At 36.8% G+C, this 121,896-nt stretch overlaps 3 protein-coding genes across 4 annotated transcripts; 1 reads left to right on the top strand and 2 right to left on the bottom strand.

Moving 5' to 3' along the window:
- Positions 1 to 27,026: 27,026 nt before the first annotated feature.
- snai2 (snail family zinc finger 2) lies at positions 27,027 to 29,127 on the bottom strand. The gene is made up of 3 exons (XM_028021754.1): positions 28,778 to 29,127; positions 28,094 to 28,615; positions 27,027 to 27,900 (listed from the first exon to the last, which is right to left on the bottom strand). The coding sequence occupies exons 1-3, from the start codon at positions 28,854 to 28,856 to the stop codon at positions 27,719 to 27,721; spliced, it is 783 nt and encodes a 260-aa protein (XP_027877555.1). The 5' UTR covers positions 28,857 to 29,127; the 3' UTR covers positions 27,027 to 27,718.
- A 7,309-nt stretch (positions 29,128 to 36,436) lies between these two features.
- Positions 36,437 to 96,424, top strand: sntg1 (syntrophin, gamma 1). Its single transcript, XM_028019460.1, has 19 exons — positions 36,437 to 37,036; positions 56,075 to 56,409; positions 57,082 to 57,131; positions 62,399 to 62,533; positions 65,905 to 65,961; positions 66,100 to 66,157; positions 66,258 to 66,301; positions 67,249 to 67,290; positions 67,570 to 67,672; positions 68,771 to 68,853; positions 69,144 to 69,274; positions 72,951 to 73,080; positions 79,303 to 79,341; positions 83,175 to 83,291; positions 84,888 to 84,959; positions 85,407 to 85,559; positions 85,676 to 85,768; positions 93,210 to 93,320; positions 94,025 to 96,424. Exons 3-19 carry the CDS (start codon positions 57,105 to 57,107, stop codon positions 94,205 to 94,207), a joined length of 1,578 nt encoding a protein of 525 aa, XP_027875261.1. The 5' UTR covers positions 36,437 to 37,036; positions 56,075 to 56,409; positions 57,082 to 57,104; the 3' UTR covers positions 94,208 to 96,424.
- Positions 96,425 to 98,555: 2,131 nt separating this feature from the next.
- Positions 98,556 to 120,436, bottom strand: pcmtd1 (protein-L-isoaspartate (D-aspartate) O-methyltransferase domain containing 1). 2 transcript variants are annotated; one of them, XM_028019462.1, is made up of 6 exons: positions 120,222 to 120,436; positions 111,717 to 112,181; positions 110,182 to 110,284; positions 107,828 to 107,999; positions 102,734 to 102,857; positions 98,556 to 102,390 (listed from the first exon to the last, which is right to left on the bottom strand). In XM_028019462.1, the coding sequence occupies exons 2-6, from the start codon at positions 112,021 to 112,023 to the stop codon at positions 102,011 to 102,013; spliced, it is 1,086 nt and encodes a 361-aa protein (XP_027875263.1). In that variant the 5' UTR covers positions 112,024 to 112,181; positions 120,222 to 120,436; the 3' UTR covers positions 98,556 to 102,010. The 2 variants fall into 2 exon arrangements, with proteins under 2 accessions (XP_027875263.1, XP_027875262.1); XM_028019461.1 differs by having other exon boundaries at positions 120,199 to 120,436.
- Positions 120,437 to 121,896: the final 1,460 nt, after the last annotated feature.

Consider the following 121,896-nt stretch of genomic DNA (forward strand, 5'->3'; position numbering starts at 1 on the left):
AACTCTTAACCTCTGCCTTTGGGTTCTTTACAGAGGAACTTCCTGTTGTTTTCTTAGGTACAGGGATTGAAAACTCTGAATGGTTTCTGAAAGCCGTCTTTTACTCCTAGCCCAGGGCTACGATTAGATAGCTGAAGGCGATATGAGGATACTTTTAAGATAAGAGATCCCTAAACCTGTCCTCCACAAAACTAAAGATGCAGCAGGTTTTAGAAGCGGACTAAGTGGAGTTGTTTAGGATAACCTGTGGCATTATCAGATACAAATTTGGACCTGCATACAAAATGGGTGGCATGTGTGTGGAAAAAAAAAAAGCCAAGAAATAAAAGATTGTATTCCTGTTTTTAGAAACATATTTTCTATTTTAAATTCCTGCGTTTGTTCAGGAATATTTCCCAGCAGTGAGATTCCGCCAGAGAGTCCAGCAAGTGAGCACACATCTCTGGAGATTGAGTGACATTCCCTGCTTTTAAAAGGATTTGATTTTGTGAAGCCAGGGAGATGGACCATGGTGCTAATCTATTCTGACACTGCCTCGGTGGTGGATCTGCCGTTCATTCAGCCAAAGCAAACAGAAGAGGGAAGGCAAATGATTTTGCTTACTCTTGTCAGAAGCCTGCACTCTTTTCAGGTAATTGTGGAAAAACCTTCTCCTGTTTTTTTTTTTAGATCCATATCAACTCATTTACCTCAACTTCTTATTTAGAGTAAAGAAGAACCATAATGGCAGCGTGTATAGGTCCCAACCTGAAATTACCTGCTGATAAAATGTTCAAGAAGAGGCTTAAAGAGGGCTTTGAAGAGGTATATTTAAATTCTTGTGACTCCATGTTGGTGGGCATTTGAGTGAACTGTGATTTTCTAAACCAGCATGAGGGCTGAAAATCTATCATATTATCATGCTCTTGTGTGTGGATTTTTCTTCCCCCTCTTTCTCCTCCTCTTTCTCCTCCTCCTCTCAGTCTCTTTTTCCACACAGGCTGAAACAGGCTCTGAATCTTAAATGTCGTTGCTCAGATCAAACTGCGAACAGTCTGATTTGGAATTTTGATAAGTACTGGCTAAACAGCACTAAAGAAAGGAAGTTCTCACTCTTTCCTTCTCTGTCTCTTTGCTGTATGTCAGAAATAAGTCTGCTTGGTACGTCTTTGCACTCGAAAAATGATTGCCTTGGGCCTTTCAGTGCCACTCCTAAACCAAGAAAATGTTTCGAGTAGGTTCAGTGTCTCGTCTCCTTTAGAAGTTTTTTTCTTTGCATTTCCACAGATGGAGCCTTTTTTCATTCTTATTTTTCTTTCTCCTCAGCCAGACTCATAAGCGCAGTTGAATGCTGTTCCACCATCCCACCTGACGTGGCTAGACTTGCAAGCTTACATTAAATTTCTCTGCTGCAGCTACAGGTGCCTCAGTGGCATAAACGCCAGACAAGAGGCTTTTTAATCAGAGCTCACACATGGGGACCTAGTAAGTGTCTGATGAACAGGCAGCATGATTTAATTAGAAAATACCACAAGATATCAGCTGAGTCTCTGGTTAAAACCATGAACTGTTGAGGCCTGTTCAGTTTTTTCTTGAACTGGATGTGGTACATCATGCTATTAGGTCAGTAAAGTCAACTATGTAACAGGAGGGGCAGGGTGACCTTTGTACCACAAGTGTGTGCTTCTTTAAGATGAAGTCTTGTTGTCTTCTGGAGATTTTCTTATTTCACCCTAATCTCTGCTTTTTTGACACACTTAGTAATTTTATTAGGCACACCTGCTCAATTATTCGTTAATATGTGTTGCAAATCTGGCAGCAGTTAATTCTTTTTGGCATCATGACATGGTGAATCACTAAAGTTAAAATCAAGCAATAGTATATCGAAGAAGGGGGAATAAAGTGACTTTCAAAACCTGTTGATCTACTGGAGGTTTTAGGCTCAAACATCTCTTGGGTTTGACAGGGAATTGTCCGCAAATGGGAAAATATCCAGTGAGCACCAGTTGTGTGGACAAAAATGCTTTGATGATGTCTGAGGTCGTAGTGGTTCAAGATGATTTAAAAAAAAAAACTACAGTAACTCAAACACGTTAGAACTAAAGTGTGTAGTATAGCTTCACCACAGCACTTTGAATTTTGAGGTTAATTTTCTAAAGCTGCTGCCTTGGATCAGCGTTTCAGGTAGGTAGTGGTGGTAGAATAATATGGGCAATGTTTTTTTTTTTTAACACACTTTGGACCATTTGTATCAAGTGAACATTGGTTCATAACCTCATGCCCACAAAGTCCCCATCTTCTGGCGGCTGCTTCTACCAGAATAATCTACCTATGTGACAAACTCTAAATCATCTTAAACTGGTTTCTTGCAAATGTCAATAAGTTCACTGTACTCCACTAACATCCAGACTCACCAGATCTAATAGGTGATATTCATTTACTATGTTACAAATATGTGAATGTATTTTGATTGAATTACTTGAAAAACTTTTCAATTATATTCTTTTTTGGGGGGATGTATCTGTATGTAAAAGGAGGAAGCCATTACTTTCTCTTGCTTTGAACAAATATGCCCTGACACTACAAGTCGACTAGACCCACCATGTTGCTTGCCTCATCTGCCAGAACAAAACACACAAGAGAAAAGTCCTTATTGTTATGTATCCCTCCAACATCTATCTGCAAGATTAGTCCACTCCCTAAAAGCTAACATTGTGAATTTTACATCGAGGCATATATCATGCTTCTCTGCCTTTCTATCTAAATCTGTTAATACTTTCAGTGCCTTATAGGGAGGAACATAAAACAAACTATCCCTTCTAGCTATAATTGCTGTTATGATGTATTATATTCCGCATTAGTACCCACGACAAGCATCCAAACAATCCCATAATTTTATGTTTAAACCCTGGGATTTTCCAGTTCCTCCATCTTCTTTAGAAGTGCAAGTCACATTATGCTGATCTTCCTCAGCTTTTCAGAGCAGGGTGGTGACTGAGCCCTCCGACTTGTCCTGACAACTCGACAGGTTGGGTCCTTCTCAATAGGAACACCTCAGCAGCGTCACGTCTACTACCTGCACCTGCCACAGGCAAGTGCTTCTGCCTCACAAAGACATAACTTAATGCCGGTGCAGGTCCCAGCCTGCATCCACCCCCTCCTGCATCCTCTTACTCAGGTCCAAATTGTCGTTCCTTCACTTTCAGACCGCAAGGGGGGCAGGAAAACGTAGAGAACTGACCTTCATTTAGTCATTTTTCCATGACTTTCACAAAAGAGCCCAACTCCTGCCCAGAGAGAAATGTTGGATTGTTTCCAGCGTTTTCTAGGCTTTAAAGAGCTCCTCCCTGCTGAATGGTTTACTGTTCACAAGCTGCTCAGAGTGTGTCCTCTACATTTGCATAAGCACTTTGTTTTCTGTATATGTATTCACTCTGATCATAAGGGGATAGCCAAGTTTTATAAAAAGCTCCTTTCATAAATGTTACATTATTTCTCTACACTCATTTCAAATTTCAATGGATGAAGCCACGGCAAAAATGAAAGAACTTCAGTAACCGTGAATCAGAGAAAAAAAAAGTCAAAACACGATCTCTTCATGCTCATGATAACTCCCTGATGCATGCCCAAACTCATATTATTTTGAATTCCTGCTCCTTTATCTCTATCTTCCTCCCCATCTGCTGCCAATTACATCATTAAAAAGCTTCACTTCCTGTTCAGTCTCCCTGTTTCTCTGAATGGCTGATCATCCCTCAGTGGCAGCAGAGCAGACCCGTAAAACCATAAATGCAGAAAATGCAGCACATTAATGCATGTCTGAATGGATGTAGGGGAGCTATTACAGTCACGGAGACACAAGTATTATTAGAGCAAGAGATCATGTCTCGGCTTCTGAGGCTGAAATTAAATTTATGAATCTGAAACGCCTTGAGAGCATTATAAGAGTTAAGGCTTGACTTTGTAATTTTAAATCCTGATATTTTGTGTGCACTTATTGAGTTCAAATCTCTGATCTTTTCAGAAAAGGAGACTTTGAATGTCTACAAAATATATGATGCATCACCAACCCTTTATCCCAAAACTCAGCAAATACAACCACAGGTCAGTTGTAAACTGCCTGAAGTTCATAATATATCACATGATAACACAGAAACATCATATTAAAAGAAACAGAGAGATTCATAAGCAGATATCTGCCTCCAATTGTATGTTTTGTAGTAGTCCAATCACTTCTCCTTTAAGACGGGGTTGTCCAGAGCAAATATTTATGGAATATAATACATACTTGATCAAATAATTAAACTGTGATTTGACCTGGACCCTTTAGCTCTAGAGGAAACTGTTTAAAAATACAGATGATATTACATTTATTACTGTTGCTCAATGGGCTGCCAGAAAAAAATTGATGTAACTCAAGTTATTAATTCCTGAAGATGGCTCTTTGCACTTGAAAGATGTGATATTTAATCAGTAAATACATCAGAGAAACATATTTTGATTTATGAAACAAAAAACACTGATTTTATTTTATTAAATCAACAGAAACTACAATGATTTATTAGTTATCTTTATATGTAATTATTAGTTAATTCTGGAAAAATTAAAAGCTAAATTTACAACTTACTGATTTTAGCACTCCAGGATCAAATAAGATGTTTTTCTTTGTTCTGTGTGATTATTTGTTTTCCTTTTTGTTGTTCTTTGGTGAAAGTTGTAAATCCTCATCTATTCAACATGCTTATGCTGCAATTGATTCATCTTGGAAGTCAGAGTTTGAATTTGGGATCGCTGCTACACCTCAGCTGAGTGGGTTGTAGTTGCAAGTTAGAATCAATAATATTTGGTAATTGGTGTTCTGCTAATTTCTATAAACAATTCAAAGCGAGTGCAACATATTTTCCCCCCATTTTATGCATTCATACAGTAATGGAACATACACATTAACAGATTGTTTAGTATAATGAGCTGCTAGTTTTATGGGATACAACTGGCAGAGGGGCAAAGAAACAATTTATTTCCACAACTTTCATGTGGCTGCCATAATGAATTTGAACTTGGGGTTTTCTTTGTTTTTATAATAAGGAAACCCAAAATAACAAAATCTGAGCACAAATCAATTGCACTATTAGATCATTGCAAATTGGTATGAATTTTATGTTTTTTTCTTATACTATTAATTAAAAAAACCTCTAACAAAACATACAAATGAAGCCATTTTGAAACCTTAGTCACACAGAGTTTCTTTGCAGTGTGGAAAAATCTGGGTACTTTTCTGGTCTTAGAAGGTTTTTAAGGATAAAATAAAGTGTGAAAATCCTCCATCCATTTCTGCTTAGTACTGTGAACTGATTTGAGTCTGTAAACAGTTCAGAAAGTCAAGAAAAAGTTGTAGAATACTTGGTGACATGGCTCAATAAATGTATAAATTATCCAAAAGAAAGCAGCTTGAGGTATTTAAAGCACTAGCACCTTATTGCATTTATTTACTGTGGGGTCTTCTTAAAGGACGGATGAGAATAGAAAGTGACTTCATTTAAAACCATTTAATAACGCTCTATTTCTTTCAGTGGTAAAGAAAAAAAAATCTTGTTACTGTTTTTTCTGGGGGTTTTTTTACCCTCCCCGCCTTGCCTTCAAATGACTTTTTACACTAAAGTGCAAGGGGAAAAAAGGAGGCCAACTACACCTGTGGCTGCAGAACAAGTGTATCACCGTCTGGGTGCTCTGTCCTGACTTGTCAGAACCTCTCACCTGGAATGTGCGGATGAGACAATCAGGTGCAACAGGCGCGTGGCTGCTTGCTGCAGGCAGAGATAACCTGCTCTGAGACAGGGAGCAAAGAGGCTGTGAAGGCCTTTTCCACCCCATGTCGACACGTCTCTGAAACCCCCGAGACATACCAGCGTAAGAAAAAAAGAGGTTGTGTGACATGTGGGGAAAAAAGAACAGGCGTCTGACTTCTAAACAGCTCTTCTTCAGGAGTGATGTGTGTGGATTCATCATTGCGTAGGCTTGCTTGACTATCCATTGCATGACTCACTCAAAGGGTGGGGCTCACGGAGGTTTTGTTTAGCCTGAGGGTAGAAAATTTAATTTCTACCCAGAAAAGGTCATGAGAAATGTTCCAGCTTCACAGGAAATGCATCAACGCACATAATTGGATAACCTATCAGTTTTTGGGGCACTGTGATTGAAGTGACACTATTTGCCAGTGATATTTGGTCAGTCAGATTGGAAGTGAATGAGAAATGTTAAATGTCTGAGCATGGCTTACTGACAATGACATTACTATTTCATTAGCATTTAGCTGCCAAGATTCCTTTATTTAGATACAGCTGAACCACATATTAATACCCACTGAATAAAAAGACAATGTTTTTTCTCACTAACATTAAATCAGTATTTTCTTAAAAGATGACCAAATTGTTTCAGTTTAACCAGTAACTACCAGAATAATGAGAGGATTATTTTTTACATTTCATTTTTTAAATTTGGATGTTTGCATACATGCGCTTCAACTCTGTCCTACAACATCCTTTGAGACAGAGAAGAGAGCTTTGTGACGACCAGTTCAAAACATGGACCAATAAAACAATACATGACGAATTTATCTTATTATTAAGGCAACAAAACTGTTTTTGATCATCTAACTTATCAAAAATAGGGACATTTTTGGTCTGGTTTACTGTCAGACAATGAGAAAAATGTGTGAGTTTAAATTGTATGTTAACATCTGGCTATAACTATAATGTCAAAATCGCCTTAGATGATGTCAATAATGGATAATAGCATTGCTGCAGTTTTTTTTTTCATTGGCAAGTTCATTCATAAAATTTGTGAAATTATAGAAATTAATTTGATCACTTCACAAGAAGTTATTGCCATCATTTTAAAAGTAAACCTTCAAGATCTATAGCCTCAAAACAACCGGCCCATGTGTATTATTTGGAGGCAGTTTTGGAACACTTCACTTCCCTGGTTCTCAAAGGGAATATTATTTACCACTGCAATCCGAGGAAGACATTTTTTGAGGAGGAAAATGACCCCCTTTTGATTGTTCATTTTTCCAGAGTGTGTGTTTTTGTTGTCTAGGCTTTCCTTGGTGGCAGTGAACAAAGCGTTCTTCTGTGGACTTGTTTCAGCAATTGCAGACACAGTGTCTGTACGGGGAGTTCCTGTCCCTGGCCCAAACCCACAGACCAACAGCAGAGAAGGACAAGGTCAGCCATTGCCTCCGCTTTCCCTTGGCACCGTTGCAGCGGAGCTTTACCTCAAGCTCCAGTCGGACTCCTCCAGCTCTCATGTCAGTGTGTTTGTTTTGCAAAGAGGCATCTAAAATTTAACAAGCCCTAAAATGTGTTTTCACAGTGGCTTTTAATAAAATCTTTTGCTGTGTTTGCCTGTCAACCCCAAAATTTACTGAAAGAATGGGAAACACTCAGTCAGCTTAAGTGCATTATTGTCTTTGGAAACTAAAGGAAGAACATTCAAATTTAAGCTTTATCTGTGTTTTGAAGTGTATTTTTAGAACCAGTCCCAGATACCTGCAGCAGTTCATGTTGTTTGTACACTTTGTGTTCAGAACGGATCACGCAAATGAGATGTGTCTTGTTAATTAGGGAGCTTTGAGGAGCTACAAGGCAGATTATGTTACCTCCAGTTTCTCTTGAGTTTCCAATTTTATCTTATCTAAGATAATCTGCACATGTGAGTTGGTATTAATCTTCTTGTCTTACCCTTGAGACAAAAAAAGAAAAAAGAAACAACAACGTGAAAATATTATATTTAGTTCATCTGGAAGAACACCCCTATCCCTCCCATCTGTGAAGGCTGACATTCAAATATGATTTTTCTATTTATCAACTCCCACCAAATTTGTAAGCAAAATTCTTCAAGGTCTAGTTTACATGGTTAGACACGAAGCAACATAAAGGTAATCAGGGCTGAAGCCAGAAATCATAAAACTAAATGTTTTAGCTCCAGCAGACATTTTTTACAAAATTATTGATCATCGCACAGATGATCAATAATTGTAATGTAATTCAATACATTATTTAAAATGTGACAGTTATGACACAACTGCAAACCTACAAAGATATGACAGTTCACCTTAGCTGAATTGCAACAATTCAATTTAGGGTGATTTAATGCAATTAGATCTAATTTTATTGTACGCAAAGATGGGATGCTTTGGGAAAAAAGAGCTAAAGAGACTCAATTCTCAAGGAAATCTACAGCTCAGTCTGTACTTACTCCTACCTCTGGCAGATTTAGGTTCGAAATGTTATTTTAATTATATCCACAAGTTTCTTCTGACTGGACATTACACTAGTCTTTTGAAGTGGCCAAGCCAGTCCTGACTAGGAGGCCTTCCAACTTCAAAGACTTGGAGCTCATCATCAAAGATAAATCTTCAAAATACCATCGGAAACCTGCTGAATGCTGTTCAGCAATTCTAAGATGGGTTTTATTGCCGTAATAAAAACATCACTTTATTCATTGATTATTGAGAAGGGATTATATAACAGACACGCCATATATATGCTATTTTTAGTAAAACATGAATAGAAACTGAGCTATTATTCTTTTTCAAAATGATCACTCCTTTTACGTTGTTTTATCTTCTTTTGATTACCGACTTATTTCCTTTCATAAACAAACTTCTCAATTGAATCAAGATAATTGTAAATCTAAATCTGCCAGTGCTATGAAGAATTTTGAGCTTACTTGTTTGCGCATTAAAAAAAAATAAAACGCTAATTCCATCCCATCCTTGAAAAAAAACAAATCAGAAAGTACATTCCTTTATGACTTAATGTTTTAATTAGTGAAATTTTCAGTATATTTTACAAACTAGAGTTTAGATTTAGTAAATCTTGCATAAAACTTAAATGGCTACAAATGACTAAATTCTGACTAAAAGTTTTGACTAGAGTTTCTCAAAGATGTTCTGCTGAAATTAGCACAGATGATAACTATGCAATTACACTCCACAAACCTGGCCAGTATGGTAAAGTGTCAAGAAAGAAGCCGTTATTGCATAATGCCTCCTGAACACACCATATCCAAGGTAAAACATTGTGATGGCAGTATTATGCTGTGGGGATGGTTGTCAGAGTTAATAGGAAGATGTAAGTATTCCAAACTTCTGTCATTTTTAGTAGTAGATATTCAAATCCACGATTCAATTTGTTGCCACTTCCCAATGATGCCCTATTATAAGTTGGTATATCACATAAAATCCCATCAAAATGCAATAAAGTTTCTTGTCATGTCATAAAATTTGCAACGCGTACTCACTTGTGCAATAGTGCACATTTTCTTGTGTCCTAAATCCAACCCATTATTTGCACAATTCCAGTAAAACCAAAGATGCATGGTGTATTCCCTCTTCTGCCTCTGTAATTACTGTCTCTCTGTTGCACCCAATCCATTCCCCAGCACATCATAAACAAATGTTCAGTCGACATGCCTGGTAAGAAATTCAAAGACTGTATTATCCAACAAAGTGGTAGGTGGTGAGTCTGTCTCTGAAAAGTTTTACAGTCCCCGACTTTTTAACTCTTTGCTTGGGTAACCAGAAGATTACCCAGACAATTATCAGAGGCAGGAATTCCAGCCAGTGCTGCTGCACGTGATAAGAGGAGCTCAGCAGTTGCGGAAGATAAAAGCAGAAACGCTCACCAGTGAAAACACCACCAAAAAAAAAAAAAAAAGAAAAAACTTATCAGATTGCAATAGACTTTGTAGATCCTCCCCAATCTGTGTGTGTACTCTCTTTGACAAAGCTTTCTCTGTCACATTAACTATCTGTCACATGTGATTCATCACTGCTCTGTGTGGGAAATTTCACTATTGTTCATAAAATACAGCATTTATTCTTCAACATCAATTGATTTATTTTTTTTCCTCTTCTTTTTTGTTTTTACTTATTAAATTAGCTGTGTGCTGCAGGGCTGCTTAAAACAGGCAGGCAATTAGTTGCTCAAAAGTGAGAACATCCATTAAATCTGGATAACAACCGAAATTGATTGCGACAAGTTAAAATAGAAAGTGACAAGATAAATATCCTTATTGTTAACAGATGCTTCGGATTCTTTTTCCAGCCAAACAGATATGTGAAAAAAAAAATCTCTGTCAGCAGAACGAGTATTGGGTTTCATAACAATTTCCTCTCTAATGTGTTTAAATGATCGACATTATTTTAAAATTCAAGTCGCAGAACAAGACACACAATGAAGAAGTTTTTTGTTTTTTTTCAGTGGTGATGGCGTGACAGCGAGCTTACACATCCTCTCTGACAGCCACACCGGGAGAATATCTGGCCTTTTGCAACGCATCAGTCTCCAGGGTCACTTTGGCTCCAGATTAGAGCCCGTGCTGCATCTGGAAGGCTTCCTGCTCAAGAGGGTTCAGCTGAATTATATGGAATCTGGCCTCCGACCTCATACTAATGCTGACATTGTCAACATGTTTGAAGTCGACAGGGAACAAGATTGTAAAACATGATCTGTGACAAAATCAGGATTGTAGGTTCTGGAATTTAAACCTGACTGGTTTAATAAACATGCACTGTTCTTTTTTAAATATTCTGAGCACTAAGAATGTTAATTAGTATTCTGAGAGCTCCGGGAAATTTTTATGTGTACTGAGGAGACCAAAGTGAGTGACATCTTATTAACATATAGCTACCGTAATTGAGCTTAAACTGACTATTGCTGGTGTTTCTGGAATAATGCAAAGATATTTGGTTTGCTTTGGGGACTTACTGAAAGCACAATAATATGATGTAAACTGTAATGATACCTCTAAAATAGAATAGAATAGAATAGAAATACTTTATTAATCCCCATGGGAAAATGATCAATATTACAAACCCAGCATCTGATTAAAACTTAATGAAAAATAAGATGGTAATCTAAACATTCACTGTTTTCACTGTTTTATTTATAATTACTGTTGACTTATTCAGCAGTTTCATGAGCTTTGGTTGTTTTTTGGTTTTTAAAGTGTTTTGTAATTAAGGTTTGACTTGTTTATTGTAAAATGTTTATTCAATAAAAATTGGATAATCCACTCACCACAAAATCAGACAGCTTTTACAAAACTGACTGGTTCTATGATCTTTAAGTAAAAATCAAAGCAATTGAGTGCAAAAAGGTTCCAACTCATGTGCATATTTGTTCTTAGTGTGTTTTATGCAGTGAAATCCTGGACCAGAGCCACTGTTGCAGGTCATTTTACCATACAGATGGCAGCAGTGGTGATTTAACATGGCAGCACCCAAACAGAATGCAAATGAGGAAATGAGACCCAAAAGGAAAAGAAATAGAGCAGAAAAACAACGCTGGTTTTCTTTGGATAACAGAATCCTACTTGGCCTACTGACAGGACTGTGAACAAGAAGGGGATGAACCGACTCTACTTCCTGATGAGACGTTGATGCAGCAACATGTTTGAGGTCTTCTACCAGTCTGTGCTCACGAGTGCTAGTACTTATGCTGTGGTGTTTTGGGAGAGCAGCATCAATGTCAGGGCACAATAAACAAAGTGACAACACTCTGGATGAACCTTTTCAGACATATTTTTATCACGAAGACTCATATGTAGGTGTTATATCTATATCAGGTTCTGAAATAAAATGATTCTGGATAATTAAGACATGTTTTTCATTAGTTTTAAAAATGTCCACTGTTGTCTTTATTTAGTCACCTATCTGAAATCAAAATGTCATTTACCACCGTAATTAGTGGTTTATTGCCTCCCCTATGGGTTTGTTTTTTGTGTGTTTGTGCCAAGCAAATTTATTTTCCTTTTTAAAAAACAGGATTTCATAGAAACATTTGACTGTTTTTTATAGGTAGCAGCCAAAGTACCAAAAATGTAGGTTTCATGCATTCAGGTATTTGGAACTTGTTGAGTAAAATATGCTTTTATCAAGCTCTGATGTGGCCAAAATATTGACATCAAATATTCTTATGTAATGTAGCGAAAATGTGCTTCCTAAAGTAGGATTTTTGCTTGAAAAGTCTTTGATGTGACACAGCCGAAAATAAAAAGCCCAACAGGCCTGCACCTTTTGATAACAACAGAATTATATGACATTATAGACCATCACTGCTTCTTTTATCAAATCCTGCCCTTGTAAGCAGACCACCCCCACCACCTCGATCCCTGTTTTCTCCCTTAGGAGCTCTGTTGTCTACACAATATCCGAGTGAGTAATAGCAGCACCAGATGCTGATGTACCCTGGGCTACTTCTCTACACCTACCACACCGTGTCATCACGGTCAGGGCTACTCGACGAGCTGTAATTACCTCAGGCTGACACACACAACAAGGGAAGATGCCTTCAAATAAACGCAGTCCAGATTTGGGCCCAGCACACTTCAAAGCCAATGTAGGCTGATAACCAAGCAAAGGCTCTGAGAACCCCACTGTCCCCTCCCACAGAGAGGGTTCCCGGGCCCCGAAAGGTGGGGGCTGATGGTAGCTGTGATATGAGAGGCAGAGAAGGTGTGAAGTGGCTTTTGACATTGCAGCACCTGCTGCGTCTTTGCTACTCTGAGGCTCCTTGCCATTTGTCTACCCTGACCGGTTGGCTCAAACTGGGGGGCAGCGAGGGTTAGAGGGATTCAGGAGGATGTGTTGAGAGAGAGGTGGGGGGAGGTTGTGATCTGACACACCTTCTGTCATGCCAGTGGAACATTCCAGCTGTCTGTGGCAACTACCTCGGCTGTTTGTGGATGATGACGTGTTTGCCCCTGCAGGCCCTTGATTCATATCCATTCTTGTGCTCAATGGCATGTCTCATGTTGACACTATCAGCAGTCATCTCGAGCCAGTTGTTTTTTCACTGCACGTTCAATCGCGCAAATGTACATTAGTGCTGATTTAAACGTCATTAGGATTACCTCCTAATGTGATCCAAATGCCCCGCTTTGCCTTTGAAAGGCACGCCTTATCCCACATCATTCAGTCTCCTCTCTGTCTCTTATCAGCCTGTGGTTTTCTCTGTGGCTCATGACACAGCTGGATCAGGTCTTCTGTGATCAGTCCACTGGAATGAAAGCATTGGTGCAGACCAGACTATCTCCAAAAATACTCAAAGGCTGTGGTGAAGGCTGAGGAATGCACCAGTGACAGAGGATATTTATGGCAGGGAAGACTGTGACTACTAGCTCGGAAAGACAAACAATCTGTTTCCTCAGAGGGGAGCTGTAATATTGATGTGCTGTTTAGAAGACTCATAATTGCAAAATATTACACCAGATGAATATTCAGTTGCCTGTTGGAAATGTTGGATTTTTTAAAACATTTATTATTCCTTTTGAGAAACAGGAACATTGCAAACAAAATCCTGTTTCAGTAACATAAACATCCCAGAGGAAATCTCATTTCACCATAGAAACATTTGTTGCTGTAAACACCATATCTATCATATCATGGACTCTCGGAAAACGATCAGGATCTAAAATTGGTTTTAAAACAATTGATGTTGCATTGTAATAAGGCATAATATATTTGGGTTCATACAGTTCCTTTCAAAAGTACCCACAGTCCTGAATTTTTTCAAATCCCTTAATAAAATCTAATGCAATTCAAATTTACCAAATTAGATAGAGTTCACCAGTGTGAAATTTTATCCCAGTATTAAATACAGTATAGCTGCACCTTTTGGCAGCTTGAATCCATGATTCTGTAGTCATGGATTCAACTATTTCTACATACAGCATACATAACATATTTGAAAGAAAATAAAATGTTGTATTATGCTGCAACTGGACATGCTATTGACAGGCGTTTGCAAATCCAGAAGAGCGGAGAAAAAATGTAATAAAATGGATGTAAGCTTCTGCAGTAGTGCTAAGACGGTTTCAAATGTGTATATAAATGCAAACTCGTATGTTTGAACTATTGAAGTAGGCAGTTGCAAGCATCCTTAGAGGGGTTCGCAAGTATGCGAATTTTCAGTTTTCTTTAAAGAAATGCAAATCATGCATCTTTTTCATCCTATTTCATATGTGCTACATATTATGTGTTTTGTGTTGGATTATTACAAAAAAAATTGATAAAATACATAAAATGTGAGTTTGTAATGTGAAAAAAAATATGAAAAAGAGAAATGAGAAATTTTCTAAAACACTGTACTAACATGTAACACTCGCCATTCATCATTTAATTTGCTTAGATCCATTTTGAAATACCGTATTGTAGTGAATCATTAGCATTTTGGCAAAATCTTGGTTTAACAAAATAAACCCATAAAATCCTAACATAGTTATCGATGCAGTTAGAGAGAAGAAAACCGTGCGGCTCCAAAACTAGGCCATCAACAGAGGGATTTATTTAATGATAAACTTTAAGCAACTTTGGCCCTGGTTCAAACTGTACAAAGCCCTGACATTTTTGCTTGTTGGCTCACTGATAACAGGCACAAAGACAACAAGAATCATTCAACTGGAAACTGAAAGAGCTCAACAGTACTAACACGCCTATTAGATGGTTTTGAAAAGACAGAATTCACTTTTATTTACTTCTTTTTAAAAAAAATCAATTTAAAAGTTACAGATTTTGTTCTTTTTATAATCTCTGTTATTTAAAGGCTGGCTTGTTATTTATGTGCTAAAAATAATAAAAATATCTCCCTTTTGGCTATCTAGATCATTTGATTATGTGTTTATATAAATTAACAAATACATTAAACCCTCATATTCAACTAATGTGCAGCCTATACAGTCAGTGTTATTGTAGAGTTCAGCGAATTGCTAAGGCACTTACAATGTGTAGGACGACCCCAAAAGTGTGCTTAAAAAATCAACTCAACACCACATCATAAAAAAAACACAACTATTCAGAAGAATATTTTATGTAAAAAATCAACAAGACCATTCTGTTTTGTTCATGTAGTATGGCAGTTGTGCTTGCGCAGGAGTAAAGATACGCAATATCATGTTATCATTTGTTTGTTTTTTTTCCACTGAGATCCCTGCTGATCGAAGTCATACTACCCATCCCCAGAGCTGCTTCTCCAGAGGTTCCTGTCCTGTTGAGGCTTGTCAGCAGAGTACAATACCCGGAGTCTGAATAATGTGGCCAGGAGCTAGTTTATTCAAGCACCTTTTGTTTGCGCTCTACACTCACCTTTTCCCTGCACTGATGTTCAGATAACCAGCAAATAGAAGGGGAAAGAAAAACTCCACACCATCTTCTGGGAAGCTATATCTGCCACTGATTCTTTACAGAATGAGTAGCAGAGAATACATTAGACATTGTTTGTGCTTTCTTATCTAGCAGGGCTAAAACATTGTTATAAGAAATCTAAAATAACATATCCAAGTCTCAGTGCAGTTCTAAAGATGTCAAATATGACTTAGTGGTGTAATGTCACACCAAATCCAAGTTGGGTCTTTCTCAATCCCCATAGGATTTAGATTCTCTATGTATCCGTGAGTTAAGAAAGGTCATCCACAGATGCATGTTTCTCTGAGCAGCAGTGCTTTCAAGCCTAAACAGACAAACAAATTGCAGTAACAAGATCTACCCAGTTATTATCATTTCAGCGTTTTAGATTTGGAACATTTGAAAAAAAAAAAAAACTTTTTTACAATGATGAAAACAGAAGTAGAAGTTTTACCACTCATATTTCTTTTTAGAGCTGTCAGAACTTTTAGCCTACTTCATGTTGCCAGGTTCTATTTAAGTGGTTTCTTGATTTTAGGAGTCTGGCAGTAATCAGGCCTGGATGTGGCTAGTTAAATTTAACTTAGCTTTTCTAAAAATGTGGTTAATGACATTTAAAATGGGATTTAACAATGGAGGCAATTACTGTTTCATATGAATCCTCATTGGTTTTTAAGACACAACCTAAGTACATTAATACTGGCATAGTAATATATATGTTACAAACCTCTGAGGATACAGGTTGTATAGCATAGTAATGAGTAAATGGATGTATTTCATAGGGAGCACCTTTTCTCTTTTAGTCACACATAAATAAGCAAGTGAGAAGCAGCGAGGGAGTTCAGTGCCTCGCTCAAGGACACTTTGAGACATGAAGAGGATGTGGATCGAAGCAGTGACCTTCTGCTGGTGGAAGACCACTCTGCCCTGGACGCAAGGACATGTCAGAGCAAAATAAGCAGTAAATGATGAGGCTGAGCAGTTCCACCTTTGATTTACAGACTAACAACAAAACAACAAGTCGTGGCTTTAGATAGAGATTTCTTCTCACAGGAACTGAAGGATAGATACTGTTTCGCCACTTTGTGTTTATCTTACATTTTGGTAGAGTTTTCTGTAATTGATATTTTACTTGATTTTTATTCTACTCTTTCTTGAGTTTTCCTGTGCTTATCTTGTTCAGTTATTTTCTTCTCTGTTTGTTTGAAGCTTGTACATATTCTCAGTGCAATTCAGGGCCATTCTCTCTCTATGTCTCAGTTTATGTCCCCCCACAGCTGCAGCACCTACTCTTAATTAGACTCACCTGTTCTTTGTTCCACTAATCACTCTTCCCAGAATGCATTAACTTAGATTTGTTTGATGTCTTTGTTCCCTTATTATGGCAGTTTTGCACTCTTTATTTTTATTAAATTGTTCACTTATCTCTGGATTCTGCTTGCTTCCCGCCTGTGGTTGGTTCTTCCGCCAACACACAATAAGACAGAAACAGGCCTAAACCACTTTCAAACCTGAAAGTGGATGAGCCTGTTTCAGGTTTGACCTGAAAATGGATGGCGCTGCCTAATATTTACTTAGAAATTATTTCAAAATAAACACCTGGAAAATGTACTTTGCCTTTCTATTAAACACCCTTCATTTTAAAAACCCTAAATAAAATCAAATACCTTTACCAGGCACTTTGTGCTTACGAGAAGAGAAACCAAAGTGAGGTCATATATGACAAAAAATTTACATACAGTAGCTTGTGTGAAATAGACAAATATTAATAATGCAACACTGTGTTACATTTTTAATAAAAATCTAAGTCTCAGTATTGAATGACATATTGTCCAAGATGATTTCTTTATCATCTTAGCTCAGTGGTTCCCAAAGTGTGGGGCGTGCTCCTTAAAGGGGGCCGTGGAAAGCGGTATGGATGAATGAAAAAAAAAACAACTGTTATACAAAAGTGCTTCACTATAAAGATGGTTTGTAGTGTGTTTTGTTTCAACCTGAAATGTGAAATAAACTTCAGTGGAGTTTGAAAATAAAACATATGTATAGGTTTATGTCTGGTTGAACGATGCTTGTGCCCAGTTGATTTATTTTTCTTTTTTGGATTTTATTGTAATCAATAGGGGTGCCCAGAAAATCTTTGGGAACCACTGGGGGGCCCAGAAGAAAATCTTTGGGAACCAGTGGCTTAGCTGTTGTCTGGATATGTTTGTGAACTTGCCAAGGATCCTACTGCGACTGAAGAATAGTATATATAGAATGTATAGTTTATAGTAAAAATGTTGCTGTTGCTACATTAATTCAAGAAGCAGTCCAGGATGAAAACCCCCAGTGAGCTTTGGAGGTGCTGGTATTCGGATTTTGTTTCATTTGGACACAATGAAAGCTTTCCACTATTTCCAGGCAGCTGGTTGTTTTCTACTATAGAGCCCTGGCGGTGCTATTGACAGTCACAGTTCAAAACTATCAGTTTACTACAGGAGTTAGGTGAACATTTTTCATCTCTGAATTGTATGTTTAAAGAAGAAAAAAAAAATGTTCCTCCTCTTTCAGCAAGAAAGGATAAATGATCTGATTTTTCCTTAACCTCGCTCTGTTGTTTTTTGTTTGAAGCTGTGCATGTTGTTGCCGTGGAGCGTAAAACCACTTAGAAACAACTTGTAGTCTGACAGCTTTCCCCAGCCCTGATTCATCATAATTAGGTCACTGACTCGGTCTGCTGGCCTCTTAGTGTTCAGCTCACACTCAGCCACTTACATGTGCCCCGCTAACAGTATTCAGGGATAATCAGTAGTCAAAATATGATGCAGTGAATGTGCATGGAACTGTCTTTCAATCAGTCTTGAACTCATCTACTGCATAATATTATACTTTAGAATGTATTTGGTGGGTAAATTGAATAAAGGGTAACAGCTTTTACCTTCAATCATCTTGTCATTAGACGTTATGATAAGTGACTTATGATATTTTCTACATGCATAGCATGTAATGGATTGAATAAAAAAATACATTGAAATGCACCATGCTTTCCTTCCACCAGTAAACAGAAGGATAATACTAAATGGGATAAATTACCTGGGAGACAGCTGCACAATTAGAAGCTAGTCTTCTTTTCCATTTGTCTTCTCAAAGTCTCTCTATTCTGCAATTTCTTTTCCTTACCTTGGTGTGAATGAATGCAGCCACAGTTTGATTGGATCCAAACAGCAGGCAAATATGCAATTTGCTTAGACCTTCCCTCCCTTAATTTGTTGCTCAGAGCAGATTTGAGTCTGAAGTGGCGTAATCACATTTAAAAGTGGAGACCCAGTAATGGGGTTCTTCTGCCAGAACTCACAAGCTGCATAGAGTTACCCAAAAATATCCTGCAGGGTCAAACACCCACATGCTCCTATCTGGTGAACATTTACCAACTTTGTTACAGCTGAAAGTTACTCTTGCAGAATTAACTACTTTATATTGGTCTAAAGATCTATAGTACAATGATAAGGAAATAAGGACTTAATTTTTTTTTCTTCAATCAAATCACTTCTACCATCAGAAATATATCAGAAATATAAGCACAGTAAATACACACGAGCTGTTAGATTAATTAATTATTGATATACCTATGTATGTATGTATGTATGTATGTATGTATGTATGTATGTATGCGTGCATGCATTGTTTATTTACCCCAACACTGCCATATATTTACTATCTTCAATCAATCAATCAAATTTTATTTGTATAGCACATTTCAGCAGCAAGGCATTTCAAAGTGCTGTACATCATATCAAACACAGAAACACAATGCAACATAGAATCAACAATCAAAACATGACATTAAGTCAGGTTCCATCAATAAATTTGTAATTGATTACGTTTCAAATACAATACTAAACAGGTAGGTTTTTAGTCGAGTTTGCATCCATAAAAGGTTTACCGGTTACACTCCAACTGTGTTATATGGAACAAAATACCTATTGCTATTTTTATTCCCACTCACGCTCACAATCACACAGTTTAAAACGATGTAAACAGCATTTTAATGGGCTTCTGGCACCAGGCTCTGTACACTTCTTTCACGGAATTTTGCTCTGGGACTCCGTCGTCCCTCACGGATTTTTGTGCAATCCTATGGTACCTGTTAGTGTCTTGAATTTACAGGGTTTGTGTTACGCGCAGTGACCCTCAGTCACTCGCCGTTTTTCTTCCAGCACCAGGCTTTTGTGATTTTCAACTCAACAGATTTTTATTTTATTTTATTGGTGAATAAACCTTTTAGTTCAAAGCAGTTGCACTACCTTGAATCCAACAAACAACATCAATGACGAATATTTTTTTCTCAAACACTCACTCTAAAAATTAGTTCAAATTAGATGGTAAAACAAACTGTTCACAAGGTAAATGGGATATTTAGATCCTCCCCCCCATTAACTTTGTTGTTTTGAACTACCATTACACCATTTTTATGGTAACACCACATTTTGTAAGAAAATGATTTTGTAAATTTTTAATTTCTTTATTTTCTTGAAATAATTGAACACTTGTGTCTCTCTTTCTTAGGTTTGCTCAAACAAAAGGAGCAGTACAGCAAACATTTCTGAAAAACTAAATGCAGGTGCATTGACAGGACACTGGACATCTCTCTTCTTAAACGGGCATGGTTTAGAGTGAGGCCAATCTGCAAACTACCAACAGGAAGAAGTTCTGATGCTTGATTTTCACTAAAGAAAAACTCTGCAGTTTATTTCTGTAATGTGAGTTTATCTTGGCATGCTTACACTACAGTTATAGGTCGTTTTGGGTAATGTATAAAAAAGTTGGGATTTCACTCATTCATTAGTTTTTGTAAGTGTACATTATGACCTTGAGCAGGTTTGTGCGGGTGATGGAGAGGAATCACTCCTTTTTTAACAGGAAGAAACCTCCACATCAGTAGCAGTGGACATCGTCTGCAACCTGTGGTGGTTAGCGAGAAAACAGACACAGAAAAACACAGAATCATTAACCTAGGTGTTCCTTCCATGAAAAGAAAAGGACACAAAACTAGTGGTAGCAATAGCTCTGTTAATTTCATAATCTTTTATATATACACAAAAATCTCTTGAGATTAATGACTCTGTCAGATTATTATTCTATTCAAGAAAACAGATGCACCTTCTGTTGAAATAAAAACAAAGCGTGCACATGGATAATGGTTTTAGTAGCTACATTAATGAGTCATTTCAGGAAATAGACTCAGCTTAACAGAAGGCAATAGAAGGTTACTGAAGCATTTAAAAACAATCAATTAAAAATAAAAATCCATATTAGTGATTTAGATGCTTAAATCAAAACAGTTTCAGCAATTACTTATTTGAAGACACTGGATGAAAATGTATTAAAGTGTGTCTGAAGCAGATGGTTAAGCAGAATCTGCCATCAGGAATTCCTGTTTTTCACAAAAAAATAAAATAAAATAGAATCTCCATCTTTGAAACCAAAGTTTCAGTTTGAATGCTGGGAGGTGAATCAGTCAAGCACATGACAGGTAATACCACCCAGTGCTCTCAGCATTAAAATGTAAATTGGATGATCAACGGTGTCAAAGGCAGTTCTGAGGTCTAAAAGGATTAAAAATGAGCAATTTGCTGTACCCGCTTTTCATAGAATGTCACCATCATTATTCAAATTAAAAGCAGGCTTTCCCCTCTTTGGGTGCCAGCAAATTCATACCACTCCAGCAGTAGACGCTTTGTAAAAGTGACAACATTCAAAGGGGTTGTCAGAGGGTTTTTTTGTCCGTCTGATAGCTGTCCTGAAATGACTTGTCCTGATATGCAGTGGAGAGGATGTTAGATGTGTGGATACAGCACGTGGTTGTGCAGGACATAAAGGAGAGAAGCTTCACGTTGGAAAGTTTCAAGATGATGGACACACCATCCAAATGAAGTGACATCTGTGTGCTTACATTTCAAGAAATGTACATTGACATTGAGTCATCTTGCATGTTTTGAGACTTGGTTGACCATGAAAAATTCTGCTAAATTCAAAATGGAAAAACCTGAAAACATGAGATGATCAGAACAACCAGGAGTATATCTATTGGAGTTTGGAGAAAAGTTCTAAACCTTCAAGGCATTTACTTTATTAAAACAAAAAAAACATCAATTATGCATTAGTGGACAAATATTTAAAACGATTCAATTTATCATTTTATTAGTAAAGAAGTTGACTTGCTGGTCTGCAGTGTCAAACTGAGTCAATATATATATAATTACTTAAATTGGAGTATTCATGAGTTTGTGCCGCTAAAATTACAATTAGTTCTTTTAGGCTCCAGTGCCAGGGAATATGGGACAGTAATGCTTCACTTTTACAGGAATAGATCAGCCCCATCATATCAAACATCTTTGCATAGATGGTCTAATTAAACTTTGCTGTGACATTTAGAAGCAAGGAAGAATTATAGCCTTGAGATATTGCTGAGAGTTTGGTCTGTTTGGATGAAATCAACCCACTGATTTTAATGAGGTAGTGTTGCACATCCTCACTAGTATACACTCTTAACTCTCATGGGTCCCACCACCACCTTCAGCAAAAAGGTTCGATAAAAAAAAGTAGAAAAGACTTCAAAGACTTTGCTCTCTATCTAGTTGACAAAAATAAGCTTGGGTGTAATGTTTTTGTCTTTTCTTTTGGTTAGAATTTGGACAAGACAAATAAACCAAAAATGTCCAGATGCGATAACATAACTGACCTAAAACTGTCATAAAAATCTTTAAATAATGTAAGTATGGGGGTAGTAGGACTGTCTTACAGGAATTTTTGTTCAAATGGGTCTTTCACAAAGACATTGACCCATGTGACAGAATCAAATTAGACAACAAAGTAAATGACTTTTTTTCTGCCATCAAAAAAGCCCTGACCTCAGTCCTATAGAAAACTTGTGGGCAGAAACGATGGGTCAGAGCCAGGCATTTGACTCAGTTTATAGCCTCTTCACAACTTTTGTCAAACTACGTAGGACTAAACATTTAAGCAAAGTCCTACAGTTTGAAATAAAATTCTACCACATCTTGAGGGGATGAATATAAACTTCTGAATGAAAAAAAATTAAATTCACATTCTCATTTTGGCATTTAGCAAAGGGAAATGCATTTAGTAGTCTTAACTAAATTAAGACAGGTAAAGTTGGGCCTGAATTAATGTCAGAAAGTAAAACAATGGATTGCAAGCAGAATGTGAAAACATTTAGTGGGATGTAAATAACTGATGAGGTTTTAGTTTTTAAGTTTAGGCTTGTATGTTTACTGTGAACATGCTTAATTTTTGTCTAATTACAATACGAGATATGGGCTTTTTTTTGGTGAATAAAAAAAAACCGTTCTGCAAACTGTATGTGGCAACAAAGGATAATGTTATTTCGCAATGATCACCATTTAGTTCCGTGGTCATGGGATTTTAGTGGGTTAGGCAATTAGGAGGAAATACAATCAAGTAAATATGATCACAGGATTCTTTGACAACTGACCTCAAATGGAAAGTCAAAAAAGAGACCAGAGAAAAAACTGATTAGGACAATGCTGCCTTGTCAGTCTCTACAGGCTGCTTTATGTTTCTTCTCTACATGAGACACCAAAGAAAAATCATTTTTGACCTGTGTGGGGATTGAACCACAATTTCTTTGAACATGACGGCAGTCTGTCACTCATCAAACGGGCAATCAGCTTCTTTTTTTCCCTTTCAGCTGTGAAACAACTTGAAATCCTTTAGATAAATTATTTTCTTCTTTGAAATGAATTGCATCCAGCATTTTTTTTTGGAAGAAATCAAACATCCCCGCTGATTAGATTATGGGTTCTTGAGCTGCAGGAAACCAATTTACCATCAAACACAACACGCACAGCAAAAATTAGATCCAAACAGCTAAATAAAACCGCAACAAAATCACTGATATATATAGTAAGACCATTCATTGAAGGAAACAGCATTGTACTAAAATCTTCTTTAAAGAGATATAGGCATTCAATAACATTCCTCCTCCAGGCGGTTGGAGTAAAAGGAAAGCACAATCATCTCCTTTCTGATGTGGTGGGGTTACGAGAAGTGCTGAGGATTGCTTCCCGGCTAGCACAGTGAGACCTCAGAGAACACCCTTAATTGTATTTGTTCCACTTGATGGTCATAAAGAAATCATGCTCCCTGATTCACCATAAAGTCAGCAGGTTTTTAGGGGAATCATCCCACACTTTACATCCTTCACTGTCTTCTTTGAGGCTGGAACTTTATTTTGCCCTGGCCAGTCTAAATGTGCGTGCAGAGGACATTTATTTAACATGTGATAAAATACATGTGACAGAATAAATGGTGTGACTAATTCAGCCATTAGTTGAATTCATGGTGTACCAAAAGAGTCATAATGTCATGTTTTCTCTTTTAAGTCAGAGGTGAAAATATGACTCCACTTTATTTCAATTGTTGAAATAAAAGTTCAACAAATTGAACTTTTATTTCAATTTGTTGAGTGTCAGCTATTTAGCTTTCTCTTTGTCCTTCATAAGAGCAAGTTGTACATCACTGAATTTATGGCTCAGGCTAAGTGGAGCGTTTAGTGCTTCTAAAACATAAGACCTTGCTGCAGGCAAATTGTTTGTATGAAAATATAATATAGGTGAAAACAATTTAATTAACTTTCATTTTCATTACATGGTATAGTGACATATCACTAAATGCACTCAATAGCTACTTTATTAGTTGTAGATTGGTAGTATTGGGTCAGTGATCCCTTTTGCCTTGAGAGTAACTTTAATTCTTTGTGGAACAGATTCAACAATGTGCTGAAAACATTTCTCAGAGATCTGGGTCCGCAGTGACATAACAGCTTAGTTGCATTGTTGCACATCAATGATGCAAAAGTCCTATACCACCACATCCTCAATATGCCCTATTAGAGTGAGGTCTGGTAACTTCTTTGTGGTGTTCAAACAACCATTTTGAGCTGACTTGTGCTTTTTGACATGGTGCATTATCCTGTCAGGATCAGAGTCTAGATTAATTTATTATATTCAAATGTCTGTCATTTGAGTGGATGGATAGAGTTACTATCAAAACTTAGGATGACTGTGGTCAGTGTTTAATTTTAAGTAATTAATTATTTTCTTTTTAAGTTTAGATAAAGTTAGCATTTATATCACTGTTTCACTTATGCTCAACTGACTCTGAGGGGCCCAAAGTGTATAAAGGCAAAATGATTCATACCATGATATTACACCCACCAGTCTTGCATGTTAATTCATGGCAGTTTGGATCCATCTTTGTTTAAACCAAATCCTTACCCTCCTTTCCGCATGTTGTAGCTAAAATCAAGATTCGTCTGTGTTATTCTGAAACGTTGGTCAGCCTTCCTTTGTAGATTGTGGTCTGAAATCTTTCTTATCTGACCTCTCACATCAACATTACATTTTTATTCATACCCCGTCTCACTGGACGTTTTCCTTTTTTTCTGTTGTATGGATGGATAAGAAATAAAAATCCCACATCCATGGTTTCTGAAATACTCCATGCAGTGTTCAAAGTCTCCTAATCTGCTTTCTTCCTCATCCTGGTTTCCAGTTTGATCATCAGCAAGTCGTGTTGAACTTTTCTAGATGTTTAAATGCCTTTCCTCGCTGCCATCTGACATGGTGATGAGCTGTTTGTGCTTAAAAGTAACAGAACAGGTGTACCCAATAAAGTGGCATATCACTGCATATTAATCAAATAGTTTTGCAGAAATGATATTCAACGTTAATCTTTAGTTGATGATAATGCAAAGAATAAAAGGGTAAATTAAGCAGACTTGTTTGTACATTTATAATAAATGACTCAATTTAAGTCCTAAAACATTTTAATGAAGCAAAACATTATTACAAAGCACATATTATTGAGCAGGACTCTATTCTCTCCTTGCTTTGACAAGGAGTTTGGAGAATGTGGACATGTCCTAATTTGTCTACTGGGACAAATTGGATCAATAGATCTTTTTGTTGTGTGAATTGTGAGTTGGACACAACTCATGCAGAGATACACTCAGACCTAATGAGACTGTTTGCAAGATGAACATCTCAGACTCTTTTTTAAAAATCTCTTTTAAGCTTTTCCCCAAGAAGGGTTTTTCAGGCCTGGATGCTGACCTGGTGGGGTTGCAGGTTACCTCCATCTAAATCTAGATTTTCCAAGTAAACAAAGCAAAGCAACAAATAGGGCCATTTCAGACACTTCGTCTGTCAGACTTGCTTAAATCCAATCAATCTATTTATTGGGAATTAAATTTGCATGCCTTTTCACCATACCTCCACTCAGATTCCCCTGTTTCTAATCTAATTGCATAAACACCCACAGGGCATCTCCTCTACCTGCATTTGGCATCATAAAGATTTTAGCACAACACAACTATTAGCAGTCCCCGCAATCTGGCAAATATTTGCTCTCACTTTCTGCAGCACATCCCCCAATAGCTGCATGCTTTAAAACAAATAGGTTCTTACTCCTTCTCCCCCACACCCCTGCTACCTCATCCCACTATACAGTCAAAACTGCTAAATCAAATATTCATGTTTTTAGGGTTAGTGGGGAGGTTTAACACATTGTTGTTATTATCTGAGAAACCAGTCAGGCGGTTAATTATTGCTGTAAAAGGAAAATCGAGCCAGATTATAAAGCTAACAGGCATCATAACATTCAGATTTCTCTTCCTCTCTGTTACGGGTAAGATAAAGTTCTGCCAATGGATGGAGCGATATAAAACCCTCCAAAGAGGAGTGAGGACAGAAAGTGTTTGTGAGAGTTTAAAGTGCCCTCTCAATGGTACTTTACTTTTATGATGTGAATAATAGGACCTGCTTGCTTGTGCCATTTGCAGATTAGGTCACGGTCGGGGTTTCTGCTGTATCAATAGGGCTATGGGTGTGGGTTTTAGTCCTGCTCGCTGCACCTGCTTTCCAAGCAAGGTTGGAGAGCCCCCGAAGCCAGCAGGTCCAATCAGAGGCGAGCACCTGGAATAGCTCGATGCTGACTCAAAGAGGAGAGAGAGAGAATATACCTGCAGGGTGGTTCAGCCTTTTTGCAGCTCAAAAACAAGTGTCTTGTTTGTCAGATCCCATCTTTTGGGTCAGCTGCTTTTGGGCATTAGTAGAAACAGGAACACACTCTGGGGTTTGTTAGACAGAGCTCGGCTTTGACTGTATACCTCAAGGCGTCGCGCTTTTTGTAGTCTAATCTTTTTCTTCTGCAAGATAGCATATGGTAACAAAATGTAGCCAGAGGAAATCTATTTAATCCTCCATTACAAGCAGCCCAGAACTCAAGGAGGTCGTTAGAGCAAATGCAAATTTGATGTTTCTGTAAAAAATTATTACAGTCTTGATGTTGGAATACCCCAGCTCCCTGAAGTGACTGAGCTTTAAGACAAAGAAAAATTTTCTTCAATGTAGCTTAAGTTATACTTTTATGGCGAACGTTTTAACTTTATTGTACCTTCACTTTCAACTGAGCAAATCTTTGGACAAAGATAGAGTCAAGGACCCTCCAGAGGGTATAGCAAGTGAGTGCAGATCAATATAGCTAGTATGTGTTAAATTTCAAGGTTGTTTGAAGTCTGGACAGGTTCACAAGGAACAGGTTCAGGCCTGACACAGAGCTGAGTCACCCCGCTCCTCATTTTTTAACAACTCCATAACAAGAGATGGCGCAAGCTAGATTAAATATCATTTACGTTTTTATTCCTCTTTTTTCCTGTGCGTGCTTCTTCTCCGTTTGAAGTGTGTGACAATCAGTAAATCCAGCTGAGTCCTTCCTGCTTGAAAGAGCTGCTGACAGAGAGCCTCGGAGATGAAAAGCAACTCAGAGGATGCCAAAGGAATTATACAAAAACGTCATTTATTTTTAAAAGTGTCATAGAAAATATGAAAATATCAAAATCATTCAGCATAACAGCTTTCACTGCTAATGTACAATCATCTCAGTCACACTTACATTCAATATATAAAAATATATATAAAAAAGGCACCCTTTTGCGGAAAAATACATAACTTTGCAGAGTAAAAATGAGGCACTTGTTCTGCTATATTTGAGTGCTGGCAAACTGTTTCTACAGAGTGTGCAAAAGTTAATGATAATCTCGCTACATCTAAGTTTGCACTTGTTCCCTATGTAGCAATGACTTTAGTATTACATTGGTTTACAATAAATACTGCCAATCAAAGACAGCTTTTGGTTAAAGCTTGTACAAAAAGGTTGGTACAAACACTGAAGATAACATTGTGAAGGCCTGAAAAACTTTCTGAGCAAGCAGAAAGTGCTTGAGTAGCACAGGTACGTTAGTACACCATTCGATAAAAGCTCAACACTGATTGCAATCAGGAACACTGATTGAAGAAAAAAGAACAACATGTGACCGCTGAGCTATTTCTCAGTTTGAAATGAAATGAACCACCTGCAGGACAAAATAAGTCTGCATGTTATGTGTTATTTGGTGTAATTCCCTGACACCTTTTCTGCAGCTTTGGAGGGGGAAAAAAAGCACGAAAGGCACATAAATGTATTCCCAGTTCAGTGGGCTGTACAACAGCCAGATTCCTCATGCTTGTGCAGAAGAGACATCCTGGAGAAGGTTTTGGAGCAGTTCTTGCATTGGTATTTTTTCACATCCGAATGGGTCTGTAGGTGAGCCCTGAGGTTGGACCTGTCTGCAAACGCCCGGTTGCAGTGTGGGCAGGAGAAGGGCTTCTCGCCTGTGGAGGCAGAAATGAAAACAAAAGACTCTATGAGGACTCATTAATTTCAAACTCTGAGGTCAGTCAGACAGAACTCGAGGAACTAAAAACACAAACATCTTCGGTAAGCTCCATAAATCAAACTACATTAACTTTACTTGCTCCCTCCTTAACCCAAAAGGCCCAAGTTTTTGATTCTCCATCCACTCACCTGTGTGCGTCCTGATGTGTCCCTGGAGCAGCCACGGTCTTGAGAAAGCTTTTCCGCATATCTTGCAAACGCAAGGCAAGGTGTGAGTTCTGATGTGCATTTTAAGAGCTCCCAGACTGACGTACTCCTTCTCGCAGTATTTACAGCTGAAGGATTTCCTTGCCTGGGCGTCGCAGTGCAGCTGCTTGTGTTTAAGCAGTCCAGAGTAGGTGGAGTAGGATTTGCTGCACATACCGCACTGAAACTTCTCCACCTCTACCCCGCTCGGTTCCGTCAGCTTTGGCAGCATCTGTTCGTCTTCATCGCTCCTTGGGCTCTCCGAGCCGCTGTGGTCCTTGGAGGAGGTGTCGGACAGTGACGAGGGGTATCCGGAGATGGGGGACAGGTCGCTGGGCAGCGGGGACAGCGGAAGGCTGCTGGTGGTCCACACGGTGATGGGGCTGTAGGCGGCCGGGCTCAGGATCTCCGGCTGGGGAATGACGGACAGGGGGAGGCCCTTGTAGAAGTGCGGCGTGATGAACACTGGAATAAAGAGCGTGGGATGAACACTGTTATCTGGCTGAGTGAGGAGCGCAGATTTCAGAGCTGGCATGGCTAGTGGTATTAAGTTAAAAATGAACTTCTGCACAATATGTATACAAAACTTTTACAACTTCATAAAGTCACTCTACAAACAAACTTTACCTGTTGGGCTTTCGAGCTCACTGTAATTTGGCTTCTTTGCGGAGTTTATGTGCTTCTTCACCAGAAAAGAGCGTGGCATCTTGGAAAACAAGAGGACAACTTTTGTCAAACTTTTCTCTCCCTTTTCTCGCACCCGCAAACAGTCTGCGAGCCTTAAAGTTTGTTGCGTAAAGACGGAAATCCTTATTGCTTAAGTCCAGCGGAGTGTCATGGTGCGCCGCTGCGTTCTTGGAAACAGTGCCGCGGGTAGTTGCTGTAAAGAGCTGTAAATACTGCCCCATCAGGTGCATAGGAGGAGCCATCTACTGCCATTTACATATGCTGGGAGCTCAAACCAATTAAATCTCGCCTGATTTTAGCCTATAGGAGCCAACATGAATCTAAACTGGGGCATGTTTACTAAGGTTTATTCCAGCTAAGACAGGTGCTTTCTGCAGAACTTGTTTCATCACTTTGAAAAAAAAAATGTTGCTGTCAAGAAACAGTAAGATGCTCACGAAAATGTTTTCTGCTTTGTCATGTGTGGTTTTATTATTCTCTCCCCTTAAGTTGTACATTTAAGTGGCGAATGCAAAGATAAAGCAGGGGCGCCACCAAAAGCGGGAATGGGGGGGCCAGTGCTTACCACCACCAAAGGTGGATGATGTCATTCTTTGCCAAATCCTGTGGTAATCCGCCCTCAGACAATCATTCCCTCATTCATACACAAAAACATTGCATAGACAGGTGGGGGAATGAGGGCTGGACATTGTTTGCAGCAGCCATTGGGTGAGAACAATCTTATGTGTATAATACTTTCACTTCAAGAGAAAGGAAAAGAAATTCCAATCAGTTTCAACTCAATATAATTTAATTATTTGGTTAACCCTTAGTAATTAAGTCATTAAAATGTACTGCTTTTGGGAAATGACCAACTCGATACATTTTCATTAGCAGACCACCTTGGATGTCAAAGATCTTTTTACGAATGAATTTAAGAAACAAAAACACCCAGACATTTCTTGAGTGCCTACATTTATTGAATTTTTTAAAAAATATTTTATTTAACATTTTTCACTCATGGTGCCTGACTATTGTAGTGTACGGGCCCCCACTCCTGGGTGCACCTCTAAAGGATACTGGAATCATATATTCAACCCACAAATTAGGAGATACACATTTTTAAAATCATTGGTTCGAACTTTTGTGGTGGAAAAAAAATAAATAAAAAATTCTAACATATCAAATCAGCTAATTGTCGGCATACTTACAAACAACAACCTGCAGATGATCAGTTTGTTTTAAAATAGTCCAACTTTAGTCCTACAATCAAAGTTGTTGTTTTTTTCCCCCCATCTGACCTAAGTTTCAAATTTAGAGTGTCATTCAGACACCCACAAACCCCAACACACACACAAGAAAAATGATGACAATTAAACTCTGAAATGATACCATTGCTTTCAGTTTTGCTTTTCAACCCAAATCTTTTTAAGTGAACCCCAGCTGGTCTTAGATTTGAAACTCCCTATACAGACATTTGCACGCTTAATGACAAGTACATAAGATTGATGTCGCATTATTTTTTACTTTTATTTATTCCAAACAGAAAAATGACCATTGGGTTCATGAGAACCATCAACAGACGAAACTTCATTCCTCAATGGGTAAGTTTGATCTAGGCAAAAAAAAAAAGAAGAAAAAAAGCGACATGCAATAAGGCTTTCCTCCTCAAAATGTAAATTTAAATTTCTCTCAAGGTCAGCATGATAATCAAGTTTAGCCCCACCGCTGCTGTACTGGACAAAAAGAGGCAAACTTAGCAGTGTACGCCCCCTTGTGTTGGAGTCAGTTCTTCAGAGAAAGGGGACTTTGGGGTGTTTCACAAACAGGTCAGAGGCTTAGGCTGCAGTGAAGTTGAAAACTAGCCACAACCTGGAGGACTTTGATGGGTTGGGTCAGCAGATACAAAAAAAACTCCTTATGTCTGGGCCAAGTGTTAAGTTAATTGTGATTTGCTTATCTTATCTAGTAAGCATAATTGTAGATCAAGAATGATTTCCCTCCACTCCTGCTTGGATTAGAAAAGGTGAATGGAAAGTTATCAGTGTATAATAACTCCCAGCTACTGTGGCAAATTCAGCTCTTTGCATGGTGTGCGATATGGCAAGGAACAATGGCATTTGCAGGTGAACAAGCAGAAAATGTTGTGCTCACTTAAGTAAAATGCTTCGAAATCAATACCGCCCAAACTGCAACCAAGAGAAGCAGAGCATGCAAGGACAGGTGAAAGATGCCATCTTGCAGTTTTTATGCTTCACTCCTGCTTCCCCTCAGTCCTGTGGATGCTCTTTTACTGTCAGTGGGAGTTAAAGCAAGCAGCAGCCAGGACTCACATCATATCAAATAATCCTGAAAAGCAGAGGCTGCAGATCAGGAGCTTGAAAATTATTTAAAAGCTCTCTGAGTCTTTGGGTTGCAGGAGGTCATAGTGTGTAAAATGAACTGAATTAAATTGCGAGCTTCTGTTTCTCTGGTCAAGCACACATAAAAGGGATAACATGCGGATTGTGCAGATATCTGCTGCACAATCCGAGCACTTTCATCTTCCTTCACGTTCCAGTAATTTTAATTTAGATTGATGTTTGTTGTGTTTAATCTTTTGTGTTTTCTGTCATCTATTATTTTTAATCTCTGGAAACATTTAAACCAACCACCAACATCAAACTGGTGTTAAGAGCGGAATCACCAGGATGAGAAATGACTCTGTTTTATCTCTTGTGCATTTTTCATTTTTCCTCTCTTCTTTTATTAATTGTAATCCAGTTTCTATGCGTTGAGTTTCAAAGGAGTTTTCCACATGACTTCTGCGCCTATTTTTGTTTTCCTTGAATCTTTCTAAATATATGTAACTGTACACAAAAGTGCTTCTGCCTACATTGATGTATGTTTTGTAGTGCCTGCAAAAGTACTCAAACCTCTTGAACTTTTTGAATTTTATCATATTATGAGTTCAAACTTACACACATTTTAATAGGATTTTTTTTCAATATGATGCACATGACTGTGAAGTAGAAGGAAAAAAATCGGAAGAGTGGCAGATTTGTGCTGAGTCAATACTTCGTAGAACCACATTTACCTGCAACCACAGCTTCATGTAATTTGAAGACTATCTCTTTCAACTTTTGCACATCTATACAAAAATCTCGCACATTTGTCTTTGTGAAATAGCTAAGAAAAAAAGGTTTACACTGAATGGAGAGCATATGTGAAAAACAAGTTTCAAGTTTTGCTACAGGTTCCAAAGTAGATTTAGTTCTGGACTTTAACTGGGTCATTCGGACACAGAAACATGCTATTCTATTGCAGCAGTGACCGTATCCTTTGGACCATAGTGCAAGTGGAAGATTTGCTCTGTCATTTTTGCTGTGTACCTGACATGAGTTGTAGCAACCTGCTGGCAGGGCTTTGTGTGGCTTTCTTTTGACCATAATTTTCTTTATGACAACCTTCCATGATAGCAAGATTTGTGAAATGCACAACTTACATCTGTCCTGAATAGTTTGTCCCACCTGAGCTGCTCCTCCGGAGTTACCACCGTTAATTAAGGTTCATTGAGGTTCATTAAATCCTATGTATAATTTTTCTTTCTTTTCAAAAGTTATGTGTTTTGTGTTGATTCTATAAAATAAGAAAATACAGTATATTACTATTTATAGTTATAACGGGTCAAAATGTGAAAAATTCTAATGTGTGTTTAGGGGCTGTAAAAGATATATTTTGGATGCCGTGATTGTGTTTTGGGATAAATGCTGCAGTTAGACTTAGAAAATAAATTAGAGAAAAAATGATGAATTTACACATATAAAGCAAAGGCATCAGTTTATTTACTTAAGCTGATTCCTGATTTTTATTTATTTATTTATTTTGTTGCAGTTTTACTTGAATGCAACTGCTTCCATACTGTATTTGCCATATTTCTTGTTGAACCCAGGTCACTCCCCACCAAAGAACAAGAGAGCATTCAAAACACGCAAACACTGAGACTAATAATAACACAAAGTCTCTTTTGTAAAATAAATTTATCTGGATTAGTCATGTCCAGTCTTTTTTTTTCAAACAATCTTGAGAAGATTGAGAAAATCGTATTTCTGATACAGCACTCCACCCTTTCTGTTGTCGTACAGTCTTTATATATTGTTGTTTTTTGTTGGATCAAGTTGTGTTCAAATAAAGTCCATAGTTAGACTCTTTATTTAAGATCCAGATATATTGGGGATGTTGAAACATGATAGCATGACTCAGAGATATGCTTACTCTATTAATATATTAAAAATAGACAGTTTGAAACAACAGCTACTAATAGTGGGAAACCTGTTTGATGAGGCAAGCCTCACAGAGGGCATACAGTTATTATCCCTAATCACATCATCATTGCCCCTGGCGCAGATGACCTCAAGAACAGCTGTTAGGGACAATACAATACAAAGCAATCTACTGCAACAGTGTTAAAACTTAATTAACATGCCTTAATTAAGAGATTGTTGCCTGAGACAGAATCATACACATACCCCTCCATTTCTAATTAGCTGTACTATGATGGCTGGCTCAGGTTGATGAGCAACTTTTAAGCATCAGATGATCTGACATGTTGAAACAACGAGACGTTACAGCCGTCGAGATGACAGTGTGGGAAATGAGAAGCACCTGGTCACTGTGCTCAGCTGCTCACAGGGCCTCACGGCAAGCTCAGATGCTATATTGGGAGACTGGATGCATGCACACTGTATGTGAATGTGCGTGTGTGTTTCTGCGTGTGTGTATGTGTTCAGTGACACTGATGGCACAAAATGAGTCAGGAGTGTCAGACTCTGCAACACTCTGAAATCCACCCATGCTTTTTCTTTATACCGTTCAGGAGAGTTTCGCATCTTACATGCTGCCACTTGAACCTTGAGAGTCATGTACTGATAACATCAAAGGGAATTGATTTACTTTGGATTGTCTATAAGCAGGATGACATCATACCCTAAAGATAATCCGAACAAACTTTCCTACTTATATAACCTTACAGTCTGTCCTTACTCAACCTTGTTAGGTTTGACCCTGATGTCAAATCATTTTATTTCACCTCAAATTATAGGATGAATGCTAATGGCTAGATCTGCTTCTCGGTAAAAGAGAAGCAAAATGTGACTGGCAAAGTAAATTTATGAACCTACTTATATTTTTATATCCATGCCCTTGCCCTCAAGCTAATTTGATCCTGTCAGTCCTACATTTATGCAGCTGGAGAGAGAAAATCCCAACCTGTCTTCCTCACTCTTGTCCAGTGTCCTTAAATTGAACGTCTAAATCTTAAATTGGTTCACACTAAATCTGAATCCCATTTCGTAGGGTTCCTCCAGCCCTACTCCTCCCTGTCGGCTGTGTCATTTAAACACTGATCAATCCTGCAGCAGGTGTTAAATGTTGGTGTTTATGTAAGAATCACATAAAATACAAATATCAATATTTTCCAACAATCTCTGTGATTATCAATATTCTTTTAAGCAAATGATATGAGATAGAAATATGTTTATTTTTTGGTCATTAGTGCCTTTGACCTTGGAAAAAGCTATAATTTTTCCGAGTCTCTTTTCTATTCTTGAATCATGAATACAGACCTTAACTAATACAAGTGAGGCCTGCAGTGCTGTCCAGAGTTATTTGGTTGGCTTGTCAGTCCTGGGAAGATTTCTCCATTTATGGGTAATTTCTCTCTCTTTTTTTTTTAGATCAAGACATAAGTTCCTTTTAGTCAACTTGGCAGTAACCAGGTCTGTGTGTGGCTGGTGAAATTAAGCTCAATTTTCCCAAACAGTTTAGTTAGAAATAGTTCATTTTTAATTTAACAAGCGGATCTATTACTGTTTTTCACAGACCAGCTTGGTTTTGGATGTGGTTTTGTCTTAGTTAATGAAATCATTTGAAAAAAGGAAGAATATACCCTTTAAAATATTTTGTAAGATGTGACTAAAAAAAGGCAATTTCTGGTGAGGAATAAAATGAAACACAAACACAAACTTTTGCCCTCAAAATGGCTGAAGTAATGTACAGATGTATCACGCCAGGTGCAGATGTTGAGAACATCATTGCTCAGCATTTGAAGGAGGCTCACCATGTTTAAACCTTATATGTTGAGCTGGTGTTTTCTTGACTGATTAAATAAACATGAGGAGCATGGCGAGATCAGAAGAGCTGTCTGAGGTCTTAAGAAATTAGACTGTAGCAGTTTGTGACGATAAGGGATTTAAAATTAGTACAAGTGGAAGACATTCAACACATCTGGGACCTTCATGGTCAGAGATGACTACAGGATGTTAACGAAAACTCCCAAAACGTTGGGAGTGTCAATACGAGACCTACAGCTGTTTCTTGCTGCTTTCCTTTACTGTCTGACAAAACATGAAGGCCAGGTAAAGTTTTGCTAAAGAGAATCTAGGCAAGAATTTTGGATATACTTATATATATATATATACACTTATATATATATATATATATATATATATATATATATAAGTATATATGACAATGCAGTGACTTGAAAGAGGTTTGTAAATGCAAGAGACCCCTCAAACATCTTCCAGCTGAAAGTAAGGAATGGGTCAAACTTTCCTCAAACTCTTGTCAGTCTATAGATGTAGCGATTCATTGAAGTTATTTTAACCAAAGAGGGTAAGACTTGCATTAAGGGATTACAGTGTCTTAACTTTTCCCCCAATTTGAAAATATGTTTTTGTTGAGATCTTTGTTTAATGAGTTCATGTTTATGTTCAAGCCTCCATTTTCCTGTTTCCATGTAGTCAAATCACTTTCCTTCCCAGAAACACAAAAGAGAATACACAACAAGATAAGAATGTTTCTTTGTTAAGAACTGAATATTTAATGATATTTCCTTTTTTGACATAACTTTAAGTTCCCTGGAAAAATATGAATACCTCATTGTTCGCAAGTACCTTCTAAATATATATTTTTAAGGAGAAGTAGGAATTCTCAGTAGAATGACAGTGAATTAGGGTCACAAGGAATGAAAAAAAAAAGAATTAGGTGGAAGTATTTTGTTGCATTCCTTTTAAGAAAGGGACATTTAGAAATAATGTGAAAAATGTCAAAAAAGCATATCAACATAGAGGAGTAATAAAGAGAATAAGGTTACTACAATGTTAGAACAAATCAACACTAAAGATCTGCAACAGTGATGTATTGTGTAATTAGAATATTGAATTTTGGATTAATATTCATTAAGAAAGACATTTTTACTGTATTAGCATATAAACATAACTTAAGTGCACACTCTTAGTTTTTTATATGTTTTATATGTTTTATATGTTGAATCCTGTATGTAAATAGCACAGCAGTTTCAGAAACTTACTGTGTCCACTTTTTTCTTTTTTTTAACTATGAAACAGATTTTTTTTTTCTCCTATACAGAAAGGATTAGGACCCTCTCCCCTTAGAAACTAAAAATCAGGGTTAAAAATAATGGAAAAGAGGTTAAATGGCAGAGGATACAGCCGAGGATAAATTAAGAATACTTGATTCAGTCTTACATTTACTACCACTTTATTTCCAATTTGGATGCCCTAACCCTTCCATATGTGGGCTTGAGGGCTAAGAGAGAAGTGGCATGGGATTCAGCCTAAATTACAGGTAGAAGGCAAACACTCCCAGAAAAGCACTGCAGAGAGCATGTCAGTGTATAAATAAGGCTGTGCGAAGTAATGCGTGCCAGGGCGGCGGGGGGAAAAAAGCATAGAAAAAAGTGGAGTCATGTAATATTGATGCTTTCAGAGTTGTGCAGGTGCCTTTGGGTAAACGCAGGCGCGCGCTGAACACGCCGCATGTGATTTCCAGCTTCAGTCATGTTGGCAGCACGATGCGCGGCGGAGACGGGAGCGGGGCTGTGAAACCGGACCCTCTGCCAGGGATGTCGACGAGCAGGAGTCCCTGAAACCTCCGCCAACCCAGGATACAGCCTTTATACGGACTGATATGTGTTTTCCTGCGCGAGTGCGGGCTGCTTTTTCCTTCGTTTTTTTTATTGTTTTCTTTTTTTCCCCTTCTTCTCCTCCTCCTGCACGCAGTATATAGTGGACCTGGATGCCGTGTGGGCGATGCAGTCACAAGGGATATATTGTGATTTGGCGGAGATGTGTTAGCCACCATTGAATTGATTAAAAACAAGTAAAGGAGGTAACGAGGGATCTAATAAGAGATCGCCACCTGTTACCAGAAAATCAGGTAAGCCTCATAAACCCACTGTCGCTTTTAATATTCGCACAACCTTATAATCATTCACAGTAAGCGGCACGTAGTTCATTATTATTCTCCCAAAGATCCATGAAATGAAGCGTGAATTTATTCGCACTGTACTTTTTAAAAGGTGAAATGCACCATAATGTTGCGCACCAAAGATTTATGTACCCATCACCTTTGTGATCCAAAGGGTAATAAAGCATACCCACGTTTAATAGTTGGATTTGTGTGGTGCGCTGAATGGAAACATCCCAATAAAACGGATTTAAATATATATATTTGATTAAGTGGAGGATACGTGGGCTTGCACAAACCTTTTCATTGCATCAGTGCAGGAATACACAGGCAGCAACCGCAGTTCCTCAAGCCAGTGCAGTGGCAGCAGACCTCTTCCATCCACACAGCTATTCAGCAGCGTTCAAGTAGCCTGCTCTCTCTGTGCTGGATGCCAATCCAAGACAACATCCCCAATTGGGGGTGGAAGCGGTTGGGAGGGGGGAAGAAGAATAAGCCAATTTTTATAGCTGTTCACAAATCATTCGTCAGTGCTGTTCCTCCTTTTCTCGATCCTTCCCTGCTTGGAAGAAGCATCAAGGCAATGTCCATCTGTGGAGGGGTTTCAGACAGCAACTGCTGCTGGCCCACTGTGCATTGTTAGCTGCTCAAAAAAAAAAAAAAAGAACTTCTAAATCAGACCATTTGTTTTGCTTCCCTTATGGTGGCACAAAATTATTCATAGCCCTTTAACTTTCTCACATATTATCATGTTACAGCCCTAGACTTCAGTGTTTTTCATTGGGGTTTTATCTGATCATCAAAATGAAGTGGAGGTAACATAATATATATATATATCTTTTGGAAATACAAATTTAAAAAGTGTGGCTTGCATTTGCATTCTACCTTACACCTTGTGCTGCAAGTCTTTTGGTTAATGCTTCCCACCAGGTTTCCACATCTAGAGATATAAATCTTTCCATATTTTTCATTGCAAATTAGCTCCAATTTAGACAGAATGGAGGAAGATAATCTGTGAACAGCAGTTTTCAAATCCTGCCACTAATTTTCAATCTGAATCAAGTTTGGACTGTTTCTTGACCATTCAAGCACACAGATATGTTTTGATCTTAACTATGCTATAGCACCTCTGATCGTATTTTCAGCGTTGTTGTCCTGCAGAGAGGTGAATTTAGTCTCTTTTGCTGCAATTTGGAGTTTTTATTCCAGGACTGTCCTGTATTTAGCTCCATCCATCTTCCCATCAAACTTGAGCATGCAGTTTTCCTGGCAGCTGAAGAAAAGCATCCCAACAACATGATGCCATCAGCACTGTCTTCAAGACCTAAACTATGACAGTGTTTGTTCACCAAACCTTTAAATCCTTCACAAAGGGAAACTGCATTGGCTTCTTCAGATCATTAGTTGCACTGGCTTTTATTTAGGGATATCAGAGTAAAGGAGCCAAATCAAATGCAATGTGGTTGCCACACTCTTCAGATTTTGTTTTTTTGCTGTAAAACCTTTTTATAACGTGTTTCATTATCACATAAAATATCAATAAAATGCACTGAAGTTTGTAGTTTTAAAATGCAAAGTTAAATGGTTAGATGGATCTGAATATTTTTGCAAGATACTACACAACAGACCGCTCTCGCAGTTAGTATGTATTTGTTTGATACACATAAGGCTTAAAGGTAAAGGAGAGCCTGAAACCAAGTACTGCTCAGTGTGTCTAGGTTGGACCTACCCTAAAAAGACGTGTTCAGAGATCGGGCCCATTTGGGTTTGATGTGCTATAAGGACCCATCCACTGTCTAAGTATAGATACTAATTTGTCACTGACAGTTTTATTTCATAACCCCCATTGCATTTTTTCTGCTTATATCCAAAATCAAAGAGCATTTTGACCAAGTGACAGGACTGTGCTGTCTCAAGATGGAAAAAAAAAGATAAAGGAAACAGGTGAAAAGGTTGTCACTCTTGTCTGAGCTGCACATCAGGCCATGAGACAACTTTGTTTCGGAATCCATCTTTGCTATATTGCACTCAACCTGACAAAGGCATGATATAAAGTCAATTTTGAAAAAAAAAAAATACTTCTTTGTACTCATCTGTTTTTGTTGTCCCTTTCTGTCAAATCCCTCTGATAAAAAAAATCCTTACCAGCTAATCATTCTCTAATATATAAGCGGGATCAGTAGTCCGAAAGCATCACTTAAAGCAGGGAATGAGTGCATTGACATTAATTTTGCATGTTAACACATTTAAAGGGCTGTTGCACTACCCCAGCAACACCTAGTCACTTGATTTGTAATCGAGCTGTAGCATGTAGCATGAAAAAACTTTCATTTTGACCTTTCGCCTCCGGATTTTGCTCGCTTTCCTGCACACGTTAGCAGGCCAGCTGATTTTTAATAATTACGTCTTAATTAAGCAACTCTTCTCAAAACAATAAAATAATATCTCTATGTTATTTTACATTTCCAGCTGCTATTAGGTTATTGTACCATACTCCCTGCACAAAAGCTGTCTGGTGATTTGTAAACAAGAGATCATAAAGGTTAACTATTTTATTTCTTCATCATAAGGTTCAAGGCTGAATGCGGATTAAATCAAAGTTGTGGATGGGAAAAAGTTTTTGTCATGCAAGATAGTTATAAGTTTAAAATATGAATTTGCAAAACAGCAGTTAATGGGTAGTTTGCTTTCATTAAGATGAAATGATGTGGGTAAATGTTTTAAATCTCTGAATCTCTTAGGGAGGAAAAACTCAATCTAATCTCTGACTCCCTTTAGCTCATTAGCTGGATAATATGATGCAGCTACACTAGGCTTTGGTTTGCATGGGATGAGTGAGTCCCCATGTGAAAGTGTCATCAGTATTGAACACTCAGAAAGCTTTTCTATAGTCTAAGAAGCTGGATCCGACAGAGTGGACCGGGATTAATCTCCCTATTGGGGGAGATCAATCTGTGGTTGAGATTATTGTTTGCTTCTCATTCTGTGCTAGGCTAAGTTGATTGTGTTTGAGTAAAGCTGATTTTACCCATCTTCTTTATGTTCTTTTCTTTTTTCTTTTGTCACTTTTCAAGCACATCTTTTTTGCCTTAGTAGGCTGGTTGTAAGTCCAAAGCAAAAAACTTAAAGACGTCTAGTACAGGATCAAAAAAGAAAATGGCTACAGTCCTATGAGAAATGCATAGAGTAAATTCATTCAAAACGAAATAATCAAATAATGTTAATAATAAATACTAAATAAGTCTTCCATTGGGCATGGCAGTGGTACAGGGGTTAGTTATGCGACACATGTATATGGAGGCCTTACTCCTCGATGAGGCTGTCACAGGTTCAAGTCCCAGTCTGATGACCTTTGCCGCCTGTCTTCCTCCTCTCTCATAACCCACTTTCCTATCAGACCATTGTTGGCTCCTTGAGCTGGAGAAAACCTTTAAAAAATATATTAGAATAATAATTCTTCCATTAAATAAGTAAATGTATCCATGAGATGAAACCTAAATAGATGAGAAAAACAAAAATGATGGGGAGCTTATTTTGTCAATCTCAATTTAAATTATTTCCTTCTTTTACCAATTAAAGATTTAATGTATTTAAATTAAAACTTATTCATTTTATAATTGTGTTTTATTTTGTGAGACTTTTATTTTGTAAAGCTGCTTTATGTGCTTCAGCGACTTATTTATTTAACTCTGATTCTATTTTTCTCTGTGAATGAAGCTAGCTGAGCGAGCGAACTACAGTGCATCTGGTGTCTGTAAGGGCTCACACGTTACACATTATTTAAGGAGGTGGAATATCTTTGGAGTACGGGAACCCATCTCTGCCTAAACAAAGGTTCTTCACAACCTGCTCAAATCAACCCAGTCAAGGCAATGGCTACCCCGGATGCCATGTTTCAAAAAAACATGTGGCACTCCCCCGCTTACAAAAGAGAAGCAAGGCCTGTCATTCTGAAGCAGGGGTAGTACATCCTGTCAGGGATAATTACCTTCGCAAGACACCAGGAGGCAAGTTCAATCCCATACAGTTTGCACGTTTCACCCTCATGCAGATGTGCTGAAGTTTGTTGTTAATTGACGCTATATAAATAAACTGAATCGAATTGAATTGAAGTTCAGTGTCTCAGCTCACTTCACTCTGACCAGAGGGACCCCATCCCTCAGAAAAAACTACACCCTCTCATTTGAATATAAGAATATAAAATAAAAAGCCTGAAATAATGAGTTAACTGGGTTAAAAAGTAAACATCCCCGAAATGCGCAAAGTAGCTTTGCAAGATAAAAATGTCACAAAATAACCCTGAAATAAATAATGAAATAAATATGTATGTAAATTCTGAAATAAGTATATTTTGTAATAAATAAATAAATAAAAACTGTGAATGATAAAATAAGGTTCCCATTATATAGTTCTTTGTTTATTCTGTTTTTATTTTATGGGGACATTTAATTATTTGATGGAATATTTAGTAATGTTTAGTAATACAAGCATTTATTTAAATTTGAATGTAATGGCTCTCCATATAAATGGACCTCAGTGCCTGACAGAATCTGTGCTTGTCCTTTGTGTCCAGCTGTACGGTATTTCTAAAGTAAGTAGTTGGGCATTAGGGAGGTTGCACATCAGTGGTTATACAGCTGGCCATCTAATGCTGCAACAAGTGTTGGACTTAAAAGGCTCTTTCTCCTTTTGTTCTGTGTAAACTCTGAAGGGATTGCAGGTAGACTCTTTGGTATTTTGTAACATTGAGACTTTCAGACTTTTAGTGTGCTTTAATATCAGGCAGTGAGAAAAACAGATTAGCTATGAAGTGTAAGCAAACTTCTAGGTTCTAAATGTAGCCTTTCTTATGACATCCGAGAGTCAAAACAGATTCAGAATAATTTTAAAATGTATAGATCGCTTACTTTGTATGTTTCTCTGTTCAGTTTTTAGATAAACTATTCCACAATATGAACTATATTTAAAAATATATATATTTGCCTTGTAGAGGAGCAAGTAAATATTAATTGTTTTTTTTTTATTTTTATTTTAGACAAAAGCGGAAAAAATTGGGTGGGGCGTTTTGAAATATAACTGTCAGTGACAAATTAATGTTTGTCCATAGACAGTGGGTGGGGCCTTTAATCACATCTATAATCCTCAGTAAACTATTAGTTTTTCTCTGTTTTTATAAAAAGAAAATATTTATGAAAAATAAAAACTGCCATTCTTCCTTTATCAGTGCAGATTTTACCTTCTTGGAAAGAACAATTTATTTTCAGATGAATAAACTTTACTGAAAAGCCATGAGACTGATTTGAATTTGAAAATTCAAACCTTTTAAATCACTCTTCATATTTGCAGATAAGAAACAGGAAATTAACATGAAGAGTAAGCATCAAACAAAACCAGTATTTGTGCATGTGTACAATACATTTTGTTGGATTTCCCCCAAGCGATTGTTCAACCTAAACCGTCTGCAACAGCAATCCTGGACATCTTCATTACAGCAGAGCCCTGGAGCTCAGCAGCAGGGAAGAAGTAACCTACCTGATGTTTCTGAGGGGTTTTTATAGCAAATGTTTGGTCAGTCATCCATACAAGCTGCTCCAGATGTTAAGCTCGTGGAGGAGGAGCAATGCGGCTTTATAGCAGAGTGATAAAACTGTGGAAACTGTGGATATTTCTCCCAGGAAGAAGGCTTTGCGGAGAAAATATATTGACGGTCTATGCCATGGCATCACTGTCATGCCACAAGAAAACTATTACTCTGTCTTAACAGAGACTGATGGCTAATGAAGCGAATGCACACCCAACTCTTCATGAAGGGGACGGCACAACTCTCATTTATATGCACCTCATATACCAGCCTATCTGATTTAGAGAATCCGGGACTGCAACACAGACCCACTCACTTAAAGCTACACATGCATGGTGATGACTGCACTGAGAAAACCAATAAGGGGTTAGATTATCCATAATGATAAATGATCACTTAACATATACATGACAAAACCCAGTCGGATAACATCTGCACCTCCAGAGGAGGGTTTCTGTTGTGGGTTGACAGTGTTTTCTGTACACTTTGGAACCTGGAAGTAGCCCACATTGGACAATTTTAGGTCATATTTGATTAATGTGTAAGAGTCTGCTTGTTCGTTAAGCACTGCTGCTCTGAAGCCACGATATGGGAGCAGCTCAGCCTTGATGGCTCACGCTGTAATCTGCATTACTGTGTTTCCATTTAATATTTGCAATCCATTTAATCAGTAGATGGAAGCCTAAAATAGCCCCTAGCAGTGTTTAACTCATTTCAGATGTACTTTTTTTTTTTTTTGTCAGGGATATTGCACAAAATAGCACTGATAGCTTTCTTGAACAGCTGTGGAATTGTCTGCAACAGAAGTTTATGTGGAGCTGGAGCAGTTCATGAGTGACAGTAATTAAGCATGGTCCAGTACTAAATTCTCACACCCTTAGTAATAATACCATGGTTTTGTAGTAAATACACAAACACTTCAAGCAAAAACAGAATCTAACTGCTTTACTTAAAGCAATAATTGAAATAGAGAATACCTATGAAACTTAGCTGTTGTCTTCAGGATTTTACAGTGAAAATAGAGTTTATAGAGTAGGGTTAGGGCTAAGTGTGTCCTTTTGTAGCTGATAATATTTGCAGAGTGGAATTTGTCTTAAAGATTGGAAAGTTTCATAGTCTTCTTTCAGCCAGCTGTCTAGCAGTGTGCCACAAAAAGAAGAGAAGACACTGTCTTACTTTAAGCTCAACACAACCAGAGAAAATTCTGGCAACTCCTGGATTTTGCCTGGTGCCTCAGTAAAAGGACTTTAAATCTTTGGAATGGCATCAAGTTTTAGCAGCTTGGAACCATAACTTTTAAAACCTTGGGATGCCTTGATACTGGTATCCAGTAGTTACAACCACAAACAGGAAAAGTCTTTCAGATGGGTACTTTGCCATTTTTATACCTCTGTAGTTTTGGTCCTTTCATACCCAATTTTTTGGGAACAAAATGGAGCCATGGAGTGTTTTGCAGCCACCTTACATCAGTTCATCCACACCTTGGGTATATTTTGTATTGATTTTGACAACCAAGAATTTTAAGTATTTTTTTATAATCTACTTGTCTACTGGAAGGATTACTCAAGCTAATAATGTATTCGAGTTTGATCAAGGCCAGGGTTCTAGAGTTAGACCAATTTGGTCACACATGTAACTTAATTCATCCATCCATCCATTTTCTTACACCCTTGTCCCTAGTGAGATAGGCACCAGAGGTGCTGGTGCCTATCTCCAGCTAACGTTCCGGGCGAGAGGGAGGGTACACCCTGGACAGGTTGCCAGTCTGCCACAGGGCAACACAGAGACACACAGGACCCACAACCATGCACACAAACTCAGACCTAGGGAGAATTTAGAGTGACCAATTAACCTGTCATATTTTTCGACTGTGGGAGGAAGCCGGAGTACCCAGAGAGAATCCAACATGGGCCAGGAATTGAACACATGCAAACTCCATGCAGAAATACCCCGGGCCGGGAATCGAACACAGGATCTTCTTGCAAGGCAACAGTGCTACCAACTGCGCCACTGTGCAGCCCCAACTTAATTCACACTGGTGCAATTACAAAAATCTCAGGTCACATTGGTCCAGTCATTTTAGAAAATAAAATAAAAGTCTCTGACATTGAAAGTCTCCCCATGGTTCAACAATAGACACAAATTAGGCTCATATTATGTACTAAACCAATCAGTGATAGCGATGGGCAAGACCCTTCCTCTAATTGGCCATGGTTCAGTTATTTATTTATGTGTGTACACTGTGTCTTGTAGTCAGATATAAAGGTGAGTAGGGTAGGGTAGTCTGACAATCAGAGTGGATGGAGTGTGGATGAGGAGAGAGAAAAGAAATGCTGAGGGGTGAACGCTCTAAGCATCATTACCAATGCTCTGACACAAAGCCATCAACCTTCCAGGTTATGTGAAGCAATGGGCATCACATCTGTGGGAGATGTGGGTGTTTTAGGTCCACACCTCTCTGAGTAAGGTGGATACTTACTCAGAGAAGTAAGTAACTACCTACTTCTCTAATTATGGAACTGGAAGTGCAGTTCCATAACTAGTGGGACTGCACTTCTTCAAATTATGGCATTATATTTGTGCCCCAACCTGAACATCCAATGAGCCTGCTGTGAGCGCACACATCTATGTGATCAAACAATATTTTTATCATGTAGAAATCTTTTGCTCGCTCAACACTTCTGGCACGCAATACACTCTAACAAACTTTTGCTCCGCCTCCTTTGTGCTTGTGTTCAGCTCTGTTGCTGTGCTGACACATGCTCCACTCTGACTCTCCTTTTTCTCATTCTGGTGCTCAGCCCAATGTCTGCGTTCACATCTCAAAGTGTATGTAAATGAACCACTCATAAACACCCCCCGCGGTTCTACATTGTAAATTGAAGCGCAGAAAAAGCACAATGCATCTATAAAAATGACAAGCCCTGGTAAATGCACTGCCCAAGTGTCCCCTCTTCACAATGCCTTTCAGCGGCAGACAGCAGCAAACAGATCATCAAACCAGGCAGAGATGATCAAGTTTATCGTTTCCTACAGTATTGCAAAAGAACATTCGTTCACTAATTTTAAGTTCAAAATCATTCTAGAGAAAAATGGCTTGAATGTAAAACATTTGCACATGTAATTTAGATTTTCTTTTAATTTATCATTTCACTCATTTTGTCTTGAGATGTTTTTAAGTTTAAATTTTAGCTCATTGAAGCACTTGAAACACTTTTTCAGTAAGTTGCCTGCTTTGTTCAAATCTGGTTCAAATAAAGAACTTGTTTTCTAGATTCTTAATTATTCCTTTACAAGTCGATATTGCCTGGTTGTACAGGGATTTTTAAAAAAGTGAACCTTTTTTAAAACTGTGATGTTAAATGCAAAGCAGTCAAAAATTTGAGTGCACCTAACTTTTGCACTAGTGATTCTAATTTTAATTCTACAAACTAAATCTTTTTATTTTGTACATTGTAGAATAGTCGTTTTGCAATTGGAAGGTTTTGGGTTTCGATTCCACCCTTCTCCAGCACAGTAATTTGTCCTTAGGCAAGGCACTTACCCTCAGTTGCCTACAGATCTGCATATTGGTATATGGTTGGATGATCACTGAGAGTGTGGCAGGGTGCTGGAGTCTGCAGTATAAATGCACTGTAGGGGGTTATTAAAACTCAAATAGCATGAGATACATTCAGTCCAAGTAACATTAAAAGTGTCCTCAGATTACATTTGTTGTTAATTGGCATTGTGTAAAAATCCTGAAGGTTTGACCATTTCTATTAATATTTATCTCCTCAAATCATGTATTCACCTACCTACCAAGAGAACTAAACTAACACTAAATGGCTTGAATACATAAAAATAAACAAGTTTGCTTAGAGGTAAAAATTAAATAAGAAGGAATTCTTATTATTGCCCTTTAGAATAGCAATATTCTAAAGGTATTATATATTGGTAAATTGATACTGTTATAAAAACAACAAACATATTGTAGGCATTTGAAAATGTCTGTCAGTGCTTGTGCAACTAAAGAGCTATTTCTGACCTTGACCAATGAGAGGTAGTGATTTCAGCCAATAAGCACTCACAGCCAACCGTTGTTCAATAGCCTTATGGACACCACTACTGAAAGAAAAGCGCAAAATCACAAGACTAATGTTTTGTCTCCAGCCTCTGAGGCTCTTTCTCTTGGTATATAAAACTCTGTGTACAGCTTTCTCTGAGATTATAGTGCATTAATTTGTCCACAGACAACAAAGTACATCACAGTCTGACAAATAATGCCCTACCTGGGGTAATGCACGGTGATTTTTTTAAAATTAAAAGCAGATGTACAGCTGAGCCGAATGCACAAAGGAAAGTGAAAAGAATTGCACATTGACTAATTCTGAGTATGAGGCATGCATTTCAGATCATAAAAGTCATTTTAGCTGTTGAGCAATAGCATTTTATAAGAAAGTCAAAATGTTGAGAATTGTATCAATTGCTATATACAGGATGATATTTAACGTTTATTCGCTAAAATTCAAAGACTCAAAGAATATTTACAGCAAGAACTGTAAAGCCGCCCTCCTTTCAGACGCTCAATATGCTACCTACTTTTATCACTCTAAACACACTTCTTTGTGTATGCGCCATCTTTCAATGTTTTACCATCTGTGTTACAACACAAAAAGGTTTTAGAAAAACTGTGAATCATGACTGTTTCCACAAACTGCTTGGGAGATTATGCTAATAGAAAAACTCAGACAGAAAATCACCTTTGTGATAGAAAATGTATTTTCTAATCAAAGTATTTATTAAAATTGTTTCTGTACATCAAAAAGTAGGATTTTCCAATTTTGTTATTTAATCAGTTTAATCATTACACTCTGCCTCATCTCAGTCTATAAATATCTGTGTATACATGTATTCATCATTTTTGTTATAAATGAACTTGATTGGGAATGAATACTGGAAGTCCATGAAAATCATCAGCTTTTATGGAAAAACTACACCTTTTCCCTGTCCTATAGGTTGATAAGTTTGGTTTTATTGGTAGAGTTTACAGTGTTGCAAAAATAGTCCTTGAGCTTGTTGTCATGCTTGATGAAGGCAAAGTACCAGGCAAAGTTGTGGAAATACTTAAGATGATGAAGTGGTATGAGTCCACATTTTTACATAGTAAGTAATTGTGGCATTAAGAGGCATTTTAAAATTAAGTACAACCAGAAAATCAACCTGAGAAATTTCAAAATGTTGCCTTGAACTCCAATTAGATCTTTATTCTTCAAGGTTTATGATGTAATGAGTGTTCTTCTCTGAGAAAGTAATTTGTTTTACCCAACACAGTTTGAATTTGAAAATAATTAGCCCCAGCAGAAGAGAGAGGAAATAGAGAGAGATAGGGGGATATATATTTTCTTACTTTGTATTCATTCAGTAAGCACATGTGTTCCTAAAATGTGCATAATTTCAGCGAGCAAGCCTTCAGGAAAGAGCTGAGCTTTTAAATCCTTTCATGTACTCATCACTCAGCATGGAGCCATTTCCAGATCCAAAAGTCTTTTGCTGTAAGGCAGCGTAGATCTCATTTGTTTAAACACCAAAAGTAACTACACGTTTAATATATTCAGAATCTTTTTCATGCTTAAGCAGAATGATATAGCAAATTAAGTTCAGAGTGGCACAAAAACTGTATCTACATGGTCTGATCTGTCCTTTCCTCTGCTAATGCATCATTTATTTTAAAAAATGGCTAACAATCAGGTTAGAGGATAGCTATAGAGACAATTTCCCTATTGTTTATCATCAGATATATCTGGTATTAATCTGTTTCTACTCTGATATTTTGTCCTTTAATAGTGTGTGAAATTATATAAATCGGCACCCACCTGTTATATAGAGGATCCCTGCAGCCAATGGACATACATCATAGTCAGCAAGGTCAGGATCTCAGTCTATAAATGTGTCCATCATTAATTTTCCTCTCTGTCTATCATTCATGCACATTTGGCATAGAGAGCACCGCTCGCTGTGCCCGGAGCTGCAGGTATTGACTTACGAGGTAATGAAAGTCTTATTTTTTTGACAAATGCGGGAAAAGAATTGAAAGCGTGATGAGACACTCAGAACATTTCTCAGTAATCGATCTTGAACATAATCTGAACGAGGATGAGGGGGGGGGGGGTTAAGGAGTTGCACCTCTTGGCGGCTCACAAAACGGCCCCTGATGAATACAAGATGTTCTTACGCAAATGTTTCAGACTACAGCCTCCCGGTATGAGCCTGGTCGCTGCTGGAGAAAGTCAGAAGGACGGCCTTATTAATATGTCAGGGGAAGAGGAAGCATCACACATCATTTTATACGCAGATGTTTCTACTAAAACCCCATGAAGCTGGACTGATTGATTTTGCCGAGCCACATTTTTGCTCATTACTGTCTTAATAGAAATAAATAATAGTATTGTTCTTTTTATCTTTTAATTGATTTAGTCTATCAGGGGTCTCAAACTCCAGTCCTCGAGGGCCGCAGTCCTGCAACTTTTAGATGTACCTCTGCTGCACCACACCTGAACAGAATAATTAGGTTATTAAGGCTCTGGAAAACTGATCTACACAAGGAGGAGGTCATTAAGTCATTTCATTCCAGTGTTTTGCACCTATGGCACATCTAAAAACTGCAGGACTGCGGCCCTCGAGGCCTGGAGTTTGAGACCCCTGAGATATTATTACTTAATGTCTGGACACTGTAAAACTGGAGTCCAAACCCTTATTTGTGCACACAAACCTTTCCAATATAGCTTGTTTTGATTCTGAACATGTTTTTATTTGGAACAAAGCACTGAATGAATATTTCTAAAGGACATTGTTTACACTTTCTTCTAAAGTACAGGTGTCAAACTCCAGTCCTCAAGGGCCAGTGTCCTGCAGTTTTTAGATGTCCCACAGGAACAAAACACTAGAATGAAATGGCTTAATTACCTCCTCCTTGTGTAGATAAGTTCTCCAGAGCCTTGCTAATGACCTAATTATTCTATTCAGGTGTGGTGCAGCAGAGTCACATCTAAAAGTTGCAGGACACTGGCCCTTCAGGACTGGAGTTTGACACCCTTGTTCTAAAGCACAGGTGTCAAACTCCAGTCCCAGAGGGCCACTGCCCTGCAACTTTTTGATGTGCATCTGCTTCACCACACCTGAATAGAATAATTAGGTCATTAGCAAGGCTCTGGAGAGCTGATCTACACAAGAAGGAGGTAATTAAGCCATTTCATTCTAGTGTTTTGTTCCTGTGGGACATCTAAAAACTGCAGGACACTGGCCCTTGAGGACTGGAGTTTGACACCCCTGTAGGATATTCACACATTATGAAATTTTCCCATTTCATCTACAAACGTGAGTGATCTTATTTGGGAAACCAAACTATGAAGGGAAAATAATATATGACATCATTAACTGACCAGATTTTTTGTCTCAAGAAGAATATCCCCAGAGCTTAACGCTGTAGTGTGTTCAGTGTGATGTGCAGTTTTAGTTTTCCACTTCATTTTGCAAGGACACTTTATTGAATACCATATTCATCAAAAATGAATCGCAAATGATTAAAATTATGGAGCAGTTTATGGAATTAATGTCAAAAATGTTGTGATCTTATAACTTGAAATGTGTTTTTCATGTGATAGAGCCGCTTTTTCAAAGCAAACTTTCACTTTTTGTTTAGTGGTAGAAGTGAGTGATAATAATAGGCTGTACAAGCAACACCGTGTGACATAACATGTTAGAGATTTTAGACTGTTCTTCCTTCATTTCATTTAATTACTTTTACGCAGTAAAGGATTTCTGCAGCTCTCAGTTGAATGCTTATAAAAAGTTTGCTTTATTGCCATAAGGAGAACAAACCAAACTGGCCAAACTTTGCCCCTGTAGACTTGCTGCAGTGAAGATATTTTCTTCTACAAAATATAAAGATCTTCTAAATCAAAAGAACAATGCTTCCAATTCTCCTTTAAAAGAAAAGAAAACTGGATTATTGACTTGTATTTGTTCTGGGTAATTTGATTGATGGTCTCTATTAAAACCAAGCAGACAGGAGGACAGAAGAAGGCTCTTTGCAATCTTTTCAGAAAATAACTTTTGCTCTATAGAAGCGTCAGATCCAGATCATTTCACACGTGTAAGAGTAAAGCTGATAACTTGTCAGTGGGTTTCAGAAAGGTGGCAGTGACAGTGGCCACGGTTTCATTGTGTTGTCAAAGGGAAAACACAATGATAAGTGTGCAAAAGAAACATTTTTAAGTCTTAGTTATGTCAATGAAGCTTTTGACAAGTACCGGTAGCTTAAGGATTTTTAAAACATAAAAATTCTGAGTCAGTAATATATTATTACATATTATTGCAATCGAACCTGCTCATGCCAGTTTTATTTCTTACAACTATAATATATTCAGACTTATTTGTGGAAGCTTTGCATTACAGATGTAATAGTTTTATACACAAGAGAAAATGAAAGGATTAAAACATCAGCTTCACTGATGGATCAAAACATCTGGCCTTTTATAAAACAATCACTAATTTTTCCTAATCCTTAAGATTCGTCTTTGATTGTTAGAAATATTTCTCCATTTAGAGAAATTCAAAGTGTTGGTAAATCTTGAATACAATATGAAATTATGAAAATGCTCTTATGTTGAACATTACCACTATCACTAGTTAAATTAAAGGATTTTTGTGTAGAGAAAGAACAATGCATGAGAAAAAATATTTACCTTAAAGTAGTTTCTTCAACATGATAAATTGTTTTTGTTTGGTGCCTTGTGTAAAATTAGGTCCTGTTTCTTATTCCTGTTTTTATAAAAAAAAACAACATTCATTTTATTTGACAGAAAGGCTATATTAAGCTCTACCCTGCTCCATGTAACCACATGTAGGCTGCTGTGATTTAAGTTAGATCTGTATGTATCTTGCACCTGCTGGCTACCAGTAAACATAAGTTGCATGCTTAGCATTAAAATGTGAGGCTGATCAACACCTTATAAATGTGGAAAGATACAATTGTAGATATTTTTTCTTTGCAGCTTGGAGATTAAGTATTAAAAAGCAATCTTATGAGTTAAAACTCCAATCACTGATCACATTTTGACAATTTTTATGTGATATTTGATTCATTTTGGAAAGAAATACTCTGTTTAAGAATGGATTTTGATCTTCAAAGATACTGGTTGCAGAAGACATGTCAATTTCCATCAGGGACAGAAATAGGAAAATGTTCTTTGTGCCATGTTTTTGCTGTTGCTCATGATCTCTTGACGCTGCGTTTTTTTTAATTAAAAACATAATGCCTATCATAATCTCTTAGAAGAAAAAAAGTCTCAGGAACTTTCTGTTCTGGGTCAAATGACACTAGTGTACAGGAAACTGAATAAAACCCATCGCAGTATTTGAGGAGTAAAACTGAATTTAGTGGAGTTCAATGAGGACATCTGCTTCACCTGCAAGCTTCGAGGGCCATTTGTCATCCTGCATGGCCCGCAGCTGTCCTCAGCTCTCAAAGATGGAGATGTCATGTTGCAATCGCCACATCATCCGAGTGACTTTGCTCTGCGTGCTTGCTTCCTTTTCTTGTGAAAAGGAAGAGCATTATTGGAAACGGTGCTTAGCAAACTGATAGGATAGAAAATACCTGATGCTGTTATAAAAGGAGCAAAGCTGACTCTGCTGAAATGGCACAAAAGGTTCATAGTTTAATCTTTGAATTCTCAGAGGACAAAGGGAAGTGCTGCCGTCTTGCAGGTTGTACAGGAGGGTCTGTTAAGAGAAAGTGCTCTGCTTCTAGCTGCAGACATGTCTTTCAGCTGACCATTTGTAGACATTCAATTTTTAAGCATGTCTTAACATTTACTAGGGCTGCTGTCATGTCAATCACATAGTTGTTTTATAAGAGTGCACTTGGAAACAACAACAAAAAAATCCTGTAACTGCAACAGATCGATGAAACAAATATTTTGTTTTACAGTGTCTTTACAAAAGTCTTTAAACTTTTATACATTTGATGATGTTACAAACACAAAATTCCATTTTATCTTTTTCCAATTCCTCCATTATATTTAGGTGTGAACTTTTACTGGGCCACTCTAAAGGATTGTTTTAAGCTTGGATGTAGACTACTCCATTGTATCTCTGGCTGTGTGTGTTTAGGGTTGTCATCCTGTTGAAACACACCCATCGCCACAGCATGATGCCGCTGCCACCATGTTCCAGGGTGGATCTGGTCTGTTGGTAGATTTACTGTCAGTTTTTTGTCCTACATGTCTGGCAAGCAGTATGTATCCCAAAAGGTTTTAAACTAATATGGCCGCACCATCCTTTTGCTCAAGCTTTCTCTCATCCACTCCCACATTTCTAGTGAGCATTGTCTTGGGAGCTTTGCAGTTGCATATAAGAGTAAATGGGACTGAATATAGATACACAGCATTATTTGTGTAAAATTAGGAAACCATGCAACATTATTATCACACTTCGCGGATAAGTGTTATTTTGTGTTGGTCTACCATATAAAATCCCAAAGACTTTAAAGTTTGTGACTATATATAAAATGGGGAAGTTCCAGTAGTATGAATACATTTGCAATGAGCAAATGTAAGGGAGTAAAATCTTAAATGTTTTTGTCATTTAGGTGTCTATAACATGCAATGTTATCTTAACAAAAAAAAGTAGTGTGTAATTTAATTTAAAAACTAAAACTTGCAGATTGTTCTGCATTTTCATGAGAGGAAATTAAATAAATTATATTATTTGTCTATATTGTTGGCAAAATAGATAAAACTTGACCCAATGAAGTGGTGTGCCATTGTAAAATATCTTGGCCTAAAGTGCAAAATGTCCTCTCTTTCTTTTCTGCTGTCACGATGCTCCCAGCACTCTCTCTGTCCATTAGCATCTTCACCACTGTCATCTCAATTAGGTGTGAGCATCTTTTGTAGTGAGACTCCACTGGATTGGTCAAATATATTATTGTAATGCGAAATATGAAGACTCGTCCTTCACAATGTCTTTTTATGAATATGTGGACAAATTATCCTTATATAAGATTTCTTATCCTATTTATTTAGGAAGAAATTTGTCTGTTTTTTTATATTGAGAAAAAATAACTGCACTCAGCATAGTTGAGAGATGGAGATAAAGGAATACCACTCCCTCCAGAGGATTTATGAGCATTCTGTCCTGTAGGCAAGCACAAAAGGACACTGAATGACATATCTCATCTTCTCTATACAGAATATAACCCCATGCACTCTGGTAGATAATCATCTGCTGCAAATGCATCTAGTATGCAAACTCATATTTTTCTCTTTCCATCAGCTTGTTAAGAAACACTGGCTAAGGTTGAAGGACTGGAAAATCTCAAGGCTGTGTAAAACGTATAGACTGATGGGAGCTGAGATGATCTTAAACTGTTGTTATTGTTATGATTAAACAAAATATTTGTCTGCTATACATCTGTTGTGATGCAAAAGCTTCAACAAATTTTCCTACGGGAGTAGTAAAACTACATTTATTTAAGTACTGTCATGCTGTTTGAAAACTGTTCTGTCCTACATATCTAGATCTACCTCCATTCTTAACATTTTTAAGTGGTGCCTTCTTAACTATTTAACTATTTGTATTTAATAGTAGTTAAATACAAATAGGGTTTCACAAGTCAACAAGTACAACATTATTTTGAGATTTCTGGAAATAAATGATAATAAAAATAATTATTAGGGACCCCTGACATATCAGTATCTTTTGACATTAATCAGTTTTCATCATAAGTAAAAATTTAAACTTGGCCAAAAAGAACAACCAATATTTAATTTCATCTTGTTGCCTTTTGTGTTTGTGTGTCAGGATCTTAAGATACATGTGGTAATAAGAGATTTGATAGATTGCTTAGAGATTTACCATGATACAAGATTTGCAGTTCAGTAACAAAAATTCTGTACCTGATCCTAAAACTGACAGGTAGCTAATAAAGACAGACAAGGATATGGGAGACATGCTCATTCTTTCTTCTCAGTGTTAACACATAAGCTGCAGCAATCTGAACAAGCTAGTCCAGTGCTAAGAAGACCTGGGTTATCAAAACTGAAAGAATTGTTGTAGTTTGGAAGTAATAAAAGCATGGCTTAACATTACTAAAAGAATTGCATTTTGATAAAACCCTAATTTGAGAAATTTTATTTCTCAAAGTTAAAATCACTGTCAAATATCACATTCAAATCCTTGATATGCAATTTCACAAAAGGCTTCAGAGAACCTTGATCTAAAGTAATTGTTCTGCAAAGATTCCTAGAACCAAAGAAAATGAACAATTGTTAAAGAGAAACTGAGTTAGTATATTTTATTAAAAATACATCCAAAGGGAAATATGCTAGTCAGTATGGATGGGAGAATAGAGCCTCTGGGCTCTTATTTTATGCTATTTGAAATAAAAATATATCTGAACTTGTGTAAATACAGTTTTTACAATAATCATCCTTTATTTTCACTGTGAATCTAAGAAAGAGCTCATGATTGGAGCTACATTATTGACATCAAAGCAAAGTGCCTTTTTTGTCTTTGCTCATTAGAGGAAAATTGGAAGCTCAGTTAAGCTAGATGAGGATATCTACAACTTTGCAAACAAATTGGAAGCAATTTCCTAATTATTTGAATGGATTTGTTTCATAATATTTCAGATTATAGTTGTTATATGTTCTCGACTCGTCATAGCACCAGACATTGGTCAAATTTGACATAAATAGCTAAATGTACTGTGAAAAGAATACATAAAGAAAATAAAGAAAACCTAAACTTTTTTTTTTCAATTAATAGTGTCCTCAAATAAGCACGGCTAATTACCAAGAAGTTGTGTAAGTACAAATTATAGTAAAAAATGTTTAAAACATATTTTAAACATTTGAATAAAATGCACTTTATTTTTCTTTATAAATCACTTGTTTGCACTAGTGATTGAGATGGGACAATGATGATAGTAGTAGCACTGCTGCTCAACACTAATGTGAGTAAATTGTTGAGTAAACAATGGACACTAATGAGACAGGTTTTTCAAGGGTATGCTTTTGGAATTTAATAACTGTCATGAAAAATAAAATCATTTATGCTTGGTATTTGCAAAATCCAAAAAAATAGAAGAATGTGAGTTAATTACATTTTTGCTCTCTTGCATGTTTGTGTGTGAAGTGTTTGAGCAGATCCTTCATCAGAATCATTCAGATCTTGAGTTTCTGTCATTTCTATTTCCGGATGATTGTTTAGGAGTTTAAGCCCAGAACTGCCTCAGATTCTACATCCCACACATACATACTGACTTTACAATAACAACTCTCATCTCTGTATTGCTTGCAAATGTAGACGATATATTTTCATTCAAAGTCAAAAGCATGCAATCAACAACATTCACTAATTCATCTTTTTTTTTTCTCCAGACTTCACCTCTGTGGAAGAGCAGAATGTTATCTTAGCACCATCCTCCCTGATACTGCAGCGCAGCCACAGTTCAGGGACCTTTAGAAGAAATTCCATCCTCCAAACGATAACCTCAATCTGCTCTCCAGCATTGGCTCTACTGGGAATAACGCTGCTTACACATACACACAGCCAGCCAGCCAGGAGAAGTGACAGTGTTGCTCTCCCGCCGCCCAAATCTGACAGCCATGATCCTGATCCTGAGAGGCCCCCTGCTACAGCTTAGATCAGGGATCAGCTCGCTGCTCGATGGCTAGACCTCAATACTCAAAGAGCTGGAGGCCTTTCTGATGAGGTAAGTTTCAGTCTCTCTGCTGCATTGGTTCTTTAACTTGAGTGCGAGCTGATTTATTTTTTTTTCCTGCACTTGTTTTCTGTATCCAAGTGACTATCATGTCTCATTAAAACTGACGCGGTGTAGATTAAGCTTCTTCAAAACAGCCGTCAAAATGACTTGATTATTAGAATAAAATATAATGAGTGCAAAACTGTAAAAGTATAGACTGTTTAGTATTAAGGATCTTTAGGTTTTTATTTGCAATCTAATATAGCACATTCCACTGTGGCTTGGTTTTCTCATCACTCCGACAAGCCATCAGACACGGTAACACAGTTCATTTCTGGGAGGCTGGATTCAATATTGAAACATTTATTAGAATACCTTGGCTCTCACCTTTGCTAATAAATTATTCATTAATGCTTAATGGTCTCCAGTTTTCTGCAGAAAATTGCACCATTGGGGTTCCTTGTTCAGTCAAGTTTAGAAGAAGCACATTTAAATAGAAAAATCTCTTTCCCTCTTTTGTCTAAGCTCCATATGAGAAATAGTGGAGCATAACGGGTACAGGCAACCTGCTAACAATGCTGATTTAAACTCAGCCTTGTGGTTTTGCTGCATGACTCCATCCTATCATTAAGCATTTGTCCCTGCAGACCTAAATTAATTTTGCTTTTTTCTCCATTCCAGAATCTCTCACTGCATTGTAGCACATGGATTTCAAGACTTCAAATGAAGAGGTTGGTAGGATTTAATCAGTCTGACAATTGACTGTAATTAAAGAAAGTGGCCAAGCATTTTAAAGCATTAGAACACAACATTAAGCCTCCCAGCATGTTTAAAAAGCTAAAGAGTAGAACTGCAGGAGAACATTTTTTCTTAACAATTTTGCCTCTTATTCGCTACTTTAGCCTCTTAGAAGATGGTGATGATGGATGTACAGAAGCCACATCTTTATATCTGCTATTAATATGAAGTAGTGGTTAAGAAAAGATGTGCATCCTCTTTCAGTTAGAGGGTTTATATATCTGGACACAATAAATAAAACATTTGTTACAGTAAATGTTGTTTATAGGTGCTGCTAATAACAAGCAGTGGATAGTGAGGTTCTATACAGTAATTTCCAAACAATTTGAGGCCACTGAAAAGTATTGTAAATAAGTGAAAAATATTGAAGATAGTTCATCAATTTCCTAGAAATGGAAGCGGAGTGAATCAACCTATAGACATTATGTAAAATGAACTTTTTTGACCTTTTCATCATGTTATAATGTTATTCCCTCAACTCCTCCAGATTAGTGTGAGTAGCAATTAGCAAACGCCTGGTGGAACTGTGAGTCTGCTGAGCTTAGTCCAACAATCCTGAGAATTCAGGAGCTTCTTAAAGAGACAGAGGTCAAATTCAAAGCATCAAATTACAAAGTCAAATTTCTTCTTAGTTATGTTTAATAGATAGAGCATATTTATAACAACTGAAGGTAACAGTTAATTGATTGTGGTATAAAATGGCACTATGTACCTAAAAGGTATATAATACCACCTTGTTCATGACAGTACATTTAGAAAAATGTCTATAGCAGCCTGACTTGGACGAGACCTTATCTTGACACGCAGTCGTCCCCTAATTACAAAGCCAGTGTGATGTTAGGTTTAGTTATATGTGTATCTTTTCTCTAGAATACAAACCTCAACTAACTGAAGGAAGACTGGGAAGATGATTGGCCTAAAAATTTCTTTTTTATTCTTGATACGTGAAACCTTAGCCTTAAAAGAGGGTGAGCTTCTATCTTATTATGACTCCACATCCTATGTGATGACAAAAGGACAGTTTTACAAGCATTAGCTCATACCTCACATTAGAATGCGCCTCCACATGGGTCTCAAGTGACCGTTTGCGATAAGCTCCGTGCTCCAGTTCCGCATGCCGATAAAGTAATATCACATGAGGATCTGACTCACAGTCAGCGGGGGGCAATGCATGGCTCTATAAATGTTTTATTAAAAAAAAAAAATCAGGAATTGCTTTCAGAGCAAACCACATAACAGACTTTATTATAGACATAGACATTAATCTGACACATGTCAAATCTGTCTGCGTCATGTTAATAGCTGTATTTTGACAGAGGTTCTGGTAAGTCATGCTTGCTCTGATGGAGAAATGACTGATGTGTTGACAGGCTCTCTGTGTGTAAGCCCACCTCTGCTGACTAAAGAGAAAAATTAAAGCTTTTAAACTTCACATTCTTAATACTGGATCAGTAACTGTGTGAGAATATTTATATATATAAAAAACTAAGAAGAAGTCTTGACAGCTCTTTGCAGCTTCACTGCCTGCATTAGATGTGAGCAATGTACAACAATGCTTTTCCTCCCGCTTTTTACGCTACACATCCCAATATAATATATCAAAGTACCCATTTTAAAGACCCACAGTTTGTCTTGGCTTTAAACATTCAGGGATTATGGAGGAGCAGTCAAGATATACAAGACGGATTCATAGGTTAGGTAAGGGAATGCATCCACCGTCACTGCAATAAAAATGTCTGTAGCTATATATTCAGTATATTTTAAGTCTGCCTTGATGTCATTAGTCATTCCTGAACTATGCAGTGTCTTGCAAAAGTATTTAGAGCTTCTAAACGTTTCTGGATTTTGTCATTCTACAATGCCAAACTTCAATGGGATTTATTTAAGATTTTATGTGATAGACCAACACAAACATGTAAAATTGATAGAAAATGAAATTACTTCTACTATTTTGTCTGTTTACACAGTCCTGGTACCTCCTACCCCAATGGAAACAGCTGTTCTGTGAATGACTTTAAAAGTTTTTGACCAGTTTTTATTGTTAAAAGTGAGGAACACTGCAGACAGACAATTTATAAAATAATATACCAAGTTACATAGAAACCCTACAGTATGTGCTGTGAAAATACATCACTGTGAACAAAACCATCCAAGACTTGAACATTTATTCTTCTAGAGACTCTTTTTCTCCATTTGACTTGGCTGAGATATTTTGTAAATAGGCCTGGGTCCCCACTTCAGTTTGTAGATGTAAAAAGCTGTTATAGACATACCAGAAAAGACTTGGAGGTGTCATGTCATCAAAAAGCAGTTTTCTAAGTATTCTCTTAGGAATAAACACCATATTTTTGGATTTTTATTTTAAAAAAGACAACCTCTTGAAACCAGTTATGTGCTAGTTTGTGTTGATCATAAATTACAATAAAATGCATTGAGGTCTGGGATTGTAATGCAACAGAATATGAAAAAGTTTCAAAGGGGGGGCTTTCTTGTGCAAAACACCATAGTTGTAGTAAAGCATGAAAAAATGAGGGCTCACTTACAAATTTAGCAAACGGACAAGACATTGGCCGTTTTGTGGTAATCGTCAGCCTGGACTGCCATTGAATGTTACCTGACCAATCTGATCTCAGTTAGCTTTCTTCCGTCCTCTGTCCACTTGTTAAATTGTGAGGTAAACTACAACCATGGGCTTAATCTCAAATGAAGCCAATAATACTTCCTTCATCATGAGGCACACATCATTATAGAGCAAAAAAGTACTTTGAATCAGCATGACTTTATGCTCATTCTCACTCTTGGGGCCTCATTTAACTAACTTCTGGGTTGATGGAAAACTACTGCTGTTTTTTCCACTCTTTGATATTGAAATGCATTATTTCTAAATGTAACTTTCTTTCTGCTGTTCTTGTAGGTGTAACCCATCTCGAAACACACTCCGATCAACTTAGAGAACTTTAGAAAAAGTGTAATTTGAACAATTGATTAAATTTGTATGCAGAGTTCATTTCCAGAAGAAACACACAGTTGCTCCACTTTCTTTTTATGTGCTGTTTACCCATCCTATGTTCTATGGTCTGACACAAATCCTGACACAAATTACCATTACCTCTTTCCTTGTGTCACATTAGAATGTGACACAAGAACTTACAGAATTCTTGTAACTTACAGAATCAACTCACAAATGTGTGAAATACACATATGATTTTTGCAAACATGCAGAAATATTAAAATCATTTCTCATTTCATTATACATTTATACCAAGAAGCCAGATATTCTTTCATTTTGAAGAATAGTTACAAAATGTATCAACCTTCTTTAAATTCATGTTCCGACCTGTCCTTTAGTTAGCTTTCATTGTTTTGTTTGAAGAGCAAATGAAGAAATGCTCAACACAAAAATATATGGAAATGTGATGAAAAGTACTTGAAATCATGCCCTTGAGAAATTGAAAAAAAAGAAGAGAAAAACTCCAGCAAATGTCTGACACAAACCTTGACTGATACATGGTTATTCATCAACTATGCCAATATTTTAGTTGATCACTCATTGAGAAAGTTTTTGGGCACAAAGTTACCTTTTTTGATCTATGTAAGGGTGTAATTTTTAATTTGAATTTATTTTTTTAGATTTAGCTAGTGACATGGGAGTTAGGAGTCTCTTAAATTAGGTGCCATAACAAGAAAGCATTTCATGGAAGATGGTCTGACACTAGTCAAAAAATGAGCAAAAAATAAGTCAAAATAAAATTTTAAAATGCCTCCAGAAAACCTCATGAAATATTTTTCACCACCACTTCAAAAGGTTTTAGCAAAATCTGCCTCTTCTCAAGTAAAGCATGAAGAAATGAAAGCTCACTTACAAACTTAACAAAGTGCTCTAGGCATTTGTCTTAAAATGAAATAAAATACAGAGGTTTGTAGTTGTGCTGTAACAAAAGGTGAAAAAATTTGAAGGGTACAACTTTTGCAAGGTATTTTATTTACTTAATGAAGTTAAAAATAGCAAAAAGAAAGCACCTTTTAATTGCACCTTTCATATTTTCCTCCCTGATGGTTCTTAAAATTATGCTCCCTATATAGAACAAGATGTCCTTGCTTCATTACTTATGTTGTCAGTAAAATGTAATACACTCTATCTCAGAGCAAAGATGCTGATGCAGATTGGACTGTTAGGAGGGGAGTGATGGTGCACCTTAAAATTGGATGGAAGATAAAGCTAATTATTTGCAGTATAAGAGGCACAGCAGGTCAGACGACACTTAGTCAAGTGAGAGGCTGGCTGACCTCAATAATACACAGACACTACTGCCCTCATTTCGCTTCACTAATGATGCTTGCGCAGACCCATATTACTTCCAATAATGTGAATTAATGCCTCACTCATTCAATTTCCAACACCACGGCTGGAGGTGAGAGTGGATGGGCTCAGTTTCTTGCGCTTCCCAATCACATCTTAAATATATAAACTGACTATTACCCGAGTTTAAACTTCCAGCAGCAATGAAGCTCAGTGTCTTATCTGCTCATATGCGTCATATGCTGGGTGACAAGGATGCTGACACTGGTGGCTTTCTTCTATTAGCAGTCTCATCAGGTGAAGGTGCTCCTCTTATTCAGACCTTTTTTAAGTCAAGAACGGGACCGGCATCACAATTAGCCTTGAAGGAGGAAAGGAGATGCAGAATGCAAATTTATGCAGATTAGCGTGTTGTTAAGGGACCGTTGGAAATACATGCACAGTCCTCACTTTTGCTTGTTATGAAGTAGAAACAAACGTAGTGTTTAGTTTAATATATATTTTTTTCTTTTGGTCTTTCCATGTCACAGCTTCCTGATTCGACCGCAGCCTTTCTCTCAGGCTAAATGAGATGACACAATCTGAGAGCACCTTTGTCTATGAAATAATACAAAGCACACAGAAAGCAAATCATTTTCGGGACTCTCAAAATACAGTTCAATATTTGAAGTCATAAATCCATTTTTATCTTTATTTCTAAAAGAAATGGTTCCCTACTTGTTTTGATATTAGTATTAGCAATTAAAGCATTGGGAAAAAATGGAAAATAACAGACATCAGCCAGAACTAATTTCCATGTTCATCCTGCAACGAGGGTTCTCAATGACATTTCATTTCATGGCCAGTTAATTTTGTCATGGGAGGAATGATGAATGATTTTATCTCTCTGACTGTTTGCAGACAAAGACTGGGATTTATTTGATGCAAGAAGGTAATGAGGAGCCATTTAATATTCGACTACACTTGGCCAAAGATATTCTGACTATTCAAGAACAAGATGTCATCTGCATTTCAGGAGAACCTTTTTATTCAAGCGTAAGTAACCCAGTCAAAGTCATGGTTCTGCATGTGTTCACAACACATCTACATCAGTAGAATCATGCCCTATAAATGAAATATGTTCATCAAATAGTGATTCACCTGCTGATCTTGTTGTGTTGAATATAGCATTTAGCTCTCACTTGTCATCACTTCCGACAGCTTTTCCTTTGCATGCACTCTTTCTCATGAGAAACAAGGCTAGGGACTATGGCCTTTACCAAAATGGGATTCATGTAATAACATTTTCCCGGATAAAAGTCGTCACAGACAAATGGAGGTTTACGTCCTCCAAAACATTGTTACTAATCTACGAAAAGGTCAAAGACATAGAAGTCCAGACACATCTTTAGCGTGTCAAGTGAGGACATTTTTAACCTTGCAGACGAGTTAAACTTTCCCCTGATAAAACTTTACTGCATCGGAGACAGACGAGTGGACTGAGGGGCCTTATGTTTCATTTGTTATGGCAGAATGTGTTGGCCTTCCTCCTGTTCCAACACATTCCCACCCTGTCGTGCTTGGGTCGCCATCTGGCACTGGTTTGATAAGGCAGAGGAGGGACTTGCTTAAACAGCGTTACGCTTAGTTGCACCAATTGGTTCAAAAATGCATCAAGGAAGTTTTCAGCCTCTAAAAATTGATGTGAATTCACATTGCACAAGACTTGATAGCTTATTTCTGTTTTCTAACTTTATATTTTAGAAATGGTTATATTCTTGCAAATGTATGGTAAAGTTTATGTATTCATCAAAAGCCATTTTTCCCAGGATAGAATAAGGACACAGTACAAAACTTCTTGATATTTAAAAACTAGAACTGCATACACACATTTGCATTTATGGAGGAGTTTCTATAATACACACACAGTTAATATATGCTCAAATAAATACAAACACATATTAGTTGATTAATTGTTACTTTTCAAGTTGCATGTTAATCTCAATTTTGTAGCCATCAACAAGCTTTGGGCATAATTCTGGCTGCATATTTTATCACTTAATTTTTATCATACACAAATAGTTTGGAGTTAGGACTTTTCTTTAGTTGGTTAGTTAGCTTCCAGCTTTTAAATAATGTTCAGGTTTTGGATTTAAGAATGGAAGGCTTGGGAGGCTTTGAAATCATAACCCTAACCAATTACAATTACACATGAAAGCAAACTGAATTTCCAATTCAGGATCCAATAAGGCTCCGTCTGGAAACTGCTGAAACACCTATTTCAATGCCTATGTCAAAGCAGGTTCAGATTTAACTGTTTCTGAGAGTACAGCTACCAAGAATGCAAATTTTGGTTCAATACAGACACTTATTCCATTGTGACATTTGCTGAAACCAGCAGATATCACAATGGATGAAGGAAAAACCCTCTGGAGAAAGATTTTATAGCGAAGCTGCACAAACATTTTGTTACTTGTCCACAATGAAAACAAAAATGTTTGGAGGTGTCGAGGTGAGCCTTAAAACCCTTAAAAAACACTGTTCCAACTGTGAATCAGGACATTGGCAGCATAATTCTTATTGTCTGTTTTGGTGCCAGTTGTTGTGGTATTGCACAATGTTGGTGGAATGATTGATCTGGAGGACTATGAACAAATATATCTTACCTTAAAAAAGCTAGTTGGCTGGAATTTGTTCTAATAGTGCAAAGGGTTGCAAATAAAGTTGATTTTGAAATTAATATAGTTTTTGTGGAATGAACTCTACAATTTCTGCAGAGAAGAGCAGTTAAATATCCAGCTAGGAATCTGCCAGAAGCTAACATCTTTCTATTAGTCAATTCTATTGGTGGGGATGTATCGGCATGCAAGACTACACTAACTGGTCACTTAATTAGGTACGCCCTGATCCCCATTTTACTTTCAGAAACGACTTAATTCTTGATGACACAGATTCAACAATTCAATTCCTTAGAGACTTTGATCAATATTAACTTGATAACACCCCTCAGTAGCTGCAGATTTGTTGGCTGCACATCCATGATGTAAATTTCTCATTCCACTTCTACTCAGAAGTGCTCTGTTGGACTGAGAGCTGGTGACTGTGGAGGCCACTGGAGAACAGTAAATCAAGTGCCATGTTTAAAAAAACAGTTTGACATTTTTGGGGATTGTTGGTATTCCCGCTAGAAGTATCAATGAGAAGACTGTAATGCTGTGATCACAAAAATTATTCATGACCAACAACAATGCTCAAATTGTGGCAAATAACAAAACTCAGTTATTAAGAGGTCCAACTTGTGTTAAGAAAAATGTCTCACACCTTTACAGCACCAACACCTACCTGAATTATTGATGACAGAGATGGCACATTTTGTCATCTTCTACTCTTGTGGTCCATTTGGTCCAACATTTATTCTCCTGTGTGTTCAGAGACAGCATTCCTCATACCTTTGTTCTAACGAGTTATTTGAGCTACCGTTGCCTTACTATCATGTCGAACCAGTCTGCCCACTCTGCTCTGACCTCTGACATTAATAAGGCATCAACTGTCGCACATTGGATATTTTCTCTTTCATAGACCATTCTCTGTGAACCCAGGAGATGGTGGAAAATCTCAGTGGATCAGTAGTTTCAGAAACGCTCAGACCAGCCCATCTGGCATCAACAACCATGACATATTAAAATACACTAATATCTAAGTATTAGAGATTGGCATTCTTGTTACAAACTGTTTATATTCTTGTTGCTTTTGTCTGATTTTCTTGAATGATAACTTAGTTCACAGCTAAATCACTAAAAACAATGAGAAGAGTAAAGCAAGCAGCTGGATTGTTCCTAGTGTCTAATTCTTAATAAACTCTCTTAATTCACCATCATAAGTGGAACACGAAACAAAAAACATTTTGAATCCTAATGACTTTAATATTAGTCAGAATCTCATACTAAATATGCTGTAGGTCATATTTTAAAGTTGTTTTTTTTAAATCAGGATATTCTCTTTTTTTGATAAAAGCAAACTCACGGGAAAATCATCTGTAAATCATTTGTAAAGATTCATTTTGAACTTGGTTAATGCTATGACAAAAATAGCCACATTCTCATTCATCCAGCTAACCATGACGCGTGTTCCCCTGCTGTCTGTTATTGAACATCCGATCATGATCTCCCCATGTAAAGAAAGCTTTGCTAATTTGTTTGTTTTAATTAGATTGAGACATAATCATTCATGTGGACCTAAGAGAAAATAACAGTCACAATGTGACTCCACGCTGTCAGTTTTAGTGCACATTAAAAGTAAATGGAGTGCTATTTAAGTTCATTTTTTATCTTGATTTATGCCCTTTCATTATTGCTACATTTGAATTTAAGAGCGATCCCTGACAGGTCTGACAGCAACCTAATCTCATCTTTTCCCTCTAACTGCAGGAGAGAACTGTAACAATCAGACGGCAGACGATTGGAGGGTTTGGTCTCAGCATCAAGGTAATTTAGATCTCAGCTGATTAGGCTGCCCAACCTGACGTCTTTAAGTTGAGTGTGGACAAGTGTTATTGATCATTTCCTTGTCGAACTGCAACAAACTGCCTTTATGTTCCAGCTCATTTTGCATTGCCTCCACAGGGTGGAGCAGAGCACAAAATCCCTGTTGTGATATCAAAAATATCAAAAGAACAAAAAGGTATCAGATCCATTTTGTTGATGTTTTTCATCTCCTGATGTTTCAACCCTCTAATTTGTGCTTGCTATAAAGTGTTTGTTGTTGCTCTGTTTGTTTCCAGCTGAACTCTCTGGGCTGCTTTTCATCGGAGACGGCATCCTTCAGGTAAAAATGTCACATTAATGTTTTCTTCTCTCATTGTGCAAAATAACACACCCAGTGTATTTAATAATTCATGTGCCACATGTCCCGGAAACTATGTGAAATAATTACTCATCCACACGGCCAAAAGTCTCATTTATCACATATATTTCAGCCAAAGCACATGGTGTCCCACATGGTAACTGTGGGAGTCCATCTAGGTGTAATATAATCCCACTTTTGAGATTATATTGTAATATACAGTAATTGCACTTGTTTGTGAACACACCAGACAAGTCTCCACCATTAATGTTGTTGAGAAGAATGGATAATAATTTCAGTCCTTAGATTTGCTAGGTTGATAAACAGGGTAGTGGCAGTAACATGGTGAGGCAATGTTTTTTTTGTTGTTGTTTTTTTTTTTTGCATTGACAGCTAAGATGGTCAGAGTTGATGGGATGTTGGATAAAACTAAATACAAGATATTCATGAGAGAAAATGTGGTAGAGGCTGCAAAAGACCAGAGACTGGTTTAAAGTTTTACCTTTTTGAGTATGACAACTAAATTTAAAGCTATAGCTGCAACAGAATGGCTCAGATCAAACCATATTAAAATGATTCAGTGAAATGTCATACCCACATCTAACTGACCTCATATTTCATGGTGAGGTGGTCTAAGGGAGTGGATACATAACTCATTCAGAGCTTTATCCATAAACAATTGAGAACCATGCATTATTTGCCATTCATTTTGTAATTATTCAACTTTGTACATTACTTACAGTCACAATAAAACATTTTATTAGATTCCAACCAGAAACGTGCAGCTAGATTGTCACAGATTGTGTGAAAGTTTAAATACTTTTGAAAGGCACTATAGTATGCTTCTCTCATTAATCATTTTGTAGAAAGCTTTAGTGCTTTGGTGGTGAAATGTTATTCAGAGGACTGATGTTACTGTTGTTTTCTAGATAAATGGAATAAATGTCAGAAGCTATCGCCACGAGGAAGTGGTAAGCTGTCAGCTCATATTTCATAGTTTCTTACACAGAAACAACTCTTTCAACAGCTTATCTTGTCTTATTTTGATGATTTGCATCTTTTTGACATGTAAAGCCACTTTTTTCCCTCTTTCATCCCTTCTTATAAGCAACTGTAAGAAATCATATGCAGCTTCTTTAAATCCCTTATCTTGGATTTCCATTTCCATTCTTAGCTCGACACTGCCATGCTATGTCTCATCCTCAGCAACCCCCCAGTGAAGAAAAAACTTTGCTCTTTGCAACTTGTAGGTGCAGGTTTTGAGAAATGCAGGCGAAGAGGTAACCCTAACGGTGTCGTTCCTGAAGAAGACTCCTGCCTTTTTGAAACTGCCGCTGTGTGAGGACTGCACATGTAAGAACCTTCCACCAAACGCTGAAGCACTGGAAAGTAATTAACCAGGATTATTTTTAGCTGGTCTTATTTTCTGTCTAGAAGTGGTTGTCCTGGAAACAATAAACTCAAGCCTCTTTGAGAAAAATAAAAGTGACGTTTATATACAGTCAATGGACAACACTCACTTTTTCTCTCTGTGTGACACTAAATCAAACTAAATGTTTAATATTTTAAACTGGTTAGGATTACTAATATTACTTGGATTTGCTAAATGTCAGAATAATAAGAGTTTGATATATTTTTAGACTTTCTTTAGAGTCTGATGTTTACATATATTGTATATATGGCTTAAATGTCTTTTAATTTAAAGTTTTGCTCAAAGATTTGGGGTATCCTAGCACAAGCTTCTACATAGGTTTGGATATTTGGCTCCTTTTGACAGAACCAATATTACTGGATCAGTTTTGTAAATGGACTGAATTTATATAGGACATTTCTAGTTGCACTGACCGCTTATAGCATTTCACAGTGCTCTAATTAAAGCATTTCGCAGTGCTTTAAGTAGCAAGAAAGTAATGAAGAAGACAGATAATTCTGGCATTTAGCAAATGGAAAAAAACCCAAAACATTGTAATCCCTTACTGACCTAAAATTGACCTAGAAAAAACAGGATTGTGTCTTTTTATACAGCATATGAAATTCAACTATGTCTTTCTAAACATAACAAATTGACCACTTGGTTGTTTGAGTCCAAAAAAGATGCTACTTTGTTAAGGAGCGAAAAAGGCAAGGTGACTCGTGTCGAGCTCCACAAAAGGCGCTAAAGACCAAGCTGAAAGAATTGACTCATTGCTCATTGTGGTGCAATTGATTGTATCTCATAAGAGAACTTCAGCTCATCATCAGACATGAAAGCTTTTGTAAAATCCTTTTATATGCGTATGTAGGCCAGGTTGACTGGCCGTCAGTCAGTCGACTGAATACAAATTGGCACAAAGCAGGAGCCAGCAATGGAGCAGAACAAAGTAACAAGCGCTTGCTGATGAGACAGATGGAGAAAATAATGTATAATATATACGTCATTTTTTAGCCTTTATGTACTTGCTTCATTTCTAGGCATTCCCAGTGACCAGAGTAGTGGGACATCATCTCCTTTGTGTGACAGCGGCCTACACTTAAACTACCACCCCAACAACACGGTATTGTTCTTCAGACTGTGTGACTGAACGATTCCATAACTGTCCTGCAGTCGTGCAACAAGCGTCTCATTGTCACTACCAGCGAGTTGTTTCCATGCAACTGTCACTGCACATTGATAACCATGACGCTCTATCTTTACCGCTTGAAAAGGGGTGAATCAGCTCTAATCTGCAGCCTGTTTGTACATCTGCAACACCAGTAGCTGTAGCAGTGGCATCAGTTGATATGTGAAAGACTTCACACACAGAAAATAAAATCCTCTTCTAACTTATCCTTCATACTGTTACAGGACACATTGTCCTGCTCGTCCTGGCCCACTTCTCCGGGGCTTCGGTGGGAGAAGAGATGGGTGGACCTGCGCCTTATTCCTCTGTTACACTCACGCTTGTCGCAGTACATCCCCGGCTCTGACGTTTGCAGGTGAGTTGTGAGGCAGAATCTTGAAGCACAGGGCTGTTTTTTTATTTTTCAAGGCTCAATATAGTAGTTGTGCTGAGATCTCTTTCTTGGGGATTTTAAAACGGAGCACTCTGCTGAGGTCCATCTATAAATAGACCATATTTTATGATTTTTCAATGTGGCTCCTTTGGTCATACCTTGCTCTCTTTGATAAAAATGAACTTTTTTGTGGTAAGTAGTTCATAAATCTAGCACAACATCCTTTTTACATACTTACTTTGCTTCCAACTGAACTAAACCCACAAAACATACTAAATAAAGCAGTAAGCTCGATCTTACTTACTAAGCCACTAATATAAACCAGTAATAAAACTGCCTTCTATTTATGAGCTCTTTGGGTCCCTCATAGATAGAGGCTGCAAAAGAGTCTAGACTGAGGAATTCCTGAAGGACAACAATTCTAAACCTTTAGAGAAAGTTACAATGAAAAGGTTTAGAACTGCAATAATTAATCAGATTAATCATAATTAATGGATTAGAGGAATAATCACCAGCTAATTTAGTAATTGAATATTTGTTAACTAGAGTACACAGGCTCTGAAACAGGCCATTGCTGAAGGAACAACACACTCAGAGCAGTAATTAAGCCAAAACTTTACAAAGTATATGTAATTTTTTTCAGATAACAAACCTACTTTGTCTGTAAATGTGCTCTACACAGAACTCCTCAAGTAGCATCATTTTAACTTCACCTTGTTCAAATTCTCTTTAAAAATCCTCCCATTATCACCTTTTGCTATCCAATTATAATTATTTATTTGAAAACATAGTTAACAAATCAGCTCTACACAAGTCAAGCAGGAAGGGCTGAGCTTTTCACATGTTGTTGTTATGCAGTATTTCTTTAGCTGCAGATGCATCCTTTTCTACAAATAATGAAGCATACACTAAAATAATTCTATGTTATTGCATTTTAGGCAATAAAATGCTTATTTTTTATTTTAAACTTTCTATATGCTTAAGTGGCTAAATGAAAACCCTGCAAATTATGCAGTATTTTTAAAGTGATTAATCAATTTATCAATAGAATATTTAGTTACTAAAACAACTGTTAGCTGCAGCCCGAATGTAGCTTTTATCAAAGAATAGCCATATGTTTGAAGGGTCCAGTTAAAGTCCAGACAAAATCAAACTGAGAATCTGTGGCAAGATGCAAAACTCCAAACTGACTTGAGCTATTTTGCAAGGACGGATGTGGTAAATATTTAGTATCTAGATCTGCAAAGCTGGTAGAGACACTCTGCAAAATTCATGCAGCTGTAGCTGCTTTAAAAGGTGGTCCTACAAAGAAGGATTATTGGGACTGGATCCACACTTTTCAGATTTTCTATTTCGTAAAATTCAGAGAATTGTGGGGTTTTTTCTTTCCACTTTCCTTCCACAATTTTTATTACTTTATATTGTTCTATCACATTAGATTTCCCAAAACACCTATTCAACTGTTGTAACAATAAAATTGTGAACATTTTTGGCTTGTTTTTAAATATTAAAACCATTAAGAAATACACTAACCTGCCTTCTGAACCTAATTTGTGTTATTTTGATTTCTGTTAAAACAGTATGAGATGAGTAAAAATTGCTGATATTATTCAATAATATTTTAGAACTTTATTTCTCTGTTGCATGTCAACTAGGATCAAAACATTTAAAATTGTTCCCAAAGTTTTATTTGCATGGGGGTTCTTTGCATATGCATCGGAATTGATCTGATGAATTTGTCATGCTTGACGTATTAAGCCATTAAGCTGTCAATAAATGTATTTCCATTTTTATTACCCTGTAAGTGATAGCTGCAGTAATCTTGCGGATTAGACGTTAATGGATCTCACTTGTGGTTTGGCCGGTTTTAGCCCATTAACTGACAGCTGGCTGAGGATATTGCACAAGTTTTTAGGATTTATGGGCCATATTACAGGCAAGGCTTTCAGTTTGTGTTGTGGCTGAGTGATGATAAACATGTATCACAGACTTTAAATGTGTTCTCTTTTTTTATTGTGTTTTTTTTAAAAAAGATATTAAGACTTTAGTGTTTTTTTTTAAGATGGAGCAAATAAAACATTTAGAAATATAAATCTCATTTAAAACCTCCCAGTTGGTTCAGACCGTAGTTATTGTTCCTTTTCTGTCTCTAAACTAAAATTTAGAATGATAATTTACGGATTTTAGCTATCAAGTTGCTTTAGATCTGCTGTAAGGCAGTTTTCTGCCTTGGCAAGCAAAACTTTCCTGCTTTCAGTGTCAAGAAGTAAATACAGGCTAATGGTCTCATGTGAGGAGTTATATTTTAAGGATCCAAGCTTTTCTACCTGGTTTCTGTTTGCTGAAGGTCTTGTTCAATGAAGAAGCAGTTTTCAAACAGCATCATACATTTTTATTGTGTTGTTTTATACACTGACGTAATTAGACTTATGTGTAATTATAAACATCAACATGAACCTAACGTACCTTTGTCTATTACTTTTGTGGTTTCTGTGTTGATATCCTGCTTTGCAAAAGTCATTATATCTGTTAAACTGTTCACATTTTGTCATTTTACAATAATGGACTTTCTTGCATTTTGGGAGGAGGGGGAGAATTTTATGTAATAAATCAACACAATGGCATTCATTTTAATAAAGTGGGAGAATCTTTTCAAATGTAAAAATCAGAGTGTGGGATCTACTTGTATTCAGTCTCTCAGCAGGTTCTTTGTAATATATCTCAACCAGCTTTGCACATCTTGAGGCTAAAATGCTTGTCCATTCATCCTTAAGAATAGTTAACAGTCAGATTGAATGGAAAGTGTCCACAAACTGTCATTTCAAAGTCTTGCCACTGATTCTCAGTTTGACAAATGTCTGGATTATTTCAGGGCCACTGGAGCGCTTGAATATGTTTTGATTGGAATCTGTCTTTGATCTTAATTTTATTCTCATTAGATCAGAGTCCCTTCTTATTATGTTTACTGTGTTCCATGCATGGCTTGAGGCAAACTGCAAAATGGCCATATTGTGACTTTCTTTCAATAGTTTCTTTCTTTTTGCCACCCTTCCATACATATCAGATTTGTGGAGTGCTATCTGTCAGCAGATCCTCCAACCCATTAGTCTCCCATCTCTGCTGCACCAGCAGTTACAACTGGTCTCTTCTGTTGTTTAGATGTGTTTCTCGGTCTTCGTGATGTTGATTGTTCACTTTCAGGCCTTTACAGAACAGCTGTACACAAAGGTGGACTATTTACTAATTAGGTGACTTCTGAAGGCATTTTGGTAGCACTGGATTTAGGGGTATCAGAGTAAAGTGAGTGGAATACATACTAACAGCATAGTTTTTTTTTTTCAGATTTCAACTATAAAGAACTTTAAGAACCATGTAAACCATGTTATAATTAGTGTTATCTATTTCACAAATATTTGTGTTGCTCTCAAAAAAGCAAAAAAAAACCCAAACAATTATTGTTTCAAAAAAGGGGAAAAAACCAACTCAAGGTATGGGAATAAGAGTACTAAATGAAGACGATCAATAATAATTGTTTCCTTTACACTTGTAAAATAGGTTCTGATAGCTACCTAAAACACATTAAAGTGCATTATTATTATGTCAACATGTACTGAAAGAAAACTCCTGCTGTAATGTTTTATTCCTATGACACTTTCAGGAAAAATGCTTTCCAAGTCATAGCTGTGGACGGAGTTTGCAGCGGAATCGTACAGTTTCCCACTGTTGAAGACTGCTTGGACTGGCTTCAGGCAATAGCAAGCAACATTTCCAGTCTCACCAAGCACAATGTGAGTAAGAAACAATAACAGCTTTTAGAGCCCTGTCCCCTGTGTAAAACAGGGGGATATTGGGCATGTTGTTAACGCAGCACTCACACAGTCTTGTTGATTGTCTTGGAAATGTCACAGACGGTATTAGGTAATGTATTCGAGTAATAATGTGTCTTCACACTTATCTCAGAGCCAGAGATTGCGCGAAAAGCAATACCATTAACCTACACTTCCTCTGGTTGTGTTATTTAAAATTCATCATACAGAATCTTTCAATAATGACATCAAGGTACAAGTACAACAAAGATGAAGCCAGGCTTTATCTTCTTTTGAGCTATACTAAAGCTTATGTGGGAAAATACATCAAGCCGACTGAGCTCAATCATGGCGAACAGCTTGCATAAAATCTCTATGAAAGTGTATAATTTAGGAACATTTTACATGTTTGACACTACGCTAAGAATGAATTGCGCATGCCACATTAGCAGACAAGGCCTTAAAGATGTGTAAAAGGTCTGAAAATGAATGCATTTTTAATGCAATAGCTTAATCTCTGGTGAACATTGTAGAAAATCCATCCTAGTGGATGTATGTGTATTTAGCTAACTGCCATTAGGCTAAATGAGGACATTTATTTAACTGGTCTGCACCGTAAGCAGGATGAAATGAAAATTAAAAAACAAACTACCAAAATTGATTGTTAGAGAACTGCAGAGAAAATTGTTATTTTGGGGTCAACAGGTCTCTTTGATAGCGGTGAGCTACTTAAGCAGCTGTGACTGTTGTAGAGAGCTGGACAATTGACTGAATTAAAATTGTTCAAGTAACCAGCTTCAGAGCCCCTTGTGGCTCTTTAAAACCTCCACATTGACTCTTGATAGCTGAACAGCTGAAAAAAAAAAAGATCATAGCAATGTGATTGAATAAAAACAATGGAGACAAAATACTAGTTTCTAGCAGCATTTTTATATGAACTTTTATGCAATTTACACAACAGTGAAACTAATCTTGCTAGGAATAATTAAGAAAAAGACTTTTTTTTTTATGCCAATCTGCATGTATTTTTTGTTAAACCTTAATGCTTCATATGAAAGTAAAATTGTTCTTTAGTTTGAAAATCAAAACAAATAGTAGCTTTTAGTTCATACTTCTAAAATCCAATGTAATCTTTTCCTCAAAAAAGATTTTGCACTTCAAAGCTAATATCTAATGTAGCTAGACCAAGACTAAAAATGGCTCTTTGGATTCTAAAGGCTGGTGACATCTGAATTAAGTGATCCCCTGAATCCAAAAACAATGAAAAACAATAAACATTAGTAAAATATTAGCATCCTGTAGTTTTAACATAAAGACGATCTTGTGTTATTTGAGATCTGAAAGTTATGTTTTATGTAGACTATTAATTTTCTTCAAAAAATGCTCAAATTAGCTTTTAATATTTGGGAAAAATATAAAAAATATATCATGTTTTATTGAAATGATCAAATTTCTTCAGGATAATTAACAATTTTTATTCCTTAATTTTTTTCGGATTATAATCTAAAGCAAATAGAAAAACCATCACAGACATGGTTCACCCTTCCTTCATGACCATGACAGTCATATATCCTGTTGGAAACTCTTGGGATGAGCTGATGAGTAGAAAACACAGGGACTCTGGATGATCCAGAGAAAGATCAGTTTGGAAAGATATTAGTCCATGGTTCCTCTCACTGCATGCATTAGCCTTGTAAAATGTTAAAGCAGAACAGTGCTGCTGTTATTGTAGAAGTGTTACTTTTTGTAAAAAACAAACAAGCAAAAAAAAAAACAAATCTATTATTCCTAAACACTGGATTTTTTAAACCACAGCCATAAGTACTCAGTAGTTGATTTCTTTCTCATTTTAGTATGAAATTATAGTGCTGAAACAAAATGTTCATTTATTTTCAGACTTTTTACACAACTTTAACATATTTCTGCTGTTTCTTTGTAGAAATCTCTTGGAATTAATAAGGAATTACGAAGCTTTAGACCTCATAGACGTAAACAGGCTTTTGTGTTGCATTTCACTATTATTTGTTTGGCTCTTTTAAAGAAGATTTTGTGATTTATTGGGCGAGTTTCGTTTTGGTCATCCGATTTCCTCCTGCTTTCATCCCACTGAGGGAACACTAAAAAGGCGTCTGGGATGTATAAACTTTGTTATTGATTTAATCATCATTGTGTAATTCCAACAGAGTCCTAAAAAGATCTTTGAAAAAGTGTAAGAAAACTGTACTTTTAAATCTAACTCACAGAAACATTTAATTGAAACCTTAGATGCATGTGCTGTACAAAACGAATATATGGCAAGACAGCCCTTTTTTCACCAATATTAAATCACACTGATGTTGTCCTGCTTTAGGTCATTAAAAAAACTATCCTTTTTTGCAATAAAACTTCAAATACATAGGTTTACATTTCCTTGGTATTAATAAATTATCCTTTTACTCTTTGTGACTTGGGTCAAACCTTTGTATCAGACCAAAAGACTTCCAGAGGTTTTTTTTTTTTTTGAGTGAATATTCAGTCTTTTATCTATCTTGTCATGTTGCATTTGAAACAATGCCTTCTTCCTTGCCGAGGGGTTTTTCAAACCATATTAGACTGGTTTCACTGTGAATATGATACACTTACCAACTGCATACTGCATCTACACAAGGTCTTATTCTGCTGTCCGGGGTTTGGTATGCAAATTTGGCAGCAAAACACAGATTTGTCTCTGGAGCGCTGAATCCATCTCCATGCTAAATGTTATGACATATGGGCATTCTCATTCCTCTTTGTGTTTGTATTTAATTGTTTGAACATGTGAGTGTGTTGTTCATGCTGGATTGTTTTCGCATTTAGCAAATAGAAGTCATTTTGGTAATGCTAACTGACCTAAAATAGGAAAGGTTTAGTCTAATTTAATCTGGAAAAATATTAGTTGTGTATAAAGGGTATGTTCTTTTATATATAAAAGCAGCTATTTGAACTACAGCATTTCAAAAATAAATTAAGGAATAGAGTGCTTTGTTGCTTGCAGATGTCAGTCTTCTGAACAATCTATTTGCAGTCAAACATGTGTCATTTGTCACAACGAGAAGCTTTCATTTCTTTGAGCGATGGCGGAGGAGGAAAATCCACTCTACTCTCGGCGCTCAACAACCCTCCATAAAGGCTCCGTGATGTTCTGGTCTAGTGGCTGGTGAGGCCATCTCAGGGTACATGAAACCCCTCTTGAATTTGTTTAGCGATGCATTTGAAGGCATCATTGAGGACATTATGAAACGAAGTACTTGCTCCATTGCGTCTAATGACTCCCACCAGTCAGCTGCCGCACAGCAGTACTATTGCACTCTGAAGTCCATCTGCCATTTTATTTTCAAACACGATTTGTGAATCAGATATGATGTTCGAAGAAGGCTTGATGATGAGTAACTTCTAATGACTCATTGCGTTCACGTTTGGGCGCTCTACTCTCCACACCATGTCGAGTTTCTCTATGTATTGACCTTGAATACAAGCCTACTTTTTTTCTTTTAATCACAGCTCAGCTTCAGGTTTCCAGCTGTTTCTAGCAAAGTGCAGCCTGAACACTCAGGCTCCGAGGTGCTGATTCAATTCAGTGGAAATCTTTAAAGCTCTACTTCAGTAACATTCAGCAGCTCCCAGTGTTAAGTGTATTTCTAAGTTCAGTCAGCGGGCATTGGGCTGGGATCATTCTCCCTTCTTATAGATTAGGTTTTGTCTTTTTTGTGCGAGTTTAAAAAGAATGTTAAAGGAAAATTTGTGTTTCCTGTAACATGGTTGCTTAACAAACATTGCTAATAAGGAAAATAAATGCATACATTGCTATTTAAGTTTGCCATAATAAATTAAAGCCCCAAATGTATAATTTTAGTATTTTTTGGATACTTTAAGTGAAGATACAATGCTTCCTACTTTTGATATAGAGCTTGTGTTATTCATGACAGGGCACAGCAAGTTTGTTTGTAAAGCCAGTTTCCCTCAGCAGGAAATATTTAGTGATTTTAACCATTAATTAGGATACTTAAAAATAGAAGAAAGAGCATGAGAAAGAGATGACAGCATTAAATATTTTCAAACGAAAAAGCATTTAGAAAAAATAATAATGCATAAATACTGCAGCTAAAGATTAAAGGGATTTGAATTTACAGAACATAAAAAAAGGAGAAAAACAGTGGTAGATTTTTGTTTACACTTCTCAGTGGATAAAACGTTGAATTACTTCTGTAAACTTTCTTTTTTAACAGCAGCTTTAAATGATCTGACAGTTTTTGGAGGCATCAGGTGTTCAGAAAGCATGTTTACCAATTGCTTTGTGTTGATCATGTGAACTCATCCCAGATCTCTTCATGCTTCACAGTTTTAATCTGAATCAGATGTACAATAAATAGGAATCATTTAATGCTTTATAAGCATTTTAAAATCTGTCATTTAGCACATAAGAAACATCCATCCATTTTCTGTACACCCTTGTCCCTGATGGGCTCGGGAGGGGTGCTAGTGTCTATCTCCAGCAAACGTTTAGGGCGAGAGGCGGGGTACACCCTGGACAGGTCAGCAGTCTGTTTCAGGGCAACACAGAGACAGACAGGACAAACAACCATGCACACCCACACACTCAGACCTAGGATGAATTTAGAGAGACCAATTTTCCTGACAGACATGTTTTTCGACTTTCGGAGGAAGCCGGAGTACCCGGAGAGAACCCACCATGCACAGGGAGAACATGCAAACTCCATGCAGAATTGGGCCGGGAATTGAACCCAAGACCTTCTTGCTGCAAGGCAACAGTGCTACCAATTGCGCCACTGTGCAGCCTAAGAAAAAAATGCATTAAATTAGAATGCTACATTTCAGGCTTTTAGTCAGACTTTTGTATAAAATCAATAAAACCCAATTTAGATATAGTTTGCCACATTGCAATAACATGGTGAGTGTGTCAAATTGTTATTTGTTGTGTATTTTGATTTAAGTACAATAAGATCCCTCCCAAAAAATGGGTTTTAGGCATAAAGAAAAGTTTGTAAGATGATTTTGAAGTCCCAGTCTTTCTGCATAACTGCTGCTTCACACATAATGCAATGACAAGTAGACAGTTCTAAAATCCAAAAGCAGCTGGTTAGCTCAATCAGCATGGTTCTTATGTGTTGTCATTTATAGGGTTTTAGTTCTTTGGTGCAGTTTTTAAAAACATGGTTCCTTGTGAAGTTTTTTAAAATGGAATTAAATGTACGGTAAATATTAATTTTGAATCTATTTTGGTCGGAATGTGGTAAATCTTCAATAATAAGAAGTCATAAACTAAGACAATTTCAAGAAAAAACATAGTCGGGAACATTTAAATAATATTTACTAACCAAATAGACTACGAACCAACACAATTTGTTACCAGTAACAGATTAAATAAATTGATCACACATTTATTTCTCTTTACATTCTTGCAGAGGCCAAAGTATTTCAGATATGGTTTCCTGTCTATATTTTTAGAAACAGAAAGAGGTGGATTATTGATTTTGAGTTTAGAAGTTTAGAAGTGAACCTATAAGTCTCTCCTGATTTGAGTTAAAGCTTCACAAACCTCCGGCCTAAAGACCCTAGAGCTGAATCTGAGAAAACCTGCTGTCACTGTTCCCATATCTTTGCACCCAGCTCACATCAGTCTCGTTTCCCCCTTCACAGTTTCTCTGCTGAAATAAAAACATAGCTTTTCTTCTCTCTGCTCCCCAAACTTTAGTATCGTTTAACATTTGCTCACTCCTCTGGCTTGTTCTCTCTGTAGGAGGATGGACTTGGGAATGGACATCTTAATTTGGTGCTCTGCTTCTAAGAAAGAGTTATATTGATGGTGTAGCTGTGGATTAGTTGCGAGTGATACCTGTGATCTGAACACAGGGTTTTAATTTGAAGCCTGACTGCTCTCTCTGCTTTTATTACCAGAGAGAGAATTGATTTTTTTAAATTGATTTTTTTTTTTAGGAAGAGCCTCAGGACCTCATGGAAATGGCTGGATCTATCTCATTTTGAAATTTGCATGCTTTGAATAAATTGAGTTCTCCTTCAATATGTGGGGTTAATATGTTGCCTCTGTAATGTTTACTTTTTTCTTTGCACATAGGGTCTTTGCACTTTTTTCTTTGCACATAGGGTCTTTAAAATTTTTGTGACAAATGTTACTGTGGGTATTGATACTACTGTTAAATTTTGCAGGTGAAGAAGATTAACAGGAATTTTCCAGTAAACCAGCAGGTGAGCTCTTCTATTAATTATCCAACATACTTTATTTTACATATCTTTAATGTTTGTGCTTTAGCCGGCATTAAAAGTGAGGTAATTCTGAGCCATTCTGTATGTCAGAGGAGTTACACAAGGCTGAATTGCCAGCTATTACAGCACATGGGAAGTGCTTGCATCATTTAAGTCCATCCACTGGGAGATGATCAGAAAACAACTTAAGTGCTTTCAGTCAGTTAACTCATCATGTCAACCTTCAGTCTAAATGGAGAAAATCAAACATGCATCAAGGGCTTTCTGCTTATTTACTGCAGCTTCTGCCTCACAATAAAAAAAAAAATAGCAGCCATGCAAATTTAAGATAATAGTTCACAATGGAAAATTACAGAGTGTCACAAATCTTTTCACTTTGTTGTTTTGTAAATCAAGAAAAGGTCTTGCCCTATTCTTGTCCATTCATACCTCTATTCATTATCGTCTGGTGGGGCTGTTACTATATAACTTCATTTCCTAGTAGTTAGTTTCTTAGTTTATTCTGGTGTTCTCCTAAATCAGTGTTATTTTCGTATTGGTTTGTATTTTTACATTGAGAAAGACAAAAAACTCCTCTGTCTTCACCAATAAAGAAATGCAACAATGCATTGGAATTTTAGGTCACTGGGCGAAAGCATAAAAAAAGCATAAGCATGAACTCCAAACTGGAGGATTTTTAAAGAATCCACAGAAAGCAACAGTCAAAGATTCCTGCCTCTGTATAAAATTTTTACAGAGTTTTTAAGACCAGAGGTACCAACAATTGACGTTGGTGGTTCTATTCAAAACAATTATTTTGTGCCATGCAATTTTTTCCCCCAAATGAGTAAAAAGGCTCAAAATAAAGTTTGGATTTTTTCTAAAGAAATTCAGTGGAAGATTATTCTACTGCATTTAAAAAAAAAAAACCATTTCTTTCAAGACTTTTTAACACCTTTACCAAGATATCATTATCCTTCTACACATTTGTATGTAACATTTCCTATATGACTGTGAGAAGATTTTACCTTGTATTCTTAAAAAATATAGATTTTAAACCTGATGAAACCTTAAAAGACGTTTCAAATATACTTCATATTTAAAACAAATTTGTCCTTCCTCTGAAGAATATTGACACATGTCCTAACCTTCCTATTTTTGAAAATCTTAAATCTCACCTCTCTTTAGAGGAATTTAGATGTTTAAACTTTTCCCTATTCCATGTTTTTAGATGAAGAAATAAGGATAGTTGCGTGAGAACTGTTTTTGTTAAAGCCAAAATTATTTGACTTTTCTCACACATTTTCAATATATTGTGAATAAAACCAGTCCTTGATTTTAGGGCCTTTGTGAAAACAAAAAAATAAATAAATGAGGGAAGCAGCTTGTGATTTTATTTATTTTATTTTATTTTAATTTTTTTTCAGCTTCAAACTGAAACTCAGAATGTTTCTGTCAAGTTGTCAGATGAAAGCCTTTGGCATACTTTTACTAATGAGGAGGAGGAGGAACCGGATATGGAAGCGTTTAGGGTCGTTTAGCAGCTTGCAGGTCTATTTCAAACAGGGTGACGGGACTTTTGACAGCCTGTTCGCATGTTGTGGAGACTTTAACTCAAACAAATATCAACTTCAAGCTGAAAAACCTTGGAGCGATCACATCCAAATTTAATGTCAGTCTATAGAATATTTTCCCCAAGAGTCTGGGAATCATCAAGACTTTTTCACACTTGGCTAGGCATATGAAACATACAGCAAATGAAACTGTATGTGCCTTATCTTTGTCTAATATTAGAACTTGTTAGATGATCTGAAACATTTAGGTGGAATAAATATCAAAAACTGAAGAAATCTATCAGGGGAAAAAAAGCTTATTTTATTCCCAGGTATGTACCATCAGGAAGAAATGACAGTAAACATGTGCCAGAGTTTATAATTCTTATAAAGAATTGTAATTTTACTTATAGATTTGGTGCATTTTCTTTCTAGTTGGACCATCAAGATGATGCAGCACATTTTTAGATGCTGTCAGTTTATCAATTTCAGGACTTTAGACAAATGGACATCATGTGGTACACCATGCAGATTTATTTCCCTATCCACTATTTTGACTTGAAATAGTAGGGACAACAGCCCTGTTAACAGGGACTGACCACTAAACAGTTTAATTGCACTTTACTTTGCCTAAAACAACTTCAGCCATCTGTGTGCAACACTCCGATTTAGATTTTTCTGCCTAGTTTTACATAAATGAAAGAATAAGATCTCCAACTGAAAGATGTCATGATAAAACTTCACCAGCAAAAGAAGATGTTTTGTCCTATCCTGATTTGACACACAAAGATTTGTCCTGGTATTTTCAGCATGAATCTAAAATTCTTGTTTAACTATGTATGAAATGTGGCACTTCTGAGTTAAACGTTAATAATAAATAAAGCCAAATTCTGACTTGTTAAGTATGTATGATTTTTGACACATTAGGGATATCGTTTGATCCTTAGGGGTTTGGGATGCCTCTTTTTACCGTAACATAAATCATTAAATACTGTCAAAGGTATCCAAAAATGAAAACTTGTCATGTTTTTGGATGAAAACGTTCCATAAATTAGGCGTGAAAACATGTAATTTAACCTTTATGCTGCCAGTATGAATAAAGTTGGAAAATAAGTGTGTAAATACTAGTGAAAGTAAGGATGTCAGAGAAATATTTATTTGAGGGAACTGTTTAAATTATGTACAAAGTAGCAACAAATTGAAACACAGAAGGGTTGTATTTAAAATGACTTGTCTTCTTGTTGGGTCTCAAATTTTCGTATTTTATTTGACTTTTTTCAGTATGCTAAATTACCCTGGTCCTCAAGACTATCCTGCATGTTTTAGATGTTTCCCTGCTTTAACACACCGGATTCAGAGAATTGCAGTTCAGCAAAAGCCTGCTAATCAGCTATTTAAATCATATGTGCTGAAGCCTGAAACATTGACCATCACCTAACATAATATCTAGAATAATAAAGTTCAATCTGTCATTTGGTGTGAGGAGCACTCCAAGTGAAATGGGGGTCTAAACAAAGCAAATGTTTAAAATGCGTAGATTTCTACCATTTTATGTTCTAGTCATGCTGACGTGTTTTTATTTCTCTGCAGGAAAATCTTTATTTATATTTTTATTATTTTTAAATTTTAAAAGGTCTTCTCCTCCATTTTTATTCGTTATTTTACAACTTGAATTTTGAAACACGTTCTCCATTGTGTCATTAATACCACCCACTGATCTCCATATTTTTATACAGCCAATCTTACGTACCGTAGTCTCACTTAAAGCTTAAATGTTTAGCGAATCTCATAATGAGGCCCTTTTCAGTCTTCTCTAAAACCAAAACAAACTAAATAGTTAGTTGTCCGTCTTCTGTGCAATTTCTGAAAAAGTACAATACTAACCTGTCACTGCTGAGTCAGTTTGGGGTTTGAAGACTGTGCCAAAATTTTCACATGCCAGAATATAGGTAGATTTCTGTTTTCTGAGGTAAAAATTAGAATCTTTACACAAAAACTCTTTTCTACAGGCTCATAAAGACAAAGGAAGCTCAAAAATAGTTTCTACAGTTGCAAAATCCCTCATTTTCCAGGCACTTTACTTCACTGCTTTGCAAAGCTGGATTTAGTGCCAAATATTCACAGTTGAAATGTTCTTATGATTATTTGGTGAACATAGTTATATCATCTTTCTTATTTCATGGCTAAAAATATAACATTTTTACCATCTTTAAGCTAATTTTTAATTCCAGTTGATTTTTATTTCACTTTGTAAAGTACAATGCTGTTTGCTTTATTTGACAGATTATCTACATGGGCTGGGTCGATGAGAAGGAGCAGGACTCTGTTCAGGACAGGATGTACTCACCAAAGTTCCTCGCTCTGAGGGGTTCCTCACTCTTCAAGTTCACAGCTCCTCCCGTAAGCATTCTCTTGTATCACTTTAATTTCTATTTCATCAGAACAAACTCCTGTTTTGGATTGATGCTTTCTGCTCCTCAGGAAGGGATATTTCATTTTCATTTAATGCTAATCTATTGTTCAGGAAAGGGGAAAAAAATGCTTCCCTGTTTAAGAAACAGGAAGCAGCTCACTTATAATCATTTGTGGTGCATTGATCTTTGTCTTGATTGATGATGATCATTTAATGTGTTTACATTCTGGCAGCTATTTGGGTTATTATGATGAGAGGGATAAGCTGTCAATGGGCCTGTTGATGGCAAGAGATTGATAGATAACTGAAATTGCCTGCTGATGGTGATTGTGCTGATATAAATGGAATATGCTAATGTGAGTGGATGAGGGAACATGAGAGCCTGCATGTTCAAAAGTCAGGACATGTTTTGTTATTAATCCAAACTAGTTATCTGGGATTTATGGTTTCCTTCATGTGGGAGGATGTAACTGCAATTTGAAAGGTTACAATGGGTTTGAAAAATATTTATACCGCATTGACGTTTTCGAGTTTTGTCACATTACAACCATAAATTTTATTGGGATTCACATACTGGTGAAGTAGAAGGAAAATATAAATCTGAAAAGCAGAGAGTCGATTCAGACCCCCTGTAGAATGACATCCTTAAATCCCATAAAATCCACTTCAACCAACTGCTTCAAGAAGTCTTATATACACTCTACTTGTGTGCATGTAAAAGAAGGCCTTGGTGACTCTGAAGAAGCTACAGAAACCCATTACTACTGTTAATATTGTAGTTATTTTGAAAAAAAAGTAAGCTATTATTGAAAGAAAGCCATATGATGTTCCATTAACAATTTTCCCCAACCCATGTAGAGAACACAGCTGAGACATAGAACAAGGTTCCTTGTCAGACAACATCATAAAGGAACAATGTGGCCTACATTCAAAATACTATGTGGTGAATAACTAGCACAGCACATCACCCTGAACTTACAATGAATTGTCCTTCTGGAGTACCATCTTCAGCGAGACAGGGAAGCTGATCAGAGTTGATAGGAAGATAGATGGAGCAACATACAGGGCAAACCTGCAAGTAAACCTCTTAGACGTTTGAGACTGGGGTAGAGGTTTTCCATCCAACACAGCAGGAGCCAACTTAATCCAACTGAGAGTCTGTGGCAAGACTTGAAAATTGCTCTTCACAGGCTCTCCCTGTGGAAATACGTTTAGATTTGAGATTAGTATAATTTTCCTTCTGCTTCACAAAAATGCATTACTTGTATCAGAAAATCTCAATCAAATACATTGAAAATGGGAAAAACTCTATTTGCAAGTTATTGGGTACATCAATCAATCAGCAAGGAAATACTGTAATGTTCCAGTCCTTTGGATTTGACATGTTACTAGTAAAAGCTCTGGGCATTGTTCTGTAAATAGTTGTTTTTTCTGTATGTAAAAAGTATTCCCAAGTAATACCCGTTGGAAAAAAAAAAAAAAAAACACATGCTGTGTTTCCTCTTAGGCACAGTTCCTGATCTTTTTATTCCTCTCCATTGAGACTTTTCTTAAATCAAACAACATTCATGTGCTGTTTTCAGGTGACGACGTGGGACTGGACCAGAGCAGAGAAAAGCTTTACCGTGTATGAAATAATGTGCAAAATTTTAAAGGTATCACAGTCTCTTTTTTTTTTTACTCAATTCCCCAAGCATTTAGAGCAGCGGATCTCAAACAGAGTACACCAGGAGAATATTAAGCAGCAAAAGTGAATCTGAGGGATGCTCTCATATGACTCACTTATACAGTACATTTGCATGTATTCTTGCTGTTCCACAGACAGACTCAAGGCTTGTAGTTATTATTCTATGCAGGTTTCAGGTCACTTTGAATTTGATGGTGAGAATTTATCTGCCACTCATTATCTAGAAACGGATTTTGAATAGTTAGATATAGATTCACAAATGCAATTATCTGTAGGCTGCTGAACTTAAATTGCAATTTAGTTTATAGAAAGCTGTGAGACGACACATTAGATTATGATTATTAAAGTTAGTAACGCCTGTCCGCGAACTGTGCTGCTGTTGTCTTATCTGTCAGCTCGCTCTGTGTTATCTTAGGACAGTGACCTTTTGGACAAAAGGAGACACTGCTTCAGTGTTCAGACAGAGAGTGGGGAGGACATGTTCTTCAGCGTAGAGCTGGAGTGTGAACTGCTGATCTGGGAAAAGGCTTTTCAGATGGCCACGTTTCTGGAGGTGGAGAGGATACAGGTCTGGTTTTTATTTAACAGTCTCAGGCTGTTTCAGCAGTTGTTTTAGCACAAAAAACTGATAATACTCTCGAGGCATCTGTAACTGTTGTAACATTGTCTCTTGCTGTTCTGCAGTGTAAAACATATGCTTGCATAATGGAGAGCCACCTCATGGGACTTACAGTTGACTTCAGCATGGGATTTGTGTGCTTCGATGCTGCTTCAAAGGCAAGTTCATGACAATCCTCTCTTATCCCTTCAGCGTCTCTATTTATCAGTTCATTTCTCAGCATTGCAAAGTTGGATTCATGTATATATTTTTCATATCAATAGTTTTGTCAAGTTCTGACCTGCTGATGGTGATATTGGCTATTTATTGCAGTTCTACAAACTTTTGCTGTCTAGTTTTTGCACAAACTGAAAAGTCTTCACATTAAAATGTTTGTAGTAAAATAATTTACTCAGACCATGACAGAGAGCTGTCGCTGTAAAAAGTATTTAAGTATATATAATTTACAAGACAGATTATTCCATATATAATTTTTTTTTGCATTTTTTTCTATAAGACTAGAAAATAACTTGTCCTATGCAAGAAAGCTATGATTTGCTGTTACGTTTTAGGTTATTTAAATTTTTTACTATAAATGACCTTCAAGCATTCTATTGTGATGAATTAGGACTGGAGGAAACATCATGCTATGTGTGGGAAATGGGGAGCAGTCAGTGTTACACAGCTCTGTTTTTTAGACAAAGACAAAATAAGTTTACATTCTAAACCATCTTAGCATATTCTCTTAATAAGCGTTATTGGTATGGTTTGCATGTGGTGAGCTTAACATACAAACAAGTCTCTGTATTACATATAGAGCTATTGGACCTTTTCTAAAAGAAAGCAAATATTTTCTAATTTACCAGAAACCTCTGTGATATTGAAAAAATCAAGTTGTCTTCTCACAGCAAAACCTTCCACACTGGTGATTATTAATTTCAACACGACCCAGTAGCGCTTACATAGATGGTGTTCACTGATCGGTAAAAAAAGTTAGAAACTTTAGATTCTGCCTCTTCTGAGCGGTGAGTATCCGGTCATACAGTTGGCCAACTTCTATGTTAGGGCATAGGAATCCTCTGTTATCCATTCAAATATGGAGGAGTGCTCTCCTCCCTGTGTTGCATACAGTTGGATGGAACAAATCATGACGCCTCAGCTGAATTTTTTTTGTGCTGCTGCTAACTTATTCTGCTCACTGTGCATTTTAGAAGTTGTGAGTTCATTTGTTTTGACGGCTGAACCCCTCCCAGCTAAAACCTCTTACTGCAGCGTACAGTTCATTTTGGCCTTTCCCCAAGTCTCACAGGCATGCATACTACTCCACTGGTGCACATTATGTTGATGAGAGGGATACAAGCACTGCCATATTGTTCTCTAAGATTTTGGCCCTAATTCCAGCAGTACATGGCAACAATGTCCCCCAAGCATGACAATAATGTCGCCAGAGTATTGTTTATAGAGAGAAATTCACCAAGCACAATCCATATGTAAACTGCAGTAGCAGACAATGTGAGTGGGATTATTCCATAATTAAAAACTGCTTTTGGCAAATTTGACAAGCATGCTGGTTTCTGACAGAAACCAACCAAAATGTAACTGTTTGTCAAACAGATCTGTAATCTGCGGGTTCAAAATACAGTCAGATCTTATTCCATCTCTACAGTACTGTTTCCACATGGACAACATACAAAGCAAAGATAACACTGGATAAAATATTTATGGTTAATCTCCACCACCATCTCTCTGCCAGTGCTTTTGTTTGGAGTTTTTCCTCTCATGTCTGTGGTCCTCTTCTGTGCTCACACACATGAGAATCAAGTAAGCTCATCTCTGACCTTTAAAAGATGAACACAAAGCGAGTGGGCGGATGAATCAATGCATGCATATGGTACTTACTGTGTAATGTGTTGCATAAAATATGTAAACTAGAACAGCTCAATGAAGTTATGTGCTAAACTGTGGCATTGTATTCAGACAATACCGACTTTGAGTTGGATGTAAAGTTAATACAAAATCCTTTATTGCTACAAAGTTAGGAAAGATAACAAGCATTTTATTTATTTTACCCATGCTTTAGTTTCAGCAGGCAGCCTCAAAATGCTGCTCTCTCGTTGACTAAGAAATACTATGTTCAGACAACGCACTGACACAATTATGCATAGACTTATAATTTATTCTCATATATTCCTGACCCAATACTTAGAGTTGGTCTTCAATAAACTCACATCTCGCTCCTGATAACATGCTTGCATGAGTGAGGGACTCCCTATACATATAGATATAGATTCTTGAACATGTAATGTCCTCCAATGGCCTTCACAGTAACCAGATCTCAACCCAGCAGGGCGCAGGGAGACTTGCTTTGTAAATCTATAGCATATGATGTCAACATGTCAACATAGTGCAAAATCTCAGCAATGTTATAAAACACCTTGTTGAATCTATGTCCTTGAGAATTAAGATAGTTCTCAAGACAAAAGAATTCCCGTCTGGTCATAGCAAGATGTAACTGGTAAGGTATATGATGACTGTAGAATTCTGTTTGTACATTTTAAATGCTGTACAAATGGGAAAAAAAATGCATTGCTAAAATCTACATGGTGCTCAACATGAGAACACTGACATCAAAAATGATTCAATCGGTGTTAGGCTACTTTAACAAAACCTTTACAGCTTTTCTCTTTAAAAAAATGAAAAGAATCAGTACATACTATAAAAAGTAATAACCTCCCTGCTAAAATAGTGTAATATAGCATCATGTTGCTTAAGCCATTTTGACAGACTGGGGAATCTGGGGGTGTCTGGCAGTGAGATGAGAGCAGTAGATCCTTGACTTCAGGGTGGCCCTTCTGTGGTTCTGCTTTCCTCTGGTGAGACCCATGGATAGTAAATGTGACGGGGACCTGGGGGGTCCTTAGACTGCATCTAATTAGTTGTACTCTTTAGACCTCCTGGAGCTCTTCAACATTTATTGTAGTGCATTGTCTTAGGAATTAGATACATCCACATTAATATCAGAATAAAATGTTCCCCAAAAGAATATTAGCAGGATAGTAAATTTCTTAAGTGTTTTGTTCTGGCTTGACTTTTCTTCTTTGAAGTAGCATACAGTGTTGTCAGTGGAAGTTTTTACTCCAATATTGAAGTGGCTACTTCTGGTATAATTGTCAAGCATAATTTTTCATGTGATTAGTAAACATAAAATCCAGATTTTTTTTTGTACAATTTTATGATAAATATAAATTTTCCAGTGATAGCCATCACAGATTGCATTTGTTGTGATTGAGATTTTTGTTTACTTCTTGTCTTCCATTTGGACACTGCAGACTCTTTAGACATAAGAAAACACTAGAGCACAGAATATCAGCAGTTGATTCTCCACACTGTCCTGCATAGCTTAAAAATAAGTGTTTTATTATTGATACAGTTGAAACTAGAGGTTTACATATACCGAATGAAGTTAAAACCGGACAAAACTTAATGGCTATAATGAGCACAGTTACATTAGGAGAAAAAAGTAGACACATATATCAGGAAACACCTTCCCAACTGTGAAGTATGTCAGCAGCATCATCCTGTTTTTCTTCAGGAGAAACTATTTCATTTCATAAAATAGATGACATTATGAGGAAATAACATTATGTGGAAATATTAATGCAACATCTAAAAACATCAACTAGGAAGGTAAAACTTGGGCATAGATTTTTGTTCTAATTGGGCAATAATCCAATAAAGCCAAAGTGGCTATGGTTGTTGTCCTTGAAGTGTTTAAGGACAATGAAGTCAATGTTTTGGCATGGTCACCACAAATCCCTAATTTCAGTCCGATAGAGAATTTGTAGACAGATCTGAAAAGATGTGTAAGAGCTAGGCTGATTTAGTTCCATTGGTTCTGTCTGGAGAAATGAGCCAGAACTCTAGGAGACTGTTGTGAGAAACTTGTGGAAGAAAAATCCGAAACATTTGACCCAAGTCATATAGTTCAAAGGCAATGCTACAAAATGTCGAGGAAATGTAGTATGCTTGGTGTTGTATAGGTTGGACAAAATTGCAGACAAAAACTGGGCATAGTCATAATATGCATGCTAATTAAAAAACAAAAACACTTACAGAGACGGTCTGCAGGGAACCAGATACATGCCACAGATGAGCAACTCTGAACAACAGAAAGCAACGGCAAAACAACAAAGATTGGAAGCTACTGAGGCAAAGGTAGAAATGACAATGCAACCTAAAAGCCTAATCAGATGGAAATGAGAACAGCTGAGAGAGTAAGCACGCAGAGGAGAACTAGGTGATTGAGAACAGCTGTGCTGAGATGCAAGCTGGCACGCTGAGGGAGGAAGATAAAAAGAGCAGGAGAAATGGGAGACCATAAAACTTCAGGGGAGAAAACCCGAAACTATCATAAACAGTTAACAATAAGAAACACTCATTTAAGATGCCTCAATCTAAATGTACAAATGAAAATACAGCCAGAAAAGAACTAACAAAGAGAAAACTGAAATGCTAAGATTTAAGATGCAGAAATAAAGGAGGGATCCTAAACAAGACGCACAACACACAGACAACTCAGGATAATAATAGTATGTAAATATCTCATTTTAACGATATTAATAAATAGAGTTCTAAGATCTTTTCAGTCATTTTAGCAAATAGAAATATTTTTTTTTTCTGATTTAACTTCAGACATGACAGTTTTTGTTTGTAAATTTCTGTTAAATGTTTAAACCAACCAAGGTACACTCTTGATTTATTACACCCTTTGGAAAACGTGAAGTGTGTCAAACTAATAGCAGAACCTGAGCTGACCAGAGGATTTAGGGATAACAACACAGGGTTCCTGCTTCTCTCATGCTATAATTTCAAATTCCAATTTCTCAGACATGGATGTTTATTTTCTTTTCTTGTGTTTTTCTAGATCTTGAGAATACATAAATTAAATTTGCAGACCCTGCTCACAGTCACTCTGCAAATACAAGCTAACATTGTTGATTCAGCTCGCAACTAGCTGCTACTATAGGATGCTGACTGATCGTAGTCTTTGTGTTGGCTTCAAAAGAATAGCTTGGAGCCTGTAAAGATAGATGGATCCTAAGGTGAATGTGATCTCACGCAGTAATGAATTTGTTTCTGCCAATCAAATGTGTGTTCTTTTCCCTCGGGAAGCAGAGCCTGCCAAGCCAGTGATCAGCCAAGCACATCAAAGTGTGGGGTGAAGATTGCAGTTGTATCTTTTTCCTTCAGTATTCTGTGTTTGTAATCTACTTAATTATTATTCGATTTTATGGTTTGGATTTAAAACTTAAAATGTCATCACATATGATTTATGCTTTTTGGGCCTTCTGATGCCAAACTTTGTGACACAGTAAAACAGAGAAACAATGAAAGATTATTTTACCATTGTTTAAATTGTGTCTCAAAATTTGTAGACCAACTGGAGAATTTTATACCAAAATCAAGAGGAAAGCGAGAAATATCAAGTCCATTCATTTAAACTCATGTGACATTACGTCCATTTTCTTTTGTCTCAGGTCAAAAGTCACACTTAAGCAGGTTTAAATTCTGAGTAAAGAAACAATACAACTTTCTGTTCCTCCGTGACAAGGTGGTGTAGTGGTGAAATACTCTACATTATATACATTGAATATGCATCATGTTCGACAACAGAAGTTTAAACATGAGTCAGTGATGTGATTAGATAAACCATGAGAAGTGCAGAATGACAGTTTTAGTCCTGATTATCATAATGTCTTCTACTATATGCTGCCATAATGGATTTTGAGCCAGGATACTTATTCAGTAGATTTTTTTCCAATTATTTGTAAATTTAGATTTTCAAAACCTTGCCTTTCACTGGGACTCTCTTTACTTTTTGATATGTTATTCTGCTCATTATTCTCAAATGTCTGTTTTGACTAAATTGTTTGGTTTTGGTTTTATATATTTATTCTTCTTCCCAGAAGAATTCCAGCCTTCCTCTTGCTTCAGGTGATAACATTATACTAAAACTTTTTTAAAACACCAGGGCAAAAACCCTGAGTGTTGTTTTTAAAATCACCAGTACAGATATTTGTGAGAAATAAATAAATTTCTGCTTCTACCTAAAGAAAAACATTGTAGTTTTCATGGTGAAGCTTTATAGCTCTGCTGCAACACAAATAAGACTTTGCAAAAAGTGAGCTCTATTTTAGTGTGAATTTCTCACTTTTGGAAACCTTAAAAAATTGTGCCACTTGTCTTTTTAATAGAGAAAAGCAGTGTCACTACAGGGGTCTTCAAGAGGGTAATATCAAAAACAGTGGGGGAGTGGCTTTTAGTTAGCATTTAAAATTTCCCTGAAAATGAAATGTGCTGTGTGGGGAACGCTGCCCTGCCTTCACTTGATGTAAAACTAGTTTAAAAATATTTAAATATAATATGAGTGCTTTATTGTTGTTATTAAGAAGTGATGCTGTACTGCAGACAAGTTTCTGCTAAATAATCCAGTATTGGTGGCAGATACATGAATATAGCACTGGGGTGACTGCTACAGGTGATGAAATTGATTATTTTTCTTTCTTATGCTGGTATTTTCAAATTCAGAAGAACAGCATATCCAGATCTCTCTTGTGGTCCATTCCTTGTTTACAAAAAAAGAGTATGGTAATGCTACTGATATGCCAGGTTAATATAAAGATGGTTTGTTGCCATGCAATATCATAGCTGAAGCACAAACGTCATTTGATAGAAGAACTGTACATATAAGCAAGGATTCGATATTAAAACGAATCCTATGAAAACATGTTGAACTTGCATTCAAGATCCCTCCTACATGCATGAAAAAATAGCAGCTAACAGACTTAAAAAAATTAGTCTGTAGCATAAAATAAAGATAATGAAAAGCTACAGCTTTGAACTCAAAGCTGTAGTTCCACTGCTGCAATAAGTTGAGCGCTGCAGATGACTGCCATTTTAGAGCATCACCTTCTAAATCTTCCTGATAAAGTTCCTGTGATTGGCATTGAGGACAAGATAATACTCTGTCATTACCTCTGACAAGATTAGCATGAATGAATTTCAAAGGCAAAATAAATGAGGTGACACTTCTGATGCTCTCTGATTATGCTTGGTTATTACCCGCTGTAGATTTTTACAAGAAAGCCGGTTTTAAAAAACATCTAACAGACATGTCGCGTTAAAGCATAATTTTTCAGACCACATTTAACCAAATTGTCAGTTATTCCTACAGTCCCAGAAGCAGTTTTCACTGTCCAACAGCGTACGCACACTGTGACATAGTCATGTGGAAAGTACAGCTCACTGTCCACCTGAGGAGCCTGAAAACTGACTCACTGGGAAGCTTTTGTTTACTGATTTTAGCACTAATTGAGTCACCGAAGCGCTACTTCATATTAAATTGTGCTGCGACTTCTCACATTTTTTCCACTGGCAGCAACAGCACATTCATCTCTCACAATGGATTGTACTTGACTAATCTGCTGATGTGCCTCATTTCCAATCAGCTCCTTGAGGATTTTATCATTTATAATTTATGAAAAAAGTGACTCGAGAATTGAATTGTAATTGAATTGTAGTTAATATGGAGATTTAGTTTTCTTTTTCTTGTCATTTCAGGCAGTACTGTGGAGATACAAATTCTCCCAGCTAAAAGGATCATCCGACGACGGAAAGAGCAAGATCAAATTTTTATTCCAAAATCCAGAATCCAAGTCTATTGAAGCAAAGGTGAGTCTGGTTTTACAGGATTATACAAATTGAACCATGAAACAAACTAAAAATAGTTTGTTTTTAAATAAACTATCTAGTTTATTTAAAAACTAACAGTATACAGTATATGCCTTATTTAAAAAGGCATTTTCTCCTTGTTGACACTAAATCAGAGAAAATGTTTTTCCCATTTTAGATTTTTTTAAGATTACCTAAATGTTTCTTTTTATTCCTAAATATATAACAACATAATGGAAATTTTCAGATAATTTATTAATGACTTTTTTAAAAATTTGGCACTTACATACATTAAAATTACTGATAGAATAATCAGATGATTGAACTTGGTGTTTTGTAGAGTGATCATCACAAAACCCTAAATGGGACCCTGCTCAGTCCCATTAAAAGTTTGTAGGCAGAAAAGGTGCTTGGTGGCCTACGAACTTCACTTAGTCGCACCAGTTTTGTCCGCAGGAATAGTCCAAGTCTCCACCAAACTATTGTGAGAAAATTGTGGATGTCTTTGTCAAGTCCTTGTTATTATTCTGACATTGAGCTCTTGGAAAATAATTTTTCTGTTCCTAACTGACCTAAAAGTAAAAAAAAAAAAAAGCAATTTAATTTCATTACACTGAGGCAAAACAAGTCTTTGGGGTCTTTTATACAGTTTGTGTAAATATCTGGTTTTAACTGTAAGTGTTTGATTTTCTGCTTTCGTTTAGGAGCTGGAGTTCTCAAACCTCTTTGCTGTTCTTCACTGTATTCACGCTTTCTTTGCTGCCAAAGTTGCTTGTCTGGACCCAGTGTTTGTGGAGAGCCAGGGCAGCGCTACGACTGCTGGGATTCCTTCGCTGTCTAGCCTCTCTTGTAACTCACAGACTCCAAAACTGAAATACACCACTTGACAGGTGCTGCTGTCTCCGGACTTCTTTTAAAAGACCAGAATCGCCTCAGACATCGGACAGCTGAACGTGGATCAAGGCTATAAGTGTGTTGCGGATAGCTGGACGCTTTAGTAGAATAAAAGACCTCCTTGTGAGTATTACACTTGATATCTCTGAAGACTTCAGGAATTACTTTGGACCTGACTTTGAACCTCTTCTTTAAAAACCTTCTGAGAGCAACTCGATGAACATGAAATGGGTTTTTGTCTTTCTTTCAAGCCTCAGAAAACCACATTATTATCACATCAAACAGAAATTGCTGGTAATTTCCCTCAGTAGTTTGTCTTTTTTCTGTGAAACTTCACTGAAAATCTTGGGCTAGATGCATAAAGATGTGCACACTCATGGCTGTATGGGTTTGTACTCATAAAAGCATATGAATTACTTTCTCTAGACTTCCAAATCCTTCATTTTCATGGAAGCTAAGTACAAATTTACTTAAGATTATTAATTAGCATGGGATTTTCTTAACATCACAAACTGACTCTTTTTTTTAAATCTGGGGATAATAAGGTGGGATTTTCTCTTGGGATAACAGCCTTATCTTAGTCTGCAAGCTAATTTGGATGTGATTTTTTTTCCAAAGTCACAAGTTGAATATTTGTTTGTCTTAAGAAAACCAAACCATTTTTATTTCTTTGTCCCTCAAAAACAACATGCATTTCCTTGAAATAATGGATTTACTTGCTTTTATTATTAATTTAAATGTGATTTTCTGTAGATTACAGGCTGAATATTCTTTTATCTTGAGCTAACTAACTGTTTGTGGTGCAAATGGTTATTTTCATACTCCTAGTTTCATTGTTCGCTATCATGACACTTCAGTTTGGTACCACACTAGTTCAATGATCTTTAATGGGGCATTTTCACATTTAGAAATCTGTCCGTATTATGTTCTTTGTTTGCTTTTGTTTCATGATTGCAAACTTATTTAAAGTTATCTCAAGAAAGTAAATCTTTTTATGTCAAAACAACTAAATGTATCGAACATAATACCTTTGTTAAATTCATATGATGACATAAAAAGTCTTATTTTCAAATATTGAGGCAAATAACACATTATCACTAAATAATCTTTTCTGAGGGGACTTTTCTCAGTTTTATTGCAGAAATCTTAATAATTAAGAAAGAACTCCTTTTTTGTACTATGAATAATGAAAGCCCTCTATTTGCAATATATACACACAGTATAGTATAGTATTCAGATAGTTAGTTCTCATTTATGTCCAGTAAAACCTTTTACAATCATGATAAATTTTCTCCACGTTTTTTTCATTTTTGCTTTATTCTATTGGACTGAAATTACTCGCTGAATAAGTGGTCTGAAAAATACGGCTCAATATTCTCATAGCATAAGTAGTTGAAGGCATATGTATGGTTTATTTGTGTGTGTGTGCATATGCAGGGGTGTGTGCACACATGATTTATGCATCTAGCCTCTGGAGTTAACAATATGAAAAAGCACTTTTTTCTAAAACATGTAGACTTATTTGGAGAAAAAAAAAAAGCCTTGACTGGATTATAGGAAGAGTTTACACTCATTTTAAGTGTTTTTGTGTTTTTAAATGGACAGTGTAATTCAAGACTCATTTAAAGTCAGATTTATTTACCTCAGTTTAGAGTCCACCTATAACTAAAAAGCAACATTGCTGGTGAGAGAAATGTATGTTTTAGGTTGTTTCTTGTGTTGTCCTTGCCTGACACTCAGCATTGTGAAGTACAAACACATGTACCGATCTGCGTATCGGTGTATAAATGTGTGAGCGTTGGTGAGTGCGAATGGGTGAATGTGACTCTAGTGTAAAGCACTTTGAGTGGTCAAAATGATTGAAAAAGCGCTACATAAGTTCAGTCCATTTACCATTTTACCATTTACATCTGTTTTTGGGTCACTGAACAGGTTGGCTGAAAGTCTATTGCTGTTTATTTTGTTGGTGGATAAAGAAGATGACTTTGAACACCAGGTTCATCATTAAACAGCCTCAATTGGACAAACAAACAACAAAAAGAACCAATTTATGTTTATAATATCTCTTCTCAAAGCAATTATGTAAATAAACACTGACATTTGAATAAACTCGGATAACTATAAGCATAACCTGAAGGACTGTCACTATTACTTGGCATTAAGGTATTAAATATTTGTTGCGTGCCAGAGATAAAAAGCTCATACACTGATGCTCTCTTTGTCATTTACTCTTTGAACCAGTTACAAGTATAAAATCAGCCATGTTGTATTTTTTATCGTTGCTTGAGATTACCCTGTAAATATTACATTAATGAAAAATGGTCAGGAGGAAAACAGAAATATCCAATATTCTAGCTTAAAATGCTTTCAGTTACACCTTCAACCTGTCTCTGTTTCAAACTGTTTGTAAATGCTGCAGAGTGGCAGCTAAACTATCATAATCACAAAGGGTTCAGGTCAATTAAAGTAATTATTCACACTCTTACCTCCTATTTACAGAGGAGGAGGCCCCTGGGTAAGAGAAACTCTGGAGGATAGCAAATTAAAAGGGGTCAAAGTGTTTTCGTGCTGTGCAGCCTTGTTAAGGCGTCTGATGGAAAGCGACGGTGGTGCAGTCTATGCAAAGAAAGTCTGTGTGATGCTTTTGTGCTTTAAAAACAATCTTGATAAGAAATAACCGTGCCACACAGGATCCTAGAGGGTAAGGTTGACTTTATTTTTTTTTTTTTTGCAGATGTTTTAATAACAGATATGCAGTGAAATAAATCAATAAATGAGAACTTTTGTATCACGGCTCAGTCATGAGTGAATTTACTTTGCTCAAATACAATCCCATGGCAAAATATTTATGTCGTTTGAACTTTTTCCACACTTTTTGTGAACTTTTTCCACATAACCACAAATTTGAATGTGCTTTGTTGGAATTCAAGTGCATAAGTGTGAAGTGAAAATATCCCTTTACACTATGATACCGTGAATAAAATCAAGTGCATTCAGTTAGCTTCAGAAGTAGAAAGGATGTGCTCTGGTCTGATCAACTTTTTCGTACTACAATCCCTACAATGTAACATGGTAGTGGCTGCATCATGCTGTGGTGGTGATTCTTTTCTTCAGCAGGGTGAGGAAAGCTGGTCAAATGTGATCGGGAGACTGAAGGAGCTAAATACAGTATATGTGAAGGAAAGCTGAGAGATGCTGCAGAAGACTTAATGTTCATCTTCCTGCAAGGCAGCAAATCTAAAAAAAACACCCGGAGCTTCAGTGGGTCAAAGTCAAAGCCCAGACTTAAATTCATCTAAGAATCTATGTCAAAACCAGTTGGCATTGGCAGATGCTGAACATAAAGTCTGATTGAACTTGAGCTATTTTCTATAAAAGAGCGGAGATGAAAATTGCAGCTAAAATTGATCAATAAAATATTTACAAAAACAAATATATGGCAAAACTTTCTAAATTTGATTGTAAAACAAATATTAACCACCATTACCTTCTTCTAATTTTGCATTGCTTTCTGTTGGTTTGTCACAAAAAATATCAACAACAACAAAAACAGCAATTTAAATGCATTGAAGTTTGTGGCTGTAATGTGGCAAAATGCAAAAAAAAGTTTAAGCAGTAAATACTTTTGCCAAGTACTGTAAAGCCACTTTTCAGTTTGTATTAAGATGTTGTTGTATCAAATTAAATATGCACACTTCCATTATGGCATCCTTTTAAAAAAAACATTCATCCTTTAAAACAAACTCCCACGGTCTCTCCAAGCTTTTTCTGAGAAATATTCCAGAGGACCTTGTCAGGGTTTCTCCAAGCCTGACCTCAACACATAAAAATTTTAAAAGCACCTAATGAAAAATGCTGTTTGCAACTGACAACCAGGAAATCTCTGCTTCCTTTTTCTTCATCTGCCTTTAGTCAGTCACCAAGCGCAATTCTCCCATACACTTAATGTTCAGCAAATCCCCAGTCTGAGGCAGCAGTTTTTCACATTTGAGCACATAAAGAGCACTATTTTGACAACTGTTTGTCTGATCTGCTTCACTTTTTTGGCAGGTGCATTTCTCAACACTTTCTCAACAAAGGATCAGTGTCGAGTTTGAGGCTCTTTGGATGAGCAGTCCTCTTATTTGCAAGCCGTTCACAAAAGTATCCCCACCAGGCAATATATGCAAGCACTGGGAAATGCTTTTGTATATACTCTGCAAGCAATCAGGATCCAGGAACAAAATTTAACAGGATCTTCTTTTGATTCTAATCCACCTCACTAACAAGTCTGAAGAAATTCAGCTCCCATGGAACATAACATTAAGAGCGTAAGCCATTACAATGACTGGAAGACAAGCATTGTGATTGTGACCTTTATTTTTGTGCCACACAGTTACAATGAAACAACACATTTTCAAAATGAACTGCACACACTGAGAACAATCAACCCATCGCCCCCAACAAAGAGAAGCTGGACTGATTTGGCTAAAAAGAAGGAAAAAAAATCCAAAATAAAGAGTGCCAAGCAAGTTATGAGCTTGTTTATTTTACTGGGAGCAGTTTTAATAGTCGAATCTCGTCCACGTTAAATGTAATCACAGCCATCCCATTAACTTTGGTGCAAGGGGCGACCTCAGAGTCTCAGCTGTAGGTCCACCGCATTCAATGTCGCTCACTAATTAGCAATTACATTTCAGGTTATGGTATATAAACAGTTGTGCGGCTCAGATACGTCATGTGAATTTTAATGGAGGCTGTGCAAATCAAATGGGACTGTTTGGTTGTTATTGGTAATTATAAGATAAGAATCTGTGCTGTTAAACTAAAAACTATCCGTCAAGAACATTTAAAAACTAAGCAAATTAAAATAAACTTACTGAAAATAGAAATCACCTCCCCAAGCACAAAAAGATCTACAAGAGATGTAATCAAGCTCATTTTCAAAACAAAAATATTTTTCAGTACATCAGACTAAAATTGAGAGCTAATATTTTCTACGTAGCAGACAGCAGTGGAGTTCCCAGTGTGAAGATACAGTACAGCAAAAGGGGGTGTTCTACGACAAGTCAACTGCAAATTAAACTAGATGGAAAAAAAAAATCTTATGAGAACAATATATACTGCTTATATCACTTTTATATTGAAGAAAATTCATATCAACAACATTCAACTTAGTTTTTTTGAATACGAAAGGTTCATTCAAAGAAAGATGAAGAGACTGTCCAACTGTGTGACAGTGAAGCATAAAGAAAACCTATAAATGTCCAGCTGGCGCCGTTCTGTTTTTCAATGTGGAATGTTTTTTCTTTTTTGTACAAAAACACCTATGTTTAGATAATTTACTGTGCCAGGAAGCTCACAGAAATCCTAACATGATGCAGGGGTACATTGGCACTTAAAAGCCACCGCTATTAGAGAAGTACTTGGGGTGCCTTGTAATTAAAGGTGAATTTACATTACAATGAGTCCAGTCACCAATTATAGCCAAGAGTAGTACCTTTTTTTATATTTTCTTTACTTGAGGACTGCAGATTAAGGTGCTTTGTTGGACATAACTGTAGTCCAGGATACAAAAGGCATCAAAATCTTGAACAATTGTGATTTTGCATTGTTTTTGATTAAGAACATAAAAATTAAGGGGGAAAGAAAACATCAGCACTGTACAGAATTAAATTTGCCTCAAGGCCATGGAACCAAATAATCATTTTAAAGGGCAAATATCATAGAGCAAACAAAAGAAGGAAGAAAAAAAAGCTATCAACAGCATGAAACAAAAATGAATCCTAATCAACTTTTACATTGTTTTCCAAAACTAACCCGTATTTATAAAGCATTTTTTTGTAGCTGTGTCTCTGTAAAACCGGAAGTGAGTACATTATAAGGATGACGGCACATCACCTGCATCTGCAGTGCCTGATCAAGTATAGTGGTACAGTAAACATGAAATGCTTCCTGCATAAAAATTCCAACATTTTAATGGGAATAGGTTGAATATCTAACCACCGATTGGTAGCACAACAAAAAGATGAATTGAGCACTTTTGCTACGAAGTTCATCTATGGGTAATAATGCAGCTTGAGCAGGCAGTGAACAGCCAGACTATTAAGAAGTAGCTGAGAGAGAAGTTTTCAAGTGAGAACTGTTTTTTTTTAAACACTCTTTACTTTGTAAGTGTACAAAACAAAAATGTTGTCTCCAAACAATTCTTCAGGATGTTCATCCAGTTTCTGAGCCAAACTGCAGCCGCAATGTGATTGTGCATTACTATTTTAACTTCCTCTCCATTCACTACCTGGGTAACATTAGCTTGACGTGACTTTTTATGGTTAAAATGGCATGTGAAAACTAAATGCTGGTGGTTTTCTAGAGTTAACATGACAGACATCCTCAGTATAACATTTCAACAGCTGCATCACTATGGTGCGCTAAAACCATCACAAGTAAAACCCAGACTACTTGTGTGAAGAAAAGGCAGACTTGCACATTCACTGCATGGCTCACCAATATAAAATAAGCTAGTTTGCTGGAAGGAAGAGAGTATAAGAGTGACAATGCTGGTCAGAAGTGGAGCAGAATTAATTCTTTTTTTTAAAACTAACTGCTGCCAACATTCTTAATTATAGAATTATTTTATTTTGTTAAAGGTAGTTTTACAAACACGAGATCAATCAAACTTGTGGCTGCATTCTGTGCTGCATGATGCTTGCTGTTTTTTGTGTACGTTTTGCTTTTTTGTGTAATTTATTTTCATATTTAGTCATAGAATTTAATATAATTATTCAGAGCTACAATCCTTAGCATAATTGAAAAGGGGAAAAAATAAATTATGATAAATGCCCTTTAAATTCCTATGATTTTTTAAAATTTTTTAAAAGACATATTCCTAAACTTGATCACTTGGGACATCACCTCCAGCGATCAGTCAGAACATGTGAAACGGTGCCTTGAAACACCTGAGATATATATAATATAATCAATATTGATTAAACATCTTCCTTTCTGAAACTGTCCATAAACATCTGTAGCTCATTTCCTTACCATGCTAAACCTCTGATATATTATTTAAATGCATCCTTGAGAAAAGACAATAGAGAACTTACATTGCATCAAATAACATGTCAGCTTTTCGCAGTGAGAACCCACAAGAATGTAAGCATGCTTTAGAAAACTTCACATTAAAATGTGCCCTGTAGAAAATATATATATGAACCAATTTCATCTTTTCAGAGATATATTTTTTTTTGTTAGCAGGAAGGTATAAAATGCATCAAGACAATTATTTCTCCCTCCATTCAAGAATATGCAAGAAGTTCTTAATCTGTAGTTGGAAAATGGGATCAGATGTGGCCTTATTTGCAATTCAGCACATTTCTGTATAATTAAATCCCCATATAGTGACAGCAGGTTAAAGCTTCTACAAAAGGTGCAGTGAAGTTTTCATTTCATGATCATATTTTAACAAAACCATAAGAACAGAATTTTTTTTTTGTCATTTAAAGAGTTTTTATCTGCATATATCAGCAGACATCCTGATTTGATAAAATCTGTATCTCAAAACCGTTTCCTGAAATTGAATGTCCATTTAGGATACTTTTTACATATTTTTATGTACAGATCAAAAACGAAAATGTCAAGAGAAACGAACACCCATGAAAATCAAAACATTATTATCTGACATTATGTCATCTTGTTCCAATACAGTGTTGCCTTTGAGATTAAGTGATAATAATGCTACATTGAACTGAAAAAAGGGTGAAGAAAACAGGATTTCAGCAGGCAGAGCACTCATTAAGGATGGACATCGAGTAGATCAGTCATTTCTCTCTGTAATACAGCAAGTACGCTTTCAGTGACTCCGGCAGAGGCAGAGCCAGTATTTGTTCTCTCAGCTCATTCACTTGCTTGATGATTTCAATGTCACCAATGTCTCTTTCCTCCTCCTCCTCTGCCGCCGCCTCCTTCTGTTCCTCCTCAGCGTGTTCCTCCTCTTCACTCTCCACCATTTGGGGTATGAGCTGATTGCCCACAAAAACGTAGGTGTTGATGCGCCGCCGTCGACAGCGCCTCCTTTTGCGCTTGTGGGGAACCCTCTGAACCGTGCCCTTCCCCTGACTGTCCTGATTCGTCAGGTTTCGGAGAGTGCGGCGAATGTAAATGCGTGATAGGTCCTGTAGGCTGCGGACGGTCACTGGGGCTGAGGACACAGAGGGATGAGTGCTTCAGGACAATGTGCCACAAAAAACAACGAATATTTCACACTACAACCACTGCTACTACTACCACCACACTTTCTCAACTAGGTCAGCATAAACAAGTAAGAATGCGACAGGAAACTGAGCTGCGGTGTTTCAAGAGAAGAGTAAAGTGGCTTCATGATGCAGCTGCAAGCACATCTCATAAGACAAAACAAGTACGGTATCGCTGCTCTAAGACTCATCGCTTCCAATCAATTTCAATGCGCTGTGCCTAAAAAAAAAATACAGCCAGTTTCCACTTCAAGGCAAGTTTGTTTTTTTTGTCAAGGCAGTGAAACTCACGCAGCTGGACAGTGTCAGGCTTCTCTCCTTCTCCTCGGCTCTGCTGGACCAAGGGGGCAAAGGACACCGCCAAGATGTTCCTGCTATCCCACGTGCTCTGACCAGTTCTGGTTATCTGGGTCAGCTGCATATACACACAAAAAATTTAATTATTGTTGAAAAAAAAAAAACCCTGCTAAATTATGCCAAAATTATGATCTAGAATTAGATAGGACAATTCACTCCTACACCATACAAACACATATGATATATTTAGGAAAGTTTCACCAGATAGAGTGTGCAAATAGTGCCAAGTCAGACTGAATGCAGAAATTTGCAAAAGTTACAAAAGTATTGTTATAAAGACGATGCATGTGGTCAAGTGGTCGTAGATTTGTTGCAATTTTACCCTCTAACGTATTTCTTTGTTACTAAACTGAGTCTTAAATGTTATATTATGTCTGGAAAATGTTTGGAATTTATTCATCCTGAACATTTTTAATTGCTATTGAAAGCCACTGCATGTGTGTAAGTTGCATTCTGCATGTCATCAGGAACATAACCTTGAATATTTGCTCCTACTTCAGACAACTGAAACCTGACGTTCTTGTCTGTATTTCTTGTGAACTATTTCTGATTTGGACTATCATTAAACTGGATAACCTAATGGCAACCTGTTTTTTTACCAGGCCACCAGCTTTTTATTAAAAATATCCTGGTATTTCAAAGAATTTACACACTCTAATAAGGTTAAACAGAAGGTAAAAACCAGCTCACAGTAATATAAGACCTCCACCATTCTTAACAATGGTGGATGCTTTTCCACAGTGTGTGGCAAAGAAGTCATAGTCTTATCTAGGAATATAAGACTGTGGTTGGAGCTTCACACAGATGCTGAAGTTGCTGAGATGATGAAGTTCCAATAGTGTTTGTAAAATTTTACCCATTTATGTTTATGATGGTAGGACAGAAAATGCTTTTTCTGTCACCCAAATAACAGACTGGCATGTAGATGGTGCCCAGTCGTTCTTCTGCAGACTTGGCAGCTTTTTGTCGCAGTCCTCTACAGTGAGCAGTGCAAAGGTTTAACAATGGTGGATATCCCACACCAACCTCCACACTGCGTGTTGTGTTGAGATAAAATTGGATTAACGTCCAGCCTTAGCTGTCACAATTACAGCGGTTAAAAACTTTGATTACTGTTCTTATATTACATATTAACTCAGACAATGTTATTTTGGTTACTATTTCCCAACTTCTTGGAATGCTTCATCAATCTCAGGGGGAAATTTAATGTTACAGTCACCTGTTCAAAATATACTCAAGAAAACAGAGGAAATACAAAGTTGTGTCTGTATAAAATAAGTATGAACAAAAGAAAAAAGAAGGTTCTCCAAGCAGATTCAAAAATAAAACTACAAAGAATTATGAACATTATTATTATCACAATCGGATGTTTGCCACATGTATTCTAGTCTTATACATTTAGATGTGTGTCTAAGATATATTAGTCTTTGGGCATTATTTTTATACAGCAGACAAACAGGAATATAGCTTAAAATGAAACATATCTGGACTCTGTGATCAAATTAAAAACAAGAGATACATCAAAAATGTTTCAGCTACGCTACTTTTTGTAGGAATCTTAGGAGGAACAAGTAATTGTGGCACTTGTGATTTTGTAACAATGACATGGGATTTCAGAAAAATAACAAAGCAATATGATGTTAATGCAGTAAAATATTAATGCGTACTACCTTGTGTGTAGGATGCTGTACATTTGCTGTATGCATTTAAATTTTTACTCCTTGTGGTATGTTACAGCTGTTAATGCACAAATGTATTCTGCAAAGTGAACAAATCTAAAATATGCTCATGAGCTTCCTGGCACATCTGCTTTATCTTCTTTAATATACATACAACATAAATGAAAGGTTTAAAATGTTTTCGTTCTTCAAGGTGCTAGAAATTAAAACAAAATTCTGAAACAGAATCAATTAGTATTAATAAGAAAACTGTTGCATCGCTCTGCAGAGGTTTTAGCTTATTAATAGCTGGCCAATCACATCACTAATGTTGTCATTTAATGTTAGATTGATATGTCAGAAATGGCTCTTGGGATGAGACAGATATACGACAGCTCAGACCTTTAATATCAAATAACCTTCTGCAGGGTGACAGTTCTTCAGAAACTATTAACCTTGATTGAGAAATGGAGTTATTTTTGACAGTAACAAGTTAAGTGTTTACTTCATAGCTGCAGCTGTAGTGAATAGGACTTACTGACCTACGGAGGGGCTGTACACATTCCTTCCTTTGTACAAATTCAATCTTGTTGTTGACATTCACAAGCTCTACCTGCTTAGCTCCAGCTACCAGCTGTGCCACTAATGGAACTTCTATCAGCTATTAGAGTTGATACCTTTAGGCCAGATGTCAAAGTCCATCCGTTCATTGCTAAAGGACACTTGAAAGATATGAGGGTTTCATAAAACAAAGTGTAAGCGTATGAAACAAGGTCTTCATTTAATAATTCACATTTTTCTTCTGTATAAACACATCATACTGTAGATGTCTTTTACCATTACTGAATCAGGGCTTCAGCTAAAATGACAGATGCTTTATGGGGATTCAGAAGTGTTTCATATATGTACTTAGCTGGAGAAAAAAAAATCTGCTCATAATGAAATCCACAGAAGTCATTCCTCATCCTGACAAAAGACAAAATGAGAAGAGGCAACTGCAGATGTTGGTTATTCCAGCAGCAATATACCAGCCTGTGATGACTTTCCTACAGTGTTTTAGTTTTCTTCCAAAGATCTGCACACTTCTTCTCCTCCCTGTCCTTTGAAGGTTTCACATTTGTCCATTTTGAAGAACAATTTAAAAAGAAAGAGCCCCAGACAAGAAGGAGGGGAGAAAATATGTCAGCTTGGTGATGATAAAAGACTGAACAAAGAACAATGTGTTCTTAAAAAGATTTGCATTACCACAGGCACAGACTGTTCATTTTTCAGCTGTTCAGATCCTACAAAGATCTGTAGTTTGTTATATATGTCATTTCCTCAGTGATCAGTGGGTCTTGGTTATTTAGGAATACAAAGCAAATACAGATAGCAGTTTTCCAAGTTTATTGTAGTTATTCCTGATTTTAATTCCTAAGAAATGTTAACAGCGTACAAAATGTTATTTTAAAACCTTAATATATTGTAATTTCTAATTAGGCCTGAGCAGCTAAACGCTGCGAAGGCCTATTGCAATTGTACTAATTCTTATTTTTTTTCTTGGCGCAAATGAATAGGCTTTATGGGGGCTTTATCATATTCAAAAACTCACCAAACTTGGTGGACACATACAGCCTGTGTGAAATTTACGTATTTTAAGATAGTCGCAAAAATTGCATGAGAAACGGCTCAACAGCACCGCCTAGCAGCTTTCAAAATACCCTCTGCTATGACCTTACTTCATCGTAGAGACATGAAATTTGGTACACTTATAGAGCTCCCCAAGATGCACAAAAAATACAATTAATGTCATAGTGCAAGTCAAACTGGAAATCTGCCATTTTGAATTGAAGTTCCAATTTTGAGCTTATTTTGGCCATAGGTTTGGCTCTAAATTCCACAGTTTTGATCTAAGCTGCACCAAATTCACTAGGATGGATCTTTATCCACCCGCTGACAGGAATCCATAACAATCTTTGGTGGATGCAAAGGATAAATGTGTATAGCACAACACTTCATAAAGCAACAAAATATATAAAACCTTAATTTTCTGTAGTGTGCTAGCTTGTTGAATCATAGATTAATTTCATTGTGTTGATATTCCTGGCAATTTATGGATTGATAAACTAATGAATCATTATTCATAACTGTCCACTCAGTGTAAATTGTGCATCTCTCAAAGAACACTCAATCGGAACACATTTTCTGAAAATTTTGCCTGCATTACTGAGCCATGGAAAATATAATCTCCTTCTCTGAGCCTCAAGAATCTTTTCTGTTCCCCAAACTTTACATTAAACATTCGGAAATTGAACAATGGGCCATCTTTAAATTGACTTCACTTAACAAAATACCAGAAGTCTTTTCTTAACATTTAAACCAGATTAAGTTTCTTCAGGATCTCCAAGACTTTTCAAACATAGCTGGTTCATGGTAAATCTGAAAAGGCTCATTTCAATGTGAACACACACAAGGCCCTATTTTCCTGGCCATTTCAATCACATTTTTCCTAACAATCTGGCAATTTGGCACCAAACAGAACTTTAACATGTCATCACTGGGAACCATGCAGACACATTCATGAAGTTTGTATTTTTTTTATATGATGAGCATAAAGTGTAAACCGATCTAGGTGCAGTAGCCTTAATGTAATGTTTGATTGGTTGTTTGTTTTGCTTTATTGGTGTGGAAAGTGTGGATTGTTCTACTGGCTGCTTGGTGAGATTCTTTTGCTTGCAGCTGTAGGGGTTCCAGCATGCCACGGAAAAAGAGGGAATGGTACCAACAGCTGCCTTCTCGTCTTGATGCATCCCAGAAGACCTCTTCAAAGCACTGTATAGACTGTCTAGCTGATATTTTTTTACATTTTAATACCTTAACTATGGTGCAATAATTTGTTTAAAATCAAAGTATTTTTTAATGACCAAGTTATAAAACATCTTATTGTGATAACTAGCTGAGAAACTGGTTCAGTCTTCTTGGATGTATATTGCACAACCCAGAGAGCTAGACTAAACAAAACTACAATCTCGGGTAATAAAATCTACCAGAGTCAAAATTAAGTTTTGCTTTACTTGAGTCTCTTTGTGGTCCCAAAGGTTCCATACCACACACATATCAAAACATCCCGTGTACTTTCTTATGCCCTACAGTGTGTCAACATGAGTACAACTTCTATTTTAAATAAAATGTTATTTTTGCAGCGCCGTGTGCTCTGAGCACAGCTGTTGAAATCCAGGGGCAGTTATGTCTCAATAATGCATGAGAAAGTTGCGTAATGAGTCGTGCAGGTCATAGCTATTTTACCTTGTTTTCCCTTATGTTTTGAATTTCAAATAGCAATTGGTGTGTGTGTCAACTCTGTATCAGTGTCATTGCTTGCAGCACTTACCTGATCCTCTATAGGCATCACCAGTATGCCTCCAATTTTGAGCAGTACTTTCATGTAATTTTCATGGTCCTTCTGCACTCCAGCACCACAATAAATGCGATCATATTGATGGCTGTCTGTTGAGATTTCAAGGCAATTCCCCACCACGAAGGCAGGTTCACAGAATTCAAACCTGTGAAAAATAACCAACATATCAAATACAGTCAGGGAAAACATGTTTATCATTCAGTCAGTTTCACTGCCGCATTTGTAAATAGCGACAGAAATAAGCAAGGCTACATAAGTGTTTTCACCTATCCACTGCAGCCCTGAAGTTTTCTAAACAATTCATGAGTGAGAATGCAAATGTCTGAATCAGCAGTAATAGAGTTGTAATGGACAAAGGCCCTTGAAATTCAGACAAAGCCCATTTGCAAATAGAGCCGGCATCATCTAGGGACTTCACAGTGCGTGTTCATTATCTTTTGTGCAACAGGCACTAAAGAGGCAAAAACAAAACTGAGGGAAGAAACAGTGAGATTTGATATGTCGATAAAAATGTCTAATAAAAAGAAACTCAGGGATATTATAAACCATCACACAAAGAACAGTAATTGACATTTATGACCAAATAAAGAACCACAAACTTTACAGCAATATAAATCTTGCAGATATTCCTACATTTAGAACACTAAAGTAGCACATATGTCTTAGCACAAGGCATTATCAGTGAAAACACATCTGGCACAAACAACTTTCTCTTATGTGCTTGTAATTCATTAACAAAAAAATAATAAAATTTTAAAAATTCACACAATTCACCCAACTTTTCCCGCACTTACTTCTCTTATTTTTTCTTGCATGATCACAATAGTCCCATTTCTCTCTATGAGTCTTTGGTCACTAAAATTTACATCAGCCGATAAACATCTTTCCAACTGGCCAAATATTATACTGATATGCAGAGTGTAAATGTGTGATACTTGAAATATTATAGCCTTACGCGAAATTGCAACCAGGCACTCCTTTACGCCTCTGACATTATACATGTCGAAACCGCGATGACAACTGTGATTCAATACATTGTGAAGCTCTAGTTTCAGATAAGTTCTCCAACCAGAGTTGTAAACCTCTGCAGTTGTTCCAGAGTTACCATATTTCTCTGGCCTGCTTGCCTGATTAATGCTTTTTTTGCATGAGCTCCCTTTTTAGGCAGGCATCTATGTTTTGTTTGTAAAATTTGTGACTGCTACATGACAAAGAGTAAGAAAGCAGTTCACAGGGTATGAATATCGTATGTCCATGTAAACGTATCGTATGTCTTATAAACCAGTGGGCTCGTTAAAAACATAAAATAAAAGAGAATTATATGCTCAAAGTCGTTTTACAGGCAGAAACACTGCAGATATCCCTGGCTAAAATAATCACATGTGGACCATTTAAAGACAAGTTTGTTATTGCACAATTATTTTGTGAAATGGTGACACGTGCAGCTCCTTTTAAAATGACAGACATCACGGTCACAAGTGTGTTGAGTAACTGTGGGTCTATTTGTTTGTGTAAAACTGTTAAAGGACCAATTTCTGTGTTAAAGTTCCACATGTACAAGGAGCAAATAAATATATACTAAAGATGATTCATAAGGTGTGCAACTAAACCCAGAAGTAGATTCACTGATTAAAATTGAAGCATCAGTTTACAGCAGCTGGTAGATCTTTACTACTCAGAAAAAAAAAGTTATTAATCATTTTAAAAATAAAATTAACAACTCACTTTATAACAGTATGCATTCATATGGTGGAAAGGTACTCTATTGTGCCCAAACGTACCCTGCTGTTTTGTTGTGCAAATTTGGCAGAGGTTAAACTATTTCACAAAATCACTGTTTGCACTTGAATAATGCCAAATAACTAAGCCTCACAATAAGAAATTTCACTGAATAGCCGCAGTTAGACACTTGTATCAAACACACCTACCAAATGAGAAACAGTTTGAGCAGTTAAGTGGTTTTCATTTTGACTTCAGCTGGCAAAATTGGCTATCGAACCAGCTGCAACCTTCTGATTGTAAAGCACACCAGCAGCCCTCCAGCTGAGAAACAACCTCTCCATCTTCTGAACTACAGCCGTTTATTAACATTCATTTGTGTTTAATTTGTCCACATTGAGCGTGATCTGTTTTAAGAGTATTTACGTGGGTGGTTTTGTTCTGGGCAGCTTCTTGGCTGAAACTGTTTGCTAGGCAACCGTCAGAGATTCAGGAGAGATTACAGTAAGGGAAAAAATAAATAAATAAAAAACCCGACTCTTTCACAGTTTGCATCTGACAACAAAGACTGTTAACAAAATAGGAATACTCTGACGGTATTTACTCACTTATCAAAACTGTCACTATTCTTAATGAATTCATCAAGTTTCTGTCTGGCGTACTCGACCACATCCTTGTGGAGCTCAACTCCATGGTTCACACCGTAGGGGCCTGAAGCAGAAACAAAAGGGGGAAAATGAACACAGAAACAATGCTTTAATCTCAAATACACTCGGACACTTGGTTTTCAAATACTATGGGCTTTTCATTTCAACAAGGTCCCTTATTGAGAAGAAAAACAAAGCAGTTAATAATTTGTGGTCTTCAATCTTGAAATGTTTTATCGTCTCCATTTGGACAACAAGTTAAGATTTCAAACAACCGAATTAGCTAGATTGTACACAGGAGAATCTTAATAAAGTGTAATATCATAAAATATTATTTTATTTCAGTAAATTAATCAGCAGTTTCAGTTTTTCAGAAAATGATAAAATGACACACCACCAACAAAAAAGTTGGTTTAATGCAGAAATGCCACACTGCTGAAATGTATGTTCTTGTGCTGTACAGTATATACACACACAATACCTAGAACTCCTTATGCATGAATTACAACATAAATACAGTGTGGCTAATGCAGCTCAGGATGCTTTAATAGAGGCCTTCCGCTCTTCCTTTATGCTGGGTCTGGTGTCTCTCCTCTTCCTTTTGACAACACTCTGTAGAGTGTTTACATCTGAAGAGTTTGCAATGCAGGTCCATCAAGCACAGTGATGTTACGGTCAATAAACCAGGCATTACTTTTGGAAGTATAGACATATGCCAAGTGTCACTGGAGAATGAAATCATCTTTGCTGGACCAACAATAACAGATCTCAAGGTTCCAGAAATAAACTCTGACTGTGAAAACTTCACAATGGTTCTCCAGCAACTTTAAACTAAATTTCAATCAACTTGTCTTCAGTGCCCTGTTGAGTCAGCAGTTTTCCCTATGATTGTGTAGATCAAAACATAAAAAAACAACACTTTTTATTGTTTCCATAAAATATTAGATTTTGAGAGAAACTGTTTTCATTAACCTGAACTAATTATCATTATTACAGAAATAAACATTGTGTGTAACTAATCTATATAATATTGAAGCTCTCCATTTTGAAATTAACTACTGAAATAAATGAACTCTTTCATGATCTTCTGATCCGCTAAGCAATAAAAAACAGAGCAATAAAAAACCAGGACAAATTGCCTAAAAACAGTTTTTACCCGATGGCAACCATGGCACTAAATTCAAAGGCATAAGAACTTCTGCTCTTGACACCACTTTGTTAAAAATGTAAATTCTGTTGCGACACCTCCAGGCGCTGCAACCATCTTCTGATGTCTATTTATTTCTCATTTTGTACTATTTATTTCTTTATCTTTGTATATTATGTATATACACATAACCTGCATCTTAACTCGAGTCGAGCAAATCTCAATCTCGTTGCAATCTGTTGATGGCAATGACACATAAATCTTATCTTATCTTAAAAGATCTGAGAATCCCACATATTAAGCAATCACTTGAAATAGAATTACATAAATACATAAATTACATAAATACCTATGATGAGCCCAACCATTGTGCTCAGGTAACCGGTTCCGCTGCCCAGATTAAGGAAGGAAAGGCCTGGCTGCAGTTTGAGGGCCTCCATTACTTCAGAGTATATACAGGGAGCAGACAGGTGAATGTTTCCATGCTTCCACGCCAAGTCTTTGTAGGCACTGTCCCGATAACCGTCCAGATAGTAGTCGCCTCGGTCTATGGCTCGGAAGGCCTGCTCGACCTTCTCTGTGCGGATGTACTGAGCCTCCTTTAGGTTGTCGATGAGGTCATCGTTGTCCTCCCCGGCGCTCACAGCTCCCCCCATGGCGAAAAGTGAAGAGACACGGAAGGGCTGAACTTGTACACAGGTTGAGTGAGTCCTCCTCACAGCGGCATGGATATCTACGCTGGCTGAGGGGGTCCTGCCAACGCAAGTCGTCGAGTGTCACTTCAGATGGGGCTCATGTCTGAGCAGCAAGAGAGCTAAGAAGAAAAAAAGAAAACATCAGCACTGTGTTATTTCAAAATCCCTCCAGAAAAAACATAATGTCTTCTTGGGTTAACTAGTAAGATGCAGATTGGAAAGGCTTATTGGGGATGGATTAATGCACAGCCAAGACTGTCTGATGATGAAAAATTAACAATTGAAAGAAGCTGGCTGATGAATTTTCCATGCCCCCCCCCCATGATCTTCACATGTCACAGCAGGAAGAGCACGACTGCAATTACTAACTTTGATGAGGTTTTCACTCAATTTGGCTTCAAGAGCCACTCCATAATACATGCTGACCTGCTGATGTGGCTTACAGGATTGAAACAAAGCCATCATCAATGCAATTTATAACCTCTGCACATCTAGCAGTCACAAGGCAAAATATCTGCTGTTAAAAAATAACATTAACAAATTCATATGCCACTGAATTTGTGGTGTATCTAAAGAACAATATTCTCTGTGTAGTTCAGATCAGAAATTTGTAAGCATTCACCCTTGCCATGATTTGCCAATTAATTAGGTGTTTTATGATTTATTTAATTAATGTTATTTGCATGGAGGAGTGATTATGGAACAAAAAACTAATAATTTTTCTAAACAAGAATTCAACATCCAAGATTTTTGAAGATTTTCTCTCCGAAGATAGTTTCAGAAAAATACTTTTTTTTACTGTTACTGTACATTTCCATGTTGTCCATTGAAAGACAGCTGACCAAAAAGCTAGATTGTGAGGACTTAATCGATGACTGTGCTCAAAACAGACTCAGTGCTGGGCTCTTGGAATTTTTGAGGGAAAAGTTTGGGTTTCCAGAAGTTATTTGTTCTTTTCCTGTAAAACAATCTGCTGGTTTCACTACTTTCTGACGATGCTGCTGATATATTTTAATTTAATTTGTCCTAAAAAATAGCAATTGAAATAAATAATGAAACTTGCAAGTGAAGCTGTGTACCAATGTGTGTGCAAACTAATCAATGAACCAAAATGTGATGCACTTTAAAATTGCAACTAGAAAATTTTTGGCAAAGAAATGTTTTCACCTCTTTTATAAACATAAGATCTCAAGCTGGTATTTCATTAGAAATCTAAAACCATAGAGCCTTAGAGGGAGCTGAATTGTTCTTATCTTCTCCAGTTTATTAATTTACTCAATTTATAATTAAATTTCTTTTTAAAAAAAACAGCAATCAAAATGCAGCTTGGAGCCAGGAAATGAAAGCCATTTTTATTAACATTCAGAAATACTGCCTAAAGTGGAAAGTGTGCGGGATATTTCGCACTTTCAGTCAAGCTGTGCTTTTATTTGATGCAACCTGCCAGATATTCAGGAGTGAAAAACACTGGTTCTGGTTTTGCTCAGGGCAGATAATGTCTGCAGAAAGACTCAGAGTTGACATGGATGGCTTCAGATTGGTAACATTTTGTGAACATTTGGGGGTTTTTTTCATACTCAGATTTGCTACTTTTAATGCCTCGTATGGTCTCTCGAGCTTTTGACCCTTTAATGAACACCATGAAAGTTCACAAATTCATAAATAAGAAAAGAAAAGATATGTTGAAAACTTAAATATCTCAAGACATGTAAGCAAAACAATTCTTACAGACCTGGCCTTTTTTTTCAAAACGAACATTTATAGCTTGTAATGCAGCTCAGAGAGACAAGATTTGAATTCCTTCTCTGCCTCCTCAGCATCTTCACATCTGACTCAGCTAATAAAGATTAAAATCAGAGGTGACTTTGTAGTGTGAGGCCCAGTAAGGTAATTTTCCTTTGGCTCCTTCTCACAGGCAAAAAGAATCATTGATTCTCTTCCCCATTGTTGGACCCACAGCAGAACATTTTTCATCCAATTTTTCCTCTGCAGCCATTGAAAAAAAATACCAGAAATTGGGTCATGAGAGGTATTCCAGCAAAAATGCTTTGGAGTGATATTGTAGTCCTACCTCTGATAATCCACAGGCTTGTTGAAACGTTGTCACTATCAACACCTTTGCACAAATTAGGAAGTACAGAAAAACATTTGTTAAAACAGCTCCGCCAGTTTAGAAGCACAAAACAACTTTGCTTACAGAAACACAGCTGATGTCATAGTTGTGTACTGGGACACTTCGAACACCATCTGAGGTCATGCTTGGCTCATGTGACCCAGAATCTTTGCAGAACGAAGAAACATGTAACTGATCGTCAGTTAGCGGCTCGCCTGCAGAAACCAAATACCACAGGCCTGTCTGGACAGCACACTGGAAGCACACTGCCAGACAGAGTGTTTCCTTATTAAGTGTAAAGTGAAATTGATAAGGCTATGCTTATAAGAAAATAAATTATATGCATATCCTCTGGGTATGACAACCAACACACTTTTTTCAATATAAATGATATGGCAGAAATGAATCCCAGAATAATATAGCTTACTGTATTGTGCTTATAATAATCTTACAAAACTCACCCTTGCTTTCTCCTTCAAGACAAATTTGTAATTTATGTCTGAAGATATATTTAACAATGTCTAGCTTACAATCTATGATCCCTCTAGTATGTACAGCAGTTTACAAACATACACATCAATTGACTTTTTTTCAAAACAAGAATGCATTTCGTTAGAATTCCCTACGATGAACAAACACAAAGTGGTGTATAACTGGGAAGTAGAAGAAAAATGGCATTTAATTTTCTAAGGATTTGAAAAGCGTGGAATGCAATCTATTACACGGGTCTTATGGCTCAGGTCTACTCTCCATCCCTAAAATATGAAACAAACATGGAGACGCAGCACTTATATGGAATAAACTACCAGAAAACTGAAAAACTGCAGAAACACTGAGCTCCTTTTAAAACCCCATTTGTTTAGAGTTGCCTTTGTATTATATTCATAACACAAACATAACCATAACAGAAAAATCATTAATTTTTGTCTATAGTTCAACTTTGTTTCACTCCACATCTTTTTTGTGTTTTCGTCATGCAAAGTACTTTGAATCGCTGAATTGCTTAAATGTGCTGTGCAAATATATTTGCCAAGCCTCGCAATTAAATAAAATCCTTTGCAACCGACTCACTTCAGAAGAGATATGTCATAGAACATAGTGGATGTCATAAAGTCCACGTAATACAGCAGACAAGTCAAGAATAATGTTGTGGTTAAATTATGAAGCTGTAACCTATAAGCATCAGGCACAATCTTAAACTAGAAAGGGCATGGCACAACTCCAAACTATGGCTTCACAATATTTAATCCAGATGAATGTCATGGGAAATAAGTAATATTGCAAATGAATGTTTAGAATTTCTGGCTGTAAAAGGTTGAGTGTCAGGAATTAACACTTTGCATTCAAGTAATATTTTCAGCCTGTTGGATGGAGTTCAACTAAAAAGAAGCCTACATACAACAAAGGTGGCAGAGGATAAGATGCTAAAAGGTCACAGAGAAATTTGGAAGCAACATGGTGAGGAGTCAAGAAGAAAGTCAATTTACCACAACTAAAATCAGAATTGCAATACTTAACAAACATGATTTCCTAATATTGTTCAGCCACACATACTGGACACCTATCAACACTTGGGCCCCCTGAGAGTCCATAGAATTATTTATAATTACTGTATGTGATTATAATACAGTACTGGATTTATAACAAAAATCCAAATGAAATACACTCAACTTTGTGACTCTAATGTGAAAAATGTAAACAGTAAAATGAATAAAAGTTCAAAAGCTATGAATATTCTTGTAAGGTACATTACTTCCGAGAGTAGTCATAGACTTTATTATGCAAGTATATAAAAAAAAAATCTGTTGCCTATTAATGCCCTGCGACAGACTGGCGACCTGTCCAGGGTGTACCCCGCCTCTCGCCCGGAACGTAGCTGGAGATGGGCACCAGCAACCCTCCCGACCCCATTAGGGACAAGGGTGAACAGAAAATGGATGGATGGATGGATGTTGCCTATTAAGTTGAGGTTTATTGACATAATCATAAAGGTGCAAATCTAATTAAACATTTTAGCACTCTGGTTACAGTTTTGTTTCACACGGTCCATTAATACGAAGGTCAGCTTTTAAAATAATCTTCTCCCATCATATAAGCCAGAAGAATGAACAGCCTGGTAAAACAGCAGCTTTAACATTAAACTCTGTGAGAAGCTGCTTTTTAAAAGAATGAGGGAAAACAATTTGTACAGCTAGAACTATGTAAATTGTAAATGTGACAAATTAGTAGAAAGGCAAACATTTTGTTAAAATAATTTATGCCTGTAATTTAAATTTTAATTTTATGAGATCAGTTTATCTCTGCATATACTATAAAAACAAATTTAGATTTTACACATTATAAAACATAGTACAAAATGTACACACCCGGGCAAACCGCTTGAAATCATTACTTTTATCAAATGAATAGTCAGTTTTATTTCTGTAGTATAAAACTCAAAAGGTACATCTCACGGAAATTTTATTTGCTGACAAAATATTCTAGCTTTGTAAAAATTTTAGATCTATTGAACAAAACAAACACTGTGGGATCAAAGTTGGGAAAGATCATTCTGCAATTTGCCTTTCCATAACCAATACCTGCACAAGTCTAGTTCTGAACATAAATGTGCAGTTAAAAGAGGGTTTGCAGACCATAATGAGTAGTTAAACTTGGCTGATTCACAAAAAATATGAGACCTTTCAGTTGGTTTGGAGCTAGTCCACCCAAGCAAGAACTTAGGTATGACAGAGGATATCAAAGTGTGGAGGACAAAAAACCTGTTTTTTCTTCAGGAAAAGCAGCTGAACTCCAGTGTAGTTGTAATCTCAATTCAGGTGAAAAGGGAATTAACAAGAAAATTGAATGGCAAAGTTACAATAGTGAACAAAGGTCATGCCTCAAGGACTTCAAGCAGTCTTTAAAAACCAGAGTTTAATTAAGTACATGATTACACACAGTTTCTTTTATTACTGTGCCACAAACTAAAATAACTGCTCAAATAACCACCAAGAATATGTCTTCTGTATATTTTTGTCAGGGGTTGTTGGCTTGTTTGTACTTTAGATTATAAAGGGCTCAGGTTACAATCGTTGCTAAATGTTTTGCAACTATATTTTTCAATGGTTAATGAATGCAAATATCATAAGCGAATTTGACAAAACTTCAAAAACTTTAAAATTACAGTCACGTCATATAGATGTTAAACTATTATAGATGTTAAACCAATGTAGGCCATATTATTAATTTAGATGAATGAAAAGCAGAGTTAGCAGTTCTGCATTCTGCTGTTTGTGTGCTTTAGTTTTTCACCCACTAGATCAAATTTCCCCACACAAGACAGATGTTTCATTTCACATCAAGACGCTGTAAATCAAACCCTAACAATCCAAACCATGTTAAGTACGCAAAACTAATCACAATCCGCTAAAATAAATCACAATGGTTTTTATGCAGTACTGCAATAATCTTGAGATTAACACTCTTAGGCCTTAACCTTTACCCTAATACTTAATATTCATTTCAGAAAACTAACACGTCTTGAAGATTTAAAAGCTCTCAGATTGTGAGAATTGGACATGCCCTGCAGGGTCAAAAGGAGGACAAATGTTTTAAGCATAATCAACCTTCCTATATTCTACATGTAGCAAATTTATGGTTCCAACCAGATGGAGTGTCAAGCAGGGTGGCTTTTCAACCTTCCCTGTGCAGCCAGTGAGTCTGGGGAGTCTATATGGTAAAAGCAATATGCATGTAACAAAATATCAATTTAATTGTGCAACTCAGTTATTACACAGTCTACAAATTGTTTAGGATCTATGTCGAATATCAATAACAACAAAACAGCCTTTTGAAGGGGACTTTGCTGCTTGTATTTCAGGCAGCCTGCGTGTTGTTGCCTTCATTTCCAGAGCTACACATGAGAATCTATTAAATGTTTACCATAATGACTTTAGCTTTAGCACCATCTTCAGACTAAATCCTTTCAGTGCTCTGTGGTTGATAAACACTGCTATTTGTTTCAAGAACAACTTTTTTTCCTGCCCAAGATATCAACAACAATTCAAATGTGTATTCAAAATTAATTTAAGTAATACCCTTCACTCTGTTTCTTTACATAAATGTTACATAAAAAAAGAAATAGATTAGGTACCATTCTAACAAACTTATGCAAAGTCATTAATCTTTAAATATATAAGCTACAATGATATTTAGTTAATTTACTCTATGTATTGTGCATAAACATACAGTAATAGATCTCAGCGCAAGTGTGATGTCAAAATAAAACATGTTCATTTAATCAGTCAACATTTATTTTTAAGTGTACCAACTTGCATAGAAGTAGTTTGCCCACCTCTCCAACTTTACTTTACAAGTTTGCGAAACCTGTAAAAGCAGTTAACTTGACTGAGGGACTTTCCTCAACCACTGCTTTTCCTGTCACAATCAGCACACACCAGACTCTGTAGTACAAGGTACAGACACTAAAAAATGTTCAACAGAATTACATTATTCTAACAATTATGGCAGACAACACAATATAAACTTGCAAGGTCAAAAGAATGTATGCCCCATTTAAATTCTACAGTTTTACATGTTTTGTCTGTATCTGTTATTTTCTGCCCTTTCCAGTCCTAAAACATTCCTTTATTTGCTATGTGGCCATTTTTAGCTGTTTTGAAATGAGTTACTTCAATAAAACTTTGACAGTGTTTGCGTAAATTGGGCTTAATCTTGAATTATTAAGGTGGCATCTTTTACAAGATTACAAAGTACGCAAGTACTTACAGGATAGATGCTTGTTTCTATGACTTAACTAAAGTTAGTCCCAAAATCAATCACAGATCAGACAGATTTAGGTTTGAAATAATCTTAATTTTATGATCACATTTTTTATTACCAGAATAATAACATGTTGGGAGAGGCTCAGCTAGAGCACATACTTGAATCAGATAGGGAACCCTCGTTATAAGATTTTATTTCAACTATAAAATCTTATCTTTAGATAGGCTCTCATAATTTTGGGATAACTACATCATCTTTTAACTGTCGCATATAATTATTAAATATATTTTTATTACGTTAGCAAAGAAAACCCCACTAAAAAGGGGGGTCCCCTTTTTAAACGCGGTGAGGTGCACAGATGCTGCTAAATCGATTGACACCCGAGGAAGCCAATCAACAGTGCGCCTGGTCACGTGATCCCGTTGCCACACAGACAGCCAATCCGCGGCCCGAACACGCTGCCTTCATTGCGTGTGACGACGGAGCAAAACAACAACACCGTTTTCATGAAATGTTTTTCAACCTTTAAAAGCCAACATTCCTCCTTATTAACACTCGTGTCTGATAATGATGAACCCACGGGGAGTCGTGCATCAAATAAAGTTGCTGTTAAGCACACAGAGAGTTTGTGCTGCGGCTGAGCATTCATGCAGCTTTTTGTTCCCACTTGTCGAGCTGAAACGCAGTTGCTGGCCAGCTTTCTGCAGTGCGATTAACCCCATTATTTAGCTGCTTGCAACTCACAAACCCGGTTTGTTAAAACGAATTAAATGCTACGCCTTGTGGGTTTCTGATCATAGTTGTGTTAAAAATCCAACACAGAACTAAAAATAAATAAATTCCGGAGCCCCTTCTATCGTGTCAACATGATAGAAAAAGTGCCCCCATGCCACGTTTCAACAGCCTGATATTCACATCGAGAAATGAAAGCTGTATGTGTCATGGTAGATACGATCTTTAGCTCGGAGGCTGGCATCTTATTTATCAGAAGGTGTGAAAAACAGCTGTGTGGTTGGGGCTGGCTAAGGTTAGCTTCTGGTGGGCCCCGAGTACGCCATCATCAAAACAGAGACAAAGCAGGTTAGGTAAGCTCGGCTCTTTATCCTGCTGTTACACACACAACCTGTCACACACAAAACGCTGCCACTCTGTTGTGCAAGTCATCATTAACTGAACATAATTACAGCCGAACAGAAAAACGAAACCAGGTAAGACGCAAACACACGGAACTTAACAACAAGGAAAACAAAAATACTCACAATGTCGTGTCGCATTTACTCACTTCTTGCACCGTGCACCGTGCACCGTGCAATGCGACGGTGAGGGAAAGCCACTTTCACACGATGACAGCCTCTTCCAGAGACTAAGTACTGCTTGTCTGAGCTAACTTTAGTGGTTTGGTTGGGGAAAATAAGAGTGGTAACGGCGAGACGCTGTGCTGGAGAGAAGGAAGAAAGAAACAGCTGAGAGAAAATGTAAACACGGGTCACGTGGTTTGAAAATGTCGAAACAAGGAAACTGTTATCTATCTATCTATCTATCTATCTAATGTTTTTTTATTTTAATTTATTATATAAATCTGAAAAGTGTGGTGTGCAGTTGTGGTAGCAGAATTATACTGTGGGGATGCGTTTGCTCCTAAAATGTTGCAATTCTGTTTTTATTTTTCCAAAAATGTTATGTAATTGTGTTCCAACATACAGTGTTTGTCAAAATATTCACAACAACAACAACTCTTTTTTTTTCACCTTTCCATTAAAATTTGGATGTCTTTTCATAGGATTTATATTTATTATATTTATATTTAATAGGCTGAAAGATGAACCTTATTCCAAGTCTGTTTCTGCAGGTTTTCTTTCAGTATTGCTTTACAGTATTATCTCCATGCATCCTTCCATCTCCAATTAGCTTTTCTGTTCCTACAGAAAATCATTCCCACAAAATATTAACTTTGGGGAATGATGTCAGAGTTGATGGTCAGTCACAATGTCTTATGACATTTGCTTTCAGGTACATATGGGTTGCTGTTTTGCTGAAGGGTGGTTCAACACCCCAGTCTACTGTTGCCCCAAACAGGGTTTCTTTCAGAATTTCTCTACATTTAGCTCTACCCACTGAATGAGTTCGACCACTTTCCTTGTCCTGCTGATGCAAATCATCCACACAGCTTGATATAACCACCATACAATTTCAAAGTATTTTTATTTTTTAAAAACAATGTGTAATTTTTCTACCACTCCATACTTATCTATTCATTTGTACTGTTTTATAAACTCATATAACAAATGAGGTTTTTTGCTATGTGAATAAATGCAAAAAAAGAGTTTAAAATCAGCTTTTTCGGACAAGACTGTGCACAAATAAGGAATTGGACTTTTGTTTAACATGCACAGTGTACAGATTAAACATAAATATTGCTTAATTTATGTACACGTTTAATGTGAAATATTCTTTCTTTAGAAGAAATAAAATAAACAATGAAAGGAAAAGTATGCACATGTATATACAGCCATTTTTTGTTTATTTAAAGAAAAAGAAAAATGACAAAATACTTATTTTGTTTTACTTATTTTTGTTTCACAGCAGAGTTTTTAACTACTCAAGCTGTAACTTTAATACAGCTTGAGTAGGCCTTCCGATGTTGAGAATATAGGAAGGCCAACCTTTTCTGCAGACCTAGTTGTTCATGACAGTTTGCACCTGTCCTCTTTTGTGGAACAGCCAAACCACAGAGTGATGGGTGTGCACAGGATGGACTGAATAATGGTCATGTGAAAGATGACAATTGAGTTGCTATAGAAGTGCAGTCTCTGCTGGACCTTAGTCCAAACAGTATCTGTGTGTGAGAATCATGTTTTTGATCATGGGTTTCATTTTGTATGAATACTTTTACAAGTATTCAGTTCCCATAATGTGATTTCTTTGTCAGGTCAGAGAAGGGAGCTTCATTTCTAAGG

The sequence above is a fragment of the Xiphophorus couchianus genome, chromosome 6 (assembly GCF_001444195.1).
Source record: "Xiphophorus couchianus chromosome 6, X_couchianus-1.0, whole genome shotgun sequence".
NCBI classification, from domain to species: domain Eukaryota; kingdom Metazoa; phylum Chordata; class Actinopteri; order Cyprinodontiformes; family Poeciliidae; genus Xiphophorus; species Xiphophorus couchianus.

Coding starts and splice junctions, on each gene's coding strand:
- snai2 (XM_028021754.1), bottom strand. CDS start 28,856: ATGCCACGCTCTTTTCTGGTGAAGAAGCACATAAACTCCGCAAAGAAG. Junction 28,616..28,777: donor TGAGCTCGAAAGCCCAACAG/GTAAAGTTTGTT, acceptor TCTTTATTCCAG/TGTTCATCACGCCGCACTTC. Junction 27,901..28,093: donor ACACATCAGGACGCACACAG/GTGAGTGGATGG, acceptor CTGCCTCCACAG/GCGAGAAGCCCTTCTCCTGC.
- sntg1 (XM_028019460.1), top strand. CDS start 57,105: ATGGATTTCAAGACTTCAAATGAAGAG. Junction 62,534..65,904: donor GAGAACCTTTTTATTCAAGC/GTAAGTAACCCA, acceptor CTCTAACTGCAG/GAGAGAACTGTAACAATCAG. Junction 66,302..67,248: donor TCGGAGACGGCATCCTTCAG/GTAAAAATGTCA, acceptor GTTGTTTTCTAG/ATAAATGGAATAAATGTCAG.
- pcmtd1 (XM_028019462.1), bottom strand. CDS start 112,023: ATGGGGGGAGCTGTGAGCGCCGGGGAGGACAACGATGACCTCATCGAC. Junction 110,285..111,716: donor AATGGTTGGGCTCATCATAG/GTATTTATGTAA, acceptor TTTCTGCTTCAG/GCCCCTACGGTGTGAACCAT. Junction 102,391..102,733: donor GCCTGACACTGTCCAGCTGC/GTGAGTTTCACT, acceptor CTGTGTCCTCAG/CCCCAGTGACCGTCCGCAGC.